Source organism: Lepidochelys olivacea (assembly GCF_965140295.1).
Source record: "Lepidochelys olivacea isolate rLepOli2 genome assembly, chromosome: 19".
NCBI classification, from domain to species: Eukaryota; Metazoa; Chordata; order Testudines; family Cheloniidae; genus Lepidochelys; species Lepidochelys olivacea.
The window spans coordinates 19957910-20102088 of record NC_140429.1 but is presented as its reverse complement, the minus strand read 5'-3'; the positions used below and the strand labels follow the sequence as shown (position 1 = coordinate 20102088).

The 144179-nt window shown below is 45.6% G+C and overlaps 1 protein-coding gene across 5 annotated transcripts; it reads left to right on the top strand.

Annotated features, from left to right (window-relative positions):
• The first annotated feature begins 31947 nt into the window (after positions 1 to 31947).
• On the top strand, positions 31948 to 138746 carry RLF (RLF zinc finger). Of its 5 annotated transcripts, XM_084609670.1 has the most exons (9): positions 31956 to 32133; positions 36358 to 36512; positions 53541 to 53622; positions 59335 to 59467; positions 73066 to 73268; positions 86700 to 86836; positions 117930 to 118071; positions 120597 to 120695; positions 133558 to 138746. In XM_084609670.1, the coding sequence occupies exons 1-9, from the start codon at positions 31981 to 31983 to the stop codon at positions 138325 to 138327; spliced, it is 5874 nt and encodes a 1957-aa protein (XP_084465796.1). In that variant the 5' UTR covers positions 31956 to 31980; the 3' UTR covers positions 138328 to 138746. The 5 variants fall into 5 exon arrangements, with proteins under 5 accessions (XP_084465797.1, XP_084465796.1, XP_084465800.1 ...); XM_084609671.1 differs by lacking the exon at positions 120597 to 120695 and having other exon boundaries at positions 31948 to 32133; XM_084609674.1 differs by lacking the exons at positions 86700 to 86836; positions 120597 to 120695; positions 133558 to 138746 and having other exon boundaries at positions 117930 to 118006.
• The last annotated feature ends 5433 nt before the right edge of the window (positions 138747 to 144179 follow it).

Genomic DNA, 144179 nt, shown 5'->3' with positions numbered 1-144179 from the left:
ACAGAGCTGTAAACAGGGGAGTTTGAGAGGGAGTTCTGTTGGAGGAGAAGGTATTTGTGTGTGTTTGGTTTTGTATTGGTAGTATCTGTATGTGTAGAGGCTTTGTAGTGGGAGAGAAGATGAGCCCTGATTAGGGGGCGGGGCTTCACTGACTAGGGGTCCTATAAAGGTAGCAGCCAGTCAGGCAGCGGCACAGACAGCTGCAGTGGCACAGGAGCTAGCAAACAGAGCTGTAAACAGGGGAGTTTGAGTGGGAGTTCTGTTGGAGGAGAAGGTATTTGTGTGTGTTTGGTTTTGTATTGGTACTAGCTGTATGTGTAGAGGCTTGGAGGGGCTCTGTGCTGGGAGAGAAGCTGAGCCGTGATTAGGGGTCGGGGCTTCACTGACTAGGGGTCCTACAAAGGTAGCAGCCAGTCAGGCAGCGGCCCAGACAGCTGCAGGGGCACAGGATCTAGCAAACAGACCTGTAAACAGGGGAGTTTGAGTGGGAGTTCTGTTGGAGGAGAAGGTATTTGTGTGTGTTTGGTTTTGTATTGGTAGTAGCTGTATGTGTAGAGGCTTGGAGGGGCTTTGTGCTGGGAGAGAAGCTGAGCCGTGATTAGGGGGCGGGGCTTCATTGACTAGGGGTCCTATAAAGGGAGCAGCCAGTCAGGCAGCGGCACAGACAGCTGCAGTGGCACAGGAGCTAGCAAACAGAGCTGTAAACAGGGGAGATTGAGTGGGAGTTCTGTTGGAGGAGAAGGTATTTGTGTGTGTTTGGTTTTGTATTTGTAGTATCTGTATGTGCAGGGGCTTTTTGCTGGGAGAGAAGCTGAGCCCTGATTAGGGGGCGGGGCTTCACTGACTAGGGGTCCCATAAAGGTAGCAGCCAGTCAGGCAGCGGCACAGGAGCTAGCAAACAGAGCTGTAAACAGGGGAGTTTGAGTGGGAGTTCTGTTGGAGGAGAAGGTATTTGTGTGTGTTTGGTTTTGTATTTGTAGTATCTGTATGTGCAGGGGCTTTGTGCTGGGAGAGAAGCTGAGCCCTGATTAGGGGGCGGGGCTTCACTGACTAGGGGTCCCATAAAGGTAGCAGCCAGTCAGGCAGCGGCACAGGAGCTAGCAAACAGAGCTGTGAACAGGGGAGTTTGAGTGGGAGTTCTGTTGGAGGAGAAGGTATTCGTGTGTGTTTGGTTTTGTATTTGTAGTATGTGTATGTGCAGGGGCTTTGTGCTGGGAGAGAAGCTGAGCCCTGATTAGGGTTCGGGGCTTCATTGACTAGGGGTCCTATAAAGGGAGCAGCCAGTCAGGCAGCGGCACAGACAGCTGCAGTGGCACAGGAGCTAGCAAACAGAGCTGTAAACAGGGGAGTTTGAGTGGGAGTTCTGTTGGAGGAGAAGGTATTTGTGTGTGTTTGGTTTTGTATTTGTAGTATCTGTATGTGCAGGGGCTTTGTGCTGGGAGAGAAGCTGAGCCCTGATTAGGGGGCGGGGCTTCACTGACTAGGGGTCCTATAAAGGTAGCAGCCAGTCAGGCAGCGGCACAGGAGCTAGCAAACAGAGCTGTGAACAGGGGAGTTTGAGTGGGCGTTCTGTTGGAGAAGAAGGTATTTGTGTGTGTTTGGTTTTGTATTGGTAGTATCTGTATGTGTAGAGGCTTGGAGGGGCTTTGTGCTTGGAGAGAAGCTGAGCCCTGATTAGGGGGCGGGGCTTCACTGAGTAGGGGTCCTATAAAGGTAGCAGCCAGTCAGGCATCGGCACAGACAGCTGCAGCGGCACAGGAGCTAGCAAACAGAGCTTTTAACAGGGGAGTTGGAGTGGGAGTTCTGTTGGAGGAGAAGATATTTGTGTGTGTTTGGTTTTGTATTGGTAGTATCTGTATGTGTAGAGGCTTGGAGGGGCTTTGTGCTGGGAGAGAAGCTGAGCCCTGATTAGGGGGCGGGGCTTGACTGACTAGGGGTCCTATAAAGGTAGCAGCCAGTCAGGCAACGGCACCGGAGCTAGCAAACAGAGCTGTGAACAGGGGAGTTTGAGTGGGAGTTCTGTTGGAGGAGAAGGTATTTGTGTGTGTTTTTGTATTGGTAGTATCTGTATGTGTGGAGGCTTGGAGGGGCTTTGTGCTGGGAGAGAAGCTGAGCCCTGATCAGGGGGCGGGGCTTCACTGACTAGGGGTCCTATAAAAGTAGGAGCCAGTCAGGCAGTGGCACAGACAGCTGCAGCGGCACAGGAGCTAGCAAACAGAGCTGTAAACAGGGGAGTTTGAGTGGGAGTTCTGTTGGAGGAGAAGATATTTGTGTGTGTGTTTGGTTTTGTATCTGTATGTGTAGAGGCTTGGAGGGGCTTTGTGCTGGGAGAGAAGCTGAGCCCTGATTAGGGGGCGGGTCTTCCCTGACTAGGGGTCCTATAAAGGGAGCAGCCAGTCAATCGGCGGCATGGACAGCTGCAGCGGCACAGGAGCTAGCAAACAGAGCTGTAAACAGGGGAGTTTGAGTGGGAGTTCTGTTGGAGGAGAAGGTATTTGTGTGTGTTTGGTTTTGTATTGGTAGTATCTGTATGTGTAGAGGCTTGGAGGGGCTTTGTGCTGGGAGAGAAGCTGAGCCCTGATTAGGGGGCGGGTCTTCCCTGACTAGGGGTCCTATAAAGGGAGCAGCCAGTCAATCGGCGGCATGGACAGCTGCAGCGGCACAGGAGCTAGCCAACAGAGCTGTAAACAGGGGAGTTTGAGTGGGAGTTCTGTTGGAGGAGAAGGTATTTTTGTGTGTTTCTTTTTGTATTGGTAGTATCTGTATGTGTAGAGGCTTGGAGGGGCTTTGTGCTGGGAGAAAAGCTGAGCCCTGATTAGGGGGCGGGGCTTCACTGACTAGGGGTCCTATAAAGCTAGCAGCCAGTCAGGCAGTGGCACAGACAGCTGCAGCGGCACAGGACCTAGCAAACAGAGCTGTAAACAGGGGAGTTTGAGAGGGAGTTCTGTTGGAGGAGAAGGTATTCGTGTGTGTTTCGTTTTGTATTGGTAGTATCTCTATGTGTAGGGGCTTTGTGTTGGGAGAGAAGCTGAGCCCTGATTAGGGGGCGGGGCTTCCCTGACTAGGGGTCCTATAAAGGTAGCAGCCAGTCAGGCAGCGGCACAGGAGCTAGCAAACAGAGCTGTAAACAGGGGAGTTTGAGTGGGAGTTCTGTTGGAGGAGAAGGTTTTGTGTGTTTGTGTTTGGTTTTGTTTTGGTAGTATCTGTATGTGTAGGGGCTTTGTGCTGGGAGAGAAGCTGAGCCCTTATGAGGGAGCGGGGCTTCCCTGACTAGGGGTCCTATAAAGGTAGCAGCCAATCAGGCAGCGGCACAGGAGCTAGCAAACAGAGCTGTAAACAGGGGAGTTTGAGTGGGAGTTCTCTTGGAGGAGAAGGTATTTGTGTGTGTCTGGTTTTGTATTGGTAGTATCTGTATGTGTAGGGGCTTTGTGCTGGGAGAGAAGCTGAGCCCTGATTAGGGGGCGGGGCTTGACTGACTAGGGGTCCTATAAAGGTAGCAGCCAGTCAGGCAGCGGCACAGGAGCTAGCAAACAGAGCTGTAAACAGGCGAGTTTGAGTGGGAGTTCTGTTGGAGGAGAAGGTATTTGTGTGTGTGTTTTTGGTTTTGTTTTGGAAGTATCTGTATGTGTAGGGGCTTTTTGCTGGGAGAGAAGCTGAGCCCTGATTAGGGGGCGGGGCTTCACTGACTGGGGTCCTATAAAGGTAGCAGCTAGTCACGCAGCGGCACAGACAGCTGCAGCGGCACAGGAGCTAGCAAACAGAGCTGTAAACAGGGGAGTTTGAGTGGGAGTTCTGTTGGAGGAGAAGGTTTTTGTGTGTGCTTGGTTTTGTACTGGTAGTATCTGTATGTGTAGGGGCTTTGTGCTGGGAGAGAAGCAGAGGCCTGATTAGGGGGCGGGGCTTCGCTGACTAGGGGTCCTATAAAGGGAGCAGCCAGTCAGGCAGCGACACAGACAGCTGCAGCGGTACAGGAGCTAGCAAACAGAGCTGTAAACAGGGGAGTTTGAGTGGGAGTTCTGTTGGAGGAGAAGGTATTTGTGTGTGTTTGTTTTTGTATTGGTAGTATCTGTATGTGTAGAGGCTTGGAGGGGCTTTGTGCTGGGAGAAAAGCTGAGCCCTGATTAGGGGGAGGGGCTTCACTGACTAGAGGTCCTATAAAGCTAGCAGCCAGTCAGGCAGCGGCACAGACAGCTGCAGCGGCACAGGAGCTAGCAAACAGAGCTGTAAACAGGGGAGTTTGAGAGGGAGTTCTGTTGGAGGAGAAGGTATTTGTGTGTGTTTGGTTTTGTATTGGTAGTATCTGTATGTGTAGAGGCTTTGTAGTGGGAGAGAAGATGAGCCCTGATTAGGGGGCGGGGCTTCACTGACTAGGGGTCCTATAAAGGTAGCAGCCAGTCAGGCAGCGGCACAGACAGCTGCAGTGGCACAGGAGCTAGCAAACAGAGCTGTAAACAGGGGAGTTTGAGTGGGAGTTCTGTTGGAGGAGAAGGTATTTGTGTGTGTTTGGTTTTGTATTGGTACTAGCTGTATGTGTAGAGGCTTGGAGGGGCTCTGTGCTGGGAGAGAAGCTGAGCCGTGATTAGGGGGCGGGGCTTCACTGACTAGGGGTCCTACAAAGGTAGCAGCCAGTCAGGCAGCGGCCCAGACAGCTGCAGGGGCACAGGATCTAGCAAACAGACCTGTAAACAGGGGAGTTTGAGTGGGAGTTCTGTTGGAGGAGAAGGTATTTGTGTGTGTTTGGTTTTGTATTGGTAGTAGCTGTATGTGTAGAGGCTTGGAGGGGCTTTGTGCTGGGAGAGAAGCTGAGCCGTGATTAGGGGGCGGGGCTTCATTGACTAGGGGTCCTATAAAGGGAGCAGCCAGTCAGGCAGCGGCACAGACAGCTGCAGTGGCACAGGAGCTAGCAAACAGAGCTGTAAACAGGGGAGATTGAGTGGGAGTTCTGTTGGAGGAGAAGGTATTTGTGTGTGTTTGGTTTTGTATTTGTAGTATCTGTATGTGCAGGGGCTTTTTGCTGGGAGAGAAGCTGAGCCCTGATTAGGGGGCGGGGCTTCACTGACTAGGGGTCCCATAAAGGTAGCAGCCAGTCAGGCAGCGGCACAGGAGCTAGCAAACAGAGCTGTAAACAGGGGAGTTTGAGTGGGAGTTCTGTTGGAGGAGAAGGTATTTGTGTGTGTTTGGTTTTGTATTTGTAGTATCTGTATGTGCAGGGGCTTTGTGCTGGGAGAGAAGCTGAGCCCTGATTAGGGGGCGGGGCTTCACTGACTAGGGGTCCCATAAAGGTAGCAGCCAGTCAGGCAGCTGCACAGGAGCTAGCAAACAGAGCTGTGAACAGGGGAGTTTGAGTGGGAGTTCTGTTGGAGGAGAAGGTATTCGTGTGTGTTTGGTTTTGTATTTGTAGTATGTGTATGTGCAGGGGCTTTGTGCTGGGAGAGAAGCTGAGCCCTGATTAGGGTTCGGGGCTTCATTGACTAGGGGTCCTATAAAGGGAGCAGCCAGTCAGGCAGCGGCACAGACAGCTGCAGTGGCACAGGAGCTAGCAAACAGAGCTGTAAACAGGGGAGTTTGAGTGGGAGTTCTGTTGGAGGAGAAGGTATTTGTGTGTGTTTGGTTTTGTATTTGTAGTATCTGTATGTGCAGGGGCTTTGTGCTGGGAGAGAAGCTGAGCCCTGATTAGGGGGCGGGGCTTCACTGACTAGGGGTCCTATAAAGGTAGCAGCCAGTCAGGCAGCGGCACAGGAGCTAGCAAACAGAGCTGTGAACAGGGGAGTTTGAGTGGGCGTTCTGTTGGAGAAGAAGGTATTTGTGTGTGTTTGGTTTTGTATTGGTAGTATCTGTATGTGTAGAGGCTTGGAGGGGCTTTGTGCTTGGAGAGAAGCTGAGCCCTGATTAGGGGGCGGGGCTTCACTGAGTAGGGGTCCTATAAAGGTAGCAGCCAGTCAGGCATCGGCACAGACAGCTGCAGCGGCACAGGAGCTAGCAAACAGAGCTTTTAACAGGGGAGTTGGAGTGGGAGTTCTGTTGGAGGAGAAGATATTTGTGTGTGTTTGGTTTTGTATTGGTAGTATCGGTATGTGTAGAGGCTTGGAGGGGCTTTGTGCTGGGAGAGAAGCTGAGCCCTGATTAGGGGGCGGGGCTTGACTGACTAGGGGTCCTATAAAGGTAGCAGCCAGTCAGGCAACGGCACCGGAGCTAGCAAACAGAGCTGTGAACAGGGGAGTTTGAGTGGGAGTTCTGTTGGAGGAGAAGGTATTTGTGTGTGTTTTTGTATTGGTAGTATCTGTATGTGTGGAGGCTTGGAGGGGCTTTGTGCTGGGAGAGAAGCTGAGCCCTGATCAGGGGGCGGGGCTTCACTGACTAGGGGTCCTATAAAAGTAGGAGCCAGTCAGGCAGTGGCACAGACAGCTGCAGCGGCACAGGAGCTAGCAAACAGAGCTGTAAACAGGGGAGTTTGAGTGGGAGTTCTGTTGGAGGAGAAGATATTTGTGTGTGTTTGGTTTTGTATTGGTGGTATCTGTATGTGTAGGGGCTTTGTGCTGGGAGAGAAGCTGAGCCCTGATTAGGGGGCGGGGCTTCACTGACTAGGGGTCCTATAAAGGGAGCAGCCAGTCAGGCAGCGACACAGACAGCTGCAGCGGTACAGGAGCTAGCAAACAGAGCTGTAAAAAGGGGAGTTTGAGTGGGAGTTCTGTTGGAGGAGAAGGCATTTGTGTGTGTGTTTGGTTTTGTATTGGTGGTATCTGTATGTGTAGAGGCGTGGAGGGGCTTTGTGCTGGGAGAGAAGATGAGCCCTGATTAGGGGGAGGGGCTTCGCTGACTAGGGGTGCTATGAAGGTAGCAGCGAGTCACGCAGCGACACAGACAGCTGCAGCGGCACAGGAGCTAGCAAACAGAGCTGTAAACAGGGGAGTTTGAGTGGGAGTTCTGTTGGAGGAGAAGGTATTCGTGTGTGTTTCGTTTTGTATTGGTGGTATCTCTATGTGTAGGGGCTTTGTGTTGGGAGAGAAGCTGAGCCCTGATTAGGGGGCGGGGCTTCACTGACTAGGGGTCCTATAAAGGTAGCAGCCAGTCAGGCAGCGGCACAGGAGCTAGCAAAAAGAGCTGTAAACAGGGGAGTTTGAGTGGGAGTTCTGTTGGAGGAGAAGGTATTTGTGTGTGTTTGGTTTTGTATCTGTATGTGTAGAGGCTTGGAGGGGCTTTGTGCTGGGAGAGAAGCTGAGCCCTGATTAGGGGGCGGGTCTTCCCTGACTAGGGGTCCTATAAAGGGAGCAGCCAGTCAATCGGCGGCATGGACAGCTGCAGCGGCACAGGAGCTAGCAAACAGAGCTGTAAACAGGGGAGTTTGAGTGGGAGTTCTGTTGGAGGAGAAGGTATTTGTGTGTGTTTGGTTTTGTATTGGTAGTATCTGTATGTGTAGAGGCTTGGAGGGGCTTTGTGCTGGGAGAGAAGCTGAGCCCTGATTAGGGGGCGGGTCTTCCCTGACTAGGGGTCCTATAAAGGGAGCAGCCAGTCAATCGGCGGCATTGACAGCTGCAGCGGCACAGGAGCTAGCCAACAGAGCTGTAAACAGGGGAGTTTGAGTGGGAGTTCTGTTGGAGGAGAAGGTATTTTTGTGTGTTTCTTTTTGTATTGGTAGTATCTGTATGTGTAGAGGCTTGGAGGGGCTTTGTGCTGGGAGAAAAGCTGAGCCCTGATTAGGGGGCGGGGCTTCACTGACTAGGGGTCCTATAAAGCTAGCAGCCAGTCAGGCAGTGGCACAGACAGCTGCAGCGGCACAGGACCTAGCAAACAGAGCTGTAAACAGGGGAGTTTGAGAGGGAGTTCTGTTGGAGGAGAAGGTATTCGTGTGTGTTTCGTTTTGTATTGGTAGTATCTCTATGTGTAGGGGCTTTGTGTTGGGAGAGAAGCTGAGCCCTGATTAGGGGGCGGGGCTTCCCTGACTAGGGGTCCTATAAAGGTAGCAGCCAGTCAGGCAGCGGCACAGGAGCTAGCAAACAGAGCTGTAAACAGGGGAGTTTGAGTGGGAGTTCTGTTGGAGGAGAAGGTTTTGTGTGTTTGTGTTTGGTTTTGTTTTGGTAGTATCTGTATGTGTAGGGGCTTTGTGCTGGGAGAGAAGCTGAGCCCTTATGAGGGAGCGGGGCTTCCCTGACTAGGGGTCCTATAAAGGTAGCAGCCAATCAGGCAGCGGCACAGGAGCTAGCAAACAGAGCTGTAAACAGGGGAGTTTGAGTGGGAGTTCTCTTGGAGGAGAAGGTATTTGTGTGTGTCTGGTTTTGTATTGGTAGTATCTGTATGTGTAGGGGCTTTGTGCTGGGAGAGAAGCTGAGCCCTGATTAGGGGGCGGGGCTTGACTGACTAGGGGTCCTATAAAGGTAGCAGCCAGTCAGGCAGCGGCACAGGAGCTAGCAAACAGAGCTGTAAACAGGCGAGTTTGAGTGGGAGTTCTGTTGGAGGAGAAGGTATTTGTGTGTGTGTTTTTGGTTTTGTTTTGGAAGTATCTGTATGTGTAGGGGCTTTTTGCTGGGAGAGAAGCTGAGCCCTGATTAGGGGGCGGGGCTTCACTGACTGGGGTCCTATAAAGGTAGCAGCTAGTCACGCAGCGGCACAGACAGCTGCAGCGGCACAGGAGCTAGCAAACAGAGCTGTAAACAGGGGAGTTTGAGTGGGAGTTCTGTTGGAGGAGAAGGTTTTTGTGTGTGCTTGGTTTTGTACTGGTAGTATCTGTATGTGTAGGGGCTTTGTGCTGGGAGAGAAGCAGAGGCCTGATTAGGGGGCGGGGCTTCGCTGACTAGGGGTCCTATAAAGGGAGCAGCCAGTCAGGCAGCGACACAGACAGCTGCAGCGGTACAGGAGCTAGCAAACAGAGCTGTAAACAGGGGAGTTTGAGTGGGAGTTCTGTTGGAGGAGAAGGTATTTGTGTGTGTTTGTTTTTGTATTGGTAGTATCTGTATGTGTAGAGGCTTGGAGGGGCTTTGTGCTGGGAGAAAAGCTGAGCCCTGATTAGGGGGAGGGGCTTCACTGACTAGGGGTCCTATAAAGCTAGCAGCCAGTCAGGCAGCGGCACAGACAGCTGCAGCGGCACAGGAGCTAGCAAACAGAGCTGTAAACAGGGGAGTTTGAGAGGGAGTTCTGTTGGAGGAGAAGGTATTTGTGTGTGTTTGGTTTTGTATTGGTAGTATCTGTATGTGTAGAGGCTTTGTAGTGGGAGAGAAGATGAGCCCTGATTAGGGGGCGGGGCTTCACTGACTAGGGGTCCTATAAAGGTAGCAGCCAGTCAGGCAGCGGCACAGACAGCTGCAGTGGCACAGGAGCTAGCAAACAGAGCTGTAAACAGGGGAGTTTGAGTGGGAGTTCTGTTGGAGGAGAAGGTATTTGTGTGTGTTTGGTTTTGTATTGGTACTAGCTGTATGTGTAGAGGCTTGGAGGGGCTCTGTGCTGGGAGAGAAGCTGAGCCGTGATTAGGGGGCGGGGCTTCACTGACTAGGGGTCCTACAAAGGTAGCAGCCAGTCAGGCAGCGGCCCAGACAGCTGCAGGGGCACAGGATCTAGCAAACAGACCTGTAAACAGGGGAGTTTGAGTGGGAGTTCTGTTGGAGGAGAAGGTATTTGTGTGTGTTTGGTTTTGTATTGGTAGTAGCTGTATGTGTAGAGGCTTGGAGGGGCTTTGTGCTGGGAGAGAAGCTGAGCCGTGATTAGGGGGCGGGGCTTCACTGACTAGGGGTCCTACAAAGGTAGCAGCCAGTCAGGCAGCGGCACAGACAGCTGCAGCGGCACAGGAGCCAGCAAACAGAGCTGTAAACAGGGGAGTTTGAGTGGGAGTTCTGTTGGAGGAGAAGGTGTTTGTGTGTGTTTGGTTTTGTATTGGTAGTGTCTGTATGTGTAGAGTCTTGGAGGGGCTTTGTGCTGGGAGAGAAGCTGAGCCCTGATTAGGGGGCGGTGCTTCACTGACTAGGGGTCCGAAAAGGGAGCAGCCTGTCAGGCAGTGGCACAGACAGCTGCAGCGGCACAGGAGTGTTGGGAACACTGGGGCATGGCCACTAGGTAACTTAAGGGGATGGAAGACCACGAGTGTCGATGAAGCCCCCCTCGCACTAGGCCCCAGTGTCCTTGCCCCCCCCCTTCTGCCTGGAGGCACTTACAGCAGGTCTGCGTGCTCGGCCCAAGTGTCCTTGGCCCCCCCGCGTGGAAGCACACACAGCAATTATGCTGAAAATTTGCAACAGTATGTTGCAGAGTTAAACTGCTTAAAACTAAGCAAGGCCAAACAAAAAAAATATAAAAAACAATGCTAAATAAAGCAGCTTTATGTATAGTTTAACAAATAATACAAAAAATTAAAAAACTAGCTGGGACCTGGATTGGCTGGCTCTATAAATACTTGGAGCAGCTTGCTATTAAATAAATATGCTAAAAAAAATGTATAAAAGCCTGTGTAACTTCCTGCTCTGTGGTACTGGATTTGAAATTCAAATCTCCCTGTACCTTTTTAAAGCTTCAAATAAACTTTTCTGCTTCTCCACCCCGTTGTAATTATTGGGTGTAGCACACCGGGTAACGAACCAACTCAAGCTGTTGTTCAGCCTCTCGGCACTGGGTGCCAGCAACAGCTTTTGGCGTCCCTGGGTGGGCTCGAGGCTGCAATTTAGCCTTGCCCGGACCCCTCCTGGAGGTCAAGGATTGCGGCAAGAACCGACGCCCAGTGCGCACCGGTGCGTTCATCGGGGGCCTCGGAGGAGACGCGATTTGATCGACCCCAGAGGGCACAATGGTGCAACGCACTCATATAGTGGAGAAGCTGTTGTGGACCACGGTGAAGAACCGGTCCCTTAGACGTGGGGGAGGAGCAGCTGCAGGCCACGGTGAAGAACCGGTTCCTTGGATAAGGTAGGATCCTTTTAAAATCCGGATTATATGCTCTGTTGGAACCTGGGGACGCCCAGAGTTACCCTGTAGGTATGGGACAGGGACAGAGCTCAGAGGTTAGGGCACGGTGTACGCCCCTAGAGTGCATTCTAGCAAACTGGAAGATATTTGGTGCAAATCCAATAACTAAAAGCCAATTAAAACAATTCTGTACAGTTGACTGGCCTCAATATCAACTAAAGGACCAGGAGTGGTGGCCACCAGGAGGGTCAATTAATTACAACACGATCCTTCAGTTACTCCTGTTCTGTCAAAAAACAAGAAAATGGAATAAACATATGTATGCGCATTTGTTTCTGACTTTATGTACTCGACCAGATATTTTACAGCGCTGTAATCTGACTCCAACTGGTTTGGTAGCAGCTAATGTTAGTCCCCAGACCCCCACCCCCACTGTAATGGCAGAGCCGGTGTCCTCTTCGGCCCCTACACCCACACCTTGTAAGTCCCCAATGGTTGGCCTATACCCCTTAATCACTGAAACTAAAGTCGCCCGGTCTGAATCAGACAGGCGTCCTGCCACAACTATGCAGGTTTATACTCATGTGCCCTTTAATCCTGTGGATTTGGCTGCTTTCAAAGCACAGGCAAAAGAGTTTTCCACCAACCCAAGCAGGTTTATATCTGTCTTTAAGGGGTGCCTCAGTAGTCACAAGCCAGACTGGAATAATTGTAACATCCTCCTGAGAACCCTGTTGTCTAAAGTGAAGAGGAATCAGGTTACAGCTAAGGCAAGGGGAGCATCAGCTTTCAAAAAAAAAAAATCTATCTGTCAAGTTCCTACCCCAAGTAACCGTAAGCGGCTCAGGGCATTTCTGGGTATGGCAGGCTTTTGCAGAATATGGATCCCAGAGTTTGGACTGTGGGCTAAACCCCTGTACAACTGTGTAAAAGGAGCAAATCATGACCCCTTCTATTGGACCCCAAAGGCTAACAAAGCATTTAAAACCCTAAAAAAAAAAATTAATAAAAGCCCCGGCTCTGGGCCTGCCAGATCTCTCTAAGCCGTTTCAGTTGTATGTACATGAACGAAGGGGGGTGGCGCGAGGAGTGCTTACACCGCTGTTAGGAGCATGGAAGCGTCCTGTGGCTTATTTTTCTAAGCAATTGAATCAGGTTGCAAAGGGTTGGCCGGCATGTTTACGGGCGGTCGCAGCTACTGCCCTATTGCTTAAAAAAACCGAGAAGCTAACATTGGAAGGGGTTACGCAAATCTATACTCCCCATATGGTCCGAGCCTTATTGAATACAAAGGGAGGGCTTTGGCTCACCCAGGCTCGGATTGCTCGGTACCAGGCTAAGCTGTTAGAGAACACTGAAGTCACCCTACAGCCTTGCCCCTCCCTTAACCCAGCCACTCTCTTGCCAGAAACAGAGGAACAGAAACATGACTGTTTAAAAATCATAAATGTCCAGTACTCCAGCCGTCCGGATTTAAAGGATGTACCTCTCCCAAATGCAAATTATGAGTGGTACACTAATGGTAGCAGTACTGTAATAGATGGGCAAAAAAGGGCGGGTTATGCTGTTGTGACCCTCCATGACACTCTGGAAGCTGAAGGTTTGCCTGCTGGGACCTCTGCCCAGCTTGCCGAACTAATAGCCCTGACCTGTGCACTTAAACTGTCAAAAGGAAAGCGGGTCAACATTTTTACTGATTGAAAGTATGCTTTTGGTGTGCTGCATGCTCATGCTAGCCTATAAAAGCAAAGGGGAATGCTGACAGCCCAAGGCTCCCAGTCAAGTAAGAGCCCCAAATCCTCCGGCTCCTAGAAGCTGTACAACTCCCCTCGGAAGTGGCGGTGGTACACTGTAAAGCCCATCAAAGGGAGAATCAAGATGTGGCCAGAGGTAACGCCCGGGCAGATAGAGAGGCTAAGCATGCTGCCACCCTGCCATCCCCTCAGACTGAGAACGCCCATATGCATGCCCTTATCCCATCAGTAGGGGAGCTTCCAACCCCTCAGTACTCTGGGAAAAAAAGACAGCTAACTGACAAACTCGGTCTCCGGGAAAAGGAGGGATGGCTCCATTCCCCAGAAGGGAAGGTCCTCCTACCAAAGGGCCTAATCCAGCCCGTGCTGCAGAACCTACATCAAACCACTCATGCTGGCAGAAAAGCACTTATCCAGCTAATGGGAAAATACTTTATCACTTCCGGACTCCGACCCCTGGCTGCCCAGGTACAAGCGGACTGCTTAGTCTGCCAAAAGAATAACCCCCGACCGGGACATCCTGTGCCACCAGCTGCCCTAGAACCCACTCCGGGCCCCGAACAAATGTGGCAAATAGACTTTACTAAGTTTCCCCGGACCCAAGGGTTCAAATATCTCCTTGTTATAGTGGATCGCTTCAGCGGATGGCCAAAAGCCTTCCCATGCCGTAACTGCACTGCCAGGACAGTGGCCCCCCAAGTTTGTTAAGGAGCTCATTCCTCGCTTTGGACTCCCCCTGTGAATGGAATCTGACAACGGGACACACTTCACATCAAAAATCATTCAAAGCATCTCACATGCCTTACAGATCCCCTGGAAACTCCATACGCCCTGGAGACCGCAAGCCAGTGGGGTAGTGGAGCGTACCAATCAGACCCTTAAATGGCATCTCTCAAAAGTGTGCCAAGAAGCCTCACTGCGATGGCCTGATGCTTTGCCCCTCGTCCTACTCCATATCCGCGTTCTCCCAAAGGGTAGATTAGGGCTCAGTCCCTTTGAAATTATGTTGGAAAGGGCATGGCCCATGAATGGCACCCCGGTTCTGTCAGGGGAATGAAAGTTGGGTAATTTTTTTGTCACAGTATATGTGTTCCCTGTCTGCTGTTCTCTTGTCTCTTCACAGGTATACCAAGGATTCCCAGCTTCTCCCCTTGGACTCTCCCATCCACTCCTTACAGCCCGGTGACTCTGTGCTTGTTCGCACCTAAAAAAACGAGCCTCTCCAAAAAAAGTAAAAAGAACCCTATACAGCGGCAAAAATAAAAAAACACAAGAACTGGATCCATCACTCTCGTCTGAAGGCAGTACCTGCCCCCTCGTCAGCAGAACCGTGGACCGTCCAACCTGCTGACTCCTCATCTAGTGACAATCTCGGGCTAAAGCTACTGTTTAAAAAACACAAATAGCGGGCTGGGGTTTGTCGTCTTGGCTTGGTGGTTTATTTAGCCTGCTATTGAAATTTCTCTTTCCTGTAGTGCTTGTATTACTGGTATTATGCTGTGCGGTATCATGTGTCAGGGCCCTTTTGCAAAAGTTAATAAGTCATTCTCTTCAGGGCTATCACAAAGTGCTTATGCAAAGTTATATTATAACAAAATAAGTAGCCCAAGTAAAAAAACTCAAAGCCAAGGCTGTTGAGTGTTCTCAAAGGGGGGAGTTGTTGGGAACACTGGGGCATGGCCACTAGGTAACTCAAGGGGCTGGAAGACCACAAGATTTTTCAAATCTCCCTGTAGCTTTTTAAAGCTTCAAATAAACTTTTCTGCTTCTCCACCCGGTTGTAATTATTGGGTGTAGCACACCGGGTAACGAACCAACTCAAGCTGTTGTTCAGGCTCTCGGCACTGGGTGCCAGCAACAGGAGCTAGCAAACAGAGCTGTAAACAGGGGAGTTTGAGTGGGAGTTCTGTTGGAGGAGAAGATATTTGTGTGTGTGTGTGTGTGTGTGTGTGTTTGGTTTTGTATTGGTAGTATCTGTATGTGGAGAGGCTTGGAGGGGCTTTGTGCTGGGAGAGAAGCTGAGCCCTGATTAGGGGGCGGGGCTTCACGGACTAGGGGTCCTATAAAGGTAGAAGCCAGTCAGGCAGCGGCACAGGAGCTAGCAAACAGAGCTGTAAACAGGGGAGTTTGAGTGGGAGTTCTGTTGGAGGAGAAGCTATTTGTGTGTGTTGGGTTTTGTATTGGTCGTCTCTGTATGTGTAGAGGCTTGGAGGCGCTTTGTGCTGGGAGAGAAGCTGAGCCCTGATTAGGGGGCGGGGCTTCACTGACTAGGGGTCCTATAAAGGTAGCAGCCAGTCAGGAAGTGGCACAGACAGCTGCAGCGGCACAGGAGCTAGCAAACAGAGCTGTAAACAGGGGAGTTTGAGTGGGAGTTCTGTTGGAGGAGAAGGTATTTGTGTGTGTGTTTGGTTTTGTATTGGTGTTATCTGTATGTGCAGGGGCTTTGTGCTGGGAGAGAAGCTGAGCCCTGATTAAGGGGCGGGGCTTCACTGACTAGGAGTCCTATAAAGGGAGCAGCCAGTCAGGCAGCTGCACAGACAGCTGCAGCGACACAGGAGCTAGAAAACAGAGCTGTAAACAGGGGAGTTTCAGTGGGAGTTCTGTTGGAGGAGAAGGTATTTGTGTGTGTTTGGTTTTGCATTGGTGGTATCTGTATGTGTAGGGGCTTTGTGCTGGGAGAGAAGCTGAGCCCTGATTTGGTGGCGGAGCTTCACTGAATGGGGGTCCTATAAAGGGAGCAGCCAGTCAGGCATCGGAACAGGACCTAGGAAACTGAGCTGTAAACAGGGGAGTTTGAGTTGGAGTTCTGTTGGAGGAGAAGATATTTGTGTTTGTTTGGTTTTGTATTGGTGGTATCTGTATGTGTAGAGGCTTGGAGGGGCTTTGTGCTGGGAGAGAAGCTGAGCCCTGATTTGGGGGCGGGGCTTCAGTGACTAGGGGACCTATAAAGGTAGCGGCACAGACCGCTGCAGCGGCACAGGAGCTAGTAAACAGAGCTGTAAACAGGGGAGTTTGAGTGGGAGTTCTGTTGGAGGAGAAGGTATTTGTGGGTGTGTGTTTGGTTTTGTATTGTTAGTATCTGTATGTGTAGGGGCTTTGTGCTGGGAGACAAGCTGAGCCTTTATTAGGGGGCGGGGCTTCACTGACTAGGGGTCCTATAAAGGGAGCAGCCAGTCAGGCAGTGGCACAGGAGCTAGCAAACAGAGCTGTAAACAGGGGAGTTTGAGTGGGAGTTCTGTGGGAGGAGAAGGTATTTGTGTGTGTGTTTGGTTTTGTATTTGTAGAGGCTTGGAGGGGCTTTGTGCTGGGAGAGAAGCTGAGCCCTGATTAGGGGGCGGGGCTTCACTGACTTGGGGTCCTATAAAGGTAGCAGCCAGTCAGGAAGTGGCACAGACAGCTGCAGCGGCACAGGAGCTAGCAAACAGAGCTGTAAACAGGGGAGTTTGAGTGCGAGTTCTGTTGGAGGAGAAGGTATTTGTGTGTGTGTTTGGTTTTGTATTTGTAGAGGCTTGGAGGGGCTTTGTGCTGGGAGAGAAGCTGAGCCCTGATTAGGGGGCGGGGCCTCACTGACTAGGGGTCATATAAAGGTAGCGGCACAGACAGCTGCAGCGGCACAGGAGCTAGCAAACAGAGCTGTAAACAGGAGAGTTTCAGTTGGAGTTCTTTTGGAGGAGAAGGTATTTGTGTGTGTTTGGTTTTGTATTGGTAGTATCTGTATGTGGAGAGGCTTTGTGCTGGGAGAGAAGCTGAGCCCTGATAAGGTGTCGGGGCTTCACTGACTAGGGGTCCTATAAACGTAGCGGCCAGTCAGGCAGCGGCACAGGAGCTAGCAAACAGAGCTGTAAACAGGGGAGTTTGAGTGGGAGTTCTGTTGGAGGAGAAGGTATTTGTGTGTGTGTGTTTGGTCTTGTATTGGTAGTATCTGTATGTGTAGAGGCTTGGAGGTGCTTTGTGCTGGGAGCGAAGCTGAGCCCTGATTAGGGGGCGGGGCTTCACTGACTAGGGGTCCTATAAAGGTAGCAGCCAGTCAGGCATCGGAACAGGACCTAGGAAACTGAGCTGTAAACAGGGGAGTTTGAGAGGGAGTTCTGTTGGAGGAGAAGGTATTTGTGGGTGTGTGTTTGGTTTTGTATTGTTAGTATCTGTATGTGTAGGGGCTTTGTGCTGGGAGACAAGCTGAGCCTTTATTAGGGGGCGGGGCTTCACTGACTAGGGGTCCTATAAAGGGAGCAGCCAGTCAGGCAGCGACACAGACAGCTGCAGCGGTGCAGGAGCTAGCAAACAGAGCTGTAAACAGGGGAGTTTGAGTGGGAGTTCTGTTGGAGGAGAAGGTATTTGTGTGTGTGTGTTTGGTTTTGTATTGTTAGTATCTGTATGTGCAGGGGCTTTGTGCTGGGAGAGAAGCTGAGCCCTTATTAGGGGGCGGGGCTTCACTGACTAGGGGTCCTATAAAGGGAGCAGCCAGTCAGGCATCCGAACAGGACCTAGGAAACTGAGCTGTAAACAGGGGAGTTTGAGAGGGAGTTCTGTTGGAGGAGAAGGTATTTGTGTGTGTGTGTGTTTGGTTTTGTATTGTTAGTATCTGTATGTGCAGGGGCTTTGTGCTGGGAGAGAAGCTGAGCCCTTATTAGGGGGCGGGGCTTCCCTGACTAGGGGTCCTATAAAGGTAGCAGCCAGTCAGGCAGCAGCACAGGATCTAGCAAACAGAGCTGTAAACAGGGGAGTTTGAGTGGGAGTTCTTTTTGAGGAGAAGGTATTTGTGTGTGTGTTTGGTTTTGTATTTGTAGAAACTTGGAGGGGCCTTGTGCTGGGAGAGAAGCTGAGCCCTGATTTGGTGGCGGAGCTTCACTGAATGGGGGTCCTATAAAGGTAGCAGCCAGTCAGGCAGCGGCACAGACAGCTGCAGCGGCACAGGAGCTAGCAAACAGAGCTGTAAACAGGGGAGTTTGAGTGCGAGTTCTGCTGGAGGAGAAGGTATTTGTGTGTGTTCGGTTTTGTATGGGTAGTATCTGTATGTGCAGGGGCTTTGTGCTGGGAGAGAAGCTGAGCCCTGATTAGGGGGCCGGGCTTCACTGACTAGGGGTCCTATAAAGGTAGCAGGCAGTCAGGCTGCTTCAGCTTCTCTCCCAGCACAAAGCCCCTCCAAGCCTCTACACATACAGATACTACCAATACAAAACCAAACACAAACACAAATACCTTCTCCTCCAACAGAACTCCCACTCAAACTCCCCTGTTTACAGCTCTGTTTGCTAGCTCCTGTACCGCTGCAGCTGTCTGTGTCGCTGCCTGACTGGCTGCTCCCTTTATAGGACCCCTCGTCAGTGAAGCCCCGCCCCCTAATCAGGGCTCAGCTTCTCTCCCAGCACAAAGCCCCTACACATACAGATACTACCAATACAAAACCAAACACACACACACAAATACCTTCTCCTCCAACAGAACTGCCACTCAAACTCCCCTTTTTACAGCTCTGTTTGCTAGCTCCTGTGCCGCTGCCTGACTGGCTGCTACCTTTATAGGACCCCTAGTCAGTGAAGCCCCGCCCCCTTACAGGGCTAAGCTTCTCTCCCAGCACAAAGCCCCTACACGTACAGATACTACCAATACAAAACCGAACACAAACACAAATACCTTCTCCTCCAACAGAACTCCCACTCAAACACCCCTGTTTACAGCTCTGTTTGCTAGCTCCTGTACCGCTGCAGCTGTCTGTGTCGCTGCCTGACTGGCTGCTACATTTATAGGACCCCTAGTCAGTGAAGCCCCGCCCCCTAATCAGGGCTCAGCTTCTCTCCCAGCACAAAGCCCCTCCAAGCCTCTACACATACAGATACTACCAATACAGAACCAAACACACACACAAATACCTTCTCCTCCAACCGAACTCCCACTCAAACTCCCCTGTTTACAGCTCTGTTTGCAAGCTCCTGTGTCGCTGCCTGACTGGCTGCTACATTTATAGGACCCCTAGTCAGGGAAGCCCCGCCCCCTAATCAGGGCTCAGCTTCTCTCCCAGCACAAAGCCCCTCCAAGCCTCTACACATACAGATACTACCAATACAGAACCAAACACACACACAAATACCTTCTCCTCCAACCGAACTCCCACTCAAACTCCCCTGTTACAGCTCTGTTTGCCAGCTCCTGTGCTGCTGCAGCTGTCTGTGCCGCTGCCTGACTGGCTGCTACCTTTATAGGACCCATAGTCAGTGAAGCCCCGCCCCCTAATCAGGGCTCAGATTCTCTCCCAGCAAAAAGCCACTACACATACAGATCCTACCAATACAAAACCAAACACACACGAATACCTTCTCCTGCAACAGAACTCCCACTCAAACTCCCCTGTTTACAGCTCTGTTTGCTCGCTCCTGTGTCGCTGCCTGACTGGCTGCTACATTTACAGGACCCCTAGTCAGGGAAGCCCCGCCCCCTAATCAGGGCTCAGCTTCTCTCCCAGCACAAAGCCCCTATACATACAGATACTACCAATACAAAACCAAACACACACACACAAATACCTTCTCCTCCAACAGAACTCCCACTCAAACTCCCCTGTTTACAGCTCTGTTTGCCAGCTCCTGTGCTGCTGCAGCTGTCTGTGCCGCTGCCTGACTGGCTGCTACATTTACAGGACCCCTAGTCAGGGAAGCCCCGCCCCCTAATCAGGGCTCAGCTTCTCTCCCCGCACAAAGCCACTACACATACAGATCCTACCAATACAAAACCAAACACACACGAATACCTTCTCCTCCAACAGAACTCCCACTCAAACTCCCCTGTTTACAGCTCTGTTTGCTAGCTCCTGTGTTGCTGCCTGACTGGCTGCTACATTTATAGGACCCCTAGTCAGGGAAGCCCCGCCCCCTAATCAGGGCTCAGCTTCTCTCCCAGCACAACGCCCCTCCAAGCCTCTACACATACAGATACTACCAATACAAAACCAAACACACACACACAAATACCTTCTCCTCCAACAGAACTCCCACTCAAACTCCCCTGTTTACAGCTCTGTTTCTTAGCTCCTGTGCCGCTGCAGCTGTCTGTGCCGCTGCCAGACTGGCGGCTACCTTCATAGGACCCCTAGTCAGTGAAGCCCCGCCCCCTAATCAGGGCTCAGCTTCTCTCCCAGCACAAAGCCCTACACATACAGATACTAACAATACAAAACCAAACACACACACTACAAATACCTTCTCCTCCAACAAAACTCCCACTCAAACTCCCCTGTTTACAGCTCTGTTTGCCAGCTCCTGTGCCGCTGCCTGACTGGCTGCTACCTTTATAGGAACCCTAGTCAAGGAAGCCGTGCCCCCTAATCAGGGCTAGGGTTCTCTCCCAGCACAAAGCCCCTACACATACAGATACTCACAATACAAAACCAAACACACACACACAAATACCTTCTCCTCCAACAGAACTCCCACTCAAACTCCCCTGTTTACAGCTCTGTTTGCTAGCTCCTGTACCGCTGCAGCTGTCTGTGTCGCTGCCTGACTGGCTGCTCCCTTTATAGGACCCCTAGTCAGTGAAGCCCCGCCCCCTAATAAGGGCTCAGCTTGTCTCCCAGCACAAAGCCCCTACACATACAGATACTAACAATACAAAACCAAACACACACCCACAAATACCTTCTCCTCCAACAGAACTCCCACTCAAACTCCCCTGTTTACAGCTCTGTTTACTAGCTCCTGTGCCGCTGCAGCAGTCTGTGCAGCTACCTTTATAGGTCCCCTAGTCAGTGAAGCCCCGCCCGCTAATCAGGGCTCAGCTTCTCTCCCAGCACAAAGCCCCTACACATAGAGATACTAACAATACAAAACCAAACACACACACTACAAATACCTTCTCCTCCAACAAAACTCCCACTCAAACTCCCCTGTTTACAGCTCTGTTTGCTAGCTCCTGTGCCGCTGCCTGACTGGCTGCTACCTTCATAGGACACCTAGTCAGGGAAGCCCCGCCCCCTAATCAAGGCTCAGCTTCTCTCCCAGCACAAAGCCCCTATACATACAGATACTACCAATACAAAACCAAACACACACAAATACCTTCTCCTCCAACAGAACTCCCACTCAAACTCCCCTGTTTACAGCTCTGTTTGCCAGCTCCTGTGCTGCTGCAGCTGTCTGTGCCGCTGCCTGACTGGCTGCTACATTTACAGGACCCCTAGTCAGGGAAGCCCCGCCCCCTAATCAGGGCTCAGCTTCTCTCCCAGCACAACGCCCCTCCAAGCCTCTACACATACAGATCCTACCAATACAAAACCAAACACACACAAATACCTTCTCCTCCAACAGAACTCCCACTCAAACTCCCCTGTTTACAGCTCTGTTTCTTAGCTCCTGTGACGCTGCAGCTGTCTGTGCCGCTGCCTGACTGGCTGCTACCTTTATAGGAACCCTAGTCAAGGAAGCCGCGCCCCCTAATCAGGGCTAGGGTTCTCTCCCAGCACAAAGCCCCTACACATACAGATACTCACAATACAAAACCAAACACACACACACAAATACCTTCTCCTCCAACGGAGCTCCCACTCAAACTCCCCTGTTTACAGCTCTGTTTGCTAGCTCCTGTGCCGCTGCAGCTGTTGTGCCGCTGCCTGACTGGCTGCTACCTTCATAGGACCCCTAGTCAGTGAAGCCCCGCCCCCTAATCAGGGCTCAGCTTCTCTCCCAGCACAAAGCCCCTACACATAGAGATACTAACAATACAAAACCAAACACACACACTACAAATACCTTCTCCTCCAACAAAACTCCCACTCAAACTCCCCTGTTTACAGCTCTGTTTGCTAGCTCCTGTGCCGCTGCCTGACTGGCTGCTACCTTCATAGGACACCTAGTCAGGGAAGCCCCGCCCCCTAATCAAGGCTCAGCTTCTCTCCCAGCACAACGCCCCTCCAAGCCTCTACACATACAGATACCACCAATACAAAACCAAACACACACAAATACCTTCTCCTCCAACAGAACTCCCACTCCAACTCCCCTGTTTACAGCTCTGTGTGCTAGCTCCTGTTCCGCTGCCTGACTGCCTGCTACCTTTATAAGACCCCTAGTCAGTGAAGCCCGGCCCCCTAATCAGGGCTCAGCTTCTCTCCCAGCACAAAGACCCTGCACATACATATACTACCAATACAAAACCAAACACACACAAATACCTTCTCCTCCAACAGAACTCCCACTCAAACTCCCCTGTTTACAGCTCTGTTTGCTAGCTCCTGTACCGCTGCAGCTGTCTGTGTCGCTGCCTGACTGGCTGCTCCCTTTATAGGACCCCTAGTCAGTGAAGCCCCGCCCCCTAATAAGGGCTCAGCTTGTCTCCCAGCACAAAGCCCCTACACATACAGATACTAACAATACAAAACCAAACACACACCCACAAATACCTTCTCCTCCAACAGAACTCCCACTCAAACTCCCCTGTTTACAGCTCTGTTTACTAGCTCCTGTGCCGCTGCAGCAGTCTGTGCAGCTACCTTTATAGGTCCCCTAGTCAGTGAAGCCCCGCCCGCTAATCAGGGCTCAGCTTCTCTCCCAGCACAAAGCCCCTCCAAGCCTCTACACATACAGATACCACCAATACAAAACCAAACACAAACACAAATACCTTCTCCTCCAACAGAACTCCCACTCAAATTCCCCTGTTTACAGCTCTGTTTGCTAGCTCCTGTGCCGCTGCAGCTGTCTGTGCCGCTGCCTGACTGGCTGCTACATTTATAGGACCCGTAGTCAGTGAAGCCCGGCCCCCTAATCAGGGCTCAGCTTCTCTCCCAGCACAAAGCCCCTCCAAGCCTCTACACATACAGATACTACCAATACAAAACCAAACACACACACGAATACCTTCTCCTCCAACAGAACTCCCACTCAAACTCCCCTGTTTACAGCTCTGTTTGCTAGCTCCTGTGCCGCTGCCTGACTGGCTGCTACCTTTATAGGACCCCTAGTCAGTGAAGCCCCGCCCCCTAATCAGGGCTCAGCTTCTCTCCCAGCACAAAGCCCCGCCAAGCCCCTACACATACAGATACTACCAATACAAAACCAAACACACACACACAAATACCTTCTCCTCCAACAGAACTCCCACTCAAATTCCCCTGTTTACCGCACTGTTTGCCAGCTCCTGTGCCGCTGCAGCTGTCTGAGCCGCTGCCTGACTGGCTGCTACCTTTATAGGACCCCTAGTCAGTGAAGTCCCGCCCCTAATCAGGGCTCAGCTTCTCTCCCAGCACAAAGCCACTCCAAGCCCCTACACATACTGATACCACCAATACAAAACCAAACACATACAAATACTTTCTCCTCCGACAGAACTCCCACTCAAACTCCCCTGTTTACAGCTCTGTTTGCTAGCTCCTGTGCCGCTGCAGCTGTCTGTGCCGCCGCCTGACTGGCTGCTACCTTTATAGGACCCCTAGTCAGTGACGCCCCGCCCCCGAATCAGGGCTCAGCTTCTCTCCCAGCACAAAGCCTCTACATATACAGATGCTACCAATACAAAACCAAACACACACAAATACCTTCTGCTCCAACAGAACTCAAACTCCCCTGTTTACAGCTCTGTTTGCTAGCTCCTGTGCCCCTACCTGACTGGCTGCTACCTTTATAGGACCCCTAGTCCGCGAAGCCCCGCCCCCTAATCAGGGCTCACCTTCTCTCCCAGCACAAAGCCCCAAGCCTCTACACATACAGATACTACCAATACAAAACCAAACACACACACACAAATACCTTCTCCTCCAACAGAACTCAAACTCCCCTGTTTACCGCTCTGTTTGCTAGCTCCTGTGCCGCTGCCTGACTGGCTGCTACCTTTATAGGACCCCTAGTCAGTGAAGCCCCGCCCCTAATCAGGGCTCAGCTTCTCTCCCAGCACAAAGCCCCTACACATACAGATACGAACAATACAAAACCAAACACACACAAACAAATACCCTCTCCTCCAACAGAACTCCCACTCAAACTCCCCTGTTTACAGCTCTGTTTGCTAGCTCCTGTGCCGCTGTCTGACTGGCTGCTACCTTTATAGGACCCCTAGTCAGTGAAGCCCCGCCCCCTAATCAGGGCTCAGCTTCTCTCCCACCACAAAGCCCCTACACATACAGATACCACCAATACAAAACCAAACACACACAAGTACCTTCTCCTCCAACAGAACTCCCACTCAAACTCCCCTGTTTACAGCTCTGTTTGCTAGCTCCTGTCCTGTTGCAGCTGTCTGTGCCGCTGCCTGACAGGCTGCTACCTTTATAGGACCCCTAGTCAGTGAAGCCCCGCCCCCTAATCAGGGCTCAGCTTCTCTCCCACCACAAAGCCCCTACACATACAGATACCACCAATACAAAACCAAACTAACACAAATACCTTCTCCTCCAACAGAACTCCCACTCAAACTCCCCTGTTTACAGATCTGTTTGCTAGCTCCTGTGCCGCTGCCTGACTGGCTGCTCCCTTTATAGGACCCCTAGTCAGTGAAGCCCCGCCCCTAATCAGGGCTCAGCTTCTCTCCCAGCACAAAGCCCCTACAACCCTCTATACATACAGATACCACCAATACAACACACACACACACACACAAATACCTTCTGCTCCAACAGAACTCCCACTCAAACTCCACTGTTTACAGCTCTGTTTGCTAGCTCCTGTGCCCCTGCCTGACTGGCTGCTACCTTTATAGGACCCCTAGTCCGGGAAGCCCCGCCCCCTAATCAGGGATCACCTTCTCTCCCAGCACAAAGCCCCTCCAAGCCTCTACACATACAGATAGAATCATAGAATCATAGAATATCAGGGTTGGAAGGGACCCCAGAAGGTCATCTAGTCCAACCCCCTGCTCAAAGCAGGACCAATTCCCAGCTAAATCATCCCAGCCAGGGCTTTGTCAAGCCTGACCTTAAAAACCTCTAAGGAAGGAGATTCTACCACCTCCCTAGGTAACACATTCCAGTGTTTCACCACCCTCTTAGTGAAAAAGTTTTTCCTAATATCCAATCTAAACCTCCCCCACTGCAACTTGAGACCATTACTCCTCGTTCTGTCATCTGCTACCATTGAGAACAGTCTAGAGCCATCCTCTTTGGAACCCCCTTTCAGGTAGTTGAAAGCAGCTATCAAATCCCCCCTCATTCTTCTCTTCTGCAGGCTAAACAATCCCAGCTCCCTCAGCCTCTCCTCATAATTCATGTGTTCCAGTCCCCTAATCATTTTTGTTGCCCTTCGCTGGACTCTCTCCAATTTATCCACATCCTTCTTGAAGTGTGGGGCCCAAAACTGGACACAGTACTCCAGATGAGGCCTCACCAATGTCGAATAGAGGGGAACAATCACGTCCCTCGATCTGCTCGCTATGCCCCTACTTATACATCCCAAAATGCCATTGGCCTTCTTGGCAACAAGGGCACACTGCTGACTCATATCCAGCTTCTCATCCACTGTCACCCCTAGGTCCTTTTCCGCAGAACTGCTGCCTAGCCATTCGGTCCCTAGTCTGTAGCTGTGCATTGGGTTCTTCCGTCCTAAGTGCAGGACCCTGCACTTATGCTTATTGAACCTCATCAGATTCCTTTTGGCCCAATCTTCCAATTGGTCTAGGTCCTTCTGTATCCTATCCCTCCCCTCCAGCGTATCTACCACTCCTCCCAGTTTAGTATCATCCACAAATTTGCTGAGAGTGCAATCCACACCATCCTCCAGATCATTTATGAAGATATTGAATAAAACCGGCCCCAGGAGAAATGGATCACTAGTACTTGTCAATAATGTATGTCTCATTATGAGAAATTTTCTTGAACAGATCTCTACCAAATGATCAGGTGAGATTACGTATGGCTTTTCGAGGAAGAGTGCATAAGACATCAACGGCTACATCTGATTAGCAATGAATGTCTCATTTTTAGCACTTTACACTACCCATCTGTATGTGTGACGTATTCTGTGTGTGTGTGTATGTGCGTCGGTGTCGTGCTGTGTGTGTTGTCTTGGGTGGCCACACAGGGTAATGCACAAAGCATTCCCCTCCTGGAGGAAGAGTGACACGACGTGGCCACTCAGGAGTAACACACAAACAATCCCCCGCCTACCCCCCACCCCCCACTCCGGAGCAACAGTGATGTGTGTGGCCAATTCAGGCCATGCACAAAGCATTTCCCTCCCGGAGCAACAGTGACACCGGGCAGCCCCTTAGAGTAAGACACAAATCATTTCCTCACGGAGCACCAGTTGCACAAACTGAGTTTAATAATAATAATAATAATTAATAATATAATTAATAATAATAATTAATAATAATAATAATTAATAATAAAACTAAACAATTCAGGTAGTGCTCAAATCATTTCCTCACGGAGCACCAGTTGCACAAACTGAGTTTAATAATAATACTAATTAAACTAAACAAAAAATAGATAGGTAGATTTTCAGTGATTAGAAGGGATAGCAAACAGAAGAAGGCAGATTTCTAAGCAACTACAAATACGCATGCATACTGAGCCTAAGATCTACAAGAGACTGGATTCAAGAAGTAATTGCCCATCCTACATGTCTTTCGGCAACTTGAAGAGATTCTGTAGCTTAGACTTCCCGTTGTTTCTCTTTACAGACTACACCGTTCCTGACCAGAGAAACGAGCAGCCTCTGATAATGGGACCTTTTCTTCCTCGTAACCACAGCTGATCAGGAACCTTTCCTTACAAACCGAACGCTAATGGACGGGGCTTCCCGACCCGGACTCAGGTGGGGCGTGAGCAGAGTCCTCACCAAACCAGACACTTCTCTCACCGAGACTGGCCTAACCCTAACCCTAAACCTAACCCCTAACCTCTAACCCTAACCTCTAACCCTAACCCTAACCCCTAACCCCAAACCCTTAACCCTAACCCTTAACCCTGACCCTTGACCCTCTAACCCTAACCCAAACCCTAAGCCAAAACCCTAACCCTCTTAACCCTAACCCTTAACCCTGACCCCTAACCCTCTAACCCTAACCCTAAACCCTACCCCTAACCCCCTAACCCTAAACCCTAACCCTAACCCCTAAACCTAACCCTAACAACCCTAACCCTAACCCTCTAACCCTAACCCTCTAACCCTAACCCCTGACCCTAACCCTAAACCCTACCCCTAACCCTTAATCCTAACCCCTAACCCTAACCCTTGACCCTAACCCTGACCCTAACCCTAACCCTTAACCCTGACCCTGACCCTACACCCTAACCCAACCCTAACCATAAACCCTAACCCTAACCCCAAACCCTAACCCTAATTTAACCCTAACCCTAACCCTAATTTAACCCTAACCCTAACCCCTAACCCTAACCTAACCCCTAACCCTTAACCCTAAACCGTAAACCCTAACCCTCTAACCGTAAAGCCTAACCCTAACCCTCTAACCCTAACCCCTAACCCTAAACCCTAACCCTAAACCTCTAACCCTAACCCCCTAACCCTAACCCTAACAACCCTAACCCTCTAACCCTAACCCCTGACCCTAACCCCTAACCCTAAACCCTACCCCTAACCCTTAACCCTAACCCCTACCCCTTGACCCTGACCCAACCCTAACCATAAACCCTAACCCTAACCCTAATTTAACCCTAACCCTAACCTAACCCCTAACCCTTAACCCTAAACCGTAAACCCTAACCCTCTAACCGTAAAGCCTAACCCTAACCCTCTAACCCTAACCCCAACCCTAAACCAACCCTAACCCTAATGCTAAACCTTAACCCTAACCCCAAACCCCTAACCCAAAACCCTAAACGTAACCCTAAACCCTACCTCTACCCCTGCCCCCTAAACCCTAACGCTAACCTAACCCCTAACCCCTCACCCTAAACCTCACCCTCACCCCAACCCTTAACCCTAACACTTAACCCTAACCCCTAACCTAGCCCTAAACCCTAAACCTAAAATCTTAACTCTAAACCTAACCCCTAACCCTAACCCCAACCACCTCACCCTAACCCTAACCAAACCCTAACCCTTAAACCTAACCCAACCCCTAACCCTTAACCCTACCCCTAACCCCAACCCTAACCTAACCCTAACCCCATCCCTAACCCCTAGTTCTAGCCCTAGACCTAAACCCTAACCCCTAATTCTAAACTCAAACCCTAAACCCTAACCCTAACCCCTAAATCTAAACCTAACCCTAAACCTAATCCCTATCTCACCCTCACCCCTACCCCCAAACCCTAACACCTAACCCTAATGCCTAATCCCTACCCTCACCCCAACCCCTCACCCTAAACCTAACCCCTAAACCCTAACCCCAACCCCTACCCCTAAACCTTTAACCCTAAACCTAACCCTAAGCCCCTAACCCTAACCCAACCCCTAAACCCAACCCCCTAACCCTAACTCTAACCCACCACCAGCTGGCTTCTGAGATACAGCGACAGTGGTGCCATGAGCCCACCGCCTGCTAGGCTCTGGGATATAGCAGCAGAGGTGCTATGAACCCATGACATGCTGGCCTAAGAGATACTCTGGCAGTGATACCATGTACCCCCCACCTGCTGGCCTAGGAGAGACAGCGACAGTTGTGCCATGAACGCACTACCATCTGGTCTCTGAGATACAGCCCAATGATTAAATGAATCCACCAACTGCTGGCCTAAGAGATAGAGAGGCAGTGGTACCATGAACCTACCGCCTGCTGGACTTGAGACAATGGCAGTGGTAACATGAACCCAACGCCTGCTGGCCTAAGAGATACAGTGGCAGTGGTGCCATGAACCCACCGGCTACTGACCTCTGATGTACAGCAACAGTGGTGCCATGAACCCACCACCTGCTAGCCTGGGAGATGCCCTGGGAGTGGTACTGTGAAGCCACCGCCTGCTAGCCTCCGAGAGACAGCGGCAGTGGTGATATGAACCCACTGCTTACTGGCCTAAGATATACTTTGGCAGTGGAACCCACTGACTGCTGGACTGTGAGAGACAGCAACACAGTGGTGCCATGAACACACCGCATGCTGGCCTATGAGATACTTTGGCAGTGGTGCCATGAAGTCACCGCCTGCTGGCACTAGAGATACTTTGGCAGTGCTACTATGAACCCACAGCCTGCTGGACTGTGACAGACAGCGGCAGTGGTGATATGAACCCATGGCCGATTGGCATTTGATAAACAGTAACAGTAGTGACCTAAACCCACCGCCTGCTGGCCTACGATATGCTTTGGCAGTGGCACCATGAACCCACCGCTGCTGGCCTGTGATATACTGAAGCAGTGGTGCCATAACCCATCGCTTGTGGGCCTAAGAAATACTTTGGAAGTGGTGCCAGGAACCCATCTTCTACTGGCATCTGAGATACAGCGGTACTGGTGCCATGAACACACTGCTTACTGGCCTCTGACATACAGCTGCAGTGGTGGCATGAACCCAACACCTGCTGGCCTAAGATACTTTGGCAGTGGTATCATGAATCCACTGTGTCCTGGCCTGTGAGATACATTGGCAGCGCTGTCACGAACACACCGCCTGCCAGCCTGTGAGATACTGTGGCAGCGGTGCCATGAACCCACCGCCTGCTGGACTGTGAGAGACAGCAGCAGTGATGCCATCAACCCACCACCTGCTGGCCTAAGAGATATTTTGGCAGCGTTGCCATGAACCCACCTCGTGCTGTCCTCTGAGATACAGCAGCTGTGGTTCCTGAACAAACCGCATGCTGGCCTAGGAGATCCTCTAGCAGTGGTACCATGAACTCACAGCCTTGCTGGACTGAGAGAGACAGCAGCAGCGGTGCCATGAAATCATCTCCTGCTGGCCTTTGAGATACAGTGGTAGTGGTGCCACGAACCTGATGCCTGCTAGCCCGAGAGACGGGAGTAGTAGTGCTATGACACCACCAACTGCTTGCCTCCGAGATACAGCAGCAGAGCTGCTATGAACCCACCACATGGTGTCCTAAGAGATACTTTGAGAGTGATCCCATGGAGATACCAGGAGATACAGCGGCAGTGGCGCCATGAACTAACCGCATGCTGGCCTAAGAGATAGTTTGGCAGTGGTGCCATGAACCCCCTACCTGCTGGCCTAAGAGATAGAGAGGCAGTGGTGCCATGAACCCCCTACCTGCTGGCCTAAGAGATAGAGGGGCAGTGGTGCCATGAACCCCCTACCTGCTGGCCTAAGAGATAGAGGGGCAGTGGTGCCATGAACCCCCTACCTGCTGGCCTAAGAGATAGAGGGGCAGTGGTACTATGAACCCACTGGCCGCTGGACTCTGAGATACAGCAGCAGTGGTGCTCTGAACCCACTGCTTGCTGACCTGTGAGATACAGCGGCAGTATTGCTGTGAACTCACCACGTGCTGTTCTCCGAGATACAGAGGAAGTGATCCCATAAACCCATCTCCTGCTGGCCTCTCACATAGAGCTGCGGTGGTGCCATGAACCCAACACCTGCTATCCTAAGAGATACTTTGGCAGTGCTACCATGAACCCACGACCCGCTGGACTGTGAGAGACAGCAGGAGTAGTGCCATGAACGCACTGCCTGCTGGCCTCTGAGATACTTTGGCAGTGCTGCCCTGAACCTACCACTGCTGGCCTGTGAGATACAATGGCAGTGGTGCCATGAATGCATGGCCTGCTGGTGCTTGAGATACAGTGGTAGTGGTGCCATCAACCTACTGCCTGCTGGACTGTGAGAGATAGCAGCAGCGGTGCCATGAACCCATTGCCTGCTGGCCTTTGAGATACAGCAGTAGTAGCATGATGAGCCTACCGCATGCTGACCTAAGAGATATTTTGGGATGAGTCCACGCTGTGCTGTCCTTTGAGATACAGCAGCAGTGGCACCATGATCCCACTGCATTATGGCCTAAGAGATACTTCAGCAGTGCTGCCCTGAACCTACCACTGCTGGTCTGAGAGATACAGTGGTAGACCTGTCATGAGCCCCCCAGCTGCTGGCCTAGGAGATACTTTGGCATGGTTCCATGTACCCACGGCCTGCTAGCATGTAAGAAACAGCAGCAGTGGTGTCATGCACCCACTGCCTGCTGGACTGTGAGAGAAAGCAACAGTGCCACCATGAACCAAACGCTTGCTGGCCTAAGAGATACAGCAGCAATGGTGCCATGAAGCCACCGCCTGCTGGCCTAAATGACCGGGAACCCACCCCCTGCTGGATTCTGATATACAGAGGCAAAGGTACCATGAGCCCGCCGCCTGGTAGCCTCTGAGATACAGTAGTAGTAGTGCTATGAGCCCAGTCAGTGCTTGCCTGAGATACAGCAGCAGACGTGCTGTGAACCCAGCACAAGGTGGGCTAAGAGATACTTTGGACCCACTGCTTGCTGTCCTCTCTGATACAGCGGCAGTGGTGCCATGAATCCCCCGCCTGCCAGACTAGGAAATACTCTTGCAGTGATAGCATGAACCATAGCCTGTTGGCCTTTGAGATACAGTAGTAGTGGTACTATGTGCCCACTGCCTGTCCTCCTCCGAGATACAGCGGCAGTGGTGCCATGAACACATTACCATCTAACCTCTGAGATACAGTGCAATGAGTAAATGAATCTAGAGAGGGAGTGGTATCATGAACCTACCATTTGCTGGCCTCCGCGTTACAGCAGTAATGGCAGTATGAACCCATCTCCTGCTGGTGTAAGAGAATTTGGCAGTGGTGCCATGAACACACCGCATACTGGCTGCTGAGATACAGCAGAATTGGCTCTCAGGACCTTTTGCTGGCGGACCACCTATGTCCATAGCTTCCAGGCTTATGTGACACACAAGCATTGGCAAGGGTGTTGGAAGAATTATTATAGTGGGGTGCTGAGAGCCACTGAACCAAACTGTAAAGCCTGCATATAATGGAACCCACTTCCAGTCAGGGGGCGGTGCAGCACGCCGCACACCCCTAATGCCAGCACCTATGGGCACTGGCACCCAGGCTCCATCCCTAGCTTGCCTCGCAGAAGGGAAGGGTTTGGGGGGAGGCGGGGTACAAAGATAACCAGGGCGACCACTCCTCGCCCGCTTCCCCGGCCCTCACTGGTCGCAGCGCGTGACTCCTCCCGTCCACATGTTCATGAGCCGCGCCGCGCGCCCCCGCGGCGGTTGGGGGGGTCTCTAGCGGCACAGCCTAGGAGGACGGTTGAAAGCGGGGCCAACAGACGTGTTAACAATATGGCGCTGCCTTAGAACGTCACCTATTTAAACGTTTTTCTGTTTTGCCTCATTCCTTGATCACGTGGTTTCGTGAACGCTTGGCTTTGCCAGTCACGTGTGAGTCATGTGACTCCGTTCCATGCCGGTGAGGTCATCAGGTTGCTCCTGATCACGTGATCGCTGCCTACGCGCGGTGGGGACGAGTGCAGATGGCGGACGCAGAGGCTGAGGCGTCTCCGCGCCCCGATATGGAGCGGCTAGTGGTCGCGCTTCGCGCCCGTCTCTGGCAGTTGCAGGCGGAGCTGCGCGAACAGGAGGTTTCGGAGTCTTCGTCTCGGACTTACTGCCGGGGGTTCTGCCAGGTGGGAGCCGGGCCTGGCGGGAGCCGCGGGGCCCGGGGGTCCCGCACGGAGCACCGCGGGCGGGGGCTGTGGTCCCTCGTAGAGCGGGGCAGCTTTTGCCTTAGGCCGCGCAGCGCTTGTGCGTGCGGAACCCTTCTCGCGTTGGGAGCCCGGCAGCTCAGAGGGGTTGTGTTGGGAAAGCCTATCGCTGCCAGCGCTGCAGCGCAGAGGCATCAGTCCGGGCGAGTTAAACGTTTAGAAATAGCCTTTTCTGACATAGCCATTTGTGTTGGTGAGTGTAACCTTGCCTCCCAGCCCGCTGTAGAGGAGAACTGTTATTTGGAGTTTCTTCTAATTCTGATGTATGAGCTACTTTGCATTTAAAGTGTTGAATTTGCGCACACAATTGATCAGTAATGTTTGTGCGTACTGTGAGTTTGTATTTTTGTCCTCGAATGGGTGCCCCAGAATGAAAGCTTTGTTTTAAGAAAAATTGTTTCGCTCTCCCCTTGTCAGCATTAAGGTATACATGTGGCAGCGTTGTCTTAATTAATAGTTCTGAGGAAGTTTTAAATCTCAAATTGACAATCTAAATGTCAACGTTGTTAGCAATTTCGGTGCTCATTTCAGGAGAAACGTCCAGTTAATGTTTTACCTGTAATAGCTAACTGCATCTGTGGGTACAGAATTCTCTAGCTGTTACTTTGAGTATTAATGCAGTTGTGTTTCTGGTACAATTTGCATCATATTGAAAATGTAAGGATCCAGTAAGATGTTTTTGATATCAAAGAAATTACATGAATTTGTTTTGTTTTGTTTTTTTGTTTTTTTGTAGTCAATATAAGTTAAATTATTTATTTAAAGGACATTGCTACAGAATTACTAGCTTGGCATCAATTTGCTAGAGCGCACCCAGGCAACTTGAAGCAGAATAAATCCATTTTGCTGTGCATTATTGCATTGTCATCAAACCATAGGCAACTTTTGATCTCTGAACTTGACATGACAAATAGTTTGGAGATGGCCATGTGGATTTTGGAAGGTTCTTAGATCAGAAGATCAAAGGTACAATTTCTGTGTTCGGTATTGTTAGGGGGCATATTCCTTCACCCACTTACTTCCCTGGTCCTTCTCGCATGAACAGAGAGCAACAATACCGGAAGTCCAAAGTGCAAACAATTCGATGTTTATTGGGGTGAACTTCCAGCAAGCATGATTCCAGTTTCCTTAGTGTCCCCCTTCCCAGCTCTGACACCACAGAGCCTTACACCTGTGTCCCTGTTCCCATTCCTGCCCTTAGCCAAACATGACTCCAATTTCCCCACCCCCATTCCCTGTTCCCATTTCCCCCACCCACTTCCTGATTGACTGCAGTCTATATAGTAAAACTTGAGTTCTGCTTAGATATACCTTAACCAATCATTTTCCTGAAATTTAACTAACCAATCCTAACATTGTAACATGATTATGTAACCAATTATATCCCACCACCTTAATTAGCTTACACCCAGCAAAATGAATTATACACCAGACAGGAACAATCACAGAACCAGACCGAGATTATACAGACAAACAATAGCAAAGTGGGAACTATAATGACAAAACAATACAGAAGCGAGGATTTCACATCCCAGCTATTGATAAGTGAGTTCTTGCCAGACAGGATGCTATCAAACTAGGTTTCCTTTTACATCTTCTAGGCACTTCCCTTTCTCTGGAGGTGAAGGGCACTATCGGGACAGGATTGTATTCCTAACAGCCCAGTAGCATCTTATTTCAATGTGACTAGCTTATGGCTGCCTCTGTTGCTTAGCCAAAGGCCTTAGCCTAAGAACAGGGCCTCAGACTGTCACAGTAAGAGAAGGACTTTACACTGGCAGACAGTGATTTTGATTCTCTCTTTTATACTTCTAGAACTAGCCAAGTGATAAGAATACACCTAAATTCTTAGAGTATAGGCCTTTACAGACAGGCCTGAATATCTATATCCTAACAAGTATCAGTTCAAATTTTTTATTACACCTGTTGTAATCGACAATGGTTAGGGAAAGAATGAGTCAGAACAATTCTCTAACCACTTTAGAAATAACAAATACCTATCTACTTTCTCACTATGCATTCCAGAATAATGTTCTATTATAGAGGTGCAGTTACTTGATAAAATATATAGATTCAAAGATTTTTAAGGTCAGCAAGAACTATTGTGTTGACCTTTTCTGACTTCCTGCATAATGTGGGCCATAGAATTTCTCCTAGTAATTTCTTTAGCAAATCCATAACTTCATTTTGAAAGATACAGGGGAGGTCTACACTATAAAGTTACTTTGCTATAACTACATCACTCAGAGGTGTGAAAAATAAATGTGCCTGAACGACATAGTTATACTGACTTAAGCGCTGGTGTGGACAGCACTGTGTCGTTGTGAGAGCATCTTCTGCCAACATAGCTGTCCCTTCTCATGGGGTGGATTAACTATGCCAGTGGGAGAGCTCTCTCCCTTCAGCGTAAAAGCGCTACAGTGGCATTGGTGCAGCTACATCGATGCAGTGTTTTAAGTGTAGACTTGCCCACAGTCTCAGTTTAAAGATTTCAAGTGGAAAATCTACCACATCTCTAGGTGAATTGTTCCAATGGTCAGTTACCCTCAGAGTTAAACTTGTACATTATTTCTAGTCCAAATTTGTTTATATTCAACTCTTAGTTTTTGGGTCTTGTTCTTTAATTGGTCTTCTCCCCACATGTCAGTATTTCTGTGGCTGGATCCGAGCTGTGCCTGCAGTCTCTTCTCCCCACAGACTGAGGAGATCCAACACCTACTGAGTAGTCCAGATGGGCGTGTGTCTGCAGTGTGTAGCCAGTATGGTCAGCTGGGCAATTGCTAGGTGTGCTCTCCAAGCTGGGCAAACGGGAAATAGGATTTCAAAAATTCACTGGGCTTTAAAGGGGAGGGGTGTGTACCTGGCCATTTAGCAGTGGAGTTCAAAACAGTGACCAGAGCAGTCAAGGTGGGGCGTTGTGAGACACCTCCTGGAGTCCGCTAAAGTCCACCTAAATAACACAGTATCTGCACTATATTGCATCAACCTAACTACGTTGACCTACACACTATGCCTCTCATTGAGGTTGAGTAAAGTTGGCATAGTGGATGAGTTATGTCAGCGGGAGTGAAATTTTAGTGTAGGAACTTAGGTCGAAGTAAGCTGCCTTGCACCCAATGAACTCTAGGTTTCAACTTGGCTGTATTTAGGCTTTGCACATTTTTTTTTTATAATTTCAGTGGGTAATATCAATGTTTAAGTATTTTTTTTAGATTTTTATGAATTTGAATTTTCACAGTTGTGGCAGATTGTCAGACAACTATTTAATGACAGTAGATGTTGAGATTCAAAAAGTTAAAGCTTTATAACCGGTAAAAGACAAATTATCAACATCACATGTCAAAATATACAAAGTAAATAACCTTAAATCAAACTCTTAAGTAGCATTTTTCTTTCTTTGCTTATCTGTACATTTTTAATTGTGTGTATTGTGACATCAATGTTTAGCAATAAATATTTACTCGCTTTAAAAAAACCAACCCTCTAATTGTGCTAGGCCTAGCTGTGTTGCATCGCTCATGCACACGGGACTGAGCTATGGGTGTATGATTCCCCTTTTAGAAGTACTGCTTAACAGTGGCATCACTTTGGGTTCTATGATGATTCTCTGTCAGTGACTTCGTATCCATTTTGTGAAGGTATTGAAATGTTTATACTATCTAATGGCATTGTAATCTTGCTCTGTAATTTAAAGTATTTTATTTTGTTTGTGAATTCTCACTAGCAATGAAGATCCTGCTGTGTTACACTTGTATATCCGTGTTGAGGTCCAATGAGTTGCACAGATGAAGATGAGGGCAGAATTTGCCCCTCTAACTGGATCTTAGTTAACAGTTCTTCTAATTCATGAGTCACTATAGAATCCAGTTCACTCTGAAGTAGAACTTCTACCACACTAACAGGATTAAAATTAGTAAAAGTAATTCAGTGCTTATTTTTAATACTTTTTATCTTAGGAGACTGCATATGGAGAACTTCTGTTGAGCAAAAAGTTGCCATTTTCCCAGTCACTTTTTACAGTGGAGTTTTGTCTTTTCCATGATTTTTTTACGGTGTAGTCTTAACATTACTATAGTGTGTATATTTTTGCATTTAGATGTAAAATTTCATATGAAAATTATAATAATAAAACTTGTTTTCTTTCAGACATTATTACAATATGCTGGAAACCGGGGTGCATCGGAACATATTTTGCCTTTTTTGGAAGTGTATCGAATCTCCATCCAAAGCTTTGCTAATGCACGACCATACTTGACTACGGAATGTGAAGATGTCCTTCTGGTACTTGGCAGGCTAGTACTGTAAGTTTAATTTGGTGTACCAATCTCTTAAAATGAGTACAATAGAATCTCATCACTTTGCAGATTACCAAATTTTGCAAATCTGTGAGTGAGCAATAAACAAAAAAATGTTCTTGTACTTAAATTTTAATTTGATAACTGTAGTTCTAATTATGCTCAATGTATTAGTGAATGTATTTCAGTATATTTTGCTAAATTAAGTATCTTCTATTCCCCCTCAAGGCCAGCTGCAGTCCCCCCAACCTCCTCCAGCACAGACACTCTCACTCCTTACCCTCCTAGAGCCCAGCTGCAGGGTTCCACCTGACCCAGACACTCTCACCCCCTTTTCACTATTTCTTGTTGGTAGTGATTTTCACTTCCTGTCTGTTGTGATGCTATCACTAACATGAGGCTCTGATCTGAGGGGAGTTCATGTCTGTATTCTTTCCCAGGTTTGCAAAAGAATGCTTGCATATAGCTGTTGCTGCAGCAACAAACCTGCAACTGTTGAAAATAGAGAAAGGGGAATGCTTGAGCGTGTCTGATGTGGCTACTGAGCTCACTCGAGACTGTTACAAACACACAAGGGATAGGAAAAGCCTTCTAATTTTTGTTTACAAAGAAATTTAAATACTACATACATTTAAAAGGAGACTTTCTACCTTTACAAACCCCCAAACTGACTATGACTTCACTGTATGAAGTGGAGTGCAGTTATTGAATAGCATAACATATTTTGAACTTTTCTTTATGAAAAGAACTAAAAAAAAATCATGCTTAGGCAGAGACCAAGTCCAGGAAATGTCAGCCAGACCTGAAGAAGAGCTCTATGTAAGCTCCAAAGCTTGTCTCTTTCACTAACAGAGTTTGGTCCAATAAAAATATATTACCTCACCCATCTTGTCTTTCTAGCCCAAAAGAAGAAAGTTTGGGCAGGTTCTGAGCGCTTCGTAAAACATAAGAATAGCCATACTGGGTCAGACCAATGGTCCATCTAGTCCAGTATGCTGACTTCTGACAGTAGCCAGTGCCAGATGCTTCAGAGGGAATGAACAGAATAGAGCAATTAACCACTAAACCATCCCATCATCCAGACCTAGCTTCGGCAGCTTGAAGTTTAGGAACACCCAGGGCATGGATTTGTGTCCCTGACCATGTTGGCTAATAGCAATTGTTGGATTATCTAATTATTTTTTTGAACCCAGTTGTACTTCTAGCCTTCACAACATCTGCTGGCAATGAATTTTAGAGGTTGACTGTGTGTTCTGTGAAGAAGTGCTTATACTGAGCCTTTATACTGGAAATATTCAGGCAATCTTAATTGTAGCTGTTGCTTTGCACAGGAGCCCAGGTCTTCTTTCAGCAGCTTCGTTTGCCCTGTGGCCACTTGAGCTCACTTCATATGGTAAAAACTACATTAGGCTCCTGATATTTTCTCATTAGAAAATGAGAACTGAAAGTAATTGCTGTGTCAGTCTGCTGCTGAAAGTATAGCCAGGGTTGTAGGTGGAAGGAGAATGAGTCTAAATAGTCCAGGTAGCCTTAAAAATTGTATGGGGAGCTGGTAGCAGTTGCTATATTTAGGTTCTCTAACACTTTCCATTATAAAATATTCTTGAAAGTTTTTTGAGAAGGTGTCAACACCTCAGTTGTACACAACTGGTCTTTGAAATAATGCAGAAATAAATCCTTGGGGCTAGAGATGTGCTTTTTGCATGTCCTGTGAAAGTTTGTTCAGGTATGGCTGAGTTACAGGTCTTGTCTGTATGACCACCTAATTCTTGGTAAATAGGGGTATAAATCTACGTCATGTTAGCTTCACATGCACTAAGTGTCTGTGTAGACCCTGCTGCCACAAACGAAGAATTCTGTAGTGTGCTTAGATCAAAGCATCCTATGGAACTTTTACTGTGTAGTAGCAGGACCTACATGGATGCTTAGTGTCCGGGAGGCTAGTGTGGGGTAGATTTACACCCCAGCTTGCTTGCAAGCTAAGCATTCATATAGCCCATACATTTTGAGGCTAGAATGGACCACTGTGATCCTCTAGTCTGACCTTTATAACGTAGGCCCTAGATCTTCACTGAAGTAACTCCTGTTAGAATTAGAGCATATCTTTTTGAAAAACGAATCTTTATTGAAAGATTTCTAATAATTGAGAATCCACCGCAACCACTGGTAAGTTGTTCCAAAGGTTAATTACCCTCACTGTTAAAAATGTACATCTTATTTCATCTGAATTTGTCTACTGTCAACTTTTAGCCATTGGATCTTATTCAGTCTAGGGGTGTAATGTCGTAAAATCTCATTTTATGGGCAAGTTAATGAATGAAAGGTAAGTGGGGATGTCATATGATTCACAAAAATCTACATAATCGTAATTTCAGTGGTGTCACCCTCTGCCGCATGGCAGAGGGGACATGCTCACTGATCCCCTGATCCCCTTCTCACGAGCTCCATGTCTTGCAGTTGGTGGAAATTTTGATAACCCATTTCCGACAACATTGTACTGAGTTTGGTATAATTTGAAAGCCCTTTGTCCCACGAAAACAATGATACCAAACATGACAAACGTAGAACAGTTAGGTAGATATAAGTTCTAGGAAATTTAATACCAGTATACCTTGCTTACATTAGAAAAAAACAAAACAAAAAAACACATTGATCTTGGCTAATCCTACGGAATTTGTCCGTGGCATGTAGTACTGAAAACACTTATTCATCAAAGTCATAATTAGTGTCATTGCCATGTAGGTCACCACTGCTAGACACACAGTCACACTGATCCTCATCCATGCTGCACTTGTACTCTCTGTACAAGGCAGGCTGCTGGCCAGACATTTGCAGGGTAGTGAGCATCTGGTCTTTGTACAAAAGCATTTGATTAGCTGAAGGATTGATTTGGGACCACGTGATATTTCACACATAACTGGTGTGATAAGTCCATCCCCCAAAACCCATTCATGCCTTATAGGGGAGGATAGTTTTGGATGTGCTTAATCATCCCTGATGTGTTCTGTTGATTGATAATTTCCCTTTCAATGGCAAGTATAAATTCACTCTATGTTGGCATATTTTTTCAGTTGTCTGCTTCTTGAAAAACATCCACCAGCGTAGCTCTGCAAGTGTTGTAATGTTGGTCTTCACATTTTAAACTTTGCATATGAATGTCTCCAGTGCATTTATGACCTCATCAGTGACTGTCTCGGCTTTTTCCAAGCATCTTCAGAGTGAGGAGGACTCTTCGGAGGCTGAATCAAATGGCTTCCAGTAAGATAATTTGATCTTTCCAGTCAGCCTTACAGTAACGTAACATCCTGAAGGGGCGTGGAAACCTGGCAGTATGGTTGCTTTTATCGGGCCAAGTGATGGGACCAAACTGTGAGGGATTTACAGTGATTCTGTTCCTCAGAATCAGGCAGAAAAATGGAATCTTGTGGAAGGCATTTTTGGCATCTCTCAGAGAGCACTAGAACATCTGTCTTGTGCAAAAATCCAGCGTTAGCACCTCCCTGTTACGTTGGTAGCATGCAAGATAATTTTAATGTCAGCCTTCTCAGTGGAACTAAGAAGAAACTCCACTGAACAGTGTGAGGCAGCAGCTTCATTATGCCATGCAATGATGAAATTCTTTGAGCAATTCACTTGTTGGAGCATTTTTCTTGAAAGGTAGTACACCTCTACCCCGATACAACGCTGTCCTCGGGACAAAAAATCTTACCGCATTATAGGTGAAACCATGTTATATTGAACTTGCTTTGATCCACTGGAGCACGCAGTCCTGCTCCCCCGGAGCGCTGCTTTACCTAGTTATATCCGAATTTGTGTTATATCGGGTCACGTTATATTGGGGTAGAGGTGTATGTGGTTAATTCGTATTTGTGCATGCGTTTTAGATGCATTAAGCATAGTTTCAACACAGGAGAAGCTACATTAGAAAGAACGTTGCAAGGAAAGTAAAGTTAAGTAGGTGCCTTGACCCAAAAGACACCCATGCATATGACGTGTATTACATCAAGTGCTACACCCAGACTGTATAGAACCAAAAGGTAAAAGCAAAAGAAAAATACCAATTTTACAACTGTAAACTGTGCAAATCAGTTGGAGTTCATAAATTGCCTTGAAGATGGGACAGCAACATGGTGGCAATGGCCAATGCAGAAGCCAAGTACAGAAAAATATCTGTTTTGAACTGGATTGAGCAGGAACAAATGCTCAACAGAGAGGCTCTGAAAGCACCTATTGAAGATGAACTGTAGGATATGGTTTTAAGCAATCCTATTCTTAGAAACAAATCACAGTGCATATACTTAAAAGCTGCAAAAGATATGACACTATCAAAAGTGGAAGAAAGCACCAATGTCAACAGTAATATGACTGTTTGAAGCTGCAAAGTTTTTATGGAAAAGTATTTTGTTCTGCAGTATGTGGATGCCAAACCTGAAACAATAATAGCACATGACCTGTACCACTTCTTCAAGTAGTGCATCCGTGGTTGCAGTGACTTCAGCACTAGGAATTATGATAAGCAAGTGGAAAATCTGCTTCAGAACTTACTAAAGTTTGATTTGTATATTTTCACATATAGTGTTGACAGTTTGAGTTTCAGTGGTTATGAAGCTTTAACTTTTTAAAGCTGTGCCTGTCATTAAATAATTGTCTGACAAGCCATAATTTCCTGCAACTGAAAATGTAAATAGATAAAAATCTAAAAATATGCTTAGAAATAAGATAAATCTTCCCATCTCTCTCTTAGAAGGGAGCTCCTCAGATACCTTTTTTCCACCACTGAAGACACCATTAGGTTCTCCCATCTCCTCGTTCTGTTCTTCAGATGTTGTCATTGGTCATATCTCCAATAATTTCTTTATCTGATCCAAGATTGGATTGGGTCAGAGCTACGGAAGTCTATTAGCTGCTTTAATCAAGACTTTTGTGCCTCAGAACGCAGTCTAAAGTTATCTCACCCCACAGGAAATGACACATTGCCAGAGTTCAGTAGCTGGCAGGATTGGCATATGCCGCATTTGGTGGCTTGGCTATATTGGTCTTCGCCTAGTCACCCTTTCCATAGAGAGCATTTTTCCATCCTAGTGCCTGATACACTACTAGAGGAGGAAGAAGAGCCTGTGACTCAAATTGATTATGTACAACAGATCAAGAAAATAGAAGGGAAATGTTCCACTGATGAAAGTGTTGGTGTGGCAAGATAGTGGAGTCTCTTACAACCTTATAAAAGAGTCTTCTGGTCCCATGTTCAGGTTACACAAACAATTTTATTTGCTGTCTTCCTCGTCTTTTATTATGGCTAGAGGAGAAAATATTAACAGCAACAAGTCATCTTCACAGTCTCAGCGAGTGTGTTCAAACCTCAAACGAAGATAAAGCATCCTTTGATTATGCTCTCTTTGTCAAATGTTAGGCCACAGGTTTGACAGAAAAATCAAGAGCTGCAAGCCAATTCATGAATTACCTACTACCTGACCTTCTTTTTGACCCTGTCTCATTTCTACTATGAATGGATGTCTATCACTTTAGGCAAGTGGATTTTAGAGATAAAGGAAGGGTATACCTGTAACAGATGGGACCCCCCACCCCACTGTCTGGGATGCCACCTGATGTGCTGGGATTTCACTGAACCTGCCTGCTCCACTAGCCTGGATTCCCTCTCCCTGTTTTGCTGAATCAGGCCTCTGGCAGCACACACATGGAGATATTATTCAGAGTAGCAGCCGTGTTAGTCTGTATCCGCAAAAAGAACAGGAGTACTTGTGGCACCTTAGAGACTAACAAATTTATTTGAGCATAAGCTTTCGTGGGCTACAGCCCACTTCATCGGATGCATGCAATGGAAAATACAGAAGGACGATTTTATATACACAGAGAGCATGGAACAATGGGTGTTACCATACACACTGTAATGAGAGTGATCACTTAAGGTGAGCTATTACCAGCAGGAGGGGGGGTGGGGAGACAAAACAACCTTTTGTAGTGATGATCAAGATGGGCCATTTCCAGCAGTTGACAGGAATGTGTAAGGAACAGTAGGGGGGAAAATAAACACGGGGAAATAATTTTACTTTGTGTAATGACACATCCACTCCCAGTCTTTATTCAAGCCTAATTTCATGGTGTCCAGTTTGCAAATTAATTCCAATTCAGCAGTCTCTCATTGGAGTCTGTTTCTGAAGTTTTTTTTTTTTTTTTTTTTTTTTTTTTTTGCAATATTGCGACGTTTTGGTCTGTAATAGAGTGACCAGAGAGATTGAAGTGTTCTCCGACTGGTTTTTGGATGTTATAATTCTTGATGTCTGATTTGTGTCCAATTATTCTTTTACGTAGAGACTGTCTGTCTGGTTTGGCCAATGTACATCGCAGAGGGGCATTGCTGGCACATGATAGCATATATCACATTGGTAGATGTGCAGGTGAACGAGCCTCTGATAGTGTGGCTGATGTGATTAGGCCCTATGATGATGTTCCCTAAATAGACACGTGGACAGAGTTGGCAACGGGCTTTGTTGCAAGGATAGGTTCCTGGGTTAGTGTTTTTGTTGTGTGGTGTGTGTGTGGTTGCTGGTGAGTATTTGCTTCAGGTTGGGGGCCTCTCTGTAAGCAAGGACTGGCCTGTCTCCCAAGATCTGTGAGAGTGATGGGTCGTCCTTCAGGAAAGGTTGTAGATCCTTGCTTATGCGCTGGAGAGATTTTAGCTGGGGGCTGAAGGTGACGACTAGTGGTGTTCTGTTACTTTCTTTGTTGGGCCTGTCCTGTAGTAGGTGACTTCTGGGTACTCTTCTGGCTCTGTCAATCCATTTCTTCACTTCAGCAGGTGGGTATTGTAGTTGTAAGAATGCTTGATAGAGACCTTGTAGGTGTTTGTCTCTGTCTGAGGGGTTGGAGCAAATGCGGTTGTATCGTAGAGCTTGGCTGTAGACAATGGATTGTGTGGTGTGGTCTGAATGAAAGCTGGAGGCATGTAGGGTAAGTATAGCTGTCAGTAGGTTTCCCGTATAGGGTGGTGGTTATGTGACCATCGCTTATTAGCACCGTAGTGTCCAGGAAGTGGTCCAGGCTGAGGTTGATGGTGGGATGGAAATTGTTGAAATCATGGTGGAATTCCTCAAGGGCTTTTTTTCCATAGGTCCAGATGATAAAGATGTCATCAGTGTAGCGCAAGTAGAGTAGGGGCATTAGGGGACGAGAGCTGAGGAAGCGTTGTTCTATGTCAGCCATAAAAATGTTGGCATACTATGGGGCCATGCGGGTACCCATAGCAGTGCCGCTGATTTGAAGGTATACATTGTCTCCAAATGTGAAATAGTTATGGGTGAGGACAAAGTCACAAAGTTCAGCCACCAGGTTTGCTGTGACATTATCGGGGATACTGTTCCTGACAGCTTGTAGTCCATCTTTGTGTGGAATGTTGGTGTAGAGAGCTTCCACATCCGTTGTGGCTAGGATGGTGTTTTCAGGAAGATCACCGATGGATTGTAGTTTCCTCAGGAAGTCAGTGGTGTCTCGAAGATAGCTGGGAGTGCTGGTAGCGTAGACAGGCCAGGCCAGGCCAGTCCTTGCTTACAGACAGCACCCCAACCTGAAGCAAATACTCACCAGCAACCACACACCACACAACAGAACCACTAACCCAGGAACCTATCCTTGCAACAAAACCCGTTGCCGACTGTGCCCACATATTTATTCTGGGGACACCATCATAGGGCCTAATCACATCAGCCACACTATCAGAGACTCGTTCACCTGCACATCTATCAGTGTGATATATGCCGTCATGTGCCAGCAATGCCCCTCTGCCATGTACATTGGTCAAACTGGACAGTCTCTATGTAAAAGAATAAATGGACACAAATCAGACATCGAGAATTATAACATTCAAAAACCAGTTGGAGAACACTTCAATCTCTTTGGTCACTCGATTACAGACCTAAAAGTTTCAATTCTTCAACAAAAAAACTTCAGAAACAGACTCCAACGAGAGACTGCTGAATTGGAATTAATTTGCAAACTGGACACCATGAAATTAGGCTTGAATAAAGACTGGGAGTGGATGTGTCATTACACAAAGTAAAACTATTTCCTCATGTTTATCTCCCACCCACCCCCCACTGTTCCTCAGGCGTTCTTGTTAACTGCTGGAAATGGCCCACCTTGATTATCCCTACAAAAGGTTTTTTCCCCCCCTCTCTCCTGCTGGTAATAGCTCATCTTAAGTGATCACTCTCGTTACAGTGTGTATGGTAACACCCATTGTTTCATGTTCTCTATGTATATAAATCTCCCCACTGTATTTTCCACTGAATGCATCCGATGAAGTGAGCTGTAGCTCACGAAAGCTTATGCTCAGATAAATTTGTTACTCTCTAAGGTGCAACAAGTACTCCTTTTCTTTTTGCGAATACAGACTAACACAGCTGCTACTCTGAAACCTGTCTTTAGAACCTACAAGTCCTCTTAATCCTACTTCTTGTTCAGCCAATCGCTAAGAAAAACAAGTTCATTTACATTTACGGGAGATAATGCTGCCCACTTCTTAATTACAGTGTCACCTGAAAGTGAGAACAGGCATTTGCATGGCACTTTTGTAGCTGGCATTGCAAGATATTTACATGCCAGATATGCTAAACATTCGTATGCCCCTTTGTGCTTCGGCCACCATTCTGGAGGATGTGCTTCCATGCTGAGGACGCTCATTTAAAAAAAAAAAGTGTTAATTAAATTTGTGACTCAGCTCTTTGGGGGAGAATGGTATGTCTCCTATTCTTTTTTTACCTTCATTCTGCCATGTATTTCATGTTATAGCAGTCTCAGATGACGACCCAGCATGTTGTTCGTTTTAAGAACGCTTTCACTACCGATTTTGACAAAACGCAAAGCAGGTACCAATGTGTGATAAAGTTTCTTGACACCTTAATGCCTGCTTCTTGGAGCAGCTAATCCTGGAACCCATAAGAGGAAAGACCATTCTTGATTTAATCCTAAGTGGAGCACAGGATCTGGTCCAGGAGATGAATATAGCTGGACTGCTTGGTAATAGTGTCCATAATATAATTAAATTTAACATTCCTATGGCAGGGAAATCACCACAGCAGCATTTAATTTCAGAAAGAGGGACTACATAAAAATGAGGAAGTTAGTTAAACAGAAATTAAAAGGTACAGTACCAAAAGTGAAATCCTTGCAAGCTGCATGGAAACTTTTAAAAATACACTATAATAGAGGCTCACCTTAAATGTGTACCCCAAATTAAAAAACATAGTAAGAGAACCAAAAAAAGTGCGACCGTGGCTAAACAACAAAGTAAAAGAAGCAGTGAGAAACCAAAAGGCATCCTTTAAAAAGTGGAAATTAAATCCTTGTGAAGAAAATAGAAAGGAGCATAAACTCTGGCAAGTGATGTATAAAAACATAATTAGAAAGGCCAAAAAAGAATTTGAAGAACAGCTAGCCAAAGACTCGAAAAGTAATAGCAATTTTTTTTTTAAGTACATCAGAAGCGGGAAGTCTGCTAAACAACAAGTGGTGCCACTGGACAATCCAGATGCTAAAGGAGCACTCAAGGACGATAAGGCCATTGCAGAGAAACTAAATGAATTCTTTGCATTGGTCTTCACGACTGAGGATGTGAGGGAGATTCCCAACCTGAGCCATTCTTTTTAGGTGACAAATCTGAGGAAGTGTCCCAGATTGAGGTGTCATTTAGAGGAGGTTTTGGAACAAACTGATAAACTAAACAGTAATAAGTCACCAGGACCAGATATGATGACCCAAGAGTACTGAAGGAACTCAGTAATTCGGCAATTTCACATTTAACTGTAGTTTGTAACCTATCATTCAAATCCACTTCTGTACCAAATGACTAGAGGATAGCTAATGTGATGCCAATTTTTAAAAATGGAGCCAGAGGTGATCCCTGGTTGAAACTAGAGTAAAGAACAAAATTGTCAGACACCTAGATGAACATAATTTGTTGGGGAAGAGTCAACTTGGTTTTTGTAAAGGGAAATCATGCCTCATCGATCCACTAGAATTTTTTTGAGGGGTTCAACAAGCATGTGGACAAGGGGAATCCAGTGAATATAGTGTACTTAAATTTTCAGACAGCCTCTAGCAAGGTCCCTCACCAAAGCAAAGTAAGCTGTCATAGGATAAGAGGGAATATCCTCTCATGGATTGGTAACTGGCTAAAAGATAGGAAACAAAGGTTAGGGATAAATGGTCAGTTTTCAGAATGGAGAGAGGTAAAAAGTGGTGTCCCCCAGGGGTCTGTACTGCAACCAGTCCTATTCAACATATTCATAAATGATTTGGAAAAAGGAGTAAACAGTGAGGTGGCAAAATTTGCAGACGATACAAAACTACTCAAGATAGTTAAGTTCCAGGCAGACTGTGAGGAACTACAAAAGGATCTCTTAAAACTGGGTGACTGGGCAACGGAATGGCAGATGAAATTCAGTGTTGATAAATGCAAAGTAATGCACATTGGAAAACATAATTCCAACTATACATATAAAATGATGGGGTCTAAATTAGCTGTTACCACTCAAGAAAGGGATCTTGGAGTCATTATGGATAATTCTCTGAAGACATCCACTCAATGTGCAGCAGCAGTCAGAAAAGCTAAAGGAATGTTGGGAATAATTAAGAAAGAGAGAGATAATAAAACAGAAAATATCATATTGCCTCTATATAAATCTATGGTATGCCCACATCTTGAATACTGTGTGCTGATGTGGTTGCCCAATCTCAAAAAAGATATGTTGGCATTGGAAAAGGTTCAGAAAAGGGCTGCAAAAATGATTAGGGGTATGGAATGTCTGCCGTATGAGCAGAGATTAATAAGACTGGGACTTTTAAGCTTGGAAAAAAGACTAAGGGGGGAATATGATAGAATTGTTGTTTACTTCTTATAACACAAGAACTAGGGGCCACCAAATGAAATTAATAGGCAGCAGGTTTAAAACAAACAAAAGGAAGTATTTTTTCACACACTGCACAGTCAACCTGTGGAACTCCTTGCCAGAGGATGTTGTGAAGGCCGAGACTATAACAGGGTTCAAAAAAGAACTAGATAAGTTCATGGAGGCTATTAGCCAGGATGGGCAGGGATGGTGTGTCTAGCCTCTGTTTACCAGAAGCTGGGAATGGGCAAGAGGGGATGGATCACTTGATAATTACCTATTCTGTTCATTCCCTCTGGGGCATCTGGCGTTGGTCACTGTCGGAAGACAGGATACTGGTCTAGATGGACCTTTGGTCTGACTCAGTATGGCTGTTCTTATGTTATAAGCCTCTAAGACCGATACCAAGCAAAAGTAATGGAATGGCTGTTACAAAACTGAAAGATGGTAGCATTGTTACTGTCAATTAACATGATTTAATGGAAAACAGGTCTGTCAGACACACTTGATACCACTTTTTCATGAAATTGTAAATGTGTTGATCTTACTGGGTTTCAGTCAAGCATTGTAGAATACTGCATGACATTCTGATATCAAAATTAATATAACATGTGAAATGTATTGAAAACAGGCTAACATCAATGTAATTGTTAATGGACAGTCATCAGATGCCATTGTTCTAGTGGGGTCCCTCAAAGATTGTATATGTAGACTTTGATAAAGCATTTATCTTAGTACTGCATAATATTCTTACTAAATATCAGCACTATACAAAATCCACATGACACATTAACTGGAATAAAGCTAACTAACAGAACTCAAAATGTAGTTGTTTATGGGGAGTCATCCAGTGCATGTGTCTTGAATAGGGTCCTACAGACTACATAGTATTTTTATATATGTGTTTGGAAATTTGCATATGCTACAAACTGTAGTTGTAAATAAGGTGGACCGGTCAATTATACCGAACTATCTAGGTTGCTAGGTAAGCTGGGCTCAGTCAGTTTTAATAAAGCCAAATGCAAATCTAGGAACAAACAGTACAGATGACACTTGCAGGATGTGGGATTGCATCCTGGAAAGGAACTTAAAGGCCATGGTGAATAACAAACTGAATTCTAGCAACTTGTGCTCTTCTGTCACTGAAATGGCTAATAAATAAGGCTGCGAGTCTGTTACGGAAATCACGGATTCCATGACCTCCATGACTTCTGCAGTGGCCAATGCTGGCTCGGGCTGACTGAGCTGGGCAGCCCCAGGCCAGCAGTAGCAGTTTGAGTGTGTGAGAGGGGGGCTATGGGGCAGGGGTTAGGAGGTCCTAGGTTGAGGGGCCAGGGGGCTCTGCACGCTACCTGCTCCTGCACGCTCTGCCCCTGCAGCTCCCATTGGCTGCAGTTCCCAGTCAATGGGAGGTGCAAAGCTGGTACTTGTGGTGGGAGCAGCGCACAGAGCCCCCTTGCCCGTCCGTTGCCGGGACACGTGGAGCCGGGTAGGGAACTTGCCAGTCTCACCAACCCTTCTCTTCGCCCACCCCCTCCCTAGCACCAGCGGGGTCTCAGGTCGTCTCCCCCTCCCCGGAGCATCCTCACCCAAGTTTTAGTTAGGGGTGTATATAGTAAAAAGACATGGACAGGTCACAGGCTGTGAATTTTTGTTTACTGCCCGTGACCCGTCCATGACTTTTTTACTAAAAATACCTGTGACTAAAACGTAGCCTTACTAATAAACAACAATGTAGGTAGGGAGATGGTATTGATAAGACCATCACAGGAACTAGACACAGTATTCCAGTAAACACGTAAAGTTGACAAAAGATTCAGAGAAGAGATACAGAAATGATTTGTCTGGAAAAACTATTTTTACACTGACATGCTTAAGAAGCGCAGTCTATTTATCAAAGATTCTTGATCACAGCCTATCCGTACCTACATGGTGAGAAGGTTTCTGATAGCTATTTAACCTGATGGACAAAGGCATTATATGATCCAGTGGCTGGAAGTTCGAGTTAGACCAATTAAACAGGAAACAAGACACAATTTTTTTAACATGAGTAAATAATCATTGGAGCAATTTACCAAGGGGTATGGTGGAATCTCCATCACTGTAAATTAAGAATTGATGTCTTTCTAAAATGTACTAGCTTAACAGAAGTTATGGGCTTGATGCAGGAATCATTTGCTGACTTTTTTTGACTTATGTTATGCAGGTGTTGAGACTGATGATCATTGTGACTCTTTTTTCCCCTAATCTAAGTAGCAGCAGTGAAAAGGAATTTCACTGGGAGTCTGGCCCCTTTCCTGGTCAGTGATGCCAGTGACCTGTATTGCCTTTGTTAGGCAGCTCTAGGATCTGCTGCAGTGTGCACTGAAGGAATTCAGCTACCTTAACTCTCCATGTCCTCAGGGGATTGGGTTGCAGCACTGAGATCTGTTTTGTAGATCCACCAACCTTTGCTTTGGTCTCATTGTCTTGTGCAGCTGAGGATTGATTCTTCAAAGCTGAAATCTGCTCTTCATCCTCTGCTGTCCATGCAGTCAAGATACTACAGGGTCAACTGAACAATGCCCAGAATGGAATTCATGCTAGCTAGGTCTTTTGACATAGCTTTGAGCAAAATATTTTCTTCTGGCCATGTAGCTGAAATTCCTTTGTGTCTTAATTTTCTCAACACACTTTGCCCCAATGTAGATATAGAGGGTCTTACTGCTATCTGTGTAGTTCGAACACCTTTTTAGAGGCTTTGGGTTGGTGATCTTCCTTTTCCAATTAATGGGATGACAGGAAGAGCTGGTGCTGAAGCTGTTTCAGGAGCATGGTCTCCAGCAGCTGCCCATGCTACTGACTGTTCTCCTGATCTTTTGGCACAACTCTGACCCTCTATCAGTTGTCAATAATTATCAATTTGTAAATGATCAATAGCCAAATTGATAACATATTTAACTTTGATTATATTATATTAGTTCAGTAATAACAAACCTTGGATAAATCAGCTTTGATTGGATTTATTGATTAACAGTAAAGACAGCACATGCCAGAGGCATGTAGTTACCAACAGTTGAGGAATACCTTTCCTATAATTCACTGACAGTTTGTGGCTAGACTGCTGATGGTCTTACTTCCCCTGTGAGTTTGGGGCAGTTATACCTTTGTCACCTTTATTAGGTATCATTCTGGTCCTCATCTATTTTCTCTTTTTGGTACACACTTCTTACTTTAGGCTATTTTGAAGGTTCCCTGTGCCATTGCAATTCATTTTATATTTTTCTTTTAGTACATTGCTAAAACATCTCCAACATTTTTGAAAGTTATGCTAAGGGTTACTGTAAGCTCAGTAAAATTCTGTTCTCTGAAGTTAGTTTAATCTTAATTGGAAAGCATCATAGGAGTCTTGTTCCTAGGAAAGCCTTACAAATCTTTCTTGGCCTATATTAAGTGTCAACAAAGCTCTTCCCGTCACCTTCTGTGCACACTCTGACTCCATTCTTTCTGGAGTCTCTTCTTGCAGCAACTCCAGTTAGTGAACTGCCCATGGTTCCCTAAGTTCAGACAAGTTTTCTGCGGTGTAGAGCTGTTCTTGAGGCAGCATCACTCTATTCTTCTTCCTACCTTTGAATGCAGGGGGATGAGGGGGCACTTACCTCAAAAGCAATCAGCTTCCCCAGCTGGCAGTCCACTTGTGGATCTCTGATGGTGAACTGCTGGTTTGAAATGCTGCAGGAGGCTCATCAAACAGGCACTGCCTGTGGAAGGAATTTGTACTTTCTAATGCTAGGGAAAGTATTGGAAGAATCTCGGGGGCGGGAGGGCAGGGCAGGTATTTGCCTCCCATGGCTGTAGATTGGAGAGGGGTGGCATCTACACTTGTAGCAGTCCTGTAATACAGGAACTGCTGAGTGGGCTGCCTTGCTTTGTGATTAACAGGAGCTTGGACACAAGGAGAAATCTTGTTTTGTTCTAGAGCAGGGCTGTGTGCTTTAGTATTACCTGCAGCCTGGCTGTGCTCTTGCCTTTTGTCACTGTAAAGACAGGGCCTTGCGCAGCAAACTGCCCCCCTGTGCTAAAGACCCAGCTTGTCCACAAGGGAAACCTGTCATGCAGAACTCAGTTGCTGCAGTACTGCTGTAGACAAGAGAACCTTTTCTCCAGACGGTAACCATTTCTGGATGGTCCCACTTACCTCCCTCTGCCACACTCTTGTCTAACTCTACTCCCCTGCATCTTGCCCTACATAGAATGTGTTGGGGCCTTCCTTGTTCTCCATGCAGGTGACCGAATACTACCCACAAGTTGGGAGGAGGAATGACTCTCCTTTGCCCAGACAGTATTTGTGTGAGCATCATGGGCCTTGTAAAGTCAATAATCCACTTATCTGCTGAGACCAGCTCCTCAGAGAATTGCAGAGCCCAGTACACACACATACATGTCAGAGGACACCGAGTGGAAGGGGAGAAGGCTTCTCTGTGAGTCTGCATGAAGAATGGTGCAACAGTTAGTTTACGTAATTGGCTGGTGAGCCCATGACTGTGGAACTCCATTATCAGCTCTGGTACAACCTCTTGTAGTTGGTTGTTGGCGCTGTGTGTGTGTTCTTTCAGTATGCTGCCACAGCTATGCGCAGATAGCCGACACAGCAGACCTCGATCAAACTGCCCAATAAAACCACAGAACTGTTTCAGTAGCAAAGGCACCCAACCATGTCTATTGATGATGAAGCACGGTCCTAGTATCCCGTAGACTCGACAGGGCCACTACAACATGTATTCCTGTAACAATGGACCCGCTCAGTAAATGGTGGGACTTTCCATTCCTGCCTCGGCTGGCAAAAGACACTTTCTCTGAGACCCCTATTTATACACCAGTACAGACAAATTACATATTCCCCCTCTGATGTGGTTAGTTACCACCCTTTATCTCGTACACTTGATTCGATCAAAACATCTCTATCCATCACGTTGTCATCCTGATCTTATCTCTGAGAGGTGAGTGTGTTTGTACCATATGGGTATCAGGGTGTTCTGATACCGTCCTTATTGAATGTGTTTACATGAGTGTTCTGTGCCTGGCATGTCTTAAGAATATAAGTGTTTTTTGCAATACCAGCCCTGTTCTTAGCATTTTCTGTGAACTTGTGCACAGGCAGGCCCTGACTTCTGCTCACGCCCTGACTTTTGCTAACTTAGCTTTATATTAGCAGGGCCTGACTACCACTTTAGTTCAGGCCTCTTCTACCAAGCCTCATGTCTCAGGCTCTCTCCTTTGACTACACCTCTTTCAAACCCTAACTCCTTTATCCCCCACAGCTCAGAGTTTTGGGACATCACTGGAGGCTAGAGTATGCTTCTAGACTGTTATGGCAGGAATGGGGAGATGGGCTATCAGCCTCCTAATCTTTCTCACCGCCCAGCAGAAACATGCTTCTTCCAGAGAGTTTGTTTTATATTTCATTATACTGTGTGGCAGATTCTCACACAAAGCACTTTAATTAAGTGATATTAAGGCTCATGCTGTATGCTGGTAACTTGACCTTAATTTTGACCTTTAGTGATGTCACAAGGGGGGGATATTAAATCTAATGTGACTCTTAAAAATCAGTTTAATGAAGTCTGGGATGACAAACTCTAAAATCCCTCAGTCATGGTATGGTTATTTCATGAGGTCACTATAGGACAGAGTTACGGTTGTTTGGATGTCTTAACTGTGCATTTCTTACCTTTAACATAGATTGGATTTCTTATAAATTTAATTTTACTGTGGCAGTTTCCACAGTATGTATCCGATGAAGTGAGCTGTAGCTCACAAAAGCTTATGCTCAGATAAATTGGTTAGTCTCTAAGGTGCCACAAGTGCTCCTTTTCTTTTTGCGAATACAGACTAACACGGCTGTTACTCTGAAACCAATCTTAACTCTGAATTTCCTGGGTTTGTAATACCTGGTTTTGTGATAATTACTACATCCCTGTAACTGGTGTGTTTTTTTTTTTTTTTTGGTTTTTGTTTTTAACCCTTAAGCTACAACCATGCTGTATCTTAATGTAGTTTCATGTCTGGGAATAAAACTAAGACCTGCCACTTTCTAATGCTGCTACAGCAATGTTTTAGCTATCTTACTTATACAGCTCTTTTGTTACAGGAGTTGTTTTGAACTACTGCTTTCTGTGCCTGAAAGTGAATTGCCATGTGAAGTATGGTTAGGATTCAATCAGTCTATACAGGTAAGTGTATTTCGCTAAGTTGTAACAAGATCCAATGGTTGGAAGATGAAGTAAGCCAAATTCAGACTGCAAATAAACCACAATTTTTTAAGTTAGGATAATTAACTATTGCAACAAATTACTAAAGGTTGTGGTGGAGTCTCCATCACTAGAAACTGTTAAATCAAGGTTGGATGGATTTCTAAAAGATAAGCTCTATTTTAAACAGGAATTAATTCAAGGAAGTCCTGTGGCCTATGTAATACAGAAGGTCAGATTAGAAGATCACAGTAGTCCCTTCTGGCCTTAGAATATATGAATTTGTGTATGTATAACAATAAGTGAGTTTATAGGCTGGACTTGAATGAGAGGGTGGTGGCATGGAGAGCAGGAATTGCAAATGTAGCCTTATGCATGTGAAGAAAGAAAAGGAGTACTTGTGGCACCTTAGAGACTAACCAATTTATTTGAGCATGAGCTTTCGTGAGCTACAGCTCACTTCATGTGCCACAAGTACTCCTTTTCTTTTTGCGAATACAGACTAACACGGCTGTTACTCTGAAACCTGTCCTTATGCATGTGGACGTCATGGAAAAAGGCATAGACAGAAGTGGGTGAACTAAACTACAAGGCTGGCATCATTGGCTAAGGGTGTGGCGATGCAGTAAGAGACAAAGTTCAATATGTAGGCTCAGGCATAGTTGTATATGGCCTTGTATGTGTGGGAGTTAAGTCGGAACTGGGGAAGTCAGTGGAGGAATTCCAAGATGGGAGTGATTTCAGCAACATTGGTTTGGATGGAATGAGTGGGATCGGGTTATGTGACAGCTAGGATTTACCAGGTGAATAACAAAACTTATTTTGCTTCAAGTATTCTAAGGCCATTTTGTAAAACAGGGCTTTACACAAAACCTACTGAGAATAAACGCTTTATTTACAAATGTTGAGTAGTGGGGATTAGTGAGAAGATGCTAAATGTTCCCTTGCAATGTTAAAACGTGCATAATAACACTGATCACTAGTGCTGAGAACAACAAAGTGGTTTCTTGTGCAGTCTAGAAGAAATGCAAAATTATAGAAAAGCAAAACTAACTACATTTCAGATTAATGGGCAGCAGGCGTCTAACTTGTGTACTCTAGTCACTAGAGGGACGTAACTTACCTGCTTGCTGAAAAATAGATTGAAGGATTTCATGGTCCTAGGAAAAGGTTTCCAAATATTTCTTGTAAACTGCAGAGTAGAAAAGTTGTACTTTAGGTTGAGAATGTAGCTCCTCCATGTTTAAGGTTAATAGGTTGATAGATTGCAAGACAATGCTTAAAAATGTGAACTGATGTAGTACTCGCAAAAGAAAAGGAGGACTTGTGGCACCTTAGAGACTAACAAATTTATTTGAGCATAAGCTTTCGTGGCTCACGAAAGCTTATGCTCAAATAAATTTGTTAGTCTCTAAGGTGCCACAAGTCCTCCTTTTCGTTTTGCAGATACAGACTAACACAGCTGCTACTCTGAAACCTGTCATGATGTAGTACTGTGTGCCTGAGTCTGCAGATAGCCTTCGAGTATGTGGCAGCATGGATTGTTCTGTAGGGGCACGTGCATCGCATAAGCACAAGATCCAATTTTTTAAAACAATTTAAGTACTTTGCATTTGTCCGTATTGAATTTCATCCTATTTACTTCAGACGATTTCTCCAGTTTGTCCAGATCAATTTGAATTTTAATCCTATCCTCCAAAGCACTTGCAACCTCTCTCATCTTGATATCATCTGCAAACTTCGTAAGTGTACTCTCAATGCCAGTGGTGCACAAACTGGGGGGTGTGCCCTCCTGAGGGGGGCTCAAGAGGTTCTCTAGGGGGGTGGGAAGAAACTAGGATTCCATCGGTCCCACAGGACCTTCTGCCATAATAGTGGGAGCGGGATAAAAATAGAGTGGATATTTTGGGTCAGGACCGGAGCAGGATTAAAAAAAAGTCCTCTTGTGCTACAAACAACGTGAACACCCTGGCCAGCAGCTGCCGCTCTCCAGCCACCCAGCTCTGAAGGCAGCACTGCTACCAACAGCAGTGCAGAAGTAAGGGTGGCAATGCCCCAGCCTGCAGCAGCCGCTCTCCAGCCACCCAGCTCTGAAGGCAGCGCTGCCGCCAGCAGCAACATAGAAGGGGGCTACTTCAAGTAATGGAAGGTGTGACAAATTCCATGAATGGTAAGAGGGGTGTGACTGGAAATATTTGTGCACATCAACTCTATACTATTATCTAAATTGATGGAAGATATTGAACAGAATCAGACCCAGGACCAATCGCTGTGGGACCCCATTCAATATGTCTTTTCAGCTTGACTGTGAACCACTGATGACTACTCTCTGGGAATGATTTTCCAATCAGTTATGCACCTACCTTATAGTAGCTCCATCTAGGTTGCATTTCCCTAGGTTGTTTATGAGACTGTCAGGTGAGACCGTGTCCAAAGCCTTACTAAAGTTAAGATACATCACATCTACTGCTTCTCTCCCCCACATCCCCCTCCCAAAATTCACAAGGCTTGTTATTCTTTCAAAGAAAGCTATTAGGTTGGTTTGATGTGATTTGTTCTTGACAAATTCATGCTGTTACTTATCACATTATCTTCTAGGTGTTCACAAATTGATTGTTTAATTATTTGCTCCATTATCTTTCCAGATACTGAAGTTAAGATGACTGGTCTATAATTCTCCAGGTTGTCCTTATTCCCTTTTTTATAGATTGGCACTATATATGCCCTCTTCCAGTCTTCTGGAATCTTTCCCATCTTCCATGAGTTTTCAAACATAATTGCAGATGGCTCCGAAATCTCCTCGGTCAGCTCCTTGAATATTCTAGGATGTATTTCATCAGGCCCTATCATGAGTCCTCCCTGCAGAGATCCATCACAGAGCCAATATTCCATCATTGGGTGTGGGAGAATAGCTTCCTATGCTGAAACGTTTGTTCCAGGGGGGGCATGAGCCTGGGGTAGTTAACACACACCTTCCTTTTGCTGTGGAAACCAGGCTTTCTTCATGCCCTTCCACACATTTGCCTGATCCCTAGGGTGACTTCCAAAATCAAAAGGGACAAGGCCACAATCTTTCTCATAGCTCCTATTGTAGTTGTGACATTAATGGCATCTCTGCCCCCAAGACCTAAAAGTGCTCCTTTAGATCTCAGGCCTCCAGCTGTCACCTTTCTGTGGGCAGGGATCCAAATTCCTCATCTTGCAGACTGGGGATTTAGGCTTTCAGTCCCCCTGAAATTTGCTGTGTATCCCTGCAGATTGCTGAAGGGACGATGACAGTGTCTACTAGTGACCAGCCAGCTTTCACAAAGCAGAATATACATTTATTTTAGGACAAAAGCATTACAGGTAAAACACCATAAAATTATATTGTTTTGATATGCCTTCTAAGTTTAGTTGGTGTCCCTTATCTTCCACGTAGAGACCTTGGCAAGATCCAGTTCTTCAAACTCTTCTGGGCAGAGTTTTACCCTGTTAGCTACAATCACATCAATTTTTAAATCAAAATGAGGTTCATAAGTCAGTTCATGCCAACCCATTGTACCACACGCCCTTCTTTGTCTCCTTGGCCTCCTGAACATGGTGTGAACCACTATATGTAACTGACCCAAACTTCTCTGGAGTTGTCTACCTGATCTTGAATTTGCAGTAATTACCTCCATTGATTTTAGTTCCCGGCAGAAGTTTGGTAACCCTCCCCCCTAGAGGAGATAGAACACAGACCCAAGCTCACAAAGATACATATAGCATTATAGACACAAGTTTGACTAATCCTTGGGCCCTTAGCATTTGGCGCATCTCACTATAATAGTCTTTTGAGATTCAACTCCCAGGTGGCCCGGATCTGATTTCACAGCACCACAGTCAGATACTCCATTAAAATTTGAAGTCCCTGTAACATCCAGGGTGTTGGCTGGTTAAGTACCGTGGATGGGGATTGCTGTAGGCAAGTCCAGGAGATCCTGATGCAGAGGATGACTGTATCCACCAGAAGGACTTATTTGTCTAAATGGAAGAGGTTCTCAATATGGGTGGCTCAGCGTAGTGTGGACCCTGTGCAGACTTGGGTACTGAAGATCCTTGAGTATTTGCTGCCTCTGAAGTACTCCAGCCTGTCTTCCAGTACCTTCATGGTGTTCCTAGATGGTATCACTTTGGCCAGGAGAGAGTAAGTGCCAAGCACTTATGGCTGACCCTCCCCACATGAAACCTCCCCCTAAGATGGCCCCTCAGGTGGTCTCAGAATTTTGTGTGAATAGTTAACCTGCCTGTCATCTTCCCAAAACCCCACTCTTCATCTGGATAAAAGTTTTTAATCCTGGGGGAACATCTGGTGTGTCTTTTTACTACAGCGACAGACCCAAACTTTTCAGATTTCCCCCCTGAGTTATTTCTGGCTATAGCCATGGCAGTTCCAAAGGCCATGTCATCACATCACAAAGAATATCTAACTAGCTAATGCAGTGTATCTCATTGTTACCAGTTGGCTGTGTACCTCTCCCACTGAACGTCAAGACTTACTCTACTAGAGCTCAAGGGACATCCTCCACCTGCTTCAGAGATCTCCAATTTGCATTGCAAGGCAACGGCATGGAGCAACCCACTGACTTTTTGTCAAGCGTTATGCATTGGACTTAGTTGCCAGAACGGACGCCTGGTTTTGGAGACTAGTGCTATGATCCCTGTTTGACTGATGCAGCTGATATGCCTCATCCCACCATCCAGAAGTGGTACTGCATGCTAATCACCTATCATGGGGGTGATCCACACCAACACATACACAAACAGGGTGGTTACTTATTCTATAATAACTATGCTGCTTCAATGTTGTTGTAATCTGTGAATCCCATAATCCCACCTCCGTCCATGCTTTAGGAGTCCTCAACTAACACGAGCTTTGAATTGGGAGGGAACTGAGGGAAGGTTATGATCTTGTGCCCTTTATGCTCTCACATGTGAGCATGAGAAAGTTGAGTGCATGAATCTCCTGTGCACAAGGCACATGCACTCCTACAGTGGGATCTACAGTGTCTTCAACATATCAAAGAACCACAATTACTACAAGGTAAATAGCCATTCTCTCTGAGGTTGTGAACCAGCCCTACTCATCTCAATGGAGTGTTAACTCTGAAAGATGACAGTTTGAGCCATCTGCATTGTTTCTCATAAAATGGTCAAGTTAATGTCCTTATCCTACAATTCCCAAACCACACCCCACATTTTATGTGGTACTAAAAGCCCCAACTATCCCTAATCCTCTGCCAAAACCTCCATCTTCTCCTCTGACAACTTCTGTTCAGTTGTGTTGAAACTAGGAAAATTTGAGGCACACAGAAAATGAAGAAATGGTGTAAACATATTTAATATAAAAATAAATAGTTTAGGGTCTACTGTAGGGACATGTTTTTTTAATTTAATTCAATAAAAACCTCTAACTGAAGCTGCTAGAGTGCTGCAGAAACCTGAAGACCTAGCTGCAGAACTTAAGGCCAGCTTGCTAACAAGCAATGTTGTAATGTCCCAACACAGCACAATAGAAATGAAGCATTCAAGAATGACCATAATGTAATACTGTGGTATAATGTCAAAAGAGTATAGTTGGTTGGTTGTCTTTCTGAAGTTAGATTAAATATTCAATCTTATTTAAAATTCTCTTAATGGATTTTGGGTTCGTGTTTTTGTTTTGTTTTATAGGATTCACATGATGCTTTACTGGAATTTGGGAATAATAATCTCCAAATATTGGTTGACATTACTAGGGAAGGCATGTGGAAAAATCCAGTTCTTCTTAAAATTCTATCACAGCAACCAGTAGAAACAGAAGAAGGTAAGAACTGAGATTCTGATTTATAACATATGGATTTCAATAAACTGTTGGTACCCTTTGGTTGCGGGCAGGTACCTGTCAATCCTGATTTGAACTGCTCATTATTACAGAATTTGGCAATATTTCAGTTGGAGCTGTATGATGCTAGCCACGCGATAAACTGCATTTATCGTGAAACTTTCTCACTGGCGCTCTGTCCATTAATCATCTTTAATAATACATTTCAGCTCCAGGCCATTTCTAATATTGTAAATTTTGAGCATCTTGAAAGAACCACCATTTAAAAAAATAGTCTGCCAGAGAAATGTTTCATTCTTTTCCTGCCAATGTGGAATTTTCTTTCCTTCCCCAAAATTTTTCAGAAGATTGACTTGCATAAGTCTTTGCCACTTCTGACCAATGCATGCATTGCAGATGGGGAGAGAATTTTAAAGGTTACTTGCAAAGGATAAAAATAAGTTCTTCTTCGAGTGATGTCCCTGTAGGTGCTTAACTTTAGGTGATTGACTGCTCTGTGCCTCTAGTTGGAGAATTTCGACCGCAATACCTGGCTGGGCTGCACGTGCGCTCTCCCTGTCTCTCACCTGTCATTGTAGCTGATTAGCGCCGTGCAGCTGTTTCTTTCTCTCTCTCTCTCTCTCTTTTCCTTCTTAACTGCCCTTTGTCCAAATCAGAGCTCCAGCAGTGTCTTCACTTGCTTTACCTCAGGCGTTCTTGTTAGCAGTTTTTGTATATAATAGATTAGTTGATTAGGACTTTCTATTTTTCTTCTCCCTGTATTAAAATAAAATTCTTTCTTTATAACTTCACCCTGCCATGGGGTATTCCCTTTGAAATGCCAAGATCTCCTGGGTTTAAACCTTGTATCTCCTGCCATGAGGCAGTTCCTATCTCTGACGGACACTCACAATGCGTCAGGTGCCTGGGGGAAACACATTGTCATAATCTGAAGACCTGCACAAGGAAAGCAAGGGACCTCAAATTTAAGCCTGCCTCACACCCAGGAACGCAAACTTCTGCTGGTGACCAATTACCGAAGGCAGCTTCTGACAGTTCCTCCTCCTCAGCTTCATGTGGGAGGGACCTGTCTCCTAAAATACCTGCAAAGAGGAGAGCTTCCACTCCTCCTGTCAAACCTGCATCTAAAAAGAAGCGTTCCCTAGCTTGCTCTACTGGACAGGTACTGACCGCGCTGCAGCAAAGTACCTTCAAATCAGCAGGGACTAAAGCCACAGAACCTAAGTGGGCAGGTTCCAAAAAGGAAGGCAGAGAAAAGTGCCCTTTCCACTACAGCACTGGCAGCAACAGCAACAATCCTCCGTACCGAGTGCCTCTGCAGTTTTTAAGTCACTGGCGCCGTGTCTCTCTCTCTCGCTCTCTCTCTGCTGCACATCAGTGTTGCATCGTCACCAAAGCCTTCTAAGTCCTTGGTGCAGTCAACATCGGCACCTATCCTCACAGTGTCAGACTACTTCCTGGTACCTCAACAATTCTCGGCACCACAACAAATGCAAGTGCCTCCTCCAATACCGAGAATACAGCAGTTCCTTGCACCTAAGGGCCTGACAGTGAGCCTGGAACCTGCGTCCCCTCTTCTTGGTACTGACGCTGTACCTGTGCTTTCAGCACCACGCACACCACCAGCTGCATCTGAACCCTCCCCACCTCCAGTGATGAGGATCCAGGAGGATGAGGAGGGGGAACTTTCTTCATCTCAACATTCCTTGACCCTGCAGACCAGTATCAGATCTGAGCCACAAGAGCTCTCTAGACACTATCCAAGACCAGTCATACAAGGGTGGTATGGGGACCCCCACCTGTTTCATGTCTGGGAATGGTCAGTCTGGGACCTGTGGGCAGCATACAGGCAAAATTTTCCCAAGCCACCAAGCAACAGGGAAATTTCTAGACACGCCTCACCAAAGCCAGTAACACCACCTGACATCTCCCAGGAATAGACTTTTGAGGAAACAGAGCAGGAGTTAGACCAGGAGGCTATTCCTGCAACGAACTTGTCTTTCTCACTTGATGAGACCACCATGCCTCCGCTCCCTACTACCAGAGACTATTTCAAACAGTTTCAGGAACTGTTTAAAAGAATAGCTGACACACTTCAAATCCTTCTTGAAGAGGTTACTAAATCTCAGCACAGTCTCTTGGACATACTCCGCACATCGACATCTTCCAAGATTGCCTTCCCCATAAACGAGGCCATTATAGAGCCCACCACAATCATTTGGAAAACCCCCGCCACAATCCCACCTATGTGTAAGAGGGTGTACAAAAAGTATTATGTCTCTTTGAAGGGGCTAGAATTTGTATATTTCCCACCCCCAGCCAAATTCTGCTGTGGTGGATGCTGTTAATGAAAGAGGCAGGCAACATTATTCCAGGTCCACACCTTATGATAAGGAGTGGAAAAGGCTGGATTTACTCAGCCGCAAGGCCTACTCATCAGCAACATTACAATTTAAAAATGCCAATTATGAAGCTCTCTTGGCAAAATATGACCACACGACATATTACAAATTAGCAGACGTTATTGAACTTATACCAGAGGAAAAGAGAGAGAAGTTTACATTCATTTCTGAAGGCCACCTTATAGCTCAAACAGCCCCTCAGGCATCATTGGATTCCCCTGACATGGTGGCGAGGACCATCACAACTGCCATAGTAATGCACCGGGCCTCCTGGCTGCACCTGTTGGGGTTACCAAGGGAGGTGCAATCTACAGTAGAGGACCTTTCTTTTAAGGGTCTGAAGCTGTTTGCCTGCAAGACTGATGAGTCACTTCACTCCTTAAAGGACTCGAGAGCCACTCTTAGATCTCTAGGCATCTATATACCTTCCACAAAACACAAACAGGGCAGGTACTATACATCACAACGTCCTAGGCTCCGTACACACAGGACCAGAGACAGTATGATCCTCAAAGATGTTGGCAAAGACCACCCAAACGAAGATCAAATTCTTCGCAGCCCTCCACATCACAGCAACTGGCCTCCAAACACCAAATTTAAGGGTTTGGTCAAGGGCTTGATTGCTAACTCCATGTTCCACCAACCATCCGTTTACAGACCATCTGGTACCATTCTACTCATTCTGGCGTACTATCACTGCCGACAAGTGTGTATTAGAGATCATCGGGACCGGCTACTCCATCCAGTTCCTCTCCACCCTCCCGTCCGTCTTCAGGGATCCCTCTCACCAATCACTCTTGAGATAGGAAATAGAATACCTCCTGCAATGAGGCTTGGTAGAACCAGTGCCAGTACAACAAAGAGAGAGAGGCTTCTGTTTCCATTATTTTTTAACACAAAAGAAGTCTGGGGGATGGAGACCCATTCTCTACCTCAGAAAACTAAACAAATTTGTCAAAACATAACGTTTCAGGATGGTTACTTTAGCAGCAACAATTTCTGCACTGGAACGAGGGGATTGGTTTGCAGCACTCGACCTGCAAAATGCATATATTCACGTCCCCTTACACCCAGCACAAAGGCAATTCCCCTGATTTTGTACTGGGACAAAAGGGCCACTTCCAGTACATAGTACTACCCTTTGGCCTCCCCATAACCCCCTTGAGTATTTTCCAAAATTCTAGCAGTGGTGGTGGCCCACCTGCGCAAGCAAGGGGACATAATCTACCCATATTTAGATGATTGCTCACAAACAGGGAAGAATTAGTAGGGGAAGCAAAAGTGGATGGGAATCTGTGTGACCAGGAGATGGTAGAGTTCAGGATTCTGACAAAAGGAAGAAAGGAGAGCTGCAGAATACAGACCCGAGACTTCAGAAAAGCAGACTTCGACTCCCTCAGGGAACTGATGAGCAGGATCCCTGGGAGAATAACATGAGGGGGAAAGGAGTCCAGGAGAGCTGGCTGTATTTTAAGGAATCCTTACTGAGGTTGCAGGAACAAACCATCCCAATGTGCAGAAAGATTAGTAAATATGGCAGGCGATCAGCTTGGCTTAACAGTGAAATCCTTGCTGATCTTAAACACAAAAAAGAAGCTTACAAGAAGTGGAAGATTGGACAAATGACCAGGGAGGAGTATAAAAATATTGCTCAGGCGTTATTGAAAGAGTGAAATCAGGAAGGCCAAATCACACTTAGAGTTGCAGCTAGCAAGAGATGTTAAGAGTAACAAGGGTTTCTTCAGGTATGTTAGCAACAAGAAGAAAGTAAAGGAAATTGTGGGCCCCTTACGGAATGAGGGAGGCAACCTAGTGACAGAGGATGTGGAAAAAACTAATGTATTCAGTGCTTTTTTAGCCTGTCTTCACGAACAAGATCAGCTCCCAGACTGCTGCACTGGGCAGCACAGCATGGGGAGGATGTGACCAGCCCCCTGTGGAGAAAGAAGTGGTTCGGGACTATTTAGAAAAGCTGGACAAGCACAAGTCCATGGGTCCGGATGCACTTCATCCGAGAGTGCGAAAGGAGTTGGTGGGTGTGATTGCAGAGCCATTGGCCATTATCTTTGAAAACTCATGGCGATTGGGGGAGATCCCGGAAGACTGGAAAAAAGGCAAATGTAGTTCCCATCCTTAAAAAAGGGAAGGAGGAGGATCCAGGGAACTACAGGCCAGTCAGCCTCCCCTCAGTCCCTGAAAAAATCATGGAGCAGGTCCTCAAGGAATCAATTCTGAAGCACTTAGAGGAGAGCAAAGTGATCAGGAACAGTCAGCCTGACTAACCTAATTGCCTTCTATGACGACATAACTTGCTCTGTGGATGAGGGGAAAGCAGTGAATGTGTTGTTCCTTGACTTTAGTAAAGCTTTTGATACGGTCTCCCACAGTATTCTTGCCAGGAAGTTAAAGGAGTATGGGCTGGATGAATGGACTATAAGGTGGATAGAAAGCTGGCTAGATCGTCTGGCTCAATTGGTAGTGATCAATGGCTCCATGTCTAGTTGGCAGCTGGCATCAAGCGGTGTGCCCCCAGGTTTGGTCCTGGGGCCGGTTTTGTTCAGTATCTTTATTAATGATCTGGATGACGGGATGGATTGCACCCTCCGCAAGTTTGCAGATGACACTAAACTGGGAGGAGTGGTAGATATGCTGGAGGGTAGGGATAGGATACAGAGGGCCCTAGACAAATCCGAGGATTGGGCCAAAAGAAATCTGATGAGGTTCAACAAGGACAAGTGCAGAGTCCTGTACTTAGGACTGAAGAATCCCATGCACTGCAACAGACTAGGGACCGAATGGCTTGGCAGCAGTTCTGCAGAAAAGGACCTAGAAGTTACAGTGAACGCAAAGCTGGGTATGAGTCAACAGTGTGCCCTTATTGCTAAGAACGCTAACGGCATTTTAGGCTGTATAGGTAGGGGCATTGCCAGCAGATTGAGGGATGTGATCGTTCTCCTCTATTCGATGTTGGTGAGGCCTCATCTGGAGTACTGTGTCCAGTTTTCGGCCCCACGCTACAAGAAGGATGTGGAAAAATTGGAAAGAGTCCAGCAGAGGGTAACAAAAATGATTAGGGGGCTGGAGCACATGAGTTATGAGGAGAGGCTGAGGGAACTGGGCTTATTTAGTCTGTAGAAGAGAAGAATGAGGGGGGATTTGATAGCTGCTTTCAGCTACCTGAGAGGGAGTTCCAAAGAGGATGGATGTAGACTATTCTCAGTGTTACCAGATGACAGAACAAGGAGTAATGGTCTCCAGTTGCAGTGGGGGAGGTTTGGGTTGGATGTTGTGAAAAAGTTTCCTTAGGAGAGTGGTGATGCACTGGAATGGGTTACCTAGGGAGGTGCTGGAATCTCCTTCCTTTAAGGTTTTCAAGGTCAGGCTTGACAAAGCCCTGGCTGGGATGATTTAATTGGGGATTGGCCCTGCTTTGAGCAGGGGTTTGGACTAGATGACCTTTTGAGGTCCTTTCCAACCCTGATAGTCTATAATTCTTATACTGATGGAAAAATCAGCCAAAAAACCCTCTTGAATAAAACCACTCCATTTCTTTGTAACTTTGCACTCTCCTCTATCAAGTGACTCCTGATCAGCCTCCGTGATGACCTAGAGTCCTACCAGGTGGCTTTATTGCCAGAGAGCCTTTCCCTGACAAACCAATTCTACAGGGTAGGAGCTAGTCTGTTGCCTAGGATGTTTGTAGTTCAGTAGAGGACTATCCTGATTTAACAACCCTCTATTGTCATGTACCATTTTAGTCCATCATGGGGTAAAGAGTCAACAGATAAGATAAAGAATCCCATGTCCAGTAGGGAGTCTGCAGCCTGTCAGGTACATGCAAAGAGCTCCCAGTATTAAACAGAGTTTATAGGTTGTGCAGGCAGATTCCACAAATTATCACAAGGAGGATGGGCATTTTGAGCAATGGGTGGCAAAACAGGACCTCTTCGGAGTGATGACAAGGAAATCATGCAGGCGGACTTCAGAAATGAGAGAGAGGAGCAAATGGGGGTTACAGTTTCAGCTGGAAAAGTTCAGAGTAAGAAGGTAGAAATAAAATTGATGGTTTGGCCCAGTATTTTCCCCCTTCTCTTGTGCCTGAACTTCTTGCCTGATGATATGGCATCAGTTAGGACAATAGCACTTGAGCTTCGTAACAGCCTTCCTCCAGCACTCCAGCCCCCTGCAAGACCAGGGAAGAATTCTGTGTCCAGATGTGAGGCACATAAAGGCCTCAGCTAGGTCGGGCCCTGCAGTTTATACACAGGAGTGGTACTCCCTCTGCAGCATCTTATCTGCAAGTACAGCACACGCCTGTGTGGAGAGGCAGTGAAGGGGGAGGTGGATGAGTGTTGCATTATTAAGGGTTAAGATTCTGTATCACCTTATGTTTAGTAAAAGTCAGGTCACTGGCAATAAACAAAAACCATGTCCCTGACTTTCACTAAAAATACCCTAGGGGTTTGGGTGGGGAGAAAGTGTGCTGCCAGGGCTTGCAACTGCTTCAGCCCCGCTGCTGCTCCTGTGGTGATGACCCAGCCCCACTCACTGTGCCAGTCAGCTGTTCTGGCCATCCTTACCCTACCGGTTGCTCCGGCAGCCCCAGGGCTAGTCCCGGGGCTGGCCAGTGGCCAGCTGCTCCAACCCTGCCCCAGGAGAAGTCACGGAAAGTCACAGAATCTGTGACAGAATTGTCTTTATGCATTATGAACTCAGTCTGCAGGTACTGTTGGAACATCCTCTCCTCTCTCAAGACTGCTTTTCCTTAGCTTTAGCTGAAACCTTCCTTGCTGAAAAAGAATTGAGCATTCGTAGTTAGCTTCCATTTTGAAGGAAAAAACTAAATGGAGCTGGGAGTAGGGGACTATGGTAGTTTCATGTCTTCCAGTTTTCTCCTGGATCTCTAAAAGGCACAGAAGGCTTCTGAAATCTCCCAGAAGAAATTGCTGTGAGACAGGTACCCAAAGGTGCATAACAGCAATGCTAGGTGAGTGCAAATAGGGATGCTAAGCAAAACTGCTATGGACCTGCACCTGAAACAATGACTAGTCTGGACAAGCTGTTGTGCTGTGGGTATGTAGCAGGGTGGGCACTCGCCGCCGCGGTGCCTCCTGGTGGTCAGTCTGGGAATTAGCTCACATTAGCCTTGGAGCGCCGCCTGCTAGCCGATGTCTCCCTACCGGTACCTGCTTCCTGGTCAATCTCCATCACTGTACTTCAGGCTCCATGTCCCTCACCGGCCCACAGTGCCCCTTCTCCTGGGTACTGCCCTGCAGCAGTGCCCCCATGCGTTTGGGATCCTCCCTTCTCCAGGGAACCCCAATCCCCTAATCCCACCTCGCCTCAGTGACCGACTGCCAGTCTTCATCTAGCTTTTTCCCTCAGGGGCAAACTGCAGTCTAAAGTGTCCACTCATCATTGGCCAGGGGGGTTGGACCAGGTGTCTCTTCCTTCCCTTGCTGCTTCCCCACAGCCCTAGTACCTCCTCCGACCCTGACAGCAAGGCTTCTACCTGGGGGTGTGCCAGGCTGGAGCTTCTCCATCTCCTCCTGCCCTGCCCCAGCACCGCAGTGTCCAAGGTACCCTTTGCTCTTTCAGGCAGCCAGGTCCATCTCTCTCCAAGACTGGAGAGAGACTGACTACCTACCCCTTCTGGTCTGCTCTCTTTTATAGTGGCTTGGCCAGCTCTGATTGGCTGCCTCCTGCCTCTTCCTGATTGGCTGTCAGCACCAGCCCTCTCCAAGGGCTGGCTTTTAACCCTTTCTGAGCCGGAGCGGGGTGATCGCCCCACTACAGGGTACTTCATGCTAGTGCTCTCATCAGTTTAGTTCTCTAGGGTGGGCAAGGTACATTCTTACTCTTACACAGCACTATTCTGTATTTGACACCATGATATGATACATGGTATGGGCAAGAGCGGAATCTGTTTAATTGAAGCCCTTCTTTTCTGTCTTCCTTTAATCAGTTACTTCTTTCTGCATTCCCAAGGCAGGTGGTATACAGATGCAACTCTCAAAGGAGAAAAAAAGGTTGCTTACTAATACCTGGAGACTTTAATATGTGTTGCCTCTGCTCAGCTACACTTCCTACCTTCTTTTCTACAATTTCTTGGAGTGCTTTCTTTAGCACAGTGGTATCAAACATATGGCCCATGGGGCAAGTAATGCAATAGGCTATTCTTCTCCAGGTCCTTCATGTGGAAGACTAGCAGCTGAAGGAAGGTAATTGGTCAGTACTGCAGATGTAGATCTTGGCCACAGTGTTCAAACTTGGATGTCTAAAGTGGAGGCTCTAAATCCATAGGTAGGCACTTAAATAAGTGACATGATTTTCAGAAGTGCTGAATGCCAACAAATCTTATTGAAGTTAATGAGAGCTTTATCTGCTTGACATCTTTGAACATCAGATCTTTTAGGTGCCTAATAAGTATCACCTTTCTGCCAAACAGTAATATATGTTGGGAGCATTATGAGTTTGTCACCGTTCGGTGAAGAACTCAGCAATGCAAACAGTGGGTATTAGTACCGTTTGTGGAACATAAATGGTCACAAATGGATTGAAGACAACCCCCTTTTTAGGGAATCTTGGCTCAGGCACCAATGGGTGTGTCTGCACTGCAGCTGGGAACATGGATAGACAGACATGCAAGTTTCACTTGAGCAAGCACACTAAAAATAGCAATATGGCTGCGGTGATTCAGGCAAGGACTCAGGCAGGCCACCCAAGTATGTACCAGGGTGTTGTGTGGGATAGTACTCAGGTGGCTACCCTGAGACCCTGCCTGTGCCACTGAGGCCGTTTTGTTTTGGGGTTTTTAAAATTGGGTTGGGCTTGAATGTGAATACAGGACACCTGTGTATTTAGAATAGTTTTCATAGATTCATAGAGCAGAAGGTCAGAAGGGACAACTGTAATCATCCTAGAGACTAACAAATTTATTTGAACATAAGCTTTGTGAGCTACAGCTCACTTTATCAGATGCATCCGATGAAGTGAGCTGTAGCTCACGAAAGCTTACGCTCAAATAAATTTGTTAGTCTCTAAGGTGCCACAAGTACTCCTTTTCTTTTTGCAAATACAGACTAACACGGCTACTACTCTGAAACCTGTAATCATCCAGTTAACTTCCTGCGTAACACAGGCCATAGAACTTCTATGAATTAATTCCTGTTTGAAGTCAAGTAGTTTGTTTTCATTCTTTTGTTCGTTCATTCTTTCGTTCCTTCTTTCCTTCCTTCCTTCCACAGAATTAATGTCAGAAAAGGACTTCTATATTTTGTAATTTTTTGGTAGTGATATAACTAGATTTTAGACACATTTCATAAAGCATGCTTTTATTTTGCTGAACATAAAGTGTTTAGTGTATTGTTTGAGATACTTAATTTTCTCGTCATAGATGCTGTAGAAATAAAATATATTAAACTTACCCAACTTAAAGTACAGGAAAAAGTGTAGGTAGACAAAACTCAATTACTAGATTTTTACCCTTGAGCGGATCACTGCGGACTATGTGGCTCTAGGAAGAAGGATAAAGGAGTTGGAGGCGCAAGTGGTGTTCTCGTCCATCCTCCCCGTGGAAGGAAAAGGCCTAGGTAGGGAGTGTCGAATCGTGGAAGTCAACGAATGGCTACGCAGGTGGTGTCGGAGAGAAGGCTTTGGTTTCTTTGACCATGGGATGGTGTTCCATGAAGGAGGAGTGCTGGGCAGAGACGGGCTCCATCTTACAAAGAGAGGGAAGAGCATCTTTGCCAGCAGGCTGGCTAACCTAGTGAGGAGGGCTTTAAACTAGGTTCACCGGGGGAAGGAGACCAAAGCCCTGAGGTAAGTGGGAAAGCGGAATACCGGGAGGAAGCACAGGCAGGAATGTCTGTGAGGGGAGGGCTCCTGCCTCATACTGGCAATGAGGGGCGATCAACAGGTTATCTCAAGTGCTTATATACAAATGCACAAAGCCTTGGAAACAAGCAGGGAGAACTGGAGGTCCTGGTGATGTCAAGGAACTATGACGTGATCGGAATAACAGAGACTTGGTGGGATAACTCACATGACTGGAGTATTGTCATGGATGGTTATAAACTGTTCAGGAAGGACAGGCAGGGCAGAAAAGGTGGGGGAGTAGCACTGTATGTAAGGGAGCAGTATGACTGCTCAGAGCTCCGGTACGAAACTGCAGAAAAACCTGAGTGTCTCTGGATTAAGTTTAGAAGTGTGTGCAACAAGACTGATGTAGTGGTGGGAGTCTGCTATAGACCACCGGACCAGGGGGATGAGGTGGATGAGGCTTTCTTCCGGCAGCTCACGGAAGCTACTAGATCGCATGCCCTGATTCTCATGGGTGACTTTAATTTTCCTGATATCTGCTGGGAGAGCAATACAGCGGTGCATAGACAATCCAGGAAGTTTTTGGAAAACGTAGGGGACAATTTCCTGGCGCAAGTGCTAGAGGAGCCAACTAGGGGGGGCGCTTTTCTTGACCTGCTGCTCACAAACCGGGTAGAATTAGTGGGGGAAGCAAAAGTGGATGGGAATCTGGGAGGCAGTGACCATGAGTTGGTTGAGTTCAGGATCCTGACGCAGGGAAGAAAGGTAAGCAGCAGGATACGGACCCTGGACTTCAGGAAAGCAGACTTCGACTCCCTCAGGGAACGGATGGCCAGGATCCCCTGGGGGACTAACTTGAAGGGGAAAGGAGTCCAGGAGAGCTGGCTGTATTTCAAGGAATCCCTGTTGAGGTTACAGGGACAAACCATCCCGATGAGTCGAAAGAATAGTAAATATGGCAGGCGACCAGCTTGGCTTAATGGTGAAATCCTAGCGGATCTTAAACATAAAAAAGAAGCTTACAAGAAGTGGAAGGTTGGACATATGACCAGGGAAGAGTATAAAAATATTGCTCGGGCATGTAGGAATGATATCAGGAGGGCCAAATCGCACCTGGAGCTGCAGCTAGCCAGAGATGTCAAGAGTAACAAGAAGGGTTTCTTCAGGTATGTTGGCAACAAGAAGAAAGCCAAGGAATGTGTGGGCCCCTTACTGAATGAGGGAGGCAACCTAGTGACAGAGGATGTGGAAAAAGCTAATGTACTCAATGCTTTTTTTGCCTCTGTTTTCACTAACAAGGTCAGCTCCCAGACTGCTGCGCTGGGCATCACAAAATGCGGAAGAGATGGCCAGCCCTCTGTGGAGATAGAGGCGGTTAGGGACTATTTAGAAAAGCTGGACGTGCACAAGTCCATGGGGCCGGACGAGTTGCATCCGAGAGTGCTGAAGGAATTGGCGGCTGTGATTGCAGAGCCACTGGCCATTATCTTTGAAAACTCGTGGCGAACCGGGGAAGTCCCGGATGACTGGAAAAAGGCTAATGTAGTGCCAATCTTTAAAAAAGGGAAGAAGGAAGATCCTGGGAACTACAGGCCAGTCAGCCTCACCTCAGTCCCTGGAAAAATCATGGAGCAGGTCCTCAAAGAATCAATCCTGAAGCACTTGCATGAGAGGAAAGTGATCAGGAACAGCTAGCATGGATTCACCAAGGGAAGGTCATGCCTGACTAATCTAATCGCCTTTTATGATGAGATTACTGGTTCTGTGGATGAAGGGAAAGCAGTGGATGTATTGTTTCTTGACTTTAGCAAAGCTTTTGACACGGTCTCCCATAGTATTCTTGTCAGCAAGTTAAGGAAGTATGGGCTGGATGAATGCACTATAAGGTGGGTAGAAAGCTGGCTAGATTGTCGGGCTCAACGTGTAGTGATCAATGGCTCCATGTCTAGTTGGCAGCCGGTATCAAGTGGAGTGCCCCAAGGGTCGGTCCTGGGGCCGGTTTTATTCAATATCTTCATAAATGATCTGGAGGATGGTGTGGATTGCACTCTCAGTAAATTTGCGGATGATACTAAACTGGGAGGAGTGGTAGATACGCTGGAGGGGAGGGATAGGATACAGAAGGACCTAGACAAATTGGAAGATTGGGCCAAAAGGAATCTGATGAGGTTCAATAAGGATAAGTGCAGGGTCCTGCACTTAGGACGGAAGAACCCAATGCACAGCTACAGACTAGGGACCGAATGGCTAGGCAGCAGTTCTGCGGAAAAGGACCTAGGGGTGACAGTGGACGATAAGCTGGATATGAGTCAGCAGTGTGCCCTTGTTGCCAAGAAGGCCAATGGCATTTTGGGATGTATAAGTAGGGGCATAGCGAGCAGATCGAGGGACGTGATCGTTCCCCTCTATTCGACATTGGTGAGGCCTCATCTGGAGTTCTGTGTCCAGTTTTGGGCCCCACACTTCAAGAAGGATGTGGATAAATTGGAGAGAGTCCAGCGAAGGGCAACAAAAATGATTAGGGGACTGGAACACATGAGTTATGAGGAGAGGCTGAGGGAGCTGGGATTGTTTAGCCTGCAGAAGAGAAGAATGAGGGGGGATTTGATAGCTGCTTTCAACTACCTGAAAGGGGGTTCCAAAGAGGATGGCTCTAGACTGTTCTCAATGGTAGCAGATGACAGAACGAGGAGTAATGGTCTCAAGTTGCAGTGGGGGAGGTTTAGATCGGATATTAGGAAAAACTTTTTCACTAAGAGGGTGGTGAAACACTGGAATGCGTTACCTAGGGAGGTGGTAGAATCTCCTTCCTTAGAGGTTTTTAAGGTCAGGCTTGACAAAGCCCTGGCTGGGATGATTTAACTGGGAATTGGTCCTGCTTTGAGCAGGGGGTTGGACTAGATGACCTTCTGGGGTCCCTTCCAACCCTGATATTCTATGATTCTATGATTCTACCCTGGTTGTCCTGGTCAAATTTAATACTTCTAGTCGTGTGAAAACTACTATAGGATCTGAGTAGTGCCGTCGCTGTCCGTGTCTCCTAATGCTGTGCTGTGAGGTGTCTATTGAGCCAAAGAAGCTACCATTCCTTGCTAATATACTAGCACTACTTTTGTAGCCTAGCATTCCCTTATTGCTACACAGGTGCACTTCTAGTGTGCTAATTTGTATGAAAGAACACCACTGCTTATTTATTACTGTCCATTTTTATTGCAACAAGGGTTTCATATCTCTTATCTAAACATTGACCAGACCTCAGCATGTTTCTTACAAAATCAAAGTGGTGTGAATGCAATGAGACAACTAAGTGCCAACTGTAAATTTGGTGTATTCTCAAAGGTTTTTTTCTTTTCCTAGTCAATAAATTGGTTACACGAGAAGGGCCTTCCTTTCTGCAGATGCGAGTAAAACACTTGATGAAGTCCAACTGCATTCCACAAGCTACTGTCTTGTCAAAATTGTGTGCAGATTCTCCAGAAATTTCAAATGTATCCTCTTTTCGCCAAGCCTACATCACATGTTTGTGCTCTATGCTGCCTAATGAAGACTCTATTAAAGAGGTTAGTAATCATATCCCCTATTAATGTGTGAAGTTTCTATCAAGTGCATTTCTAAATCAGTTTGGCTAATGCTAAGGTTATAGAGTTTTTAAAGAAAATCTAAAATATAAAGACTTCAGGCAGTAGTATGAAAGTGCATTTAATGTTGTTGCTACAGATACACATGTGCATTATATACAGTCTATTAATGTGGGCTTATACATCATGCAAAAAAGGTTTGAGAGTGTTAGATCCTCATATGCCTCAAGTATAAATCTAAAGTCTTCCCTTCAGCTGCCCTATGCACTGTGACTCTGTACTCTTCTGATGCAAAGGAATAAAATGACTGTTTTAATAGAGTGAAAACTAATGTAGAAAAGGAGGACTGGTGAGCCATGGGCAAACTCCTCTAGTGTCTACTGGCCTGAATCTTTATGACCCATTCCGATTACTTTGATTCAAACATCTTTTTCTTTTTCAGTGTAGTAACAACTGTGCTAATAGTGAACATTGTAATCAAGGTTGGAAAACTGTTGCCACTATAACCCCGCTTGTTATTTTTTATTGAATTCACTGGTTAGGCTGAAATCTTAAATGCTTGGTGTCAACTTGAATGAGACTTTGTGGTGGGAGGGAGTTTGAGCAAAATCTCTTAAGCAATATTTTTGGGGGGTTGAGGGAGGAGAGATAGTGAGCAGGACTTGCCATTGTTTAAAATTAAATATGGCTGAATAACTCAGATGTTTGCACTCCCCAGCTGCAAGAGAATAGGCCCCCAATTAAGGCCTCTCTGCTCAGTTCAGGGGGAAAAAATTAAGAGCAAACACATTATTTGAAAATATGGTGTTGTGTATGTTAGCAAATCTGTTAAACATAGTCACAATGCTTTGTCTGGGAGTTAACTGGACAGCTGAGCTGCACAGAGCCAATTACTTTGAATCAAGAAGTTGAGCCAAGGTGGCGAAGAGCGATGCAGGAGCAGGGGATGTGGTTTCTTCAGATGCTTATTTAGAAAGATGTTGTGCATACATGTACAGCTACTTATATGCCTTCTTTCCAAAACTGCTCAGGAGGCTCTCTTGCTCTCTAGTTCTTAGGCACACTTGTCCCACAAGTATTATAGGCAGGGCTGGTAGCATAGCCGATTAAGTTTGTCTGACACTTCTCATTGTTAGATCCTGTTCAGTTGCTTATAATTTTGCTAAACTTTTAACTATTTAGGTTGAAATTTCCATGCCATGTGTCTCCCTCACGCTCTGAATATTTTTGGAAAATTTCAGCCAAGAATTTCAGCTATTTCTGAGAACTAGGTTAGGGAAAAAATGTTGTTTTGCCTGTGTTTAAAAAAAAAAAAATTGTCAGTTTCTTCTTTGACCAACTCTAGAGCCTCCATACTTTGGAGCAGGGATTTGAACTTTGGCAGTGGGGTGTCCTTTGTCTCAAGGATGTGCGTTCTACAATCTCTGTGAAAATCTGTCCAAGTTTGGCAAAGTTATTCATAGAAACTAAGGTCAGAAGGGACTATTACGATCATCTAGTCTGACCTCCTACACAACGCAGGCCACAGAATTTCACCCACCCACTCCTGCGAAAAACCTCTCACCTATGTCTGAGCTATTGAAGTCCTCAAATCGTGGTTTAAAGACTTCAAGGAGCAGAGAATCCTCCAGCAAGTGACCCATGCCCCATGCTACAGAGGAAGGCAAAAAACCTCCAGGGCCTCTTCCAATTTGCCCTGGAGGAAAATTCCTTCCCGACCCCAAATATGGCAATCAGCTAAACCCTGAGCATATGGGCAAGATTCACCAGCCAGATACTACAGAAAATTCTTTCCTGGGTATCTCAGATCCCACCCTATCTAATATCCCATTGGGTTATAAACCTTTGAAAGATATAGTGATTGTACATGCCACTAAATTCCCCAAAGATCCCCTCTGCTGTGGGCATGCTGCAACCTGAGGTTGAGCAGAACTTTCCCTGCTCCTGCAGCTGAGACTGTTGTGGGGCCATGCATGGTTCAAGTTCAAGCACCTGACCTGAGACAGGCAGCCTCCCCTCCCCCCCCCCATCTGTTCTGCCAGTGACACACGTGCAGCCGCACCCCTTGTTGGGCTCAGGCAGCATGAAGGAAGAAATCATCTGATTTACATGCAGAGTGGGTAAGAGCCCAACCTTTAGTGGAGTGTTAGATTGAGACAAGAAGACTGGGAGTGGTGGGGAGACTGTTGTGACCGATTTGGTAATTTCCTGCAATATTCTGGACAAATCTTACTGAATTAAGTTTATTTTGGGCCAGGGATTGTAAGTAATTCCATTGTGGGGGAACCAGATCCCTCAGGAGCGAAGAACAGGGGAGGATGACTAGGCAAATTCATTCAGGTTGTAAAACCCCAGAGAGCAACCAGCACCTGGAGAGGCTTGGATGTACTCGTTCAAACTGGACTATCCAGAGAACCAACAGACTATAGGGAAATCGTCTCTTTAATAGACTGAGTTTAAATAGGCTGAGGGCCTACTTTCTGATCCACCAAATGGACAGGATATTCTGTCCAAGAGAAATCCCACTCCTTTGGGGGAAGCGTTGGAAGAACTTGACCTATTCATGGGGATGCTTGTTCTAAGCTAGCAGCTGTTATGAACTTGTGACCACAAAAAAACCTCTTGATAGAGTTTGAAGAACAGATCACCTGTCAGAGCCTTTGTTGGAATTGGGGTGATCTCAGATGAGCTTATTAGCATGTGTGGTGTTTTTTTAATCGTTTTAATGTTTTCTCTGTAATGATTTCACTTTAAGAATAAATGTGCTTGCTTAGAAAGGGCAGTGTGGTAACTTATACCTATGGGCAATTACACTGTTTATAGCCTCTGAGGAGAAAACAAAGCAAGCCTGCTTAGGCAGTCTGACCTACTGGGGAATTCTCAGTGTAGGCAAGAAAGTGCAGCTTGGAAAAAAACCCAATCAAGAGGGAGATGTCTCCACTTGAGGTGATGGCCAGGGAGCTGGAAGCATGAGTGGGTGCCCTTGGTGGACCATAGAGGGGGAATAAAGGTAGAGCTGCTCTGATCTAGCACAACAGGGTGCAACTGGGCAAAGAGATTGGGACAAGAAGCCATGGGGTAGCGGGGTCTGAAGTCTGAGGAGCTTGTGGGAGGTAGATTGGGACTGGGAGCCAATGGGGACTGCAAACAAGGGTGGGGTTGGGCAACTGGAAGCCAGGATTGACGGGGAGAGACTGGGATGGGATGGGAAAAGGAGACTGGGACCAGAGAAGCTTGAGCAGTGGAGACTGGGGATAGGACTGGGACAAGGAGCCACAGAGGGGATGAGACAAGCTTGAGACAACCAAGTAGGAGGGGAGGAGGCAAGAGAGATCACACTTGAGGGGAATGGGTAGAAGACTGTGCCCACTAGAGAACACTCTCCTCAAGAGCCTGGAATGGATCACAATATTCCTGAGTCTCACCATTCCTCCATTAGACTACTGTTAGTCTAATTCCTGTGAAACTCACAGGCAAAGTGTCCCATTCCTCTCTCATGCTGGTTCACGTAGAGGATAGCCTACAGCTTCTGTCAGTCACTCCAGTATTTCAGATGATGAAGGTATGTTCGATAGATCCAAAGGTTCCAGTCCTGCTGCTGATCCATGTGGGTATCTGTATGATGCCACAAAATATCACGTATGTTTTTTGGTTTGCATTTTTAAAAATCTAGGAAATTACACCTCAAAAACTGTAAAAGAACATTAAGGTTGCATAGACAAGCACTCAGTCAGGAAATGCCAGAATTAAGGTTGCTTTTGCCTAAGTTCTCTAAAATCCACATGGTTAGTTGGATTTCTTTGAAATTTGGTGTGCCTCAGAAGAGTGCAGGGTAAGGTTATTTACGTGACCCAAATTTTAAGTCATTTGAGCCAGGGATTCCAGAGAAGCCTGGGGGAAAAGCCATTTAGGGTTTTTGTGGAGAGCTAAAGATCAAACTATTGATGTGATGTGGGTCTATCTGAGTTTTATCCAAGGTAGCGCATGGCAATCACTAAAATCTTTGGGGGACCCAAATGGAGAATGCGTGTTTTCTTAATGTGGCTGTGCCAATACAGAAACATAACTAGAGGGTTTCCATTTCTGCCATTTTAGGTGCTTTAGAGCTCTACTCTTGTAAATGCTCTAAAATCCCAATGGTTAATATGACTGTTTTGAAATTTGGTGCCCTTCATGAGGCCACAGGTTAGTGATCCATATTTGGGGTCATTTGACTGAGGGGTTCCCGAATTACAGGTCTCTCCCCCTCCCCCCCATAACTTTTTTCTTCTGCTGCCTCTTACTGTTAAACAGAGAGGTATTGATCACTGAATTAATCACAGACCTCCTGGTGTTTGCTATGAAGTTACCATTCAATTAACATAATTTAGGATAAGTAAATCACAAACCCCCACTTAAAACGAGTTTTGAATTGAGTGGCTGGAGATGCTAAAATTTGAGTCATGGGTGGCAGTTTATTTTGTGAGGGAATGTAATCAAAATATTTGGCAGCGGATTAGATACGTGAATGCTTCCTGGGAGAGGAGGAGTGGGGGAGCAGGTGGGAGAGTGGACGGGGTTAAGTGGTAGGGGAGGCGAGAGAAGTTGTTGGCTCAAGTAAGGAGGCTTGACACCCTTCATCTCTGCCAGTGCACCCAAGCCACCATTGTTGCCAAAGTAGCAATTTTTGTCACTTGATTTAGTGACTTTTTGGTTTCCCTAGCGAGGAAGTAAGTTCAAAGCGACCAGCCACAAATCTAATAACTTTCACTGCCAATTACAGTGATATTCAGAGAAAGAAGTCGCCAGTTTGTATAGTCAGAAAATCATAATAAAATCCATTCCATGCTTTTCTTACTAAACGATCCTGCTGGCAGCCCTCAGCCCTGGAGAGTGGTGGCAGGGGGAGGAAGAGAAGGAGATGGTGTCCAGACTGGAGACGGCAAACCTGCCAAGCTAGGGGAGGCCTGCGCAGCAGCAGCCAGAGTCATTGATCTGCAGACATATCCTACCCTGGAGTCGCCCCACACACCAGCAGATGAACAGTTTGGCACTCCCCATCAGGCTTGGCAAGGCTATGATCAGGTTGAGAGGGAGGAGTCTGGATGAGGGCAGCTTGGTCAGGTGTGCACAGCGGAGATGGAGTTTCAGCCACTGCCTCCCAAACCCTGGGAGAACTGGTGCGTCACGGGTACTGTGGTATTCCAGTGTGTATTGCCTTCCCCATCCTCCCACCCCCACTCCCCAGGACTCCCTGTCATGGACCCTGGCCCCGGGGAGAGACTCCCTCACTTGGACGTTGCCCTGGGTGCCCCTGGCTCATTGAGAGGAGAGAGATTCCCCTCATATGAGATGGACATTTCTTATTGCATCTGTCTGAAATGTTCCCTTATGTAGGTTACATAGCGACATCTAGTGACTTTTCAGAGTTTCTCTGATGACTTTCTGCTATGTGAAGTTGGTAACACAATGAGTTGTGTTACAGGAGGGGGAATTAACAGTGATGGAAATGTTTGTATACCGGGGAGTGAAGTTTTCAGGGAGATGTCTTCCCTGCTTGTGGTGGGGAGGCATCGGGACAGTAATGGGGAGGTGGCCAGGTTGGAAGGGGAAGTGCATTAAATGGGCATGGGCATGGCTTGGGAGATGTGCTGAAGCAGGGCTGATGGGGTGCAGCTGGGGATGGGGGAGTGGAGAGGATGGTTGGCTCAGGTATGTTAATTACAGGGCATGATACATACAAATGCCTTAAATGACTACTAACTTCTACAGCAATGTATCTTTTTCCTGTTAAAAAAAACTAGGGAAATTGGCAAAAAAACCCTACATTAATGCAGAGTTAAGGTTGTTTGATATGTCGTCTCCTTGCAAAACATTGAGTTGAGCAAAAACTCAAGCTTCTGAAAACTAGGAAATGCCCAGTTAATGTTGTGTGGCCAACCATGCATACCTTTACTCTGCTGACTCCACAGTTGCTGAAATGGGCAAGCTCTTCACCTCCTCTTACAACCCATTCACTCTCACCCATAGATTTCATCTAACACTGTTAAAGGACAAAAAGGAGAAGAGGGGAAAAGGTTGCCCATGCCACCTTCCCTCTGATCCCCTGGAGGTGGCAGTAGCCAATGGAATTATTTGGATACTCCAGCTGCAGTCAGTGTGTTTAAGTGTACACTAAATGGTGCAGGCAGTAGCTGAGCCTGTTTGGTAAAGGTGTGTTTGTGGTAGGAGGATGTGTGGATTACTCTGAGGTGAGAGACAGGGCTGTGATTTATGAGATCTGTTTTCCACCCTCATTTGTGTGAGGAAAGGGAAGCAGTACACGTGTACCTGCAGTATAAAATTATTTCTATTCAGAATTTTGTAGGTTATGTCGATAGCAGGGCATAGTGCTGTTACTGTAAAGGATATTGTCAGCAGTGAGATGGAATATGAAAGGATTCTAATTGTTTAATGCTGGTTAAGTGAAAGTGAGATTGTATCCTGGGAGTGAGTGTAAGGGAGTTGTAGAAGACTGTGAAGTGGTTCTTAAATTGTACGTGCTTAATATTCTTTCCTGCAGGGCTTTGGAGCTGTGCTCCGGCTCCGCTCCAGCTCCAGGCAAAAACCTGCAGCTCCACTGCTCCGGAGCTGTTCCAGGTTCTGCTCCAAAGCCGTGCTTTCCTGGGAGTGGGCTAAGTGTGAGAGTTTATGCCAGGATCTGGAACCTCCTGAATCTTACCGTGCCAAAGGCCACTGTGAGAATGTGCTTTGTGCAAACTGAGGCATTTCTCAAAGAGGGTAGAGGGAAGGTGATGTATGCAACTTTTTTTGTTGTTGTTTGTCATTTAATAGTGTTAGATGGAATCCTGTGGATGAGAATGAATGGGTTGTAAAAGGAGGCTCTTCCTTGTACATTTCAGTAACTGGGGTTGGCAAGGTATAGGTATGTCTCGTGTTAGAGCATATTGGAGCACTGCTGAAGAGGAGGAGAGTTAATTTTGCATGGCCAGTCTTAACTCTCTGGTTTCAGAGTAGCAGCCGTGTTAGTCTCTATCCGCAAAAAGAAAAGGAGTACTTGTGGCACCTTAGAGACTAACAAATTTATTTGAGCATAAACTTTTGTTATATTTTATATATTTTCATTAAATTTGTTAGTCTCTAAGGTGCCACAAGTACTCCTTTTCTTTTAGTCTTAACTCTGTATTTCCTGGTTATCAGAAGCTTGCTTGCTTGCTTGATTGATTGATTTTCCCCCCTCAACTCAGTGCTCTGTAAGGGGACAATATACCATCAAGCAACCATAAGTCTACATTAACTTTTTTCCTATTGATAGTACTTTGAACATATAAAGCGCAGTTTCCATTGACTTCAGTTGTGGGTGGGTGTGTGTGTGTGCGTGCGTGCATGTGCATTCACCATTTACATAAATCAGACCCCCAGTCTCAGCTCAGCCATCCTGATAGTGAGAGGGACCATTAATGACCCCCTGTGAAAAGTTTGAGCCTGGTCTATACTACAAAGATACATTGGCATAGGTATGTTGGTCAGGGGTGTGAAAAAACAACCCCCCAGCTGACATAGCTATGACTGCAAAAACCCCGGTGTAGACATAGCTTCTGTCAGCCTAGATAATATTTGTGGAGTTTGTGGTATGATCCGGGACGAAAAATTCCTATTGACAAGTACTTAATCTACACTGGAGGCTCTTTTGAGATAAATATACCAGGAAAGAATTTGTAGTGTTGACAAGGCTTTGGTTACATCAGCATCACATAGCAAATCTGTGGCACAGGCAGGGATAGAATCCAGTTCTCCAAGGTGGTATTCAGCTGCCTTAACCATGAGACAGTTGTCTCTTCCTTCAATCCCCTTCCCATTCTCATTGTGTTCCCTATGGGTCTGTCCTCCTGAGGAAGCCCTGGAAGGAGCAACAGTTGAGCCAAATCACAGGGCAGTGCTCCCTGAACTTGGAGGGGGGGCGGGGAGGGAGAGTTTCTTGTCAACGGCTGGAAATGGCCCACCTTGATTATCACTACAAAAGGTGTGCGTGTGTGTGGTGGTTTGGTTTTTGTTTTTTTTCCCCTCTCTCCTGCTGGTAATAGCTCACCTTACCATACACACTGTAACGAGAGTGATCAGGTAACACCCATTGTTTTGTGTTCTCTGTGTATATAAAATCTCCCCACTGTATTTTCCACTGCATGCATCCGATGAAGTGAGCTGTAGCTCATGAAAGCTTATGCTCAAATAAATTTGTTAGTCTCTAAGGTGCCACAAGTACTCTTTTTTTTTTTTTTTTTTAAAGTCCTGAGTGGAACAAAGTACCTGCAACAGAAAGAGAATTTGGGTCAGAACGTAAACAAAAAGCATCTTGCACTAGAAGTTATATGTGAATATCTAATTCAATAACTGCTTCCCTATTAATACAAATGCTCACAGTCACCACTGTAATACTCATCCAGTTGAGACTGTAAGTTTTTGAAAATGTAAATTGCTCATGTTGGGGGAACGGTGTGCTAGCAGGCTGGCATTCCTACTGGGGCAGAGTTAGGATTGTGGTAGGTGGTTTGTGGTTTATTGTTTGTTCTACAGTGTTCTGTACAAACAGTTCCACAAATCCTTCATGTATTAAGTCTCATGCTCAAATCACTAAATTAAGCAATTATTAAGTTGGGTTAATAATTGTGGGTCAGACTGAACAGGTATTTGGAGGTATACCATACCAACAGTACTTTGTAGTGAACATGATCCCTTACTGATTTGTTGGTGTGTATTTTTTACTTTAGTGACAAATAAAAATTTTACTGCCAGAGAGGTGGAGCTGGATTCTGTTCCATCTTCAGTTATCAATTGAATTGTTCCTGTCATGGACACCTGCACAACTGTGTTTTTCAAAGATGTCAGAGGGCATAATTTATTCCAGAGAATGTTTATTTCTAGTGATTACTCACAAGGTAGAAAGAATGCAGCATTGACTCTCAAAATTTGGGTTGACTTTGCAGTACTGGTGATTGGGAAGAATATCTTTGCTAATAGTATGCAGTTTCATTGTGATACAAAAAAATGGAATCCCACAGTTAAGTTTTAGTCACGTCTTAAGTTGCTAGTCCTTATGGTTATGAAGAAATCCTGTAATTTGAACCAAGTGGTTATGTCTTCCCAAGTCTGCAGAGGAAAAAATAGCCCTGAATTACCCCATTCATCTCCATAATGGTGCACAGTCAAGATGGAAGGGTATATTGAGTGGGATCCCACAGGGATTGGACCTGCTTTCAGTTCTGGTCCGTATCTTCCTCATAGATTTAGATAATGGCACAGAAAGTACATTTATAAAATTTACAGACAGTACCAAGTGGGGAGGGGTTGCAAGTGCTTTGGAGGATAGGGTTACAATTCAGAATGATCTGGACAAACTGGAGAAATCATCTGAAGCAAATAGGGTGAAATTCAATAAGGACTAATGCAAAGTACTCCACTCAGGAAGGACAGTCAGTTGCACACATACAAAATGGGAAATGGCTGTGAAAAGGGATCTGGGGAATATAGTGGATCATAGAATCATAGAAGATTAGGGTTGGAAGAGACCTCAGGAAGTCATCTTGTCCAACCCCCCGGCTCCAAACAGGATCAACCCCAACTAAATCATCCCAGCCAGGGCTTTGTCAAACAGGGCCTTAAAAACCTCAAAGGATGGAGATTCCACCACCTCTCTAGGTAACCCATTCCAGTGCTTCACCACCTTCCTTGTGAAATAGTTTTTCCTAATATCCAACCTAGACCTCCCCCACTGCAACTTGAGATGATTACTCAGTGGTAGCAGATGACAGAAAAAGGAGAACAGTCTAGATCCATCCTCTTTGGAACCCCCTTCAGGTAGTTGAAGGCCGTTATCAAATCCCCCCTCACTCTTCTCTTCTGCAGACTAAATAACCCCAGTTCCCTCAGCCTCTCCTTGTAAGTCATGTGCCCCAACCCCCTAATCATTTCCATTGCCCCGCTGGACTCTCTCCAATTTATGCACATCCTTTCTGTAGTGGGGGCCCAAAACTGGACAGAGTACTCTTTTCGGCACTGGTGAGGCCACATCTAGAGGGGAATAATCACTTCCCTTGATCTCCTGGCAGTGCTCCTACTAATGCAGCCCAATGTGCCGTCTGGCTTCTTGGCAACAAGGGCACACTATTGACTCATATCCAGCTTCTCATCCACTGTAATCCCCAGGTCCTTTTCTGCAGAACTGCTGCTTAGCCAGTCGGTCCCCAGCCTGTAGCAGTGCATGGGATTCTTCCTTCCTAAGTGCAGGACTCTGCACTTGTCCTTGTTGAACCTCATCAGATTTCTTTTGGCTCAATCCTCCAATTTGTCTAGGTCACTCTGGACCCTATCACTACCCTGCAGCGTATCTACCTCTTCCCCCCCATCTTAGTGTCATCCGCAAACTTGCTGAGGGTGCAGTCCATTCCATCATCCAGATCATTAATGAGATCACAAGCTGAATGAGTCAAAGTGTTGGCGGGGGGGGGGGAAGCAAACATAGTTCTGGGAAGTATCAGCAGGAGTGTTGTAAGCAGGGCACAAGGAGTTATTTTTCCGTTCTACTCTGTGCTGATAAATCCTCAACTGGAGTATTGTATCCACTTCTGAGTGCCACATTTCGGAAAAGAGGTGGACAAGTAGGAGAAAATCCAGAGAAGAGCAACAAAAATGATTAAAGTTCTGGGAAACATGATCTATGAGGAAAGATTGAAAAACCTGCGTTTGTTTAGTCTGGCAAATAGAAGACTGAGGGGGGACATAACATTTTTCAAGTACATAAAAGGTTGTTACAAGGAGGAGGGAGAAAAATTGTTCTCATTAACCTCTGAGGATAAAACAAGATGCAATGGTCTTAAATTGCAGTGAAGGAAGTTTAGGATGGACATCAGAAAAAATCCCTAACTATCAGGGTAGTTAAGCAGTGGAACAAATTGCGTAGGGAGGTTGTGGAATCTCTATCATTGGAGTTATTTAAGAACAGATTAGATGAACACCTGTCAGGAGAGATCTAGTTATTACGTAGCCTTGCCTTGACTGCAGGGGACAGGACTTGATGACCTCTCAAGGTTCCCTCCAGTCCTGCATTTCTATGATTCTGTAGTGTTTGTGTCAGAAGGCTAATATTGGTGATTAATAGGCAGTATTGAAGCTATTTCACTAGTACTCATTTTTAAACATTTAAAATATCTGACTACCTAGATTGTTGATAGCTCTTAAATAGAGTATTATTGTTTTTTAATCTAATCCCGGTACACTGTAAAATTAAAGAAATGTACACAACACAGTTGCCAACTTTCACACAGTAAATAAGCACCCCGACTTTCACAATAAGCCAAAAATCAAGCACATTCCATTTCAAAACAAGGTAAAAACAAGCCAATCCCTAAGAACCCCAACACTCTATGTGACTAGACCCCCCCCCCAGCTTGCAGTCTGGGACTGTGGTAGGCCCACTGTGCGCCCCTGACTCTCTCTCCCTCTCTTGCCCCTGCTTGCCAGGAGCCTATTTAAAAAAAAAAAGAAGAAGAAGAAGAAGCAACAAGCTATAAGCCAAAAACTAGCCAACAAGCAACTCAAGCCAATTAAGCCAAAAACAAGCCCAATGTTTGTTTTTTTTCCCATGGGTTTGGCATGTCTGGTGCACAACTGAAGTGGTACTTTAGCTTAAACCCATTGGCAGTAGTGCAACAAAGGGCGTCTTGCCAAAATCTATTAAAGAGAATTAAAATATCAGAAAATATGGGGAAGGATAAACAGAGGACTATTGGAGAACATAAAAGAACATAAAACATGGCCGTGAAAAAAGCTAATGCGGTCTTGGGATGCATCAGGCGAGGTATTTCCAGTAGAGATAAGGAGGTGTTAGTACCATTATACAAGGCACTGGTGAAACCTCATATGGAATATTGTGTGCAGTTCTGTTGTCCCATGTTTAAGAAAGATGAATTCAAACTGGAACAGGTACAGAGAAGGGCTACTAGGATGATCCGAGGAATGGAAAACCTGTCTTATGAAAGGAGACTCAAAGAGCTTGGCTTGTTTAGCCTAACCAAAAGAAGGCTGACGGGAGATATGATTGCTTTCTATAAATATATCAGAGCGATAAATACCATGGAGGGAGAAGAATTATTTAAGATCAGAACCAGTGTGGACACAAGAACAAATGGATATAAACTGGCCATCAGGAAGTTTAAACTTGAAATTAGACAAAGGTTTTTAACCATCAGAGGAGTAAAGTTCTGAAACAGCCTTCCAAGGGAAGCAGTGGGGGCAAAAGACATATGTGGTTTCAAGACTAAGCTTGATAAATTTATGGAAGGGATGATGTGATGGGTTAGCCTAATTTTGGCAATTAATTGTTCTTCAACTATTAGCGGTAGATATGGCCTGTGATGGGTTGTTAGATGGGGTGGGATCTGAGTTACTACAGAGAATTCTTTCCTGGGTGTCTGGCTGGTGAGTCACACTGTTCCTGACAGTAGTGTCCCTCCATCCTAGGTTCCCACAGCAGAGGAGGAATGTCCTGCATTTACAAACACTGTCATATTCCTGAAAACTACCCAATCCTCCCACACACATTCCCATCGATACTCTCCTAACCTATTAGCAGCCTCATAAATGTTGTGAATTTTAACCGATCCATCCAAGGCCCTTGAAATAGAATAGTTCGTTTTAGTGGAGTGCCCTTAAATTGGCAGTCTGTCACACTAAGCTTGATAAGTTTATGGAGGGGATGATATGATGGGATAGCCTAATTTTGATAGTTAATTTATCTTCAACTATTAGCGATAGATATGGCCTATGATGGGATGTTAGGTGGGGTGACATCTGAGTTGCTACAGAGAATTATTTCTTGGGTGTCTGGCTGGTGAGTCTGGCCCACATGCTCAGGGTTTAGCTGATCGCCATATTTGGGGTCGGGAAGGAATTTTCCTCCAGGGCAGATTGGCAGAGGCCCTGCGGGTTTTTCGCCTTCCTCTGCAGCGTGGGGCACGGATCACTTGCTGGAGGATTCTCTGCACCTCAAAATCTTTAAACCACGATTTGAGGACTTCGATAGCTCAGACATAGGTTAAGGGTTTGTTCCAGGAGTGGGTGGGTGAGCTTCTGTGGCCTGCGTTGTGCAGGAGGTCAGACTAGACGATCATAATGGTTCCTTCTGACCTTAAAGTCTATGAGTCTGAGAGAGGAAGAAAAAGGTTATGAGACTGGCTTACTCCAGGAGTAGTTTTTCCTGGTTTTCCCTAAACCTTGAATTTCACATGTCTGAAAGAAGCTAGGAATATTTGCAAGTAGAAAAATTAACTAATGTTAAATACAGTCTGTTAACTTACATCATTTAGAAGATTTTGCAAAAAAAATCCCTGAAGAAACTCTACATTGTTCTTTTTGACATGATAACATTGTTTTTGTTAGATTGCAAAAGTGGATTGCAAAGAAGTACTAGAGATCATATGTAATTTGGAATCTGAGGGGCAAGATAACACTGCGTTTATTCTTTGTACAACATACCTTACCCAGCAACTTCAAACTGCAACCGTGTATTGCTCTTGGTAAGTAACACACACACACACACACGTGTATATATATATATATACATATATATGTATAAATATATATATATATATTTTTTTTCTTCTCATGTATGGTTTATGAAAAGTGCAACAAACAGTTTACCATGAGTTTTAAATGCTGCTTTTTCATATAAAAAAATATAGAAAGTGATGACTAGACTAAAACCGGATGTCAAATTAGCTTTTCTACAGTATATGCAAACTGTTCATCATTGTGTTAAGGAGAGATAAAGTGACCTATCTGAAATAACACTTTTTCAATCTGTTAGGGTGAAGCATTGTCAGATAGGTATCGAAAAAGAGATAGTGATACCTCTTGAGAAATTAAATCTCCAGAACTTGATCACATTCATTTGAGAATTCTAGAGGCAGTAAAAAGCCAAGTAGCTGAGCTACTAACAAGAATAAATTGGTGCAGTTCATAAAAATATACGTTCTGTGAAAAAGAGGTTATCTATGGGTAACTAATCTATGGGAGTTCTTGGGGTTGTTGCTTCTGCACATTCATACTATTGGGATTCATGACCAGCACCTTAGGATCACAGAAATATTGGATAAGCTGCACAGGTACCTGGTCTTGGCACTGAACATTTAGGGACCAAGGTTATAAGAGGCATGTAACTCAAGTACTTCAGTTTCTTTCATTGAACCCCAGAGCCAAAGGTAGATAGATAGGTCTATAGGGAACAAGTGAAAGTGGGTTGGGTAGAGAGAATGTGCAGGGGCAACACCCCTGAAGAACTCAGTTATTGTAAGAAACCTCTTTTTCTTTCAGGTGACCTCTTTACATTCCCACTGATGAAAATTTGGAAAGCATTACAATCCCCAGAATGCTGGGACTAGGTGTTCTTAACTGAACAGTGTTTCAAAAATACTCTCCCAATCCAAACATCAGATCTGCATGTCTAATTCAGGTAGAAGTGCACCCTTACATAACTCAATAGGAATGGGGCAGAAGCAGTGCAGAGAAGCTGCTCAGACTTTTGCTGAATAAAACCATAGCTGTGGTCCAGGAACCTTGGCTAAGGTGTAGCAGATCTCTGTTCAAAGTCTGATCTGTTTGGATAGATGACAGGAAGTGCGGGGATTCTCTTAAAGTGGTCCTCATATTCATTCAAACAGTCTATTTTTCTTAAATACTTTACATCTCTCTAGCTAATAGCACATTGGCAGAGCCTTGATGTGAATGAGGATCTGAGAAATAATGGTCTGGTTACAGTAAAATCCCAAAACGACTATAAGAAGGAATTGGGGTAGAGATGTCTGACAACCATGTGGAATAACAATTTGGGAGTGAGGATTGTGGGGTCAGGCATAACAGCTTGTAGCTCTTTCTTTGAGTAGTGTCCCTCTGGGTGCTCCATTCTAGGTGCTCTAGTGCCCCCTGTGCCTTTGATTGGAGATATCTCATAGTAGTGTCTGTTATGCATGCATAGGCCGGTTAGTCAGTCTCGTGCCGCCAGCTGTTCTATATAGCATTGCACTGGTGAACCACCCTCAGTTTCTTCTCAACTGCCTCGGCCTGAGACGGAGCTCTCGCAGTTGTCCTGTTGAGATTTCCTTAACTCTGTTTTTCTCTCATAATGATAGTAATGGTAGTGTTTGCGTTAGTTTTCTGTAGATAGAAGCTTACTCCTGGGGAAATTCTGCACACAATATTGCAAAATTCTGCATATTTTATTTGTCAAAATAACACTATAATCATACCAATTTCAATTATTTTGGTAATTTTATTTCAAAATACCTGTCAGCAAGTATGTAACAATACACACACACACAAAATTTCCCCCGGGAGTAGAATTTAAAGAAACCCCTACAACAACCCAGTTTGTTTCTCGGCCTCCTATCCCCCCAGAGCCCAGCTGGGGGGCGCCAGACACTCAACCACCTTCCCTCCCAGACGCAAGCTGAAGGGCCACCAGACACTCTCACCCCCTTCCCCCAGAACCCAGCCATGCTGCTCCCCTCACCCCCCCCCAGCCCAGACACTCACACGCTCTACCTCCCAGAGCCCTGGGATCCAGAGAGAGAAATAACCTGATGATGGGTCCTAGGCTTGAATGGAGTTTCCTGCACACCACTACCTCCTTCCTTCAGGGCGTGCTGGGAACCCTCCAGTTCCTTCCCCGGGACTTGTCTTCTGTTTGTGAGATGGGCTCTACCGGGTTCAGCAGCCCCTAGAGGTGGCCAGTATCTCTGCAACCCATTTCTGTGGATGGGGGAAGAAATTCTGCGACCACATGAATTTCTGCAAAATTCTGCATTAGGCATCTTTTCATTTTCTCTACATAAGTATGGCCATACTGGGTCAGACCAAAGGTCCATCCAGCCCAGCAGCCTGTCTTCCAACTGTGGCCAATGCCAGGTGCCCCAGACGGAATGAACAGAACAGGTAATCATCAACTGATCCATTGCCTGTCACTCATTCCCAGCTTCTGGCAAACAGAGGCTAAGGACACCATCCTTGCCCATCCTGGCTAATAGCCACTGATGGACCTATCCTCCATGAATTTATCTAGTTCTTTTTTTAAAACCCTGTTATAGTCTTGACCTTCACAACATCCTCTGGCAAGGAGTTCCACAGGTTGACTGTGCATTGTGTGGAAAAAATACTTCCTTTGGTTTGTTTTAAACCTGCTGTCTATTAATTTCATTTGGTGGCCCGTAGTTCTTTTGTTATGAGGAGGAGTAAATAACACTTCCTTATTTACTTTCTCCACACCAGTCATGATTTTACAGACCTCTATCATATCCCCCCTTAGTCATCTCTTTTTCAAGCTGAAAAGTCCCAGTCTTATTAATCTTTCCTCATACAGCAGCTGTTCCATACCCCTAATAATTTTTGTTGCCCTTTTCTGAACCTTTTCCAATTCCAGTATATCTCTTTTGAGATGGGGCAGCCACATCTGCAAGCAACATTCAAGATGGGGGCATACCATGGATTTATATAGAGGCAATATGATATTTTCTGTCTTACTATCTATTCCTTTCTTAATGATTCCCAACATTCTGTTTGCTTTTTTGACTGCTGCTGCACATTGAGTGGATGTTTTCAGAGAATTATCCACAGTGACTCCAAGATCTCTTTCTTGAGTGGTAACAGCTAATTTAGACCCCATCGTTGTATATGTATAGTTGGGATTATGTTTTCCATTGTGCATTACTTGGCATTTATCAACACTGAATTTCCTCTGCCATTTTGTTGCCCAGTCACCCAGTTTTGAAAGATCCTTTTGTAGCTCTTCGCAGTCTGCCTGGGACTTAACTGTCTTGAGTAGTTTTGTATCATCTGCAAATTTTGCCACCTCACTGTTTACCCCTTTTTCCAGATCATTTATGAATAAGTTAAATAGGACTGGTCCCAGAACAGACCCCTGGGGGACACCACTATTTACCTCTCTCTATTCTGAAAACTGAACATTTATTCCAAGCATTTGTTTCCTATCTTTTAACCAGTTACCAATCCATGAGAGAACCTTCCCTCTTTCCCACAACTTACTTTGGTTAAGAGTCTTTGGTGAGGGACTTTGTCAAAAGCTTTCTGAAAATCTGAATACACTATAGCCATGATCCTCCTTGTCCACATGCTTGTTGACCCTCTCAAAGATTTCTAGTAGACTGGTGAGGCATGATTTCCCTTTACAAAAAAAATGTTGAGTATTCCTCAACAAATCCTGTTAATGTCTGATGATTTTGTTCTTTACTATAGTTTCCGCCAGTTTGCCCGGTACTGAAGTCCGGCTTACCAGCCTGTAATTGCTGGGCTCACCTCTGGAGCCCTTTTAAAAATTGGTGTCACATTAGCTATCCTCTAGTTATTTGGTACAGAAGCTGATTTGAAAGATAGATTACAGACTACAGTTAGTAGTCCTGCAATTTCACATTGAGTTCCTTCAGAACTCTTTGGTGAATACCATCTGGTCCTGGTGGCTTATTACTTTTTTACTTATTACTTATTAGGTATTAGATAATTATTACTGCTTCTTACTGTGCGGTAATGCCCAGTTCTCCTGGCTTGCTGGGAGGCGATCCTGGTCAGTGACAGACACTCCCACAGTTTCTGTTGCCTTGTGGAATTGCACCTTGGTCAGAATTGCAACTTTTCTCTGCCACTGAAATCAAGAGCTAGGAAAAAATGGAGAGATAAAGCTTCACCTCCTCATGATGGAGAGCACTCTATATCTGGCCTCTGACCCAGGCCAAAGGGACCCTCCCTGTATGTCAGTCCTCCTGCAAGTCTGCTCCCTCAGAGCCCTACAGTTCAGTGGCATCTAAGAGGAAGAGACAAGACTCTTCTCATAAGCCCTCAAAAGAACGATCTCTGGGTTCACCTGGTAGAGATCCTACTTCTAAAAAGCCAAGAACATCAGTTTCCTCAGGTAACCTGGCACCACTGGCTCCTCAATCAGTTGCTGTTGAGGCTCCCGCTTCCTAAGGTACCCAGTGTGTGGTTAGACCACAAGGCAGGAAAGCCACAAGCCTGGAGAGACCGTTAATAACATTATCAGATCAAGGCAGCAAGAAGAGCTCTTCCTATGCTTCCTCGGTAGTAAAGAAGCCCACTTGGGCTCCAACCACATTTTGGTGCCATCAGCAACCATGCTTCCCTCTAAGCGCCCAAAGCCTGCGGAACCCTCAGCAGCCTTAGCCATAACTCCCTCAGTGCAGACTTAATCCTTTGTACCAATCACCTTTCGCCTTAGATGTCTCCAGATGCCCCACCTTTCCTGAGTGAACGTGAGGAAGAGGATTCAAGTGTCAGTTCCGGGCTCTCCTCCTCACTCCTATGGAGGTCCCTTTCCAGAACCTTCCTCTGAAGGATCAACTGTTCGTGGCCCACGATTACCACCAACCCCCTTGCTGGTATGAGCACCCATGGGTGCTGCTTCCTATAACGTATGCACCTCCTCCCTGGGCAGCTTATTGCCAATTGCCCAGAATATCGAGTGCCCCCCCACCAGAGAGGAGCAACCAGCTTCACCTACTCCCTCCAGAGACCTGATGCTTCAAGACAAAGGAGGCTAGAGCTGATGAAGGGATCTCTCCTATGGCAACATCTGCTCTTCATTTTCTACTCCGGGGGAATTCTGTGTATCTGCGGACATGCAGAATTCATCTCACATGTAATTTTGTATTTTCCCAAATGAAAAACATTTTGCTTAAGTACTGCAGTTCTGCCTTTTGCCTACCAGAGGCCTCTGTGGTGCCAGAACAGCCAGCTGCGTTCAGGCTGGCTGTTCTAGTGCTACAGCAACCTCTGGTGGAAAAAAGGTAGAACTGCAGCACTTCTTAGGCAAAACGTATTTTATATGGGAAAATACAAAATTCTGTGCCCAGTGCTGCAGAATTCCCCCAGGAGTAGAAGTTCATCACAGCATCCTGCCCGCGGAGCCAGGTTAGGATAGAGTGGAACACACAGGGCTGCTGGGGGGTCACAGACTGGGGTTCAGATGGCTAGTGCGGGGGGAACACACACTGGAGCATGGGCTCAGAAGCTAGTGGGGTGATAGAGTTGAGCATTGGGATGGGGAAGGGGGGCTGCAGAGATCCATGGGGATGAGAGGTGTGGGGACAGGGGCAGACATGCCTGTCTGAAGGGAGAAGCTTGGGGTCAGCCAGGGTCTGCATGGGGGAGGCTTCCCAACACCATAACAATCCCCCCCCTCCCCAAAAAAAAACCCCACACCCAACACCCTCTAGGTTCACTCCTTAGCTCCTTCCCTCTCCCTCAGCTCCTCTGTTACCCTGACTCCCCTAAGCCTTTGCACTGCTTCTGATAGGTGCAGGAAATAAGTTCTGTATTGTAATTTAAATGAAATGCACAAAGTTCTGAATTAATATGCCTAGTAAGGAATCTGTTTGTCCAAAAAAAATTAACCAGAATCTTTTTTTTGTCTCTGTATTGTTAGACATACCTGCTGACAGATGATTTTGAAATAAATTACCAAAATAATTGAAACTGGCATGATTATATTGTGTTGTTTTGACAAATAAAATATGCAGAATTTTGCAGAAATATTATGTGCAGAATTTTTAATTTTTTGGCGCAAAATTCTCCCAGGAATAATCTCCTGGTGGATGATTTTAAACATTTCCAGGACCTGGTCAAGAGAGTTGCAGACTCCCTACAAATTCCCCTCAAGGAAATTACAGAGCCTCATTGTAAGCTCCTCAACATTCTCCACTCTGAGGTTTTTCTAAATCCAGCAAAGATCATCTGGCACACCCCAGCTTCTATTCTGCCTACATGCAAAAGAGCAGATAAGAAGTATTACATCCCAGCAAAGTATTGAGAATTTTTATTTTCCCATCCCTCACCTAATTCCTTGGTAGTGGGTGTAATGAATGAACATGGTAGACAGCACCATGCTAAATCCACACCTGACGACAAAGACCACAACTGCCTGGATCAACTAGGGAGAAAGTCTCTTACTCCTTGGCCTCCCTACAATTTAGAATTGCCAATTATCAGGCTTTGCCATCAAAATACAACCATGTGAACTACACCAAGCTGGCCTCGTTTGAAGATCTATTGACAGAAAACAGGGAAGAGCTCCAGGCAATTGTTGGGGAGGACCAACTACTTGCCAGGACAGCCCTACAAGCCTCCCTTGATGCCACTGATACTGCCGCCTGTTCAGCTGCTGAAGCGGAGGTGATGAGAGTCTCCTGGCTTTAGCTCTCTGGATTCCCAAAGGAGGTCCAGAATACAGTAGAGGACCTTCTCTGAGTACAGTAGAGGATGGGTCGAAGTTGCTCGCAAATAGCACAGACAAGTCTCTGCAAACATTGAAAGGCTCTGGAGTGACCTTGTGTTTTCTTGATATCTAAACTCTGACCTACAAGAGAAAACTCAGCAAGTGTGAAACAGACCAGAGATCCCACCCCCTCCAATTCCTTATCTCCCAGAAGACCAAGATTTCAGAGAAGGAAACCATCTTCTCAGCTCCTGACTCGCACCTATCCATCTCCAAGCAGCAGTTTTGATGGGTTGGTTGAGGGTTTGACCAGCCATCCTCATCCTCTTCAGCTGCACTGATTTACCAGTTTTCCTCCTTTCGGCGGCCACCGTCACCACTTCAGGCAAGCCTGGGAGTCGGTCACTAGTGACAAGTGGGTGTTGGAGATCATCTCCACAGGTTACACCATCCACTTTACGTCACTTCCACCAATTAATTCCTCTTTCCTGTCCCTCTTCAGGGAACTCTCTCACGAAAACATGCTTCATCAAGAAATACACTTTTACATTTGGGAGCTGTAGAACGCAGCACAAAGGGAAGGGTTTTTATTCACGGTACTTCCTGATACCAAAAAGAGTACAGGTTGGAGACCCATCCTTCACCTGAGGCTACTCAACACCTGTGTGAAGGCACAGAAATTCAAAATGGTGATGCTTTCAGCGATAATTCCATTGGTTCTCAGCCCTCAACCTTCAAGATGCATATTTCCACATTGCTATACCTCCATCCCACAAACAATTCCTCCATTTCATTGTTGGCCAGGACCACTTTAAATACTGAGTGTTCCCTTTCAGCTTATCTGTCCTAATGGTCTTTTTGATGGTCTGCCGAAAAGGTATCTTAGTATTCCCTTGCTGAAAGGCTGCTCCCTGGAACTGATGTCTTGGGTACCTTCTGATGCTATAGACCTATTCCTCAGATTGGGCCTACAACTGAACATACAAAAATCCACCTTGACCCCTGTGCAAAACTTGTGTTCAGAGGGACCATCTTGAATTAAGTATCAGGGGGTAGCCGTGTTGGTCTGTATCCACAAAAACAACAAGGAGTCCGGTAGCACCTTAAAGACTAACAGATTTATTTGGGCATAAGCTTTCGTGGGAGAAAAACACCAGTTCTTCAGATGGGTTCTTTTAATCTTGAATCAGTGACAACAAGCGCCTACCTTCCCCTGCACAGGTTTGTGGCTCTTTCCAACATAGTAAACAGAATTCAGCTCAGCCACCAAACCACAGTCAGGAGCTGCATTCAATTACTGGGGCAAGCCTCAGCCTTGCGATCACCCTCCCTCTGTGTGATTAACGAGGGGGTACGGCTGACCTAGGAGAGAAGGCCTTAAGAGCCAGAGGCTAAGCGACCAAGGGGAGCTAGCAAACGGGACCGCCAACAGGGAAGTTTGTAGGAGGGAGTTGTAATATAGTTGCTATGGTTAGGAAGGGCTGCATTGCTAGTGCCAGTGCTGCCAGACAGACAACCTAACCGTGGATGCCTCTATCCAGATCCTGGTGTGAATTTGCAGAGTCTGTGGTCTGCATTTCCCGCTCGTGGAAAGCCAGGTTGGAGGGACCATCCAGTGTGAAAGGTGCCTTCTGGTGGAATCTCTAAGGAAGCAGGTGGGTGAGCTACAGGAGGAGGTGGCTAGGCTGAGGATCATCTATGCCCATGAGGAATTCCTCGAGAGAATTCATATGGAGACATCCAAGGCTGAGGAAGCTATCCAGCTACAGAGGATTGCTGTCACACCACCCGGGAAGGATGATATGGCTCAGTCACAGGGAGGACACTGGCAACTGATTACTTTTGGCAGCAGACAGTACTCCACCCCTATTTCCAACCCACCCACCCTGGCAATGAGTGATGAGGAATCACCCCCAAAGGTGAAGGAGGAGAAGCCATGTTCCCCCAAGGCTGGGAGAATCGCAGCCACTGCTCCCCAGAGTAAATGTAGGGTAGTGGTGGTTGGTGACTCTCTTCTGAGGGGGATGGAGGCCCCCATCTGTTACCTTGACATGGCATCCCAGGAGGTATGCTGCCTGTCGGGGCCCGTCTGTGGCACATTATGGAGGGATTGTCGAGGTTCATCCGGCCCTCTGACTACTACCCCATGCTACTCATCCATGTGGGCACTAATGGTACTGCGAGGTGTGACCCTCAGCAGATCAAAAGTGACTAAGGTCTCTGGGAGTAAGGGTGAAGGAGTTGGGAGCACAGGTGGTGGTCTCTTTGATCCTTCCAATCAAGGGTAGGGGCCCAGGCAGGGACAGATGCATCCTGGAGGTGAATGCCTAGCTGCAAAGATGGTGTCACCAGGAGGGCTTCGGCTTCCTTGACCACAGGATGATGTTCCAGGAAGAAGGACTGCTAATTGAGGAAGGGGAAGGGCATATTTGAATACAGACTGGCTAACCTAGTAAGAAGGGATTTAAACTAGGCTTAAAGGGGGCAGGTGACCAAAGCCCACAGGTAAGTCAAGAACATGGAGACCTGGGAGAAGGTTCAGAATTTGGGGGGAGCTTGGGCTCTAATAGCAGAGATAAATCAGAGACAAGATAGAACTGGGGGTGGGGGAATCAAATCAGTATCTTAGATGTCTGTATACTAATGCAAGAAGTATGGGGAATAAATAAACACAACTATGACATAGTTGGCATGACAGAGACCTGGTGGGATAATATGCATGATTGGAATATTGATATAGAAGGGTACAGCTTGCTTAGGATGGACAGGCTGGGGGAAAAGGGAGTAGGTGTTGCCTTATATATTATAGTATACACTTGGACTGAGGTTGAGGTGGAAATAGGAGATGGACTTGTTGAAAGCCGCTGGGTAAGGATAAAAGGGTAAAAAAACGAGTGATGTCATGGTACGGTCTACTACAGACCACCTAACCGGGAAGAAGAGGTGGATGAGGCTTTTTTTTAAACAACTTTCAAAATCATCCAAAGCACAGGACTTGGTGGTGATGGGGGACTTCAACTACTCAGACATCTGTTGGGAAAACAACAGAGCAAGGTACAGATTATCCAACAAGTTCTTGGAATGTATTGGAGACCATTTTTTATTACAGAAGGTGGAGAAAGTTACTAGAAGAGAGGCTGTTCTAGATTTGATTTTGACAAATAGGGAAGAACTGGTTGAGAATTTGAAAGTGGAAGGCAGCTTGGGTGAAAGTGATCATGAAATGGTAGCGTTCGTGTTTCTAAGGAATGATAGGAGGGAGAAAGCAAAATAAAGATAATGGATTTCAAGAAGGCAGACTTTAGCAAACTCGTGGAGTTGGTAGTTAAAATCCCATGGGAAGCAAGTCTAAGGGGAAAAACAATTGAAGACAGTTGGCAGTTTTTCAAAGAGACATTATTAAGGGCACAAGAGCAAACTATCCCACTGCGTAAGAAAGATAGGAAGTATGGCAAGAGACGACCCTGGCTTAACCAGGAGATCTTCAATGATCTAAAAATCAAAAAAGAGTCCTACAAAAAGTGGAAACTCAGTCAAATTACAAAGGATGAATATAAACAAATAACACAAGTATGTAGGGACAAAATTAGAAAGGCAAAGGCACAAAACGATGTCAAACTAGCTAGAGACATAAAGGGTAACAAGAAAACATTCTACAAATACATTAGAAGCAAGAGGAAGACCAAGGACAGGGTAGGACTGTTACTTAATGAAGGGAGAAAAACAATAATACAAAATGTGGAAATGACAGAAGTGCTTAATGTTTTCTTTGTTTCGGTTTTCACCAAGAAGGTTGGCAGTGATTGGACATCTAACATAGTGAATACCAGTGAAAATGAGGTAGGATCAGAAGAGGCTAAAATAGGGAAAGAACAAGTTAAAAATTACTTGGACAAATTAGATGTCTTCAAGTCACCAGGGCCTGATGAAATGCACCCTAGAATACTCAAGGAGCTGACTGAGGAGATATCTGAGCCATTAGCAATTATCTTTGAAAAGTCATAGAAGAATGGAGAGATTCCAAAAGACTGGAAAAGGGCAAATACAGTGACCATCTATAAAAAGGGAAATAAGGACAACCCAGGGAATTAGACCAGTCAGCTTAACTTCTATACCTGGAAAGATAATGGAGCAAATAATGAAGCAATCAATTCGCAAACATCTAGGCAATAATAAGGTGATAAGTAACGGTCAGCATGGATTTGTCAAGAACAAATTGTGTCAAACCAACCTGATAGCTTTCTTTGACAGGGTAAAAAGCCTTGTGGATAGGGGGGAAGCGGTAGACGTGGTCTATCTTGACTTTTTAGTAAAGCTTTTGATACAGTCTTGCCTGACCTTCTCATAAACAAATGAGGGAAATGCAACCTAGATGGAGCTACTATAAGGTGGGTGCAAAACTGGTTGGAAAACTGTTCCTAGAGAGTAGTTATCAGTGGTGCACAGTCATGCTGGAAGGACATAACAAGTCAGATCCTGCAGGGATCAGTTCTGGGTCCGGTTCTGTTCAATATCTTCATCAATGATTTAGATAATGGTATTGAGAGTACACTTAGAAAGTTTGCAGACAATACCTAGCTGGCTGGGGTTGCAAGTGCTTTGGAGGATAGGATTAAAATTCAAAATGAACTAGACAAACTGGAGAAATGGGCTGAAGTAAATAGGATGAAATTCAATAAGGTCAAATGCAAAGTACTCCATTTACGAAGGAGCAATTGGTTGCACACGTACAAAATGGGAAATGACTGCCTGGGAAGGAATACTGCGGAAGGGGATCTGGGGGTCATAGTGGACCACATGCTAAATATGAGTCAACAGGGTAACGTTGTTGCAAAAAAAGCCAACATCATTCTGGGATGTATTAGCAGGAGCATTGTAAGGAAGACAAGAGAAGTAATTCTTCTGCTCTGCTCTGAATTGATTAGGCCTCAGCTGGAGTATTGTGTCCAGTTCTGGGCACCACATTTCAGGAAAGATGTGGACAAATGGGAGAGAGTCCATAGCAGAGAAACAAATAAGATTAAAGGTGTAGAAAACATGACCTATCAGAGAAGATTGAGAAAATTGGGTTTGTTCAGTCTGGAAAAGAGACAACTGAGAGTTTTCAAGTACATAAAAGGTTGTTAAAAGGTGGAGGGAGAAAAATTGTTTTTCTTAACCTCTGAGGATAGACAAGAAGCAATGGGCTTAAATTGCAGCAAGGGAGGTTTAGGTTGGACATTAGGAAAAACTTCATAACTCTCAGAATGGTTAAGCACTGGAATAAATTACCTAGGGAGGTTGTGGAATCTTCATCATTAGATATTTTTAAGAGCAGGTTAGACAAACACCTGTCAGGAATGGTCTAGTCTAGATAACACTTAGTCCTACCATGAGTGCAGGGGACTGGACTAGATGACCTCTCAAGGTCCCTTCCCATCCTATGATTCTATGGCAGCCACCAACTTTGTTACAGAACATGCACTGCCTTCAAGCGTGGCTCAGAATTGTCTGCTCACTCACCAGACAGTCTAAATATGCTTCTTTCCATACCTACATTCATAAAACAGTCCCTCGACTGGTGGAAAGACCATCACAACATGTGCACAGTTCTATTTGCATGTCCTCCCCCTGTGGCCATTATAGCAACAGACCTCTTTCTGCTAGGATGGGGAGTGTATCTAGAAACTTTCACGATCCAGGGCAAGTGGATGTCACAAGAGGTGATGCTACACATCAGTCTGCTAGAAATCCAAGTAGTCAGATACCCTGTCTCCAATTCCTACCACTAATTAGGGACAAACACATAAAGATCATGACGGACAATATATCATGGATGTTTTACATTAATTTCCAAGGAGGAGCAAAATCTCCCTCCCTTTGCACCGAGGTTTTCAGGCTTTGGAACTGGTGCGTATGTGATGAAATCACCATCACAGTGACCTATCTCTCAGAGATTCAGAAAGTGACTGCAGATGCACTCAGCAGACACTTCTTCTAAGACTACGAATGGGAAATGAACTTCAGCACATTACACAATACATTCCATCACTGGGCACCCCTCAGATAGAGTTATTCACCACAGAGTCAAACAAGAAATGCACCTCCTTCTGCTTGAGGGCCTGACTTGGTCACCATTACTTAGGGTATCCTTCAGTAGTCATCAGCTCTACTATATGTATTCCTGCGGACTCTCCTAATAACCAAAATTATGCTCAGAATAAAGGAAGACAGAGCAAGAGTCATTCTAACAGTTCTGACCTAGTCCAGGCAAATGTGGTTTCTTTACCTGATACAGCTGTCTGTTTGCTCTCTAATTACTCTGCACACTTTTCCCCACCTTCTTTCCCAACAAAATGAAATTCACCAAAGACAAATGTAAGGTGCTATGTTTAGGGATGAAAAAACAAATGCACAAATACAAAATGGGGGATAAAAGGCTTGGCAGTAGCCCTGCTGAGAAGGATCTGGGAGTTATGGTGGATCACAACCTCAACATGAGTCAGTAATGTGATGCTGCTGCTGCAAAAAAAAAAAAAAAAAAAAAAGCAAATGCAATTTGAGGTTGCATTAACAGAGGCATAGCTTGCAAATCACGGGAGGTGATAGGATTTTTCATCCTAGTCTTACAATGCTCCACCTTAAAGCATGGTTGGTTAATGGCTATGGGATTAGAGAGAGCCTGTTGAGAAGACCTAAAAAGAGTGCTATTACACTGCAGGAAACAGTCTGTTCACTGCATGTATTCTCAAAAATGAATGCAGTTTGCTAGCTGATGTGATCGCAGAGAGATTCTACCAACGACCACATCACTTCGGATATACTGGAATATACACCAACTCTGAAAACCTTGGGTCTCTCAATGAGCTCTATAATAGTCAACCTGGCAGCCACCCTCCCCAATACAAGGTTATTCCATCTTTGCCTACTCAACCACAGTGAGATTCCTGAGCAGGCTGGGTAACCTCTATCTGCTGGTCCAATGTCCTATACCACAGAATCATAGAATATCAGGGTTGGAGGGGACCTCAGGAGGTCATCTAGTCCAACCCCCTGCTCAAAGCAGGACCAATCTCCAACTAAACCATCCCAGCCAGGGCTTTGTCAAGCCTGACCGTAAAAACTTCTCAGGAAGGAGATTCCACCACCTCCCTAGGTAACGCATTCCAGTGCTTCACCACCCTCCTAGTGAAAAAGTTTTTCCTAACGTCCAACCTAAACCTCCCCCACTGCAACTTGCGACCATTACTCCTTGTCCTCTTCTACCACTGAGAATAGTCTAGAACCATCCTCTCTGGAACCACCTCTCAGGTAGTTGAAAGCAGCTATCAAATCCCCCTCATTCTTCTCTTCTGCAGACTAAACAATCCCAGTTCTCTCAGCCTCTCCTCATAACTCATGTGTTCCAGACCCCTAATCATTTTTGTTGCCCTTCGCTGGACTCTCTCCAATTTATCCACATCCTTCTTGTAGTGTGGGGCCCAAAACTGGACACAGTACTCCAGATGAGGCCTCACCAATGTCGAATAGAGGGGAACAATCACACCCCTCGATATGCTGGCAGTGCCCCTCCTTATACATCTCAAAATGCTGTGAGCCTTCTTGGCAACAAGGGCACACTGGTGACTCCTACCCAGCTTCTCGTCCACTGTAACCCCTAGGTCCTTTTCTGCAGAACTGCTCTCTAGCCTCTCGGTCCCTAATTTGTAGCGGTGCATGGGATTCTTCCATCCTAAGTGCAGGACTCTGCACTTGTCCTTGTTGAACCTCATCAGATTTCTTTTGACCCAATCCTCTAATTTGTCTAGGTCCCTCTGTATCTTATCCCTACCCTCCAGCGTATCTACCACTCCTCCCAGTTTAGTGTCATCTGCAAACTTGCTGAGGATGCAGTCCACGCCATCCTCCAGATCATTAATGAAGATATTGAACAAAACCGGCCCCAGGACCGACTCTTGGGGCACTCCACTTGATACCGGCTGCCAACTAGACATGGAGCCATTATCACTACCCGTTGAGCCAGACGATCTAGCCAGCTTTCCATCCACCTTATAGTCCATTCATTCAGCCCATACTCCTTTAACTTGCTGGCAAGAATATTGTGAGAGACCATATCAAAAGCTTTGCTAAAGTCAAGGAATAACACGTCCACTGCTTTCCCCTCATCCACAGAGCCAGTTATCTCATCATAGAAGGCAATTAGATTAGTCAGGCATGACTTGTCCTTGGTGAATCCATGCTCACTGTTTCCTCTCCCCCAAGTGCTTTAGAATTGATTTCTTGGGGACCTGCTCCATGATTTTTCCAGGGATTGAGGTGAGGCTGACTGGCCTGTAGTTCCCTGGATCCTCCTCCTTCCCTTTTTTAAAGATGGGCACTGCATTAGCCTTTTTCCAATCGTCTGGGACCCCCCCGATTGCCATGAGTTTTCAAAGATAATGGCCAATGGCTCTGCAATCACACCCGCCAATTCCTTTAGCACTCTCAGATGAAGCGCATCCGGACCCATGGACTTGTGCTTGTCCAGCTTTTCTAAATAGTTGCGAACCACTTCTTTCTCCACAGGGGGCTGGTCACGTCCCCCCACATGCTGTGCTGCCCAGTGCAGCGGTCTGGGAGCTGACCTTGTTCGTGAAGACAGGGGCACAGAAAGCACTGAGTACATTTAGCTTTTTCCACATCCTCTGTCACTAGGTTGCCTCCCTCATTCGGTAAGAGGCCCACACTTTCCTTGATTTTCTTCTTGTTGCTAACATACCTGAAGAAACCCTTGTTACTCTTAACATCTCTTGCTAGCTGCAACTCTAAGTGTGATTTGGCCTTCCTGATTTCACTCCTAAATGCCTGAGCAATATTTTTATACTCCTCCCTGGTCATTTGTCCAATCTTCCACTTCTTATAAGCTTCTTTTTTGTGTTTAAGATCAGCAAGGATTTCACTGTTAAGCCAAGCTGGTCGCCTGCCATATTTACTATTCTTTCTACACATCGGGATGGTTTGTTCCGAAAACCTCAATAAGGATTCTTTAAAATACAGCCAGCTGTCCTGGATTCCTTTCCCCCTCATGTTATTCTCTCAGGGATTCTGCCCATCGGTTCCCTGCGGAAGTCAAGGTCGTCTTTTCTGAAGTCTAGGGTCCATATTCTGCTGCTCTCCTTTCTTCCTTTTGTCAGAATCCTGAACTTGACCATATCATGGTCACTGCCTCCCAGGTTCCCCTCCACTTTTGCTTCCCCTACTAATTCTTCACAGTTTGTGATCAGCAGGTCAAGAAGAGCTCTGCCCCTAGTTGGTTCCTCCAGCACTTGCACCAGGAAATTGTCCCCTATGCTTTCCAAAAACTTCTTGGTTTGTCTGTGCACCACTATATTGCTCTCTCAGCAGATATCAGGGTGATTGAAGTCTCCCATGGGAACCAGGGCCTGCGATTTAGTAACTTCCGTTAGTTGCCGGAACAAATCCTCGTCCACCTCATCCCCCTGATCTGGTGGTCTATAGCAGACTCCCACCACAACCTCAACCTTGTTGCTCACACTTCTAAACTTAATCCAGGGACTCTAAGGTTTTTCTGCAGTTTCATACTGGAGCTCTGAGCAGTCATACTGCTCTTTTGCATACAATGCAACTCCTCCACCTTTTCTGCCCTGCCTGTCCTTCCTGAACAGTTTATATCCATCCATGACAGTACTCCAGTCATGTGAGTTATTCCACCAGCTCTCTGTTATTGCAATCACATCATAATTCCTTGATTGTGCCAGGACTTCCAGTTCTCCCTGCTTGTTTCCTAGCCTTCTTGCATTTGTGTATAGGCACTTAAGATAACTCACTGATTGTCCTGCTTTCTCAGTATGAGGCAGGAGCCCTCCCCTCTTGTGCTCTCCTGCTCGTGCTTCCTCCCGGTATCCCACGTCCCCACTTACCTCAGGGCTTTGGTCTCCTTCCCCAGGTGAACCTAGTTTAAAGCCCTCCTCACTAGGTTAGCCAGCCTGCTTGCAAAGATGCTCTTCCCTCTCTTCGTTAGGTGGAGCCCATTTCTGCCTAGCACTCCTCCTTCTTGGAACGCCATCCCATGGTCAAAAAATCCAAAGCCTTCTCTCCAACACCACCTGCGTAGTCATTTGTTGACTTCCACGATTCGACGGTCTCTACCCGGGCCTTTTCCTTCCACAGGGAGAAGGGACGAGAACACCACTTGCGCCTCAAACTCCTTTATCCTTCTTCCCAGAGCTACGTAGTCTGCAGTGATCCACTCAAGCTGTATGGGACCTCAATCTGGTCCTTAAATCATAGAATTTAGGGTTAGAAGGGACTGCAAGGGTCATCTATTTTAACCCCCTGCCAAGATGCAGGATTTCTTGTGTCTGTCATCCAAGACAGCTGGCTATTCAGCCTCTTTTTGAAAACCTCCAGTGAAGGAGCTTCCACAACCTCCCTAGACAGTCTCTTCCATTGTCCTACTGTTCTTACAGTTAAGAAGTTTTTCCTGAGATTTAATTTAAATCTGCTATTCTGTAGTTTGAACCCATTGCCTCGTATCCTGCCTTCTGTGGCAAAAGAGAATAACTTTTCTCTGTCTTTTTTTATGGCAGCCTTTTAAGTATTTTGAAGACTATTATATCTTCCCCCTTAATCTCCTCTTTTCCAAACTAAATGTACCCAGTTCCTTCAGCCTTTGCTCAGACGGCTTGCATTCCATTCCTTTGATCATCTTTGCTCGCCTGTGGATCCTTTCCAGTTCCTCTACATCCTTTCTATACGTTGGTGACCAAAATTAAAAAAAGTATTCCAGTGGAGGCCTAACCAGCACTGAACATAAAATCAGAGAATATTAGGGTTGGAAGAGACCTCAGGAGGTCATCTAGTCCAATCCCCTGCTCAAAACAGGACCCAGCACCAACTAAATCATCCCAGCCAGGGCTTTGACAAACCTGACCTTAAAAACCTCCAAGGATGGAGATTCCACCACCTCCCTAGGTAACCTATTCCAGTACTTCACCACCCTCTTAGTGAAACAGTGTTTCCTAATATCCAACCGAGACCTCCCCAACTGCAACTTGAGACCATTGCTTCTTGTTCTGTCATCTACCACCACTGAGAACAGCCTAGCTCCATAATCTTTGGACCCCCCCTTCAGTTAGTTGAAGGCTGCTGTCAAATCCCCCATCACTCTTTTCTTCTGCAGACTAAATAACCCCAGTTCCCTCAACCTCTCCTCGTAAGTCATGTGCGCCAGCCCCCAATCATTTTTGTTGCCATCTGCTGGACTCTCTCAAATTTGTCCATATCTCTTCTGTAGTGGGGGGACCAAAACTGGACACAGTACTCCAGATGTGGCCTCACCAGTGCCAAATAAAGGGGAATAATCACTTCCCTCAATCTGCTGGCAATGCTCTTACTAATGCTGCCCAATATTCTGTTGGCCTTCTTGACAACAAGGGCACACTGCTGACTCATATCCAGCTTCTCGTTCAGTGTAATCCCCGGGTCCTTTTCTGCGGAACTGCCACTTAGCCAGTTGGTCCTCAGCTTGTAGCTGCGCATGGGATTCTTCCTTCCTAAATGCAGGATTCTGCACTGTCCTTGTTGAACCTTATCTTATTTCTTTTGGCCCAATCCTCCAATTTGTCTAGGTCACTCTGGACCCTATACCTACCCTCCAGCTTATCTTCCTCTCCCCTGAGCTTAGTGTCATCTGCAAATTTGCTGAGGGTGCAATTCATTCCACCATCCAGATCATTAATGAAGATGTTGAACAAAACTGGCCCCAGGACTGACCCCTGGGGCACTCAGCTTGATACCGGCTGCCAACTAGACATTGAGCTGTTGATTGCTACCTGTTGAGCCTGACAATCTAGCCAACTTTTTATCCACCTTATAGTCCATTCATCCAATCCATACTTCTTTAACTTGGTGGCAAGAATACTGTGGGAGACCATATCAAAAGCTTTGTTAAAGTCAAGATATATCACATCCACCACTTTTCCCATATCCATAGAGCCAGTTATCTCATCATAGAAGGCAATCAGGTTGATCAGGCATGACTTTCCCTTTGTGAATCCATGTTGACTGTTCCTTATCACCTTCCTCTCCTCCAAGCGCTGCAAAATGGATTCCTTGAGGACCCGCTCCATGAATTTGCAGGGGACTGAAGTGAGGCTGACCCATCTGTAGTTCCCCAGGTTCTCTTTCTTCCCTTTTTTAAATATGGGCACTATATTTGCCTTTTTCCAATAGAGCAGAGCAGTACTATCCCCTCCCGTGACTTGCATGCTATGCCTCTGTTAATGCAGCCTAAAATCGTGTTTGCGTTTTTTGCAAGAGCATCACATTGCTGACTCATTTTGAAGTTGTGATCCACCATAATTCCCAGATCCTTCTCAGCGGGGCTACTGCTAAGCCAGTTATCCCGCATTTTGTATTTGTGCATTTGGTTTTTCTTCCCTAAGTGTAGCGCCTTACATTTGTCTTTGTTGAATTTCATTTTGTTGTCAATAGCCTAGTCCTCCAATTTATCAAGGTCCCTCTGAATTTTAGTTCTCTTATCCAAGATGTTAGCAACCCCCTAGTTTTGTGTAATCTGTAAACTTGATAGGTATGCTTTCTATTCCTACATCGAGGTCATTAATAAAGATGTTAAACAATACCAGAACAGATCCCTGTGGATTCGCCACTTGAGACCTCCCTCCAATCTGATATCATTCCATTAATAAATAGAAAAGGAGTACTTGTGGCATCTTAGAGACTAACAAATTTATTTGAGCATAAGCTTTCGTGAGCTTCAGCTCACTTCATCAGATGTATTTAGCCGTAGCTCACAAAAGCTTATGCTCTAATAAATTTGTTAGTCTCTAAGATGCCACAAGTACTCCTTTTCTTTTTACAGATACAGACTAACACGGCTGCTACTCTAAAACATTCTATTAATAGTTATTCTTTCTTTGTGGTTGTTTAACCAGTTATGTATTCACTTAATGGTAGTTTGGCCAAGCCCGCATTTCTCCAGCTTACAGATTAGAAAGTCATGTGGGACTGTGTCAAAAGCCTTGCCGAAGTTCAGGTATATTTTGTCGTCCACACTCCTTCGTACATCAAACCAGTTATCCTGTCAAAGAATGAAATCAAACTGGTTTGGCATGATTGATTCTTAGTAAATCAATGCTGCCTGCTACGTGGTTACCCCTTCATCCTCCAAGTATGTACAATTTGAATGTTTTATTGGTTTAGTTCTTCCCAGGTATTGAAATTAGGCTGACTTGACTATAGTTTCCCAGCTACTCCTTTTTAAAGATGGGCACAGTTAGCTCTTCTCTAATCATAGAATCATAGGACTGGAAGGGACCTTGAGAGGTCATCTAGTCCAGTCCCCTGCACTCATGGCAGGACTAAATATTATCTAGACCATTCCTGATTGGTGTTTGTCCAACCTGCTCTTAAAAATTTCCAATGATGGAGATTCTGCAACCTCCCTAGGCAATTTATGCCAGTACTGAACCACCCTGACAGTTAGGAAGCTTTTCCTAATGCCCAGCCCAAACCTCCCTGGGACCTCTCCTGCTGTCCATGAATTTGTAAATATTATTGCCAATGGCTCTGAGATTTCTTCATTTAATTCCTTCAGTCCTGTCACGTGAATAGCATCCAGCCCTGCTGATTTGAATGCATTCAAATTTGTCAGAAGGTTTCTGACATGTCTTTTACTTATTCTGATCTGCATCCTTTCCCCTTTATTGTCTGCGGTAACTTTGCTAGTCGTCCAGTTACATGTTATTTTTTGTATGAAGACCGAAGCAAAGTAAGCATTGAGCAGTTCTGCTTTGATATAGTCTTCCGTTACCAGCTCATCTTCTCTATTGAGCAGCAGATCCACACCGTCCTTGATCTTTCTTTTTTGTCTAACATATTTGAAGAACTCCTTGTCTATAAAATTCCTCCATATTCCGTATGTATCCCTTTTCGTTTTTAGATAGCTAAAAAGCTCCTTGTGCAGCCATATTGGCCTCCTGTGGCTCTTCTCTTTCCTCTGCACCAGAATAGCTTGATATTGAGCCACTAGTATTACATAGTTTAGGAACAGCCCTGTTGAACTCTTTCCATGGGACCTTGTCTGCTCTTTCTCTGAGTCGGCTGAAGTCCAGTATCCTTGTCTTGCTGTTCTCATGTTCTCCTTTCCATAGGATCTTGAATTGTATCAGATCATGAGCACTTCCTCCCAAGTTCCTCACCACCTTCATGTTCACAACTAATTCATCCCTATTGGTCAAAACCATATCCAAAATGGATGACCGCCTTGTTGTTTCCTCAACTTTCTGAATCGGAAAGTTGTCCTCTACATATGCTAAGAATTTGCAGGACATATTATTTTTTCTGTAATAATCTTCCAACAGATATTGGGGAAGTTAAAATTTCCCATTACTAGCTTGTGTGTTAGCTAATCTTGATACCTGCTTATAGAATGCCTCTTCCACTTCCTCTTCCTGATTTGGTGGTCTCTGTTAAACCCTCACCATAACATCACTTCTTTTTTTCCCCTTTTTATCCACACCCAGAGACTCTTAGTAGGTCTGTTGCGCACTTCCCCTCGTACCTCGGAGCAAGGTACAGTAGAACCTTCGAGTTACGGACACCTCAGGAATGGAGGTTGTTCGTAACTCTGAACAAAGCACAGTTTGGACACCAGATCCAGCAGCTGACACTCCAGGCTAGGTTTCAGCAGCAGCTGAGCTCCCTCCTCAGCCCTAGCAGACAGCTTCTTTCAAACTTGTCTCCCTCCTGTCATGGGGGGTGTGGGTGTGGGGGGTGTAAACAGCACATCCCCCTCGAGGTCGGGGAGGGATGAAAACAGCACGGTCCCCCTCCAGGGGGAGGGAGGTGAAAGCAGTGCAGACCCCAGCATTGCTCCTGCTCTGCTGGCTCCGGCTGCCTTGGGCTGGCAGTCCCAGTGTCTTCACCTCTTATTGTAGCTGTAAGTGGCTGCCCCACGTGTGAGGGTGGGGACGGGGACAGGCAGCCCAGATGTTCTTACCTTTTAAGATGTAATACAGGCACAGTACAATATTTCTCTTTTGGGGGGGGGGTCCTCTGCTTCTGCGTGATTGGTTACTTCCGGTTTCATATGGTGTCCAGTTGACTGGTCAGTCCGTAACTTTGGTGTTCGTATCTTTGAAGTTCTACTGTACCTCTTGACGTACAGCGCAACGCCGCCTCCTTTTTTCCCATACCTATCCTTTCAGAACAGGCTGTATCCCTCAATGCTGGTACTCCAAACATGGGAATTGTCCCACCAAGTCTCTGTAATGCTAACTAAGTCATTTTTTTTTTTTTCATATACCATGACTAAGGCTGTGAGTTTGAAGTCACGGATTCCGTGGCTTTCCAGGACCTACGTGACTTCTGCAGTGTCTGGTGCGGCTGGCTCAGTTGGCCCCCGGGCCAGTTGCTTTGGCTGCTGCTGGGGTAGTCTTGCCCCCTTCTCCCCCCCCTCCTCCCCCCAGCAGCAGCAGGAGTTTGGGTGTGGGAAGGGGTGAGGGCTCTGGGCAGTGCTTATCTTGGGGGGGTGCCCCAGAAGCAACATGTCCCTCCCTCAGCACCTATCTCCGCGCGCTGCCCCAAGTGCCAGCTCCGTGGCTCCCATTGGCTGGGAACTGCAGGCGGAGGCAGCGTGTGGAACTAGGAGTTGAGGGAGGGACATGTCGCTGCTTCCAAGGAGCCAGGTATAGAGCCTGCCACCCAGTCCTGGGTTGCTCCCCCATGAGCACCTGTGGTGTCCCCCGGGCTACTTCTCCCCTCCCCCCCATGAGCATCCATGGTGCCCCCCCAGCCCCCCCCAAGCTCCTACAGCACTCAGGTAACCATCAAGTGATCCATTCCCTGTCACCCATTCCCAGCTTCTGGTAAACAGGCTAGGGACGCTTCAGAGGATGACTTTGCATCCCTGCCCATCGTGGGCATTGATTGATGAACGTATTCTCCATGAACTTATCTTGTCGTCATTACTTGATCTGGATGCGCATTGGCTGGATTTTTGTCACCATCCCTCATCGGGCCTAGTTTAAAGCTCTCCTTATCAAGTTAGCCAGACAATAGAGTCCATCCCAGTACAGTAATCCTCTTTCCTGGAACATCAGCTCATTGTCAAAGAAGCCAAAAGCTTTCTTGCCAACACCACCTGTGTAGCCACGCATTTGGTCATTGCTGCCATCATTTGAAATGACCAGGGTATGTTTGGAGCTACACTTGTTCTCATTTAGCCTGTAGTTTTGAGCCAGGCAGTTATCTAAAGGCCTTATTCTCAAATGTGCAGATAGTTAAGTCATCAGTCCTTGATCTCTGAGACGAAATGTCACTAACTTACTCAAGTTGATCTTCAGGTCCCTATGGCTTGATGCAGTTTCAAATATCCTGTCTCTGTCAGGAAAGCTTTTGTGTGAACAGAGTCCAAAATAGCTAAAAGGAACAAAATCCTTTGGATTTCGCTTCTTCCAGTTAATAAAAAGGCCTGCCTTCTGAAATAAGTTGCAAGTTTTTTCCAAAATGTCCAAAGACTAAGACAAATATTGAATCAGAGAGTTATCTAACTACTGATAGACATAAATTCTTTATCTCATATGAGTGTCATCCACAATTACATACTTGAAGAATTTGGGTGCCGAGCAGAGACTGAAAGTTAGGAACTTGTATTGCTAGTATAATCCAAGATCTTTAATGGAACCACTTGATGCTGACGAGGAAATAGGCATTCTTCAGTTTGACAGCCCCAAACCGGTTCTGTTTGGAAACTGAGAAAATGGTGGAAGATTGGGCAGTTACTCAAAATTTGAACTTCTTGATAATCTACAGTTTCTTGAGCTCTGACAGGGCAAAGCCTACAGTCTCTCTTTGGAATGAGGAAGTGTCTAGGGTAGAAGAAACCCTTCTCTCACTGCTCTTCTAGATCCTTTTCTGTTGTTCCCATTGTCAACGAGAATTTCCTTCATCTTCATTACTGTTTTGTGAGAGTGATCCCTGAAAGGTGATGAGTGAAGTTGATTGAGAGGTAGCATGAAGTGGGGGTAAAATTGAATTGTGTAACTATTCAATGACTGTTTATACCCAAAGAACAAAGTACAGGGAGTCTTGGGACTTGCGACGCCTGACTTGTGTCCGATGCCACATATGACGCTTTTCAATTGACTGCTCTTTTTGCCCCTACGACACTTGTTTCGCCCTTACAATGAAAGCCGGCAGGGAGAACAGCACACATCACATGCTGAGCCTCGGCCAATCACTGATTTCATTATTCAAGCTTTCTGATTGGCTGAACCCAGGGTTGGGAGCCAATCAAAAACAAGCGGCAAGGTTACCCGGCAACAAGCTATCCTGGCCTTGGAAGCCAATCAGACAAGTGAATACAAGAGACCCCTTCCAGCTCCATTCATTATAATGCAACCACAAAGTTATTTACAAACAACTCTATAAAAAGCAAGCCCAATTCTGCATAGTATGTTGCCGGCATTCTGAGCAGCTGAGTTGCTGGAATTCTGCCCATCCTGCCTTTCTGCTCAGCCTGACTTAAGATGCCCAGTTGCTGTTCTTTGTGGTTCTATTTTTTTTTTTTTTAAATGGCAGAAAAGCATAAATCTGGTGCAGGTGATGTTTCTTCTTCTAAGAAATGTAGAACCATTACTATGGAAACAAAAATGGATGTCACTAAGAGATCTGGAAAACCGGAGACAGCAACTGAAATCAGCAGAGTTTTGGATATCCCCTGAACAATTTTCATGACCATCCTGAAAGACATGGTCAGAATTCAGGAACATGTCAAGGGCTCAGCTCCTATGCAGTCAACTGTGATAACTAAGCAGCGTGTTGGACTCATTGCTCAGGTTGCAAAACTGTTAATTGTTTGGATGGAGGATCAAAATTAATGCCAAGCTCCTGTGAGTTTAGGCATAATTCAGGAAAAGGCTAGGAGTCTTTATGAAAAGCCAAAGACACAACGCGGGGAGAGTTCTACTCATGAGCCCTTTAATGCAAGCAGGGGTTGGTTTATGCGTTTTAAAGCCAGGGACAATTTGCACAACATCAGGGTCTCAGGCAAAGCTGCCAGTGCTGATGAGGAGGCAGCTCGTGCTTTTCCTGACACATTGGCTAAAATCATTGAGGACGGTGGCTATTGTGCTTGTCAAGTTTCAACCCTAATGTTGACAAAACTGGGCTCTTTTGGAAAAAAAAAAATGCTATCAAGAACCTACATAGGCAAAAAGGAGAAATCCATGACAGGGTTCAAAGCTGCTAAGGAAAGGCTCGCTCTTTCGCTCAGTGCAAATGCTGAAGGTGACTTTAAACTCAAACCCTTGCTTGTTTACTGGTTGGAAAAACCCAGGGCTTTCAAGAGATATTCCAAGGCATTTCTCCCAGTGATATGGAAATCCAATCCTAAGGCATGGGTCAGTAACATTTTTGAGAATTGGTTTAATCATCATTTTGTGCCAAGTGTCAGGAGCTATTTCAGCAACAACAATCTTGCATTTAAAGTACTGTTAATCCTCGACAATGCTCCTGGTCATCCAACCACCCTTGACGACATGCATCCTGATGTGATGAGATTACTGGTTCTGTGGATGAAGGGAAAGCAGTGGATGTATTGTTTCTTGACTTTAGCAAAGCTTTTGACAGTATTCTGTCAATACTCCCACAGTATTCCTGTCAGCAAGTTAAGGAAGTATGGGCTGGATGAATGCACTACAAGGTGGGTAGAAAGCTGGCTAGATTGTTGGGCTCAACGGGTAGTGATCAATGGCTCCATGTCTAGTTGGCAGCCGGTATCAAGTGGAGTGCCCCAAGGGTCGGTCCTGGGGCCGGTTTTGTTCAATATCTTCATAAATGATCTGGAGGATGGTGTGGATTGCACTCTCAGCAAATTTGCAGATGATACTAAACTGGGAGGAGTGGTAGATACGCTGGAGGGGAGGGATCGGATACAGAAGGACCTAGACAAATTGGAGGATTGGGCCAAAAGAAATCTGATGAGGTTCAATAAGGATAAGTGCAGGGTCCTGCACTTAGGACGGAAGAACCCAATGCACAGCTACAGACTAGGGACCGAATGGCTAGGCAGCAGTTCTGCGGAAAAGGACCTAGGGGTGACAGTGGACGATAAGCTGGATATGAGTCAGCAGTGTGCCCTTGTTGCCAAGAAGGCCAATAGCATTTTGGGATGTATAAGTAGGGGCATAGCGAGCAGATCGAGGGACGTGATCGTTCCCCTCTATTCGACATTGGTGAGGCCTCATCTGGAGTACTGTGTCCAGTTTTGGGCCCCACACTTCAAGAAGGATGTGGATAAATTGGAGAGAGTCCAACGAAGGGCAACAAAAATGATTAGGGGACTGGAACACATGAGTTATGAGGAGAGGCTGAGGGAGCTGGGATTGTTTAGCCTGCAGAAGAGAAGAATGAGGGGGGATTTGATAGCTGCTTTCAACTACCTGAAAGGGGGTTCCAAAGAGGATGGCTCTAGACTGTTCTCAATGGTAGCAGATGACAGAACGAGGAGTAATGGTCTCAAGTTGCAGTGGGGGAGGTTTAGATTGGATATTAGGAAAAACTTTTTCACTAAGAGGGTGGTGAAACACTGGAATGCGTTACCTAGGGAGGTGGTAGAATCTCCTTCCTTAGAGGTTTTTAAAGTCAGGCTTGACAAAGCCCTGGCTGGGATGATTTAACTGGGAATTGGTCCTGCTTCGAGCAGGGGGTTGGACTAGATGACCTTCTGGGGTCCCTTCCAACCCTGATATTCTATTCTATGATTCTATTCTATTCTATGTCAAAGTGGTGTTTCTGCCCCCAAACACCACCTCATTGTTGCACCTCATGGACCAGCGGGTAATTGCATCCTTCAAGGCCTACTATCTCAGGAGCACAATTGCTCAGGCCATCAGGGCAACTGAGAAGCAAGGTGGACCAACTCTGAAGGAATTCTGGAAGGGCTTCAACATTTACCATGCAGTTAAGAACATTGGTGAGGCATGGAATGAGGTGAAACAATCCAATTTGAATGGCATTTGGAAAAAATTATGTCCTGAGTTTGTGTCTGATTTCCAAGGATTCACAGGCACTGTTGAAGAGGTGACCCAAGTAGTTGCTGAGATGGGCAAAGAACTCAACTTTAGATGTTGAACCAGAGGATGTTGATGAGTTGCTGGCATCACATTGTGAGGAATTAACTAATGAGGACATCATTGAATTGGAAAAGCAGAAGGTGGCAGAGGAAGAAGATGCACCCACTGCTGAGACTCCTGCCTGTAAAGTCTTGACAACAAAAGTGTTGGCTGCGGCATTTCAACATTTGGAAGCTGCCATGTCCCTGTTTGAGGAACACCACCCCAACATTGGACACAGTGCATCTGTGAATAGGGACATATCCAACATGTATAGCTGCTGCAGAGAAATTTACAAGGAGTCGAGACCATCTGTCCAAACTTTCTTGGACACTCTCTTTAAGACGGCAGAGAAGACTCCAGAGAAACCTGCAGCCTAGACTTCAGAGAAGCCCCCAGCCAAGAGCCCTTCAAAGACCCATCCCATTAAAAGTAAATTCTTCTGCATAAACCTGTGAATCCACACATTATCCCTAATTAGCAAAGCCAACAGTAGTGTTGGAGTTATGTGCCTGAGCCACTGACCTTTCAAAAGCCGCTTTGAGTACATGCGTCACCACACACATACACACACAATAATAAATAAATAAGTAGTCGTCTTCTTCTCCTAATGGAGATACTGAAGTTATGGCTGGTATATTTTCCCAGAGGTTGTAGTGATTACATGCCATTTTAGCTTGATAATTGGCTGTCCACATACCTAATGTGTCCCCAAAATGATCTTCTGGCTAACTGTGTCCAGATTCTTCCCTTTATCAGAAAGTACAGAATGTAAGGACTTCTTGGCAGCACAGTCGAGTTTCGGAATAGGGTGGTGAAAAAATACCCTAAAATACTGAAGTGCTTACTACAGCCTATCTTTCTTGGAGATACAGCTCTACCCCGATATAACACGACCTGATATAACGCGGGTTCACATACAACGTGGTAAAGCTCTGACTCACTGCTCTGAGCAGCGTGTTAAGGGGGCCGGGCCAGGCTGGGGCCAAGGGGTTGGATAAGGGGCAGTGGGTCTCGGGGGCTGTCAGGGGCTCCTCCCCACCCCCAGGGTCTGGGAGGCAGGAGCTGTGGGAGGGCACTTTTGGGGGCCCCGCAGTCCCAGAGTGGCCCGGGGGATTAGTGCGGGGCTGGGAGCAGCCTGCTCCGCTTCCCCGGCCCCAGCAGTGTTGCTCAGGGGAGGGGGCTTGGGGGAACGGATCCCCCCTGCACTCACCAGCAGCAGCGGAAGCGTAGCAGCCTGGCCCCAGCTCGCTCCACTCCTCCAGCTCCAAGCCGCAGCGCTCTGCTTCCCGCCGCAGGTGAGTAGGGGGGGTGTCCTTTCCCCAACCTCCCTGCACTCACCAGCAGCGGGAAGTGGAACACCGCAGCTGGGAGGTGGCGGAGAGGAGCGGGCTGGGGCTGTGTTGCTCCGCTTCCCGCTGCTACCAGTGAGCACCTGTCAGGGCGGGGGATGTGGATAGGGGTCGGAGCAGTCAGGGGACAGGGAGCAGGGGGGTTGGGTGGGGGTGAGGTCCTGGGGGTGATTAGAGATGGGTGTCTCTGAAGGGGGCGGTCAGGGAACAAGGAATGAGGGGGCCAAAGCAAGTTGAATATAACGCGGTCTCACCTATAATGCGGTGAGATTTTTTGTCTCCGGAGGACCATGTTGTATCGGGGTAGAGGTGTAGAAGGTATGGAATTAGGCATTGTCTCTAGCAAGCTCTAGGACACCCTCATTCACTGGCAAGATGACTTTGCCACTCTCTTGATCTGAAGCTATTTTTAAAAAAAAAAGAGAGAGAGTGCATGAGGTAATATGTTTTTATTGGACTGACTTTTGGTGCGAGAAACACACTTTTGAGCTCTGTGTAAGCTTGAAACAATGTCTCTGTCGTCAACAGATGCTGGTCCAATAAAATATAAAAGATCTTACCCACCTTGTCTCTCTAATATCCTGGGACCAACATGGGTACAACGCTACCTATCCCAAAAAAAACAACAAAAAGTGGTGTTCTCTAATATTGACATAGCACCCTCCTTATCTGGTGCCACATCAACATTCCATGGCAGCTAGTCTTCGCTATTACCCAGTGATCCAGGTGGATTTGGTAGCTCCATAAGGATTAGATTTCAGAGTAACAGCCGTGTTAGTCTGTATTCGCAAAAAGAAAAGGAGTACTTGTGGCACCTTAGAGACTAACCAATTTATTTGAGCATGAGCTTTCGTGAGCTACAGCTCATTTCATCGGCGTTTCCACGGTATGCATCCGATGAAGTGAGCTGTAGCTCACGAAAGCTCATGCTCAAATAAATTGGTTAGTCTCTAAGGTGCCACAAGTACTCCTTTCCTTTATAAGGATTAGAGAAACTGTAAAAAGAGGAGATGCAGGTCTGGGAGAGTCTGATGGGCAAGAAAATAGCAGGCTTGGCCTTCCTGCGTTTACAATTTGAAGGCTCTCTAGGGCATTAGAGATCCATCATCCAAGGGGATGTCAGCCCAATGACATTAGTGCATGTTGTAATCTCCCACAACAAACCTGAGAGAGATTGTAGAGGAAGCAGATCCCATGGAAATGAGAGAATTCCTGTTCCATAAGCCACCTCGTACGGTGGCAGGCCAACTATACATAACTAAGACCCAGAAGAAGAATCCTCCTTGTCTGGATCCGGGAAGGATCTGAATGGAGCTGATTTGAAACCAGACGGCACTGGTACAGGGAATGGTCCTAGCCTCAAAGCTGACATCTGGGGATATCCAGTGGCACAAAAATGAGCTGATGGGGCCTGTAGCACTGGTGAATCTGGATCAGCAACATAGCTTCCTGTGTCCCTGAATGTGTGCTGCCGCTGCTTTCTGGGAATAAACACATTCAGTGCTGGGGGAATTCGAAACATGCTCTTGGCTTTATGCTTCAGGTCAGGGGAAAGAGGAGGCCTCCTGGCGTCTGAAGGAGGCTTGGCATCAGAGGCTGGGGAGGGATCAAATGAATCAACCACTTCCAAGGCGCCAACATGGCAAAGATTCTTTAAGGTCCTTTCACTGCTGGAGGAAGCATGAGGCTGTTTTCCAGCACTGATGGTCCATCAACACTGAAGAACTCTCCTCTGACAGGCCCCTTGCTGTGGATGTGGTGGTGAGCATTGACTTTGGCACAGGTTTCTTTAGTTTAGCTCTCTGAAGCGGGCTTCAGAATTGAAACAGGTCTTTCCTGGCCCTGCCTGGATCCGGGATACCTAATGTCAGCTGGAGCGAAGAATATAGGCCTGAATACACAAAAGGTGTTAGGTGCCTACATCCTGGTGCTGGCATCACTGCAGTTCCCAACCAACTAAACACTGTAGGCTCCTAAATTCACTAGGTGCCTAAAGTTTTGCAGTAAAAGTTCTTTAGGCACCTGTGTTTCTGCCTTTGGGCAAGTGCTCTACTGCCTCCCTCTAGGCATCCAAATACTTATCTTCTGCCTGAGTCCCAGAGCGATTCAGAAATCAGGGTGGCTGAGCACCTTAGCTGCATGTGGGGCTTGATCCAGTAGGTGTTCTCAAAGGTCAAGTACAGGATTGGGCCCTCAGGTGAGTTCACACAAACGGGGTGGAGGAGGAGGACCTTCCTCATAACTTTTAACTTGGGGTTTACTTAGGATGTGGGAGACCCCCAATTCAAGTCCCTTCTCCACCTGAGGGGGAGAAGGAATTTGAATGAAGATCTGCCACTTCTCAGGTGAGTGCCCTAACTGCTGGGATATAGAATATTCTGATGTGAGGCTCCCTCTGTTTCTCCAGTTGAAGCTATTCTACTTTACATAAATAATTAGTCATCAGAGCAGGGGGACTGGATCCTGGGTCTCCCACGTCCTCTAACCACTAGACTACAGAGTCATTCTCATGCTTGTGCATGCTTTCTGAGTCATTTGGGCTAGAGAGAGTACATGCGCATGAGAGTAACTCTGTAGCCTAATGATTGGAGCATGCATCTGGGAAGGTGCTTTGGGAGAGCAAACTATCTTTAAAGAACCCACTCTCTTTCATGCTTGAAGAGAGAATAGCAAGCTGGTAGGTTTTGTTCTGATTTCTGTTTAATAAGAGTAACCTTAACAGTACTAACCTTATGTTAGCTGCCTAAGAGGTAGGAGCCTGATTAATATCAGGCAATATGGATTTTTCCCCAGTAGTTAATATTGTGTTAACCCTTAAAGCTACATTGTGGAGATTTTAGACAAATCTCACACAGTTTCCTCACCTTGCATTATGTTTACAATCTGCTTTGAACTCTTTTCACAGGGAGCTGACTCTATTCTGGAGCAAGTTGCAAAGAAGAATTGATCCTTCTTTAGATTCTTTTTTGGAGAGATGTCGGCAGTTTGGCATTATAGCTAAAACGCTACAACACTTATTCTTCCTTATTAGAGTCATACAATCTGAAGTAAGTAATTTATGTTGCAGTCTGCTGCTGTTAATTTCATTTTATTATTGAGTCCATGTACAAATTGCACCATAGAACATAACTTAATTTGTTGCTTTGCTATAACAATAATATTTGACAGGTTTCAGAGTAGCAGCTGTGTTAGTCTGTATCTGCAAAAAGAAAAGGAGGACTTGTGGCACATTAGAGACTAACAAATTGAATAACTGAAGATTTTTAAAAAACATAATTCCAACAGAAGTCATAAACATACTTCATAATTATTACATACATTTGTAATGCACCTATCAGTGTAGTACCTGGGCACATTTCTCATAGATTGCTCAACTAACGTTTCCTCAAACAAGAGCAAATACACCACAGTGCCATACTCACTAATCTTAAAATGCAGCTCTGCTTTGAAGTATAGTTGTAATAATATAATTTTTAAAGTGAGCATTGTTCCCTTTTTTCCCAAAAGCTTAATGGCGTGGGCCCAAGATGTATACTATATACTGATGTTCAAAATGTGCAATAAGGAGCTGGAAAAGGTGGTAAACAATGAGGTGGTAAAATTTGAAGATGAGTCATTTAGGTTAGTCAAGATTAAAGAAGACTGAGGAATTTCAGACAGGATTTGAGTTAAAGCCAGGCAGCATGATGGCAGATGAATTTCACTGCTGATAAATGCAAGGTAATGCATTTGAGCTATGTACTTTGCTGGGTTCTAAATTAATTGTAAATCCCCCCTCCCTCCACTATAACTGTAAAAAGTAATAGAAGGATGCTAGAGATGGGCAACAAAAAATTATTATAGGCCCGGGAAGATTTCTGCATGAGGGGAGATGGAAGACTGGAATTGTGTAGTTTAAAGGTGACAAATATGGTGGGACACTATTAATAGGCAAAGCAATAGTTATGCCTATAGTTAAGGTATCTTAATACTTTCTATTATAATCCTTTGTTTCCAAATGCTTATAACTTTTGACATATTTCAGCTGTTTGGACTGAAATTTTCCATACTTGTTCTTTGCCTCAGACTGGATCTTTTGTGGGGGAAGGAATTAGCAAAGAATAAGTTAAACACTTTTGAGGACAAGGGTACAAAAAATAGGCTGATTGCTAATGGTAACGTTTTCTGACCATTTTTTGAATTGCTCTAACATCTTTGTATATTGGAGAAAATTGAAATTAGGTCTGAGGGTTGTCCTGAGGTTAGAGATGTGCCATCCAGTTTTCATTGATTTAGATGCTGAAAAGCAATCATTTGCACATGCAAAGTAGAACTTGATACATGTATCTTAATTTTCTGAATGTTCCAACTCACTGTGCGTACCAGATTCCACTGAGTTTCCTGCATCATGTGGATATCTAGCACAGAACTAGAACTCAAAATGGGACACAGAAAACTGCTGCTGCTACTGGTGCTTTTTCTCATTGAGATATCCTGTGGCCTAAGTGTGCACTTGCCTGGGAGCCAGGAGACCATAAATTGTAGCCTTATCTCTTCTTCTGACTAAGGTAAATTCTGTGCACATCACAACCTATTGAGTAGGCCTAAGAGGAGGAAGGGAAGTATCATTCCCCTCATTTGTAAAATGAGGGGAAAGTGACAATCTGAAAGGTTGCACAAGATACCTTCTGACAGAGCTAAGAATAAAACCGAGGTCTCTGATATGGCACACCCAAGCTTCATCTACTTAACCGCAACACTTCTCTGAATGAATATGCTATGGCTTGTCTCTAATGGCCACCTTTGAGATCCACAGTTGTATAAGTACTATGTAAATGTAATACATCATTAACAAACACAGTGCACCCACGAGTCCTCTCTCTGTTCTCTGCCCTAACTGCTAGACCACATTCCTTTCCCCGAATAGGAATGCCAATTCCTGTAGCTGTCTAGAAAACACTTGTACAATCCACAGGAAACAGCTGGTGCAGGTAGAGGATAACAGCCTGCTAAACACTAGTAACTAATAGTTACTCTTTCATCTTAAGTGGTAGAGGTTTGACGTTAATGTGGAGGCTCTAGGTTCAAATCATGGTAAAGTATGTAGTTGGTTGGTTGTTCATTTAAATAAAACTAGGACATTCTATACAAAAAGACGTAATAAAGGTTGCAAAGGGAAGCACTCAGAAGTTAAGAAATGCCACAGTTAGGGGCCTGTGTATAGCCTGTACAACCTTCATTCTGCACACGGTCACATACTATTTTTTTTTACACTGAACCCTGCCTTATTCAGTGCACAGGATGGACTATACTCAGGGAATGAGACAGGGATGTATAGTGTTGAGATTGTTGTCTCAAGGACCCCACCTCATTAACTTCATATGATGTGTAATGAAAAAGGCAGTGGAAAGCAAGAGGAAAATGGATGGTGGTTAAGGTACTCGTGGTTAAGGTACTGGTCTGGAACATAAGGGTACTGTAGTCTATTCTTGGAATCGCCACAGACTTCCTTTGTTTTACTAAGCAAGTAACTTACACAAGAATTTTCAGATGTGATTGCTAATAGCGTATGCCTCATTTTCTTGGTGCCCAGCTTGAGATACCTGACAGCCTGATTTTCAGAATGGATGAACATTCAGAGCTCCTACTGAAGACAGTGGGAGCTGGAGGTACTCGGCACCTCAGAATAAGGGTAGGTGTCTCAAGTTGAGCACCCAAAATTCATGGACCATTCCATAAATTTTGGTCTCGGTCTCTCTTATTGAGTTCCTCAGCTGTAAAATGGAACTAATATTTCTGTATCTGAAGCCTTATCTGCCTGGAAAAGTTTTACCAGATATAATGATATAGCCACCTTTGTAGACACTCTTATTTCAGTATAAGAGAGGCTTTAAAAAAAAATAAATTAGTTTATATCGCTTGGGAAGTGGTTTAAACTAAGCTGAAAAAAGTCACTCCATATTAGGATAGGAATGGCCATGTGAGGGTTGATACTGGTATAACAGTGTGCCCTTGTTGCCAAGAAGGCCAATGGCATTTTGGGATGTATAAGTAGGGGCATTGCCAGCAGATCGAGGGACGTGATCATTCCCCTCTATTCGACACTGGTGAGGCCTCATCTGGAGTACTGTGTCCAGTTTTGGGCCCCACACTACAAGAAGGATGTGGAGAAATTGAAGAGAGTCCAGCGAAGGGCAACAAAAATGATTAGGGGACTGGAACACATGACTTATGAGGAGAGGCTGAGGGAACTGGGATTGTTTAGTCTACGGAAGAGAAGAATGAGGGGGGATTTGATAGCTGCTTTTAACTACCCGAAAGGAGGTTCCAGAGGATGGATCTAGACTGTTCTCAGTGGTAGCAGACAACAGGACAAGGAGTAATGGTCTCAAGTTGCAGTGTGGGAGATTTAGGTTGGATATTAGGAAAAACTTTTTCACTAGGAGGGTGGTGAAACACTGGAATGCGATACCTAGGAGGTGGTGGAATCGCCTTCCTTAGAAGTTTTTAAGGTCAGGCTTGACAAAGCCCTGGCTGGGATGATTTAGTTGGGATTGGTCCTGCTCTGGGCAGGGGGTTGGACTAGATGGCCTCCAGAGGTCCCTTCCAACTCTGTTATTCTATGATTCTATGAACTATAGCAGTTTTTAAATTCACACCTTAGTTTATAGCAAAAACTTTCCAGTGCAGTCAAGGGTTAGCAGGTGTGTTATGAAGATAAATTAACGTTTGTGGAGGCTCAGATACTACAGAGGGTAAGTGCAGTGCACAAAAGTCCATGAAGAAATCTAAAAATTCCTTTTTCAGTGCAGGGTTTGAATAGGCAGCAAATAAGGTCACAGGTTGGTTTATGTGTTTGAAAAGAAATATTGAACAGCTGCTTCATTCACTGAGCATTATTTTCCCTCATGGGGGAAAAAAAATAGAATATGATCCTGTAGTTACACAAATGGGGGAGAATGAATGTCACACAGGCAGTCTTCATCTGGATATTTCCCAACTTTTAAGTTCTTGACTTTGCAAACTTTAATCTTTTAATAAGCTTTTGTAGGAAATAGTATAGAGATCAAGTATGACACAAGAATAATTTAAATATTTTAGCATACATATATATGTGTATATATGTACAAGTGTGTTTATATGTGCTTAGAATTAGCGAGACATGGTGGGTGAGGTAAATATATTTTATTGGACCAACTTCTGTTGGTGAGAGACATGCTTTCAAGCTTCTTCCAGACTCTCTGTAAGCTAAAAAGCTTGTCTCTCTCACCAACAGAAGTTGATCCAATAAAATATATTTACCTCACCCACCGTCTCGCTAATATTCTGGGACCAGCATGGCTACAACAATACTGCGATACAACAATAGAATTAAATCACATCATTAACATGATCAGTTACTTGTTATCAGTATTTCGCTCTAATACATCTTAGTTAGATATTTATTTAGTTACCATATTTACAAGAAGTGCAGTTAAGTACTTTGTACCTAGAAACACATTCTTATGTCAGTTTATCGAAACATTGTTTTCCATTTTTGTCTTTGTTCACCTGGAAATGTACCAAATTTTAAAATCTGCATACAGATAAATTGTTTACACATTCTCACTACATTTTTAACAATATTTTAAAGTACATTAATTGCTCAGAAGATATTGATTTGCTAACATTTGTGGGTGTCACAGCAAAAATAGAAAATATTTGCACTACTACATAAAGGACAGACAAACATCAGCCACAGTCATAAAAAAATACTATTTTACGGCTGTTTGCCGTAAAATTATGCCGTAAAATTATGCTGTGATTACTAGCATAATTATTATTTGCAAAGGGGAATGGGTCAGTGAAGATGCAGATACTTGGAATTTTTGTCTAAATGGCCACAACTTTATTCAAAAGTACAATTAGGAATGGTAATTCCAACAAAATAACAGGTTTCAGAGTACCAGCCGTGTTAGTCTGTATTCGCAAAAAGAAAAGGAGTACTTGTGGCACCTTAGAGACTAACAAAATAACCTCAGACACCACTTGTCCCGACAACAGCTAAGAGGGAAGATGGCCTGTGAGGGGCTGTTCCAGACCCTCTTTCCTATTGGCTTACATCCAAACCCTCTCAAAAATTCCAGGACATAACCAGCCCATTTAATCACACCTGATGTGAGCCTTCATTCTAAGGCCAAGATCCTTAGTATGCCGCTACCCAGGAATTACCACCAAGTCTCATAAAAGTGCTTGGGAATCCCTGCAAATCAAAGTCTGCCCCTTTGATGGGAGAGGGAGGTCAATGCCTTATTTACAAGAAGGGTGCTTATTTCTTACCTACAAACCCTTTGCCCTATGAACTGTGCCACACCTAGTCACCCTTAAAGAAGGCAAGGGAAATGCTACATCCCAGCTATGAGGACCTACCACCCCAGATGCTGCTCTTTGTATTTAACTGGCCTACCACACCAGGAAACTATTTCCTACATCTACACCTACAACTAAATATACATGTTTGCATTCATTTTTCTGTTACCCTTAATTAAACAAAGCACTAGGTCACCTGCAACTAAACACATTTTTAATAAATCTTGGAATACTGAGGAAATTCCAGAAGACTGGAGGAGTGCTAATGTTGTGCCAGTATTCAAGAAGGGCAAGTGGGATGACCTGTGTAACTATAGTCCAGTTAACCTGCTATAAGTCCTGGATGAAATAATGGAAAAAGCTGATATGGGATTCAGTTAATAAAGAATTTAAAAATAGGATGATAATACCAGTCAACACGGTTTTATGTCGGAAGGGGGGAGCGAATCTTGTCAAAGCTGATTTCATTCTTTGGGGAGATTACTAGTTTGGTTGATAAAGGTAACTGCATATGTGTAATATATTTAGACTTTGGTAAGGCATTTGAGTTAGTACTGCAGAATATTCTGATTAAAAAATTAACACTGTACACTATCAGTAAAGCACACATTATTTGGATTATGAACTGGCTGACATCTCAAAGTAGTCAGTGGAGTGTTTATAGTTGGGTTTTGAAGGGATCAGTAGTAGGCATAATGCTATTCAACAATTTCACTGATGAACTGGAAGTAAATATGAAATCACTTTGACAGTTTGGTGTAATGGTAAATAATGATGACTAGAACTGAGCAGTCACACAGAGTCATCTGGATCACTTGGTAAACTGGACCTAGTCAAGCGAGTTTTAACACATCCAAATGCAAAGTTATGCATCTAGTAACAAGGAACGTAGGTCATACCTACAGAGTAGGGGAATGTATCCTGGAAAGCAGTGACAATGAAAAGGATTTAGGGGATCAAAATAGACAAAGCATTCATCAAGAGCGCCTGTTGTCAGTCAGTGGAAAAAAGGGCTAATATGGCCCTTAGATATATAAACAAGAGTAGGAGTTAGGGCCATTATTTTATTTCTGTATCCGGCATTGGTGAGACCCCCATTTTAAAAAGGATGTTGAAGACTTGGAGAGGTTGCAGACAAAAACTATTCAAGGGCTGAAGAAAATGCCTTACAGTATGAGACTTAAAGAGCTCAGTCTGTTCAGTTTATCAAAAAGGAGATTGAGATGACTACAGTGTACAAGTATTGTAATGGTAGAAAACACCAGCTACTAAAGGGCTCTTTAATCTAGTGGAGAAGGGCATAACAAGAATCAATGACTGGAAGCTGAAGCCAGGCACATTCGCATTGGAAAAGAGGAACACATTTTAACAGTGAGGTGATTATCCAATGGAAGTAACTACCAAGGGAAGTGGTGGATTCTCCATCTCTGATGTCTTCAGATACTGGATGGAAAACACGCTGCAGTCAAACACAAGTTATGTTTTAGACCAGTACAATTTATTGGCCTTAATATAGGAGTAACTGAGTAAAATGTAATGGGCTATAACATGCTGGAGGTCAGATGAAATGATCTAATGGTTCCTGCTGGCCTTGAACTCTGTGGCTGTTAATTTGAGTATTAAGGGAGTGCATCCTCTTGAGAGGAAAAACAAACAAGTGATTCACAGACTGGAGGATGTAAGCCATGAAAGGGCTTGGGATGGACTGCAGTCTTTCTTAAAAGTTTATACTGATGTAGTCAGAGGATGCCCGCTGACCTTAGTAGATCACCACTCCTCAATGTCTCTCTTAAAAGGAATTGGGGGGTGGAAGGGCACCAACATTACCAATTTCTGTGTACCAGGATCACACCCTCGTTCACAGAGCCAGCCTGATTACAGATTTTGGGGAGAGTTAGTAAAATGATTCTTTGCTGTATAGCCAAACAAAATTGACTTTGCATATGGGAATATACATTGTGACAGGGTCGGGCCAGATGGCTATAGGAGAGTAACAGAAGGCAGATATATTAGCCCCAGGCTAAGTAGGTCCCTTTTCCCTGGGTAAGGTAACAAGGAAGGTTCCAGAACAATCAGGAACCTTCTGGAGACAATTAAGACAGGCTTATTAGAACACCTGTGGCCAATCAAGAAGCTGCTAGAATCAATTAAGGCAAGCTAATTAGGGCACCTGGGTTTTAAAAAGGAGCTCACTTCAGTTTGTGGTGTACATGTGAGGATCTGGAAGCAAGAGGCACTAGGAGCTGAGAGTGAGAATGCGGACTGTTAGAGGATTCAGGTGTACAAGCATTATCAGACACCAGGAGGAAGGTCCTATGGTGAGGATAAAGAAGGTGTTGGGAGGAGGCCATGGGGAAGTAGCCCAGGGAGTTGTAGCTGTCACACAGCTGTTCCAGGAGGCACTCTAGACAGCTGCATTCCACAGGGCCCTGGGCTGGAACCCGGAGTATAGGGCGGGCCCGGGTTCCTCCCAACTCCTGGTCAGACAGAGGAGTCGTCGACCTGGACTGTGAATTCAGAAAAACGGCCAAGCTGAGGGCTGCGGTGAAGCTCCAAGGCAAGCAAATCCGCCAATAAGCACAAGACCCACCAAGGTAGAGCAGGAACTTTGTCACAACTGGTGTCAGAAGTGGGAGCTGGTGTCCACAGCGCGGCGGAAGAAGGAAGGTGTTTGGAAGGGGGGGGGGATGAGGGAAGAGGGTCTATTTTTACTATTTTTTTCACCACAATGGAGGAGGTAGTGTGGGCACTGATACAAGCCCCAGCTGCCCAGCAGGAGGCTACTCGTGTCCAAGCAGCCGCCTAACAGGAGTCAGTGTGGCTGCAGCAAGAGACTAATCGCCTGCTGATGGACCAGCCTGCTCAAGACCGGGCTATGTTGCAGGAACTGGTAAACCAGGTAAAGACCCTTACAGAGCTGAACCATGGCCATGATGGGACGCAGATCATGCGGGCCAGCAATTGACTGCAGAAAATGACGTGGGAGGATGATGTAGAGGTATACCTCCTGGCCTTTGAGAGGACAGCCCTGCGGGAGGCTTGCCTCCGAGAACAGTGGTCTGGCATCCTCGCTTCATTCCTGTGTGGGGAGGCCCAGAAGGCCTACTATGATTTGCCTGAAGAGGTTGCGGCAGACTACCCCCAAGTGAAAGCAGAGATCCTGGCCAGATCTGGGGTAACGACTGCAGTGCGGGCCCAGCAATATCATGAGTGGAGGTACCAGGAAAACAAAACCTCGTGGTCCCAATTATATGACCTCATCCATCTCACATGAAAGTGGTTACGAACTGAGTCCCGGAATCCAGAGGAGATACTAGAGGTTCTAGTCATCGACCAGTACATGAGAGGACTACTGCCAGACCTTTGCAACTGGGTAAGCCAGAACGAACCCTCCACCTATGACGAAGTTGTCGCGCTGGTAGAAGGGCGAAGGATGGCGAGGGAGCTGACCCGACCAGTTAAGGAAGAAGCACCCTGCGTTAAACTAGTAGCACCAAGCCCTAGAGCTCGGGTGACTGGGCCACCAGGAGAACCCAGGTGGAAAAAGAGAGGGGCTGAAGGCCCACCAGATGCCACAAAGAGTCGGAGCACTGAGGGGGAAGAGGATCGTGATGTTAGACTACCCAAACCAAGAGACCAGGGAATGCCTAGGGCTCCATACAGATGTTATGCCTACAGGGAGTGGGGACACATAGCTGCATAGTGTCCTAATGCCAAGGAGCCTATGCAGTGTAACCTAGGGAATTGGGCAGACCCATGCTTCCTAATCCACCTTGTGGGGGTCTCACTAACCCCACATATGTACACTAGACCAGTGAAGCTAAAGGGGGTAGAGACCACAGCACTGGTTGATTTGGGGAGTGCTATCACGCTTGTCTCGGGGAAGCTTGTGAAGCGTAGTCAGCTGCTGTGGGCTAAGCGTACGGGGATGACATGCGTCCATGGAACAGTTGGTTATTACCCCACCATCCCAGTAAAAATTGAGATTCAGGGGAACACTACTGAGGTAGCAGCAGGTGTAGTCCCTAAACTCCCATACCCAGTGCTCATAGGGAGGGACTTCCCAGGGTTTGGAGACTTACTCCTGGTAGGGGAATTGGAGAAAGGGGGAAGCCCTGAAAGTAGTGAGGCATCCACAGTAGACTGTCAACCCCCAACCTTCTCTGAAATATCCCCAGATTTGTTCTCCACTCCCAGACAGCATAGAAAGACGAAAAGGGAAAGAAGGGCAGCTAAGGCCTTGGGAACCCGAATACTGGCCCAAAGCCAGAGGGTCGCTCTCGTAGGTAGGCGGACCCGAGCAGCTGAAAAGGAGGTCACCCAGGAGGGAGAAGCAGCCGAGTCTGACCCACACCCTAACGCCTCTGAACCAGTAGAGGCAACAGAGACTGGCCCCCTAGATCTCGGGCAGATTAGCCCCGGGAGAGGAAATTTTGGATGGTACCAGGCTGAAGACCCACGGTACGAGAACATTAGGAAGGAGGTGACCGAAATAGATGGGGTTCCCATGGAAGGGAAAACCCAGGGACCAGGACCCTACTTCATAACGAAGAAGTATCTCTTATACCGGGTTGCACCAGTACAGGGGCAGAAGGTACAGCAGATCTTAGTAACTCAATAACACCAGAATGCTGTATTAAATCTGGCCCATATTCCTCTTTTTTGGGGGCATTTGGGGGTAGAGAAGACCCTGGCATGGGTCCTGCGACCATTCTTCTGGCCCGGAGTACATGAAGTGCGGAGGTACTGTGCGTCCTGCCCGGAGTGTCAGCTGCACAGTCCCCATCCCCACCTGAGGGCATCTTTAGTACCCCTTCCCATCATAGAGGTCCCCTTCTAGCGAATAGCCATGGATCTAGTGGGACCCCTGGAGAAGACAGCCCGGGGCCACCAATATATACTTATTGTTCTGGGTAGCGAGTAGCATAATCCAGAAGCCGTCCCCCTGCGCAACACGGCCTCTAAAACGATAGCTAAAGAGTTGGTGGGGATCTTTGCCCGAGTGGGGCTACCAAAGGAGATATTAACAGACCAAGGTACCCCATTTATGTCGAAGCAAAAGAAGGACCTCTGTACGCTGCTCCGTGTACATACCCTGAGAACTTCAGTCTATCATCCGCAGACCAATGGGCTGGTAGAAAGGTTTAACCGAACCCTCAAGGCAATGATAGGGAAAGTGGTAAGGCGGGACGGGAATGATTGGGACACCCTACTACCCTACCTTATGTTTGCAATCTTGGAGGTACCTCAGGCCTCAACTGGGTTTTCCCCCTTTGAATTATTATACGGACGCCACCCCTGTGGCATACTAGATATTGCAAAAGAAATCTGGGAAGATAAACCCAATGAGGGGAGAAATATAACTGACCATGTGTTGCAGATGCGAGAACGGATAGCCCGGGTCACCCCTATTGTACGGGAACATTTGGAAAAGGCGCAGGAGGCCCAGCAAACCCATTACAAGTACCAGGCAAAAGTCCGACAGGTCCAACCAGGGGATTGGGTGATGATGTTGGTACCCACAGCAGAGAGCAAGCTTTTGGCCCAGTGGCAGGGGCCCTATGAGGTGGTTGAACCCGTGGGGGAAGTAACCTATAAGGTGCGGCAGCCAGGACGCCAGAAACAAGAACAAATTTATCACATTAACGTCTTAAAGCCTTGCACCGACGAGAGGCGTGTCTAGTGGACCAAGAGACCCCAATGCAGGGAAATAATATGCAGGAGCAGATCAGGATATCCACTGATCTGACACCAAACCAGAAGGAGGTAACTGAGATGATCAGCCGATACCAGGAGGTGTTTTCAACCAAACCAGGCCGGACCACCGAAGCATATCACCACATTATCACAGACCCTGGGGCAAAGGTAACTTTAAGGCCCTATCGGGTCTCAGCAGCAAAAAGGGAGGAGATCAAGGCAGAGGTAAAAAGGATGTTGGAGCTGGGAGTCATCGAAGAGTCCCACAATCAGTGCTCAAGCCCGATTGTGTTGGTGCCCAAACCCAATGGCACCACAAGGTTTTGTAATGACTTTCGCGGGCTAAATGAGATATCCAAATTCGATGCATACCCCGTATCGATGAGTTAGTTGACCGCCTGGGCAATGCCCGATTTTTGACCAGCCTTGATTTAACAAAGGGATACTGGCAGATTCCCCTTGCCAAAGATGCGAAAGAAAAGACGGCATTCTCTACACCAGAGGGTCCGTTTCATTGTACTGTTCTTCCTTTTGGACTGCATGGGGCACTTGCCACCTTCATAGATCATAGAATCGTAGAATATCAGGGTTGGAAGGGACCTCAGGAGGTCATCTAGTCCAGCCCCCTGCTCAAAGCAGGACCGATCCCCAATTAAATCATCCCAGCCAGGGCTTTGTCAAGCCTGACCTTAAAAACTCCTAAGGAAGGAGATTCCACCACCTACCTAGGTAACGCATTCCAGTGTTTCAGCACCCTCCTAGTGAAAAAGTTTTTCCTAATATCCAACCTAAATCTCCCCCACTGCAACTTGAGACCATTACTCCTTGCTCTGTCATCTGGTACCACTGAGAACAGTCTAGAGCCATCCTCTTTGGAACCCCCTTTCAGGTAGTTGAAAGCAGCTATCAAATCCCCCCTCATTCTTCTCTTCCGCAGACTAAACATCCCCAGTTCCCTCAGCCTCTCCTCATATGTCATGTGTTCCAGTCCCCTAATCATTTTTGTTGCCCTCCGCTGGACTCTTTCCAATTTTTCCACCTCCTTCTTGTAGTGTGGGGCCCAAAACTGGACACAGTACTCCAGATGAGGCCTCACCAGTGTCGAATAGAGGGGAACGATCACATCCCTCGATCTGCTGGCAATGCCCCTACTTATATATCCCAAAATGCCATTGGCCTTCTTGGCAACAAGGGCACACTGTTGACTCATATCCAGCTTCTTGTCCACTGTAACCCTTAGGTCCTTTTCTGCAGAACTGCTACCGAGCCATTCGGTCCCTAGTCTGTAGTGGTGCATTGGATTCTTCCGTCCTAAGTGCAGGACTCTGCACTTGTCCTTGTTGAACCTCATCAGATTTCTTTTGTCCCAATCCTCCAATTTGTCTAGGGCCCTCTGTATCCTATCCCTACCCTCCAGCGTATCTACCTCTCCTCCCAGTTTAGTGTCATCTGCAAACTTGCTGAGGGTGCAGTCCACGCCATCCTCCAGATCATTTATGAAGATATTGAACAAAACCGGCCCCAGGACCGACCCTTGGGGCACTCCACTTGATACCGGCTGCCAACTAGACATGGAGCCATTGATCACTACCCGTTGAGCCCGACAATCTAGCCAGCTTTCTATCCACCTTATAGTCCATTCATCCAGCCCATACTTCCTTAACTTGCTGGCAAGAATACTGTGGGAGACCGTGTCAAAAGCTTTGCTAAAGTCAAGGAACAACACGTCCACTGCTTTCCCTTCATCCACAGAGCCAGTTATCTCGTCATAGAAGGCAATTAGATTAGTCAGGCATGACTTGCCCTCGGTGAACCCGTGCTGACTGTTCCTGATCACTTTCCTCTCATGCAAGTGCTTCAGAATTGATTCCTTGAGGACCTGCTCCATGGTTTTTCCAGAGACTGAGGTGAGGCTGACTGGCCTGTAGTTCTCAGTATCCTCCTTCTTCCCTTTTTTAAAGATGGGCACTACATTAGCCTTTTTCCAGTCGTCTGGGACTTCCCCCGGTCGCCATGAGTTTTCAAAGATAATGGCCAATGGCTCTGCAGTCACATCCACCAACTCCTTTAGCACTCTCGGATGCAACGCATCCAGCCCCATGGACTTGTGCTTGTCCAGCTTTTCTAAATAGTTCCGAACCACTTCTTTCCAACGTCTTATGGACAAGCTCCTACGGCCCCATAGAAGTTATGCAGCGGCATACCTGGATGATGTGATTATTCACACCCCCGACTGGGAAACCCGCTTAGGAAAGGTGGAAGCAGTTCTGGACATGCTAGGACAGGCTGGCCTCACAGCAAACCCAGCCAAGTGTGCTATAGGGCTAGCCGAGGCTAAATACCTTGGCTACATTGTGGGAAGGGGCATTGTCAAGCCCCAACTAAATGAACTAGAGGCTATCCAAAATTGGCCCCGGCCGAATCAGAAAAAGCAAGTCCGGGCATTCGTGGGTGTGGTGGGGTACTACTGATGATTTATTCCCCATTTTGCTACCAGAGTGAGTCCCCTGACAGACCTGATAAAAGCCCTGAGTCCAGACATGGTGAAGTGGACAGATGCTGCAGAGAAAGCATTCATGGATCTACAGACAGCCCTCTGCAGTAACCCCGTGCTTAAAGGCCCAGACTTCAACAAAGAATTCATTTTACAAACAGATGCATCTGAAGTAGGATTGGGAGCTGTTCTATCGCAGATGGTCGGAGATGAAGAACACCCAATCCTCTACCGCAGCAGAAAACTCCTCCTGAGAGAGCAGAAGTATGCCGTGGTTGAAAGAGAGTGCCTAGCTGTGAAATGGGCCATGGAAACACTACGTTATTATCTTCTGGGACGACGGTTTACCCTTGTGACCGACCATGCACCTCTCCAGTGGATGCAGCGAAATAAAGGGAAGAACGCAAGGGTGACCAGATGGTTCCTGTCCCTACAACCTTTCCAATTCACCATACTACACCGGGCTAGAAGCCACCATGGCAATGCAGATGGCTTGTCACGAGTACACTGCCTGACGTCCCAAGTTGCCCAACCCCGTAGTGTTGAGCGGGGGGGGGGGGGAATATGTGACAGGGTCGGGCCAGATGGCTATAGGAGAATAATAGAAGGCAGATATATTAGCCCCAGGCTAAGTAGGTCCCTTTTCCCTGGGTAAGGTAACAGGGAAGGTTCCAGAACAATCAGGAACCTTCTGGAGACAATTACGACAGGCTGATTAGAACACCTGCAGCCGATCAAAAAGCTGCTAGAATTAATTAAGGCAGGCTAATCAGGGCTCCTAGGTTTTAAAAAGGAGCTCACTTCAGTTTGTGGTGTACATGTGAGGATCTGGAAGCAAGAGGCACTAGGAGCTGAGAGTGAGAATGCGGACTGTTAGAGGATTCAGGTGTACAAGCATTATCAGACACCAGGAGGAAGGTCCTATGGTGAGGATAAAGAAGGTGTTGGGAGGAGGCCATGGGGAAGTAGCCCAGGGAGTTGTAGCTGTCACACAGCTGTTCCAGGAGGCACTCTAGACAGCTGCATTCCACAGGGCCCTGGGCTGGAACCCGGAGTATAGGGCGGGCCCGGGTTCCCCCCAAATCCTCCCAACTCCTGGTCAGACACAGGAGTCATCGACCTGGACTGTGAATTCAGAAAAACGGCCAAGCTGAGGGCTGCGGTGAAGCTCCAAGGCAAACAAATCCACCAATAAGCACAAGACCCACCAAGGTAAAGCAGGAACTGTCACAACATAATAGCATATGGAATGGAGGGTGAACTTCAGGTGTCTATTATCCCCTGATATTCCCCTCCCCCCACCCCCTCCCCCCCAAAAAAAAGAAATCACCACTATCCACAGGAGAAGTGGATCCCAGTTGCTTGTCCAGGGGTGTACGTAGTTGACAAAGCTTGAAAAACAGTTGGAGGAAATTCAAAGAAGACCAACTAAAATGATTAAGGAATTAACTTATAAGGAGAGAAAATAAAAGAAATGTATATAATTTGACCAAACTACAATTTTACAAATATTAGAATGAATTCTAAGGACGAAGTGGAATTATTGTGTATTACTAGGAATGATAGAATGAAATTTGCCAAAGGAAAATTAGATTATTAGAAGAAAACAACAGTGGAGGTGGGGGCCAGTGAGAGTTTGCCAAGAGAAATGGTAGAAGCTCAATAGCTAAGTAAGTTAGAATTTATAAGGGTATAACATACAAGATTATACTTGCAAACCCATCAGTATTTATTTTAAAAGTGCCTAATAGTTCTTTTCAATATCTAATTTTTGATTTTATAGAATTTAGTGTGCAAGTGTGTCTTTGTTCTCCCAAATTTCTCCATTTGGAATTTTTTCTGCTGCCAATTTGCCTATTCTGCTAAGAGTTTTATTATAGCTATTCTAAACATCACTTCTAGCTTTAGGCAGACTTCAAGATGTAGATACAGTTGTTCCACAGTGTGTGATTCAGGGAAGAATGCATCTATCAAAAAAATGAAAAATAACTTTTGTTTGTATTTTACCACACAGGCAGAAGAAGCAGGTCTTGCTGTGTCTATTTTGTTATGTGTGAGAGCGCTTCAGATCAGATCAAATGGAAATGATGAAATGAAGACATCTGTATGTAAAACAATTGCATGCCTTTTACCAGTGGATCTTGAAGTTAGAAGAGCATGTCAGCTCACTGAGTTTTTGCTCGAGCCAAGTTTGGATGGATACAATGTGCTGGAAGAATTGCATTTGCAACCAGATCAGAAATTTGATGAAGAAAATGCACTGGTTCCCAACTCACTACGTTGTGAGCTTCTGTTAGCTTTAAAAGCGTATTGGCCATTTGATCCTGAATTTTGGGACTGGAAGACTTTAAAACGGCATTGTCTTAAACTCTTAGGGAAAGACGCTTCTGATTCTGAAGACGATGCAAGTTGTAATGATATGTCAGTCAATGAAACTGACTTGTTAGAAACTCTTTTGAGTGATTGTGATGAGACTAAAGAACATAAATACTATGAAGGAGGAAAAGAGGCATCACATCAACAGAAGGAGAAAACAAGAGTGAAAAAGCCAATCGGATCTTCTGAAAGATACCAGAGATGGCTCCAATACAAATTCTTCTGTGTGTTATGCAAAAGGGAATGTATAGAGGCTAGAATACTACATCATTCTAAGATGCACATGGAAGATGGTATTTATACATGCCCAGTGTGTACAAAAAAGTTCAAGAGAAAGGAATTTTTTGTACCACATGTAATGGAGCATGTTAAAATGCCACCTAGTAGAACATATAGACCAAAAAAGAAAATACTGTTGAAAAAAGAGAGATCACCACAAAAGACTAGTACATCCAGAAACCCTTATGCATCACCAGAGGAAAAGCAGCAGCAACCACAATCATCTGAAAAAAACAAAAGTGACATACATGAATATGTCACATTTAGCCAATTAGAAAATTACCATCTGCAAGACAGAGACATATATCCATGTCCTGGCACAGACTGCTCTAGAGTATTTAAGCAATTTAAATATTTAAGTGTACATCTAAAGGCTGAACATCAAAACAATGATGAAAATGCAAAACACTACTTGGATATGAAAAACAGAAGAGAGAAGTGTGCTTTTTGCCGACGTCACTTCATGACATCCTTTCATCTGCAGGAGCACGAACGAGTGCATTGTGGTCCTCAGCCTTACATGTGTGTGTCTATGGATTGTTATGCTAGATTTGGGTCTGTTAATGAATTATTAAATCACAAACAAATGCATGAAGATCTACGTTATAAGTGTGAATTAAATGGCTGCAACATAGTTTTCAGTGACTTGGGGCAGCTTTACCACCATGAAGCTCAGCATTTTAGGGATGCATCATACACATGTAACTTTCTTGGTTGCAAAAAGTTCTATTATTCAAAAACAGAATTTCAGAATCACCTTGTAATGCATAATATTACAATATCAAATGGAGAAGTGAAGGAGACATCAGTTAAACTTGAAGAGCCTATTTCAAAAGACAGTTGCAGTTATCTTCCTGAGTCTCAACTGGTTGATCAAGCAGATCATTTTAGTCCATATGAAAATCTTACTTTGTCTGTGGGCTCAACAAGTTCTCAAGAAATCCTACAGATTAAGGAAGAAGCTGTCTCTGACAATGACGAAACTGATAGCGAAAGCAACTGTAGTGTTTATTTTGGGAGCCACAGAACCACTACTGTAGTAACCAAAAAGCAGGCATCCCCTTTGATAGAAACAATAACTCAGAATCAAACAATTCCTGGTAGCCTAATATCCCAACAGGGAGTCTTTCACCCTTCCGGTTTAAAACAACAATGCTCCCATGTGGCAGTTTGTTTTGATGGGAAAAAAATTACCTGTGGTTTTGAAGGATGTAGTTCAACATACAAAAATGCCAGAGGTATGCAAAAACATCTTCGAAGGGTTCATCCATACCATTTCAAACATAACAAAAAAAAGATGGGGATCAAAGCTAAAGATATTTTTAATCTAATCAATGATAGTCAAAACAGCAAAACTACTGGAGATCTTAGTGCAGATCTTAGGCATAATTCGGATACAAATACTGACTCTCCAGAAAGTCTGTATTGTAATACAAATTCTAAAAGAAAAAATTGTCTCAAGGAAGAAATTTGTTCTTCCCCAGAAACTTCCTTTTATGAAGGTTCTACGGTGCCAAATATTGAAGATGCCATGTTGGAACTTCTGTTGGGCTTGAAACATTTAAGTTTAAAGTCTAACTTTACTGCAAATTCTTCCACTTTAACACACAAGCCTTTTTTAGGGTCATTACAGTCATATCCATCAAATGATGCCAAGTGTCCTCAATCAGTTGTCAATGAAACTACCTCAGAACTTCATTTTCAAGATCAACAAGACAACTTACCTACACAGTATCTCACTCAACTGGCAGCTAAACCATTTTTCTGTGAACGTCAAGGCTGTAAATATGAGTTTGTGACCAGAGAAGCTCTCTTAATGCATTATGTTAAAAAACATAATTATTCCAAGGAAAAAGTTCTTCAGTTAAATATGTTTCAGCATCGGTATTCACCATTTAAATGCCATATTTGTCAAAGATCATTTACAAGAAAAACACACCTTAGAATTCATTATAGAAACAAACATCAAATTGGCAATGAGAAGATAACTCACAAGCTGTTTGCTAATGAAAAATGTGAGCACATAGGTGCATGTGCAGAGGGCAAGCTAAAAAATAATGCAGTTTCAACGCCTGGTTTCTGTACTAATAGAGATGAAGAGCATACTGAACAAACTGAGCAATCTGCTGAGCAGCTGTGTCACCCGAAGAAGGAAGAGTGTAGTTCTGAAACTGATTTGGAATCCAGTGAAGACACAGATAGTAATGTAACTGGAAAACCCTCTAAAATATCCTCACTAAACAGCCACAGGGAAGAATTGGAAGCAAGAGAGGGGAGAGGAAGTAAAAGAACAGTTGCCAAAGGAAATTTATGTTATATATTGCATAAGTACCACAAACCATTCCATTGTATTCATAAAAGTTGCAACTCTGCCTTTACCAATCAGAAAGGCTTGATTCGTCACTATAGAACTGTACATCAGTATAACAAAGAACAGCTTTGTTTAGAAAAAGATAAAGCAAGAACAAAAAGGGAACTTGTCAAATGTAAAAAAATATTTGCATGCAAATACAAAGAATGTAGTAAACGCTTTTTATGTTCTAAGGCTCTTGCTAAGCATTGCAGTGACTTTCATAACCTTGATCAGTTAGAGGATCAAAAAGTGCTTTCTGAAATGGAATCTGCAAGATTTCGATGTAACCAGCCTCAATGCCCTGCTGTATTTCATACTTTTAACAAGCTAAAGCATCACTTGATAGAACAGCATGCTAATGAAGAAGAACTAAACAAAGACTTTGAAATTCATTGTGACCTTAATGGCTGTGATAGGATTTTTACAAATTACAGCCATTACTCTCAACATGTATATTTCCGCCATAGTGAATATTATGGTAGTCTCCTTGGAAAACATAAAAAGGAGCAGGATAATCTGCTTAATGATAAAAATGAACAAGACTGTTTGAAAGATCAGTATGATATAAATGAGAATGAGAAGCAGATAAAAGAAAAATCTAAGAAAATTGGCAAAAATAAAGAAAAACATTTGATTCATTTTAAAACAAAGGAGGAAGCCCTGAAAATGTGCAGAGAGAAATCTAACCAGACTCAGTACCCTTGCATGGTTCAAGGGTGTCTATCTGTAGTAAAATTGGAAAGCAGTATTGTGAGGCATTATAAACGCACACATCAGATGACCAGTATGTATATAGAACAACAGACTGCGAAACTGGTAGTTTGTGTTAAAAGTGGTACAATGGTTAAAAAGGAACCCTCTTCAGAAACAGAACTATCGTTAAATAAAGAGGAACCCAGAGAGTTTAAAAAGGAAAATACAATGCACACAGACAACCTGCATGAAAATGGAAAACATTGTGTACCAAACACTGCTTATGATGATCAAGATACTGGCAATGAAAATCAAAATAGGAGTGCAGCAAATAATGTGGTTTTTGACACGGGTGCTTTTTTGTATTCAGGCACTTTAAAATATAAACATAGTTCAAAAACCAGTTGTTTTGAAGAATGTAGTATAACGGAGCCTTTGTGTAAAACTGAAGGTTTACCTGAAAGTAGAGAAAACAGTTCTTATTTTAACAGTTTACCTTTGCAGTTACCAAGGGAGAAAGAGACAGAAGGCTGGCAACACAGCAATCAGAATGCTAAAAAAAATTCACTCCACCCCACAAGAAACAAGGTTCAGAAGCATTCATTGTCCAGACCATTTGATTTAAAGGCATATAAACCAATGGGATTTGAATCCTCATTTCTAAAATTTATTCAGGAAAGTGAGGAAAAAGATGATGATGATGATGATGAATGGGAGTCCCCAGAACAATTTCAAATAGGTGGTGTCTTACAAAAAGATAGAGACTTACAAAGGAGTGTGATAGTAGACAACTTTGTGTGTGAAAACACAGAAGTAAGCATACCCCAAAATCATGGACCTGCAGTTCATGGGCAGTTAACAGAAGTACAGCCTTTATTATCAACGGAGTCGACATCTATCCCTTCTTTAGAAAACTTGAGGGCCATATTGGACAAGGCACTAACAGACTGTGGAGACCTTGCCTTAAAACAACTCCATTACTTACGACCAGTAGTTGTCCTTGAAAGATCCAGATTTTCCACACCCCTTATAGGCTTATTTCCAACAAAAAAGTCAGATGAACTTTGTGTAGGAAGTACATAAGTAGTTCGTTTAGAAACTGGTTTCTCCACTACTGCTATATGGGGAGAATTGCAAACTATAACAGAAACTGGTACAGTACACACACTGTTTAGGTTAGGTTAGGTTGTTTAATTCCATGAATGTGTCTGTCAAAAAGTATTAGCTAAGTTAATTTAGCTCCCCAGTTTCATTTTTTTTAAATGAAATGTGCTGTTTTTGGTGCTAATTAACACCTCAGAATACTGGGGGCTTCCTCTTGCAAAGTAAGTGTGCATGATTGTATATGAAACAAATACTAGGGTACCAGGGTTTGGGGAAAGATGGAGTTCTTACTTGACTTGAATGTGCACCTAAGGGTGCGTTGTGTAACATATTGTACACTACAGCATCTTATATTTTTTGAGTTATGAGTTTCAATAAACTACAATTTTTCACCCGTATTTGATTTACCCTATAGTAAATCTTCATAGTTTTTTATTACAGGAGTTTTAATTTGGTTTGTTTGTTTGTGGTAAGTGAATTAAGGGCCATTGTTTATTACGTGCATTGGTAGTGGTGTTAAATATGAAGTTTCTGCAAATAGTTCAAAAACCTAAAACAAATGATTGTGTACATGTTGCTCTTAAAATACATAGATTAAAAAAAATTCATTAACTCTCTTCTATAAGCATTAAAATGTTAGGACTAAGAGAAGAGCATACAGCCTAAGAACACACAAATTTTAAAATGGGATAATACACTGGCCATTTTCAGATTTTGCACCAAACAAATACTGTATTTAAAATATGATGGAATTTGTCACTTAGTGAACATAACTGAAACCTGATGGCACAATCTTTATTACTATAATTCTATAAGGTTCTATATATGTAGGAAATAGGGGGATGGTACTGTCAAATAGAAAACTATTGAGCTTTTTTTTTTGTTTTATTTTGTTTTTAAAGGGGGATGATTATATACATCAGGTAAGAACACAAGAAATAATTTTTAAAAGCTACATATACCCATGACTGGAGGAGTTCATTGACCAGCTTTCCAACTACTTCGGCCACAAGAAACAATATGTGGAGGGTTTCCAACCTCTCTAGTGATCTTGTGGGTAATGAATACTGCTTAGCCCGAAGATTCACAAAAGTTCTTATGTTGAACAATAGTGATAAACCACATTAGATCTGTTTCTGCCTGACAGGGTTGAAATTGTCCAAACAGCTGAGTACAGGAAAATGAGATCACCAGCAAATGAAGTTGTTAATCAACAATAGTATGAACTATAGCCCCATTTTAGATCTCAAGACTGCTCTCTGAAGGGAATGAAACCCAGATAGTACTGCAGAATGAGGAATCAGTATTCAAATTCAAAGTGAAATCTAGTAGATTTATCAAATTTACAATTTCTTTGACAAAAGAACTCAACAAACAAGTGGTTAATTCCAAGATGAAATTTTCAGAAATCTGAGGCTTAAGGAAAAAAAACTGTTTGGAAAAGAGACCCAAACAAGGACTATGTCACATGAGGCTTCCAAAAAAAAAAAAAAAGAGATGGTCTGCAGGGAAGTAGACCAAGTGCTAGGCAAAGTAATTGAGAGAATAAAGACTTATAAATAGATAGGGACAGATAATAGAGTGGTTTAATTAATGAGAGAGAGAAAATGATGAGTGGCTGTTCAAAGTTGCATTTTGATTAGCTGGTTGGATATTTATTGTCATAGCTGGGCACCAATTCCCAGCAGTTCACATCTGGGGCCTTGTCTCTGAATTGGGTTGGTCTACACAAAAAGCTACACTGGTTTTACTAAATGTGATATTTTAAGTCATTTCAGTTAGAAGTCCAGCTTTTTTTGTGGACATCCGGAGTCGTTTAAACCAACCTTACATCGGCCTAGATTGCCCCTGTTAATTAGCCAATGCACTCTAAGCCAATATAACCAGTTTTTAAATTGATAAGAATCCATACTGATGTTTATACTGGAATAACAAATCATGTTTTAAATCCATTTTAAATTAAACTAGTGCAATGTGTGTTGACAAGCCCATGCATGCAGAAAATCACTTTGTTATTAAGGTAAATGGGTGAGGGAAACATGGCTGGGGAGGACAAGATAATAAGGGCCTCTGGAGGTATATGGGAGCTAGAGGAGAAAGTGAGTTCATTTTTAGTAAGCAAGGCACTTCTAGTTGTATTGCTAATGAAACACTAAACTGAGGTGTTCAGTACAGTATACTCCTGTTTACCCAAAACACTATTATCTGAACCTCTGCATGTATCTCATGCTGGGGGACAAGGAAGGGATTCCGCTAATATGGATGTTCAGATAATAGAGCAAAGATTCTGGGCTAAGACTGCAAGGAGGATGAGGAGAGACCCCTGGTCATGGGGGAGGCTACCCTGCAGCTGAATGGCTCCTGCAGCAGTACAGGGAGTCTCTACAATCTGTTGTCATAGGAGTGAGTGAGCAGAGCTACAGAGGGCTACTTCCATTCCTGCCAGGTTGGTGACACCCTATTCCTGCAGAAGCAGGATGTAGGGGAAAGGCTGCAGACTTGACAGGGTACAGCAGAATCCTGGCCCTGGGTCTCTGCTCTTCCCAGCCAGGACAGTAGCCTGCGCCTTCAGGGATCAGGTGTCACCAGCCCTGCAGCTGAACTGGGAGCCCTCTGCAGCACTGCTGTCATGTGAGTGAGTGGGGCAGAGCAGAGCCCCCTGGCCAAGACTGCAAGGAGAAGGAGCTCCCAGCCATAGGGGAGGCCACCCCACTGCTGAATGTCTCCTGCTCTCAATTATCCGAACTTCCAGTTATCTGCCTAAAATCCATGTTCCCCTATGCTATTGGGATAATCAGTAGTATGCTGTATTCCAAATCTAGCTTTACAGAGCATTTAAAACTAATTGTTCCAATTCCTGGGACTGGGAGCGTGAGGAAGAAGGGCCATCGTGTTAGCATGGAAGGTTTTATGTCCTAATAATTTAAACTCCATCTTTTTTTTATCTTTTATTCTTTGAGGGTTGCCTTGGGATACATCCTGTGACCATAGCAGTTCATGCTACTTTGTTTTATGAATTAGTGACATCACAAACACCATGGACAAGTTAGAGAAAAACATAATGAAAACTTTCCCTAGTGAGTGTGTGTTCCCCTCTGAAACTTCCATGCTGAAAGAAGCATAGTGGCTTCACACAAGTCAATATTGCAGCTCTAACTAAGATCATATAATCCGAGGTTGAGAGGTGGTAATTCTGTTTACATCCAAACAGCAGAGATGTCAGCAGGACTTGGAGCTAGTCCGTCACTTCCCCACCCCCATGAATGGAAGGTCAGAGCCACTATTTTTACTTTTAAAAATTCTGACAGTGGGTTCTGACAAAAATAATGTGGAACTGGGTTTTCATGGACCATGATTCTAAAAAAGTGAACATACTAGGAAAAAAAATTCAGGTTGTATTTAAAATACAAAAGCTTGGGAAAGAAGTTTAAAGTACTTAATAAGCAACTGTATTCAAAATAGAAAAACGTATTCTAACGACTTCGAGTGATTGCTCATGTCCATTCAACTTAGGTGTGTGTGCTTGCCAGATGCACTGATGCCAGAAGTTTTTCCTTCAGCAGTGTCCACAGGGGACCAACTCTGGTGCCCCGTGGAGTGGCGTGTGTATGCCACGGAATATAGGGCACCACTGGCTTCCTCCACCCTCAGTTCCTTCTTGCTGCCAATGACGGTGCATGGAACTGGTGCTGTTTCAACTAGGGCAGTTGCTTTTTGTTCATTTGAACTCATTTGCCTCTTGCAAATATTACTGTATATAGATTCCCTCTTGTTTAATTCAACCTATTTGTTAAGTTAGAGACCTCACCTCAGGACGGGTCAAGCGATCACTGTAAAAGGCCCATGCCCATTAGCGAGTCACATAATAGTTGTTTATGGTTCTTGGGCAAAGGTCACGTTAGTGATAAGTGCAAAATCTGCAAGTCCTTCAAGCCCAGGATGAAGAAGGAGTGTGACATTCATTTGAAGGTGCTCCTTATGGAGTCTGCCCTTACTCCAATGCCGGAGCAGTGCTCCAATTCAGCTGCGAGCACCGTGACCTCGGTGTGCAGTGCCCCGTCGGTACCATCTACAAGCCAACACCAATCTCCTTCCGTGGCTCCAGCCAAGAAGCCCAGGAAGAAGGGGCAAGGAAGGATTCCAGCTTCCCACAAGGGAAAGGAAAAGTCTGGAGTGAACCAAGGCCCGGTCTTGAGTACCTCTTCACCCCCTTAGGGATCCTGGGCCACAGCTCAGGTCGAGCGGTGTAGCCCAGCCCACTCCCTGCCAGCTACCCTGGATAGCGGCAGAGGTCCTCATCCACTCAGGGTGCCGTCCATGACAGAGGCCCTCCAAGTGGCACAAGACGTCCTTCCCGATGCTGCCCACTCTGGCCCCTGCGGTGTCCTAGGGTAAACCCGTGCTGGGACCACCACAGTCTCCACCTTTCCGGCAGCGCTCCCCATCGCAGGGACATCCTGGCAATGGTTGCCCTCTCACAGCCGACACGCTTCTGACCATGATAGGCAGAAGTTTAATAGCCCCATCTGGTCTACAGACCTAGGATAAGGGCAGAGAGGTTCAAGGTGTGGCTCTCCAGTAGCCAGGCACAGACCTGCAGGGGGGTGCGTGCCTCCAGAGAAGTTTCGGAGTCAGTACCCAGAATCTCCGTGGCATCGGTACCACTCCAGGGACAGGTCGAGGAACCAACAGTACCATTCCCTGGACCATCACCCATCCCTAAGGTGGGGTCACCATGTGCAGCTACTTCTTCATGACGCCAAGCCTGCTCTAGTTTCTGATCCCGCTCCACATCCCAGTACTGCTCATTAAGCTTGAGGCATAGATCTTTGGCCCAGGACTATTGCGGATCTGCCGAGCGCCATTAAGCGATGAGGCCCTGATCCAGACACTCATTGAGGTCAGCCAGCTCCAACTTCGAGAGAGGCGACCAGTACCAATCAGTCCTATCTTGGTCGTAGAGGAGCGACCACTTGGGCTCGGGCTCAGGTTCAGAGCAAGGTTCCCTAGTGGTGGGACAGGCTCCGGCACCTCCCGTGCAGACTAAGTTAGTGGCACTGCAGCCAGGCCCATGGCCTCAGACTCTGTCCATCACAGTGGTACCCATGAGGGTTCACTCAGCCCACTCAGGCCGCCTGTTCGGTATTTAGAGCTTCAGAGGTACGGGCTACTGCCCTCTCCTGCCCCCCTCCAGCCCAAGAGGCCTTGGCTGCAGGCACAGGAGGAAGTGGGCAAGCAAGCTGCCAGACCACCTATTGTTGCAGAGGACCCTTTAGTGCCGGCTTCCTCCTCATTGTCACCAAATGAGGCCATAGTGGGGCCCCCTCCACCGGTGCCCCAGGATGATTTTAAAGCACATCAGGAGCTGTTAAAGAGGGTTGCCACCAACCTGGGCCTCCAGGTGCAGGAGGCAGAGGAACCTGCAGACTTCCTCTTTAACATTTTCTGCCCCATGGCCCCGGCCTTGCCCCAACATGAGGGGGTTGCTAAAATTACAAATGCCCTCTGGCAAACCCTTTCCTCCTTGCCTCCCATCTCCAAGAGGGTGGAGCGCAACTACTTTGTGCCTCCAAGGGCCATGAGTACCTTTATACCCACCCTTCTCCCAATTCCCTAGTGGTAGAGGCGGTCAACCACAGGGAGAGACAGCCTCTGGTTGACTATCTATAAGAATAAACACTCAAGGAGACTAGACTTGTTTGGGCCTAAAGTTTATTCGTCCTCCAGTCTACAGTTGTGGGTGGCCAACCATCAGGCCTTATGTGACAGGCCATGACCTAGTTCAAGAGTGCCCTTCCTGAGGCTTCTAGGAAGAAGTTCTGGGTGATCCT

What these genes read in the sequence shown, in the direction of transcription:
- RLF (XM_084609670.1), top strand. Translation starts at nt 31,981, where the DNA reads ATGGCGGACGCAGAGGCTGAGGCGTCTCCGCGCCCCGATATGGAGCGG. An exon ending in GATTCAATCAGTCTATACAG is followed by an intron (nt 53,623 to 59,334) that starts GTAAGTGTATTT and finishes TTTGTTTTATAG; the next exon opens with GATTCACATGATGCTTTACT. An exon ending in ATGAAGACTCTATTAAAGAG is followed by an intron (nt 73,269 to 86,699) that starts GTTAGTAATCAT and finishes TGTTTTTGTTAG; the next exon opens with ATTGCAAAAGTGGATTGCAA.